At 39.3% G+C, this 144,179-nt stretch overlaps 1 protein-coding gene across 1 annotated transcript; it reads left to right on the top strand.

Moving 5' to 3' along the window:
- Nucleotides 1-117,036: 117,036 nt before the first annotated feature.
- LOC131220080 (uncharacterized) lies at nt 117,037-117,610 on the top strand. The gene is made up of 3 exons (XM_058215052.1): nt 117,037-117,192; nt 117,275-117,367; nt 117,449-117,610. Exons 1-3 carry the CDS (start codon nt 117,037-117,039, stop codon nt 117,512-117,514), a joined length of 315 nt encoding a protein of 104 aa, XP_058071035.1. The 3' UTR covers nt 117,515-117,610.
- Nucleotides 117,611-144,179: the final 26,569 nt, after the last annotated feature.

Genomic DNA, 144,179 nt, shown 5'->3' with positions numbered 1-144,179 from the left:
ATAAACTAAAACATAAACCTAAACCTATACCTAAAACCTAAATGTATTCTCAAATCCCTAAACCTAAACCTACATCCCGATCTCAACTCCCTAACCTAAACCTAAATAGAAACTTGAAAACCCGAACCTAAACTTGAACCCGAACCTGAACCCAATTTCCTAAACCTCAACCTTAGCCTATTCTCAATTCCCTATACCTATAACCTATAACCTTAACCTAAACCTAACCTTAACCTATAACCTTAACTAAAGCCTATAACCTTGTGAGACCTGACCTGAGTTCGCTTGTGTGCATGTGTGTGTGTGAGTAAGCATTTTGTTCATTTTTGTCCCGCGGTCTTACCGGTCAAATTTCGGTAACCCGCGACCTTCGGATAGTGTTTGCGGATACCCTTGAGTTCGGTCATATAAACCCGACTCGGGTTGACTTGAGACCTATGTCATTGCGTCCGTCTCGTCGCCGCGATTCTAACACCGCGTCCCGTGCGTTAATCCGATATGTACATCTCAAGTTATGATCATTGATCGATATGGGCCATTGATTGCATGATTGGTGGACCCCACCATGGGTTGCACATTTTCCCATGCCATCATTTCACCCTAGGCTGAGATTCCTAGAAAGGTTATGACCCTAAGCCTTGTTAATATCACCATAGGCCACCATCATTGCCTAGGAGAGAGAGAGCTCATCATTATAACTCTTAAAAGTCTCTCTCTCTCTCTCTCTCTCTCTCTCTCTCTCTCTCTCTCTCTCTTTCCCTCTCATTTCTCTCTCTCTCTTCTCTTCTTCCCCAGCAACTTTCCTTCCATCTTCCTCTCTTCTCCAGCCCCTTCTCCCTCAAATCTCCTCCCATCTAACCTTCAACAATCCATCTCACCCATTGAAACATGTCCCTTGGAGCATGAAGAGAAGATTGATGTAAGCTTGGAGTGGGATCCATTAAGGTGGGTGATTATAATTTCTAATCTTGTTTTCTACCCTTTGATCTTATTTTTCTTCCTAGATGGATCATGTGGGACCCACCAATCCATGGTGGGGATCCCATTTGATCCCATGGATGTGGCCCTTTGGCCCATCCTACATGCATGTCATGATCCATGATGGGGCCATTCTCCATGGACCCCATCATGATGTATTTAATGATCCACTCCATCTTAAGGTCATCTAGACCCTAAGGATTATGTTGGGATGACATCCCAACCATTCATAGCAATTATAGATCATGCATGTAGTGATTTTATGTTGCATGTACAATCAATGTAGTTGTATGAGTATGATTCACTCTTGGGAGGGCCCACTAGTGGCGGGGCCCTACCCCCATGGCCGGATTACTCTCTTTCCTTCTTCTCTTTTCTCTGATGTATGGATGATAATGTATGTGTGGCCCATTTATAGTGGGCCTTGGATGTCCCAAAATAAATAAAAATAAAAATCCAGCAAGGTGGGATGCTCTTACCACCAACTCCATGATCATTGGACACCCTAATCAATGCATGCAAGTGTCCTAGTCCTAGTATGTGATCTGGACTTATGTGGGGCCCACTGAGGAAGGCCACACATCCTTTTTGTGGCTGAGATTATTGAGATATAGGCTGATGTGTCCAGCCATGTATTGCTGTCCAAAAACCTGGACTGTTGCATGGACTGTCATGTTCAATCTTTGACATGGATTTTTGGATCATGATTGCCATTATTTTCTTTATAATTATGGAGTGTAATGAGAAGGTGTGGACCCCACCGTGAGGTGTGATGGGTCATACCTCAGTTGGCCCATGAAATGGTACCCAAAAAGGAGGCCCATAGGGGTGGGCGGTCCACCTTGTTGGGCTATCCAGCCCACGTGTATGGAGGGAAAATATACACTTCAGCTTGGTTTCTTTGAGGGATGGGCCACTTTTATGGACCCCACCTTACTTTATTTTATGAAGAAAATACTAAACCTTCATTTTCCCCCTCTTGGATGAAGGTTGGGCCCACCTTTTTGGGTAAACAATGCATGGACAGCAACATCTCTTCCTGGACAGATTGAAATTCCTAATTTAATTAAAATATTTATGAGTATCCAAAAATTATAAAATTTTTCAGAGAGGTGGTTCACTTATGTTAGGACCCACCTACAAAAGTTTGGGGCCAATAGACACCTGTACACACCATGGTGGCGGCTGGACTGGCCCATTACAATTCGGTGTCCAGATCAGTCCGATTTTTAGGACAGATTGATTTCTTTAAATAAATTAAAATATTTATATATGTCTAAAAATTTTAAAATTTTTTGGAGATATGTTCCACCTATTTTAGGACCCAATTACCAAATTTCAGGGCCAATGGACTCCTGTGCACACCGTGGCGAGGGCTGGACTGGCCCACCACGTTGGGACGTCCAGGTCAGACCGATTTTCTGGACAGTCTATTTTATTTAAATAAATTAAAATATTTCTAAGTGTCTAAAAATCTTGAAATTTTGTGGGGGTGTAGGTAACCTAAGAAAGTATCACTCTGTAAAATTTTAGACCCAAAATACATTTGAGTTTCCCGTGGTATGGTTGGAAGTGGTCTGCTAGGCAGGGACGCCCAGGCTGGGGCATCCAGCCTGCTTCGTGGGCCCACCTTGATGTGTTGAATGTCCCACCGCCCATCCATGTAGGGTCCTTAGGGGATCGATCATACTTGCCCCCTTTTTATTCAAATAGAACCCATTAGGTGGATTTTTGGGCCAGATACCCCAGGCTCATAGGGTTGCCTACACATGGGACATCCCTGCCTTAGGCTACTGCTGGGCTTGCATTCTAACGGTCTGGCCCATTTCATATATGTATTACATATCCTCTCTCATATGGTGGGGCTCACAGTAATGTGTGTGAGCCATCAAGAATTAATTATACTAAGAAATACTTCTAATGTTGAACTCCAACCAACCCAGAAATTTGGGTGGGCTGGAATTTGGCATTGAGCCCAATAACTGTTGCCTATAAATGTTCTTTGGGGCAATATGGCCTACTAGATTTGAGGAGGATTTATATCAGTATCTTACCATCTTAATTTTATATTTTTTTTGGGCTTAATTAGTGTATGATTAAAGGCCCATCCCAAATAGGATTCTTCTTGGGCTAGTCTCTTAGTTAAGTATGGGCCTTATAGCCTTGGTTGGGCTGGAACTTTTGATAGGCCCATTGAACCCTTGGGTCCTATATTTACCATGTCATTGTGATGGGCCTTATGGGCCAAATACTCAAGTAGTTGGGCCCTTGTTTGCCCACTATAATAAATCCATACTTGGGCCGAGATGTGAGGCCCAACTTACATGTGTTAAAAATTTAAGGATTTCCCATATGTTGGGATAATGGGCTGCCCATTAGGTCCACCACAATGAATGAACCTATGACCCTTATGGTTGGGCCCTAACCTTGCTTAAGGGCCCACCAGGTTGCCTTTGTTTTTGGGCTTAGTGTATGGCCCACTAGGCCATGGGTTGATTGTGCCTTGGACCTTTCTTTGCATATGTAGCAGGCTACCTTTTGGGACCCAGTTGAGGTTGGATGTCCTCCTTGGTGGCCCTAAGGTAGGCCCATAGAGGCCCTTATAGGTGGTTAAAGGCCCACCTTGGGCCTGGCTAGGACCGTTCCTCCTTAGGATTTTGACTCTCTTAGTTTGTGGGCCATCTCAAAGTACTAGGCTCCCACTAGAGGACTTCTCTTCTTCTTAGAATACCCGTCGATGTGCCTAGATCTTGACCCTCCTTGGGACAGACGATTTCATATTCCTCAGGTAGCACACTTACATCGTTGCGACCCATATGCATCATCTGTATGAATTGATTGCATTGTATAGTGGTCATTCAGGGATGGAGTTTCTCCCCTTGTGCACATTGAGTGCCTGAAACTTGTGCATGATCTGTGTGTGCGACTCATGCATTGGCATCGCATTTCATGAGGATACCGCCCTTGCTTCATCAGGGCCTTGCCTCCACAGGGACATTTGTGGATGGCCGCATGTGTGGACACCGAAAATATTACTTGAGCATACCGGGTGCATAGGATGCCCATGGGTGAGATTTCCAAAACTTCCATGGTACCAAGGATCTGCTCCAACGCCGTGACCGGGTGGAATACATGAGCGCACGAGGGCCTTATACCATTAGGCCGCGACTCCCACTGTCGTGTAGTCGGTTGGATAGGGGTGTGGCCTTACCTGCCTAGTGTGAGGAGGCATTGCTAGGCTGAGTCTGACCAGCTCGTAAATGGGTCCGCTACCTTCAGGCCTTGTTGGTGATTGGTTGTCCACAGGCGGGTAGTGAGGTCTCTTACGCTCGTTTGACTGTGCGGGGTCTGTAGAGCGGCAGTCATTCAGCAGTGTAATGGACCCCGGTGATTTCCTTATGATTGAAAATGTACTTGACTTATGGTTTGGATATGAGCACTGACATTACTTGCATCGCATTAGCATTGGCTGTACAAGCCCCTTCATGCATTGCCTTGGTATGGCACCCATTACTCATTGCATCACGTTCATGGTAAGCCTTGGTAAGGCTAGTGATATGTTCATTGATCATGCTTCTCTCCTTATACCTCCTACTATTCTTCTGTGCACCATTGTCACACACTTACACCACCCTCTAAGCTTCTATAAGCTTATGCACGATTGATGCGTGCAGGAGACTCTAGGTAGGCGCCGTAGTAGCAGAGCGTGGAGTAGAGTTGAGCAGTGAGGACTCCAGTGTTGCTGATTTCTCTCTTTTCCTTTTTATCTCATGTATGTCCTTTTGGACCTTATGGATGATTGTAAAAGTTTAAATTTTTAGTGGATTTTGTGATGTGTGCCTTTGTTATTCTCAGATGTACTTGCTTTGATCTTGGGTATGCTCGCATTGGAAATGATTATACTGTTATGAAAATCCTCCTTGTAGAATCCCAGGATCAGAACCTACCTCAGGAGTCGAGAATGGGGTACTACGGAGGCTGTTGCGGCCAAAACCGGCCATCGGGTTCCTTGTGAGTCCGGTTACCGAGTTTGGGGTGTGACAGGAGTTGGTATCAGAGCATAGTAAGTAATTCTGGAATGACTAAGGATAACATCACATGTCTGCCAAGAGCATAGGACTAGTAGTCTCCCGAAATTCTTCCTTTCGCTCCGTATTGAGCCTATAATTGTCTTGATTCCTTGCATCGTCATTATTTTGTAGACGATGCCGCGTGGACGTGGCGCTCATGGTCATGGCTCCCATGGTCGTGGTGCCCGTGGACGAGGCGCCCGAGTTACCCCTTCTACTCGAGCACATCCTGCCCCGTTGTTGAGGATCCGATTCCTGAGGTCCTGATCCGGCCTGTTCCTCCAATTGAGCCCGTAGCGCCCATACCTCCAGTTGCTCCGGTTCCCCCACCTATTCCCCCTCCTCAACCTGCTGTTCCAGTTACTGAGGCTCCTGCTCCTCCGGCCGCACCCGTGCCTCCGCATGAGGCGAGTGTCACCCCTGCCTTTCCGACAGTACCTATAGGAGCCGAGCATTTTCAGCAGTTAATGCAGCTTGTTGCCACCGCATTGCAGACCCGTCTGCTAGCTACCGCTGAGGTTTCTGGGCAGTTTAACTTACCGCGTGCGAGCGCGATATCTCGAGAGTTCCGGTAGCATGATCCCCTGAGGTTTAGTGGTGACCCTGACCCTTCTGCCGCCGAGGCTTGTCGCACTGAGGTTACGAGGATTTTTTACACTATTCAGTATCCCGCGGGTCAGAGAGTATCCCTTACGACCTATCTCCTTTAGGGTGAGGCCCGCCATTGGTGGTCATCTGTATCTAGGATGGTCGGACCTCAGTTTGTTTAGTCATGGGAGGAGTTTGTGGTCCGTTTCGACTAGAAGTTCTTCCCTGAGCACGTTCAGATCCAGCGGGCGATTGAGTTTGAGACCCTAGTGCAGGGTGATATGACCGTATCTTAGTATAAGGTCCGTTTCTTAGCCTTGTCTAGATTTGCTCCTCATCTCACCAGCGATGAGAAGATGAGGGCCCGTCGTTTTGTGACTGGTTTGCGTCCTGCCCTTCGTAGTCGTGTGGTAGGGCATTGTTTGGAGACATTTGACCAAGTCGTCCATCGGGCACTGGTTTATGAGTAGGACTGGACTATAACCCAGAGGTCGAAAGAACAGAGTTCCGGTGGAGACTGGAAGAGGAGGGCACTAGCCGGCAGCTCCAGGCAGCTCCGTCAGCAGAGGAGGAGGGGCAGATCAGGATTTCGGCAGCCTGCGGTTCAGTTAGTAGCTGTCAGCACCATCCTCCGGCCCCTTTTCTGGTGTATGCTTCGGCTGTGGACAGGTCGGGCATCGGAGGCGTGAGTGCCCTCTCCCCATTCAGCAGCAGAGGCCACCGCAGTTGCCTCCTCCTCGTCCTCCTCAGCAGCAGCAGAGAGCTCAGCTTCCACCCGCCGCTCCTAGGGCTCCTCCTCAGCAGCAGAGGCAGCCAGGCAGACCTCCTCAGCAGCAGAGAGAGAGACAGACAGCAGCACCAGCAGAGGGGATATCCATATGTTCGATCCCTGGGTCCAGTATGTATCGCAGCCCAGCAGGCACAGACTCAGGACCCTCAGTCTTCCGGGTTGCTTCCCCTACCAGCTCAGGGCCGCTTCTATTCTGCACAGCAGGCGCCAGGCCAGGACCCGCAGTCATCGACCGGTGGAGTAGTCGAGGGTATTCTTCTTGTTTCTTCCTGCATTGCTCATGTTTTATTTGATTCTGGTGCCTCCCATTCTTTTGTGGCCGAGCAGTTTTGCCGATCGACCGGTATTCCATCGGAGTCCGTGTCTAAGGCTTTGACCGTTTCGACTCCCATGGGGAAGTCTATGATGTTAACCCATCATTGTCCTTCTTGCCCGGTGTTAGTGGGTGAGATGTTCCTTCCTGCCGATCTGTTCGTGATGCCGATGTTAGGTTTTGATGTGATTCTGGGTATGGACTGGCTTGCAGAGTATGGTGCCATCTTAGACTGTGCCGCGAGGAAGGTTACGTTTCACATTCCAGGCTTGCCAGTGTTCCAGTTCGTTGCTGAGCCCAAAGGAGAGCCGTTATCTAGTTTCTTGGCTTTAGTCGTTGAGGATTCTGTGGTAGAGAATATTGAGCTGCTACCAGTTGTTTGTGAGTACTCGGATGTGTTTCAGGAGATCCCGGGTTTGCCTCCACGTCGGCAGGTGGAGTTCCAGATTGATTTGGTGCCCGGTACTGCGCCCATCTCGAAGGCCCCCTACCGGATGGCACCGTTGGAGTTGAGGGAACTGCAGGAGCAGTTGGATGAGCTTTGGGAGTTAGGTTTCATTCATCCTAGTAGTTCACCTTGGGGAGCCCTGGTATTGTTTGTGAAGAAGAAGGATGGTTCGTTGCAACTTTGTGTAGATTATCGTGAGCTCAATAGAGTCACCATCAAGAACCGATACCCGCTTCCCCGTATTGATGACTTGTTCGATCAGTTGCAGGGTGCACAATATTTTTCTAAGATAGACTTGCATTCTGGTTACCATCAGATTCGGGTCCGAGAGGAGGACATTCCGAAGACGGCTTTTCGGACACGCTATGGTCACTTTGAGTTCTTGGTCATGTCGTTTGGATTGACCAACGCACCCGCTATATTCATGCAGCTAATGAATGAGGTTTTTTGGCCATTCCTCGATCAGTTTGTGGTGGTATTCATTGATGATATTCTTGTATATTCGAGGACCCGAGAGGACCATGCTGAGCACCTACAGATTGTGCTTGAGACCCTCTGTGCCCACCAGCTGTATGCAAAACTGGAGAAGTACAAGTTTTGGCAGGAGGAGATTAAGTTCCTCGGTCACGTGGTGACGAGGGAGGGTGTCGCTGTGGACCCCTCGAAGGTTGATGTAGTGCGTCAGTAGGGCCAGCCCATGAACGCGTCCGAGATTCGCAGCTTCCTTGGTCTAGCGGGATATTATCGACGGTTTATTGAAGGTTTCTCCCGTATTGCAGCACCACTAACCCGGTTGACGCGAAAGGGCATCGAGTTCGCCTGGAGTGACGCTTACGAGAAGGCATTTAAGGAGTTGAAGGACCGCCTCACGTCCGCTCCTGTTCTCACTCTTCCTGATAGGAGTGAGGGTTTCGTTGTTTTCACTGATGCCTCCAGAGTTGGTTTGGGTGTTGTACTAATGCAACACGGGAAGCCAGTGGCGTATGCTTCGCGCCAGCTCAAGGTCCATGAGCTGAACTACCCCACTCATGATTTGGAGCTCGTAGTAGTTGTTTTCGCACTGAAGGTGTGGAGGCATTATCTATATGGGGTCAGGTTCGAGCTCTTCACGGATCATAAGAGCTTGAAGTATCTATTTTCACAGTCCGAGTTGAACCTACGACAGAGGCGATGGATGGAGTTGCTGAAAGATTATGATTTTGACCTTCAGTACCACCCGGGCAAGGCAAATGTGGTGGCGGACACGCTCAGCCGTCAGCCACGAGGCCTGGTGGCATAGATGATGGTGCGTGAGTGGCAGATGCTCGAGGATGTATCAGAGTTTGACTTTGAGTTCGGTCTGCAGTCTTCCATTGTTCAGCTTTCGAGCTTGTCGATTCAACCCTCTTTGGTGGCTAGGGTGATCGAGGCTCAGTAGACGGACGAGTCACTTCAGGAGTATCGAGCAGAAGCCGCATCCGTGGAGCAGTCAGACTGGCAAATTGGTTCCGATGGTGGATTACGCTTCAGAGGCCGGTTGTGTGTCCTAGATGTGCCAGAGTTGCATCGTGATTTGATGACCGAGGCACACCGATCGAGACTTACTATCCACCCGGGCTCCACGAAGATGTATCGTGATATGAGGAGGCAGTACTTCTGGCAGGGGATGAAGCGCCAGATTGCGAGTTTTGTGGCCGAGTGTGACACATGCCAACGTGTCAAGGCCGATCATCAGAGACCCCCTGGTCCCTTGCAGCCGTTGAGCGTTCCAGAGTGGAAGTGGGAGCATGTATCGATGGACTTCATCGTAGGTTTGCCGAGGACTCAGCGCGGTCACGATACCATCTGGGTTATCGTCGATCGTCTGACGAAGTCGGCTCATTTCATTCCAGTACGTGCTTCCTGGTCTATGGACCGGTTAGCGAGGATATTCATTGAGGAGATAGTGAGACTGCACGGCATCCCAGTTTCGATCGTTTCAGACCGAGACTCCAGATTTACGTCTCAGTTTTGGAGGAGTTTTCAACAGGCATTGGGGGTCACTTTGCATCTCAGCACCGCTTATCATCCGCAGACGGATGGGCAGACCGAAAGGGTCAACCAGATCCTTGAGGATATGCTCAAGGCTTGTGTGATCGACTTTGTGGGGAGTTGGGATGAGCATATGCACCTCACCGAGTTCGCGTATAATAATAGCTATCAGGCGACTATCGACATGGTTCCTTTTGAGGTACTTTATGGCAGACCGTGCACATCTCCTAGTTATTGGATCGAGGTTGGAGAGCATCGTCTCTTAGGTCCCGAGCTTGTGCAACAGACGTCAAAGGTTATTGATGTTATCAAGCAGAGGATGCGCACAGCTCAGAGCCGGCAGAAGAGTTTTGCTGATCGTCGGCGTCGACCCCTCGAGTTCGCAGTAGGGACATAGTGTATCTCAAGGTCTCGCCTATGAAAGGCATGGTTTGCTTTGGTGTGAAGGGCAAGCTCGCCCCAAGATTCATCGGACCTTTTGAGATTACCGAGCGCATAGGCATTGTGGCCTATAGGCTTGCCTTACCTCCTGAGTTGTCTGCGATCCACGATGTGTTTCATATATCTATGTTACAGAGATGTGGGTTAGACATTATTCCTGTGATTGATTGGCAGCCACTTGAGGTCCGTGAGGATGTTTCCTATATTGAGCAGTCGATTCGGATCCTTGATCGGAAGGAGCAGGTCCTCAGGACCAAGGTCATTCCTTTGGTGAAGGTGTAATGGGGTCATCATTCAGAGGCCGAGGCGTCTTGGGAACGCGAGGCCGAGATTAGAGAACGTTATCCCCATTTGTTTGATGACTGATTGCTTGTATTGCCTTCTCTTGAGATTGATGATTGATATATGTATGATGATGTTATGCATTTTGCTGTTCCGATTTTGTCAATTTCGAGGACAAAATTTCTTTGTTGGTGGGGAGGGTTGTGAGACCCGACCCGAGTTCGCTTGTGTACATGTGTGTGTGTGAGTATGCATTTTGTTCATTTTGGTCCTACGGTCCTACCGGTCAAATTTCGGTGACCCGTGACCTTCGGATAGTGTTTGCAGATACCCTTGAGTTTGGTCATGTAAACCCGACTCGGGTTGACTTGAGACCTATGTCATTGCGTCCGTCTCGTCGCCGCGATTCCAACGCCGCGTCCCGTGCGTTAATCCGATATGTACATCTCAAGTTATGATCATTGATCGATATGGGCCATTGATTGCATGATTGGTGGACCCCACCATGGGTTGCACATTTTTTCATGCCATCATTTCACCCTAGGCTGAGATTCCTAGAAAGGCTATGACCCTAAGCCTTGTTAATATCACCATAGGCCACCATCATTGCCTAGGAGAGAGAGAGCTCATCATTACAACTCTTAAAAGTCTCTCTCTCTCTCTCTTTCGCTCTCATTTTCTCTCTCTCTCTTCTCTTCTTCCCCAGCAACTTCCCTTCCATCTTCCTCTCTTCTCCAGCCCCTTCTCCCTCAAATCCCCTCCCATCTAACCTTCAACAATCCATCTCACCCATTGAAACATGTCCCTTGGAGCATGAAGAGAAGATTGATGTAAGCTTGGAGTGGGATCCATTAAGGTGGGTGATTATAATTGCTGATCTTCTTTTCTACCCTTTGATCTTATTTTTCTTCCTAGATGGATCATATGGGACCCACCAATCCATGGTGGGGATCCCATTTGATCCCATGGATGTGGCCCTTTGGCCCATCCTACATGCATGTCATGATCCATGATGGGGCCATTCTCCATGGACCCCATCATGATGTATTTAATGATCCACTCCATCTTAAGGTCATCTAGACCCTAAGGATCATGTTGGGATGGCATCCCAACCATCCATAGCAATTATAGATCATGCATGTAGTGATTTTATGTTGCATGTACAATCAATGTAGTTGTATGGGTATGATTCACTCTTGGGAGGGCCCACTAGTGGCGGGGCCCTACCCCCATGGCCGGATTACTCTCTTTCCTTCTTCTCTTTTCTCTGATGTATGGATGATAATGTGTGTGTGGCCCATTTATAGTGGGCCTTGGATGTCCCAAAATAAATAAAAATAAAAATCCAGCAAGGTGGGATGCTCTTACCACCTAACTCCATGATCATTGGGCACCCTAATCAATGCATGCAAGTGTCCTAGTCTTAGTATGTGATCAGGACTTATGTGGGGCCCACTCAGGAAGGCCACACACCCTTTTTATGGCTGAGATTATTGAGATATAGGCTGATGTGTCCAGCCATGTATTGCTGTCCAAAAACCTGAACTGTTGCATGGACTGTCATGTTCAATCTTTGACATGGATTTTTGGATCATGATTGCCATTATTTTCTTTATAATTATGGGGTGTAATGAGAAGGTGTGGACCCCACCGTGAGGTGTGATGGGTCATACCTCAGTTGGCCCATGAAATGGTACCCAAAAAGGAGGCCCATGGGGTGGGCGGTCCACCTTGTTGGGCTGTCCAGCCCACATGTATGGAGGGAAAATATACACTTCAGCTTGGTTTCTTTGAGGGATGGGCCACTTTTATGGACCCCACCTTACTTTATTTTATGAAGAAAATACTAAACCTCCATTTTCCCCCTCTTGGGTGAAGGTTGGGCCCACCTTATTGGGTAAACAATGCATGGATAGCAACATCTCTTCCTGGACAGATTGAAATTCCTAATTTTATTAAAATATTTATGAGTATCCAAAAATCATAAAATTTTGCAGAGAAGTGGTTCACTTATGGTAGGACCCACCTACAAAATTTTGGGGCCAATGGACACCTGTACATACCATGGTGGTGGCTGGACTGGCCCATTACAATACGGTGTGCAGATTAGTCCGATTTTTAGGACAGATTGAAGGCTGGGGCATCCAGCCTGCTTCGTGGGCCCACATTGATGTGTTGAATGTCCCACCGCCCATCCATGTAGGGTCCTTTGGGGATCGATCATACTTGCCCCCTTTTTATTCAATTAGAACCCATTAGGTGGATTTTTGGGCCAGATACCCCAGGCCCATAGGGCTGCCTACACATGGGACATCCCTGCCTTAGGCTACTGCTGGGCTTGCATTCTAACGGTCTGGCCCATTTCATATATGTGTTGCATATCCTCTCTCATCTGGTGGGGCTCACAGTGATGTGTGTGAGCCATCAAGAATTAATTATACTAAGAAATACTTCTAATGTTGAACTCCAACCAACCCAGAAATTTGGGTGGGCTGGAATTTGGCATTGAGCCCAATAACTGTTGCCTATAGATGTTCTTTGGGGCAATATGGCCCACTAGATTTGAGGAGGATTTATGTCAGTATCTTACCATCTTAATTTTATATTTTTTTGGGCTTAATTAGTGTATGATTAAAGGCCCATCCCAAATAGGATTCTTCTTGGGCTAGTCTCTTAGTTAAGTATGGGCCTTATAGCCTTGGTTGGGCTGGAACTTTTGATAGGCCCATTGAACCCTTGGGTCCTATATTTACCATGTCATTGTGATGGGCCTTATGGGCCAAATACTCAAGTAGTTGGGCCCTTGTTTGCCCACTATAATAAATCCATACTTGGGCCGAGATGTGAGGCCCAACTTACATGTGTTAAAAATTTAAGGATTTCCCATATGTTGGGATAATGGGCTACCCATTAGGCCCACCACAATGAATGAACGTATGACCTTTATGGTTGGGCCCTAACCTTGCTTAAGGGCCCACCAGGTTGCCTTTGTTTTTGGGCTTAGTGTATGGCCCACTAGGCCACGGGTTGATTGTGCCTTGGACCTTTCTTTGCATATGTAGCAGGCTACCCTTTGGGACCCAGTTGAGGTTGGATGTCCTCCTTGGTGGCCCTAAGGTAGGCCCATAGAGGCCCTTATAGGTGGTTAAAGGCCCACCTTGGGCCTGGTTAGGACCGTTCCTCCTTAGGATTTTGACTCTCTTAGTTTGTGGGCCATCCCAAAGTACTGGGCTCCCACTAGAGGACTTCTCTTCTTCTTAAAATACTCGTCGATGTGCCTAGATCTTGACCCTTCTTGGGACAGACGATTTCATATTCCTCAGGTAGCACAATTACATCGTTACGACCCATATCCATCATCTGTATGAATTGATTGCATTGTATAGTGGTCATTCAGGGATGGAGTTTCTCCCCTTGTGCACATTGAGTGCCTGAAACTTGTGCATGATCTGTGTGTGCGACTCATGCATTGGCATCGCATTTCATGAGGATACCACCCTTGCTTCATCAGGGCCTTGCCTCCACAGGGACATTTGTGGATGGCTGCATGTGTGGACACCGAAAATATTACTTGAGCATACCGGGTGCATAGGATGCCCATGGGTGAGATTTCCAAAACTTTCATGGTATTAAGGATCTGCTCCAATGCCGTGACCGGGTGGAATACATGAGCGCACGAGGGCCTTATACTGTTAGGTCGCGACTCCCACTGGCGTGTAGTCAATTGGATAGGGGTGTGGCCTTACCTGCCTAGTGTGAGGAGGCATTGCTAGGATGAGTCTGACCAGCTCGTAAATGGGTCCGCTACCTTCAGGCCTTGTTGGTGATTGGTTGTCCACAGGCGGGTAGTGAGGTCTCTTACGCTCGTTTGACTGTGCGGGGTCTGCAGAGCGGTAGTCATTCAGCAGTGTAATGAACCCCGGTGATTTCCTTATGATTGAAAATGTACTTGACTTATGGTTTGGATATGAGCACTGACATTACTTGCATCACATTAGCATTGGCTGTACAAGCCCCTTCATGCATTGCCTTGGTACGGCGTCCAGTACTCTTTGCATCATGTTCATGGTAAGCCTTGGTAAGGCTAGTGATATGTTCATTGATTATGCCTCTCTCCTTATACCTCCCACTATTCTTCTGTGCACCATTGTCACACACTTACACCACCCTCTAAGCTTCTATAAGCTTATACACGATTGATGCGTGTAGGAGATTCTAGGCAGGCGTCGTAGCAGCAGAGCGTGGAGCAGAGCTGAGCATTTGAGGACCCTAGTGTTGCCGACCTTTCTCTCTTTTCCTTTTTATCTCATGTATGTCCTTTTGGACCTTATGGATGATTGTAAAAGTTCAAATTTTTAGTGGATTTTGTGATGTGTGCCTTTGTTATTCTCAGATGTACTTGCTTTGATCTTGGGTATGCTTGCATTGAAAATGATTATACTGTTATGAAAATCCTCCTTGTAGGATCCCAGGATCGGAACCTACCTCAGGAGCCGAGAATGGGGTACTACGGAGGCTGTTGCGGCCAGAACCGGCCATCGGGTTCCTTGTGAGTCCGGTTACCGACTCTGGGGCGTGACAAACCTAAACCTTAACCTTAACCTAAACCTTAACTGAAACCTACAACCTACACCTTAACCTAAACCTAACCTTAACCAAAACCAAAACCTATGAAATAAACCTTAACCTATAACCTATAACCCATAACCTAAACTTATAACCTATAACCTAACATTAACCTTTACCTAAACCTAAAACCTAAACCTTAACCTAAAACCTAAAACCTAAATGTATTCTCCTAAACCTACACCTAATCCTAATCTCAACTCACTAACCTAAACCTAAACCTAGACTTGAAAACCTAAACCTAAACCCGATCCCGAACCCGAACCTGATTTCCTAAACCTAAACCTTAACCTATTCTCAATTCCCTAAAGTTATAACCTAAGCCAATAACCTATAATCTAAACTTAAACCTAACCTAAACCTAAAAACTAAACCTATAACCTTCACGTCAACCTAAAACCTAAACCTAAACCAAAACCTATAACCATAACCTAAACCAAAACCTATAACCTAAACCTTAACCTATAACCTAAACTTATAACCTATAACCTAACCTTAATCGTAAACCTAAGACCTAAACCTAAACCGATAACTTAAACCTGTAAACTAAAACCTAAACCTAAACCTACACCTAAAAACTAAATGTATTCTCAAATCCCTAAGCCTAAACCTACATCCTAATCTGAACTCCCTAACCTAAACCTAAACCTAAACTTGAAAACCCAAACCTAAACCTAAACCCGAACCCGAACCCAATTTCCTAAACCTAAACCTTAATCTATTCTAAATTCCCTATAGCAATAACCTATAACCTAAACCTAAACCTAACCAAAACCTATAACCTTAACCAAAACCTATAACTTTAACCTTAACCTAAACCTAAACCTAAAACCTAAACCAAAACCTTAAACCTAACCTTAACCAATAACCTATAACCCGTAACCTAAACTTATAACCTATAACCTAACATTAACCTTTACCTAACCCTAAAACCTAAACCTTAACCTATAACCTAAAACCTAAACCTAAACCTAAGAACTAAATGTATTCTCAAATCCCTAAACCTAAACCTACACCTAATCCTAATATCAACTCCCTAACCTAAACCTAAACCTAAACCTAAACCAGATCCCGAACCCGAACCCGAACCTGATTTCCTAAACCTAGACCTTAACCTATTCTCAATTCCCTAAAGCTATAATCTAAACCTATAACATATAACCTTCATCTAAAGCTAAAACCTAAACCTAAACCAAAACCTAAACCAAAACTGGAAACCTTAACCTAACCAAAACCTATAACCTAAACCTTAACCTATCACCTAAACTTATAACCTATAACCTAACCTTAACCGTAAACCTAAAACTTAAACTTATAACCTTAACCTATAAACTATAACCTAAACCTAAAACCTAAATGTATTCTCAAATTCCTAAACCTAAACCTACATCCTAATCTCAACTCCCTAACCTAAACATAAACCTAAACTTGGAAACCCAAACCTAAACCTGAACCCGAACCTGAACCCGATTTCCTAAACCTAAACCTTAGCCTATTCTCAATCCCCTATAGCTATAACCTGTAACCTAAACCTAAACCTAACCTAAACCTATAACCTTAACCAAAACCTATAACATAAACCTTAACCTAAACCAAAATCTTAAACTAAACCTATAACCTAAACCTTAAGATAAACCAAAACGTAACCTTAACCTAAAGCAAAACCTATGACCTAAACCTCAACCTATAACCTATAACCCATATCCAAAACTTATAACCTATAACCTAACATTAACCTTAACCTAAACCTAAAACCTAAACCTTAACCTATAACCTAAACCTTAACCTATAACCTAAAACCTAAACCTAAATGTATTCTCAAATCCCTAAACCTAAACCTACACCTAATCCTAATCTCAACTCCCAAACCTAAATCTAAACCTAAACCCGATCCCAAACTTGAACCCTATTTCCTAAACCTAAACCTTAAGCTATTCACAATTCCCTAAACCTATAACCTAATCCTATAACCTACAACCTAAACCTATAACCTAAACCTATAACCTTAACCTAAACCTAAAACCTAAACCAAAACTAGTAACCTTAACCTAAACCAAAACTAGTAACCTTAACCTAAACCAAAACCTATAACCTAAACCTTAACCTATAACCTAAATTCATAACCTATAACCTAACCTTAACCATAAACCTAAAACCTAAACCTAAACCTATAACCTAAACCTATAAACTAAAATATAAACCTAAACCTAAACCTAAAACCTAAATGTATTCTCAAATCCCTAAACCTAAACCTACATCCTGATCTCAACTCCCTAACCTAAACCTAAACCTAAACTTGAAAAACCAAACCTAAACCTGAACCCGAACCCGAACCCGATTTCCTAAACCTAAACCTTAACCTATTCTCAATTCCCTATACCTATAACCAATAACCTAAACCTAAACCTAACCTAAACCTATAACCTTAACCAAAACCTATAACCTAAACCTTAACCTTTACCTAAACCTAAACCTAAACCAATAACCCAAACCTTAACCTAAACCTAACCTTAACCTAAACCAACACCTACGAAATAAACCTTAACCTATAACCTATAACCCATAACCTAAACTTATAACCTATAAACTAACATTAACCTCTACCTAAACCTAAAACCTAAACCTTAACCTATAACCTAAAACCTAAACCTAAACCTAAAACCTAAATGTATTCTCAAATCCCTAAACCTAAACCTACACCTAATCCTAATATCAACTCCCTAACCTAAACCTAAAATTAAACTTAAAAACCTAAACCTAAACCTGATCCCGAACCCGAACCCAATTTCCTAAACCTAAACCTTAACCTATTCTCAATTCCCTAAAGCTATAACCTAAACCTATAACCTATTTCCTAAACTTAAACCTAACATAAACCTATAACCTTAACCTCAACCTAAAACCTAAACCTCAACCTAAACCTAAACCAAAACCTATAACCTTAGCCTAAACCAAAACCTATAACATAAACCTTAACTTATAACCTAAAATTATAACTTATAACCTAACCTTAACCGAAAACCTACAACCTAAACTTAAACCTATAACCTAAACCTAAATCTAAACCTAAAAACTAAATGTATTCTCAAATCCCTAAACCTAAACCTACATCCTAATCTCAACTCCCTAACCTAAACATAAATCTAAGCTTGAAAACCAAAACATAAACCTAAACCCGAACCCGAGCCCGATTTCCTAAACCTAAACCTTAACCTATTCTCAATTCCCTATAGCTATAACTTATAACCTAAACCTATAACCTAAACCTTAACCTAAACCTAAACCTTAACCTAAACCTATAAGCTAAACCTTAACCTAAACTAAAACCTATGACCGAAACCTTAACCTATAACCTATAACCCATAACCTAAACTTATAACCTATAACCTAACATTAACCTTTACCTAAACCTAAAACCTAAACCTTAACCTATAACTTAAAACCTAAACATAAACCTAAGAACTATATGTATTCTCAAATCCCTAAACCTAAACCTACACCTAAACCTAATCTCAACTCCCAAGCCTAAACCTAAACCTAAACTTGAAAACCTAAACCTAAACCCAATCCCGAACCCGAACCCGAACCTGATTTCCTAAACCTAAACCAAAACCTATTCTCATTTCCCTAAAGCTATAACCTAAACCTATAACCAATAACCTTCATCGAAACCTAAAACCTAAACCTAAACCTAAACCTAAACTAAAGCCCGAAACCTTAACCTAACCAAAACCTATAACCAAAACCTTAACCTATAACCTAAACTTATAACCTATAACCTAACCTTAACCGTAAACCTAAAACCTAAACCTATAACCTAAACCGATAAACTATAACCTAAACCTATTCTCAATCCCCTATAGCTATAACCTATAACCTAAACCTATAACCTTAACCTCAACCTAAAACCTAAACCTCAACCTAAACCTAAACCAAAACTTATAACTTTAACCTAAACAAAAACCTATAACGTAAACCTTAACTTATAACCTAAACTTATAACCTATAACCTAACCTTAACCGTAAACCTAAAACCTAAACCTAAACCTATAACCTAAACCTATAAATTAAAACCTAAACCTAAACCTAAACCTAAAAACTAAATGTATTCTCAAATCCCTAAACCTAAACCTACATCCTAATCTCAACTCCCTAACCTAAACCTAAACCTAAACTGGAAAACCCAAACCTAAACCTAAACCCGAACCCGAGCCCAATTTCCTAAACCTAAACCTTAACCTATTCTCAATTCCCTATAGCTATAACCTATAACTTAAACCTAAACCTATAACCTAAACCAAAACCTATAACCTAAACCTTAACCTAAACCTAAACCTTAACCTAAACCTATAACCTAAACCTTAACCTAAACCTAACCTTAACCTAAACCAAAACCTATGACCTAAACCTTAACCTATAACCTATAACCCATCACCCAAACTTATAACCTATAACCTAGCATTAACCTTTACCTAAACCTAAAACCTAAGCCTTAACCTATAACTTAAAACCTAAACCTAAACCTAAAAACTAAATGTATTCTCAAATCCCTAAACCTAAACCTAATCTCAACTCCCTAACCTAAACCTAAACCTAAACTTGAAAACCTAAACCTAAACCCGATCCTGAACCCGAACCCGAACCTGATTTCCTAAACCTAAACCTTAACCTATTCTCAATTCCTTAAAGCTATGACCTAAACCTATAACCAATAACCTTCATCTAAACCTAACACTTAAACCTAAACTAAAACCTGAAACCTTAACCTAACCAAAACCTACAACCTAAACCTTCACCTATAACCCCAACTTATAACCTATAACCTAACCTTAACCGTAAACCTAAAACCTAAACCTAAAACCTAAACCTATAAACTATAACCTAAACCTAAACCTAGACCTAAATCTAAATGCATTCTCAAATCCCTAAACCTAAACCTACATCCTAATCTCAACTCCCTAACCTAAACATAAACCTAAACTTGAAAACCCAAACTTAAACCTGAACCCGAACCTGAACCCGATTTCGTAAACCTAAACCTTAACCTATTCTCAATCCTCTATAGCTATAACCTATAACCTAAACCTAAACCTAACCTAAACCTATAACCTTAACCAAAACCTATAACCTAAACCTTACCCTAAACCAAAACCTTAAACCAAAACCTTAAACTAAACCTATAACCTAAACCTTAAGCTAAACCTGAACGTAACCTTAACCTAAACCAAAACCTATGACCTAAACCTTAACTTATAACCTATAACCCATATCTTAAATTTATAACCTATAACCTAACCTTAACCTTCACCTAAACTTAAAACCTAAACCTTAATCTATAACCTAAAACCTAAACCTAAACCTAAAACCTAAATGTATTCTCAAATCCCTAAACCTAAACCTACACCTAATCCTAATCTCAACTCCCAATCCTAAACCTAAACCTAAACCCGATCCCAAACTCGACCCTATTTCCTAAACCTAAACCTTAACCTATTCTCAATTCCCTAAGCCTATAACCTAATCCTATAACCTACAACCTAAACCTAAACCTATAACCTAAACCTATAACCTTAACCTAAACCTAAAACCTAAACCTAAACCTAAACCAAAACTAGTAACCTTAACCAAAACCAAAACCTATAACCTAAACCTTAACCTATAACCTAAATTCATAACCTATAACCTAACCTTAACCATAAACCTAAAACCTAAACCTAAACCTATAACCTAAACCTATAAACTAAAACCTAAATCTAAACCTAAACCTAAAACCTAAATATATTCTCAAATACCTAAACCTAAACCTACATCCTAATCTCAACTCCCTAACCTAAACCTAAACCTAAACTTGAAAACTCAAACCTAAACCTGAACCCGAACCCGATTTCCTAAACCTAAACCTTAACCTATTCTCAATTTCCTATACCTATAACCTATAACCTAAACATAAACCTAACCTAAACCTATAACCTTAACCAAAACCTATAACCTAAACCTTAACCTTAACCTAAACCTATAACCTAAACCTTAACCTAAACCAAAACCTATGAAATAAACCTTAACCTAAAACCTATAACCCATAACCTAAACTTATATCCTATAACTAACATTAACCTCTACCTAAACCTAAAACCTAAACCTTAACCTATAACCTAAAACCTAAACCTAAACCTAAAACCTAAATGTATTCTTAAATCCCCAAACCAAAACCTACACCTAATCCTAATTTCAACTCCCTAACCTAAACCTAAAACTAAACTTGCAAACCTAAACCTAAACACGATCCCGAACCCGAACCCGATTTCCTAAACCTAAACCTTAACCTATTCTCAATTCCCTAAAGCTATAACCTAAACCTATAACCTATAGCCTAAACTTAAACCTAACCTAAACCTATAACCTAAACCTATAACCTTAACTTCAACCTAAAACCTAAACCTCAACCTAAACCTAAACCAAAACCTATAACCTTAACCTAAACCAAAACCTATAACCTAAACCTTAACTTACAATCTAAACTTATAACCTATAACCTAACCTTAACCGTAAACCTAAAACCTAAACCTAAACCTATAACCTAAACCTATAAACTAAATCCTAAACCTAAACCTAAACTTAAAAACTAAATGTATTCTCAAATTCCTAAACCTAAACCTACATCCTAATCTCAACTCCCTAACCTAAACCTAAACCTAAACTTGAAAACCCAAACCTAAACCTAAGCCCGAACCCGAGCCCGATTTCCTAAACCTAAACCTTAACCTATTCTCAATTCCCTATAGCTATAACCTATAACCTAAACCTAAACCTAACCTAAACCGATAACCTAAACCTTAACCTAAACCTAACCTTAACTTAAACCGAAACCTATGACCTAAACGTTAACCTCTAACCTAAAACCCATAACCTAAACTTATAACTTATAACCTAACATTAACCTTTACCTAAACCTAAAACCTAAACCTTAACCTATAACCTAAAACCTAAACCTAAACTTAAAAACTAAATGTATTCTCAAATCCCTAAACCTAAACCTAAACCTACACCTAATCCTAATCTCAACTCCCTAACATAAACCTAAACCTAAACCCGATCCCGAACCCAAACCCGATTTCCTAAACCTAAACCTTAACCTATTCTCAATTCCCTAAAGCTATAACCTAAAGCTATAACCTATAACCTAAACCTAAACCTAACCTAAACCTATAACCTTCATCTAAACCTAAAACCTAAACCTAAACCTAAACCTAAACCAAAACCTATAACCTTAACCTATCCGAAACCTATAACCTAAACCTTAACCTATAACCTAAACTTATAACCTATAACCTAACCTTAACCGTAAACCTAAAACCTAAACATATAACCTAAACCTATAAACTATAACGTAAACCTAAACCTAAACCTAAAACCTAAATGTATTCTCAAATCCTGTCAAGCCCTGAACTCGGACAATCGGTCTCACAAAGTTCCCGATCGTCGATTCCGGTGCTGACAGCCTCTGTAGTACCCCATTCTCGGCTCCCAGTGCCTATACGCCAAATTCCGATCTTGGGATTCTACAAGGAGGATTTGTAAGTGATTTTTTAGCATAACCACAAGTGTACCCAATTCATAATGGCAACATCATCATCACATATCCACTATAATAAATCATTGATTAAAATGTTGAAAAGCAATACATGCATATAATAAAATCTCCACAAAGCTTGGTCGCATACTCCTGCTCTTACTCAGCTACGACTGTCCAAGCGTTGCCTGCACGCATCTATTATGCATAAGCTTATAGAAAGCTTAGAGGGTAGTGCAAGTGTGTGCGCAACATAAGTGCCAAGCACACAAATATCAGAGTATGCAATGTGGATGACCAAGCTGGAGTGTGTAGTATCGCAAGCTATGGGGATCCATCACAAAGGACTTCTATCCAAACCAGTCTCATACCTAAATTTGGATAGCTAGACTCAATTTGGTAAACTCCTGATCTCAGGTTGGTCGCGCGCCCAACCGAAATCCTAGCCATTGCGAAGATACACGTAAAGATTTGGTTGTGCATCACCAACCCAAGTGTATAGTGAATGAATGAATAAATGGATCAAGAGCTAAGTATGCAACTCCTACTAGCAAGCCCACATGTGACCGCCATAGTGTCCGATGTGGGACAAGGTTCTGCCACACTGTGTGCACAGTAGCCTACCAGCACAGTAACCTACCAGCCACTGATAGCTCACCCAGGCCCTTAAGTCCCGCCCACATCAGCGTCCGCCCACATGTGTAACAGTCACGAGTCATCACAATATCTAAAAACGTACATCTCTAGGATCATCACCAGGATTTAGTATAATGTTGTCATGTCATACGAGAGTTATATGACACAATACATGAATGCTATGGGTCATACCAAGGCTATGATGCGATGCAAGGCCTATATAACCAAATGCCATATGCAATATGCAATGGGATCATGTCAGTCCCTATATTAAGTACACACATCAGTACACTTATTCTCTGAAAAATCATCGGGGACAAATGCATCACATGCTGGCTGCCGCCTTCTAGGCGGCGCAGCTCAGCGAGCGTAAAAGACCTCACTACCCACCTGTGGATAACCAATCACCAACAAGGCTCGACGGTAGCGGACCCATTTACGAGCTGGTCAAACTCAGCCTAGCATATGCCCCCTTCCCCCGGGCAGGTAAGGCCACACCCCATCTCAACCGACCACGCTATAGTGAGAGTCGCGGCCTAATGGTATAAGGCACTCAGGCGCTCATGTTTTTCACTCAGTGTTGGCGTTGAGGCATCTCCTGGTACCATGGAGGTTTAGAGACTTTCACCCTAGGACATCCTAAGTGCCCTAAATGCTCAATAATATTTCTGGTGTCCCAACTGGCCATCCACGACATGTCTGTGGAGGCCACGACCCTGATGTCGCTAGGGCATACGGTGGTCATATCACAAAGTGTTGATATATATATACGTCATATCATCCAGTCGTGCAATAATCCGCCTAATGGAATGTGCTATGATCACTCCTCATAATATGCATACATATAATGCCTATGGCTTGTAATAGGAAGCTATGCATGATTATCAAACTTAACAATGATCGATCACACAATCACAATGGGCCTCTCACATCACAATGGGCCTCGTCTAGTCACAATGGGCCTCACACAACCACTTTGAGTCTCGTGCCATAGGCCTCATACTATCATAATGAGCCTCATACAACCACAATGGGCCTCGTAAAATCCCGATGGGCCTCATACAAACATAATGTTATGTTAACACATACCCAATGCATATACTAACATAGTCAAAATCAATGATCGACCTATATACTACGGGGTCCATAGAAGGACAGAAAATCTAATTCATAACATGAGGATCGGTCCTCAACGGTGGATATACCAAATCTGATACCACTGATCCTACCATCTATAGTGATGATGTACTGGCCTCATAACAATGGTAGATCTAGATGGCTACTCATGGGCCTAATGATGGGCTTCCAGGTTTGGGTACTTCTAGTAGCATTGTGGGGACCCAAAGAATTGGGATAGCCCAATAAGGTGTGATGGATCATAGTAATAATAGTGGGGACCCATCCGTTTAGGCTAGCCCACAAAGGAGGGAATGAGAACAGGCGTAATCAATGGGACCTAGGGAGGATCACAAGATGGACATTTAACCACCATTGCTCTTACAATGTAGACATTTAACCATCATTGCTCCCAAGGCATGGCCTATAAAATCTATCTCATGATGGGGGGCCCAAGGCTTATACTAACCAAGAGAATGATTGGGCAAACATAATTATAGTAGATTTACACATTACAATGGCCTCATCACATGGGCCTTTCATATATCGTATTGGGCCCCAACAAGGGTCATAAATACATCATATCAGGCCTCTCTCAAGGGCCATAAACATATCATGTTAGGCCTCATACAAGGGTCATAAGCATACCATGTTGGGACTCGCTTAAGGGCCTCATATGCATCACATTTGGGCCACATCCCATGGGCTTCATACAAGGTTTTCATGAAACAGCCCATGGCCCACACAAAAGCTGGAAAAAAATAAATGGACATTATCCATAATATTCTACACACCATGTTGGGCTCCAAGTAATGGCCCTAGGCCTAAATACATCAAGTGGGCTTCATGAGGGGCAGCCCATGGCCCAAAACATCATGGCCATGGAGGACATCCTGCTCATGCATTATGTTGGACTTCATTGGAAATTCACATGCCCCAATTAAATAGCCAAGGTGTAACCAACATCCACCAATGTGTGCTTTACAATTCAGCCCAAAACTAGGCAAGTTGGATGGGCGGCAAGGATTTAGTCACATATATGGGTCCTTATGGGGCGGCCCATAAAACCCAACAAAATAGATGAGCTGCACGTGCAACACATACATCATAACAGGCCCTCATGGGGCAGCTCGTGGCTAGGGAACTGATAAACAATGTGCTTCCAATGTACACATCAAGGTGGACCTCACAATTGTACAATGGGCAACCAACCATATAACAAATGGGGGCCCTGCACATCATTAGTGGCCTCACCAAAGGTGGCCGGCATGAATCTCAACATGGTACAGGCCAATTGGAATATGGAATCTAACTCATAATGGGGTCCACAGCCCATACACAAACTGGTAAATGGATGGATAGCATGGGATGTCTACCACTCAAATCGCAAGGTTTAGCAAGATTCCTTTTAAGACATACACAAGGTGAGCCTTACTAGGTAAAGATACAACCCACAAGCAAAAAGGTCCACTCAAGACTTTGGGCACACCACAACCTGAGGGTTCACGTTCAAGATTTAGATACTCTATTAAGTTCTTTGGGAAGGTGAACCCCATATAAAATTTCTATCAAACAGATTTAAAACTACGTGGGGTCTGCTTATGATGAAGGAAAATCTTTATATTATAGTTTTATGTATGAGTACCAAAAACCGTGAGGCAGCCCTCCTTGATCATGTATGCATAAGTTTTTGTGAAGGCCCAAACAATGGTGCTTGGGAGAGGTGCAGAAAATCTGTGCAGAAATGACTTTTGGCCATTTTTGGGCGTGTCCCACGATTAGGTGGGGCCGCCTTTTGGAATGCCATCAGGTGCCCTAGGTAACCCTATGTTTGTACTTCAAAACCCAAAAGGTCTAGTCTGCTGGATGTACACATACAATATTTGGCACAGGGCCAAACATGGGCATTTAAATTTTCTGCGCGAAACTTCCTTCACCACTATGCCTAGCACCATTTTGAGATCCACTCCCCAATCAGGTGAGGTCTTCTTTAACCCAATCAAAATATTATCTCTCTATTCAATGGTATATTTTGAAAGTTTCAAGTGGTGTTCAACTCGTATCTTGAACGTGGGTCCAGTACATATGCCCAAAGTTGGTCTAAAACTTAGAAAATTAGACGTGCATTTCAGAAGTGGATTTGTCCCATCTTTACGCCCAGATTGCAAACACTTGGGGTCCATTCTAGACGAAGTCGTAAGGCATACTAATAATCCGACATGTAAAAGAAACATCCCCCATAGTGGGCCTTGACGGATTCACATACACGATTTTTTAGCATAAGGCCGAACATGACCCGCTGAAATTCATGCACAGAAATTTCTAGACAATCATCCTCGGCCCTACTTTTAAGCATTAGTTTTCCTGGTATTAGGATGGGCCATAAACTCTAGGTAGTAGCCCGCACAAATTTGAACGTGGGGCCTGAGACTTAAAATCAAGTCAATCCGTGGCTTGTGTGGGCCTCACCATGCACAACAGTGGAGAAGTTTACCCTACATTCAAGCATTCATAATCATTTGTTGGGCCCATCAAGTAGCGGTCCACAAATCCAGCCCATCAATTATGTGTTTCCCACTAGATTAAGGGGTCAGACTGAGTTTAAGATGCATCAAAATTTCAGGTGGGCACTAGCAAGTGCTTTTATGAGTGTTAACATGTCATCACATGATTTTAGATGGTGTGGGCACCTGAGTGCCGTGTACGGTTGATTCTTGGGATATCCCCATAATTAAAGGGGACCCATCAAATGGACAATGTGGATCATCAATATACATCATGGTGGGCCTGTGGCTGAGACCCACAGTCCCTGCCCATTGTTACATGCAGCAGGACGCTGGCAGCAGCAGCGTCAATATATTTTATTTATTTTTTCTGTACTTACAGTTTTTTCATAGGTGAGGCCCACATCAGGAGGATCCACTCCGCTGGTTGGGTCCTCCGACTTGTGATGGGTCTAACAAGTCCATATTCAACATTTTTGGCATACAGAAACATCATAGCAGGCTTAACAATTTATTACTATTAAAATAGTCTACTTGATGATGTGGCTCACCAGAGGTTTGGATTGGCTTCATCCTTCGGCTCAACACTCCAAATAGGCTAGGGAGTTGGATGGACAGTGTGGATACAGCACATACATTGTGGTAGGTCCCACTATCCACGTGTGGGCAACGTGGGAAAAAACACATACATCGTGGAGTCCCACGCCCAGGCTCCTGACAAACGGCCTATATGTAAAACACATCCCTGACCTAGGTCCCACCGTTCACACGTGGATGGTGAACTGTATGGATGAAATGCATACATCAGTGGTGGGTCCACACGTGTGGCCCACCTCAGCTTTGGATAAAGCTGATATTTATTTTCCCTACATACAGTCCGGCAGCCCTTGCTGCTGGACATCCCCTGGCTGAACGGTCTGGATGAAACACACCATGGTGCGTCCCATGTTGTCGGATGGTGAATACTACACATATAACAGGATGGGGTCCACGTGAGTGGGCCACCCTGTTGGAAATCAAGGTGATATTTGTGGTTTCCCTCCAAACAGAGCCTGCCCAGAACGGACAGCAAGATGCTCTGTTGGGCGGGCAGCATGGATAAAATACACACACATGGTGGGTCCCACCTGTAGACGGTCCACCAAGAGGGTGGGACCTGTCCAGATGTGCCACAAAAAGGATGGACAGAGTGGATTAAACATAAACATCACCATGGGTCTGCGGCTGACAGATTTTTGTTGTAGGTCTCGTCCCAAATAGGGACGTGGTCCTAAAATGATCTCCTTAGATGGACAGTAGGGGGTAGAAAACATACATCAAGGTGGGGGCCACACGTTAGTGGGCCGTCCCACTCCACCAAAAGACCAAGATGATCTGTCCCTACATCCACCGCTACATGTCCAACTGGTCATGCAGACTATAAAAAGGGAATAACATGCTGTCCATATTGCTGGACAGTTGGGAAGTGACGCATGCATCATGATGTGGTCCACCTGGATGGGTCATGCACTCCAGATCAAGCACAAATTCATGCGTTCTCCCTTACATTTGAACCATGCAAAACAGGGCAGCAAGGTGGCCAACTGACGTCCAGAAAATGGGATAGTCAAGCCATCCCACCTGCTGGACGGTTTGGACCAACTGAGCACACACATCAGGTGGGCCACATCTACATGGAAAGAGAGAGACAGAGAGAGAGAGAAGGAGAGAGGGAGAGAGAGAGAGAGAGAAAGAAGCACCCACCTAACCTTCTTCTTCCTCCCTAGCCTTCCAATGCTCCTATGAGGCTCTTACAACGGTGGAGATCATGATCAAAAGGCTGGATTGAAGGGGATCTATAGTAGAATGTGGCTGAATTTTTGATGAGTTTCTCTCTCTAGCTTGGGACGTTCATGGCTTCTCTTGCTAGGGGAGATGAAAATGAAGAGAGAGGGAGAGAGAGATAAGAAAGAGAGATGTGTAATGATGGCTTTGTAAGAGCCTAGGGAAGAGAAGAAAGCATGCTTGTACTTATTACATGTAAGGGATGCTCATAAGGATGAGGTCATCAACCTAGTCTAGATGGGCTAGGCTATAGGTAGCTCTCATGGGAAACGATGAACCTAGGTTGGGTTCACCTAGGAAAATGTGCACGAGCACAAGGTGGGCCCCACATCATGATCAATGGTCTCAATAATGCGCGGCCTACAACTTTTGATATACAACTCGGATTGACACATGAGACACGGCGTTGGAACCACAACGACGACCTGGTCGCAATGGCATGGGTTTCGAGTCAAGCAGACTCGGGTTTACATGATACAACTCAGGGTCGCGCGTAAATGCTATCTATGCGTCACAGGTTGTCGGAATTCAACTGGCACTACATGAAAAATGGAAAAAAGGATGGATTTAGAGACGGTTCTGGACCGTCTCTAAAATTGCTCGGTTTAAAGACACTTTAGAGATGGCCGTAAACTGTCTCTAAAATTTTAGACGGCCCCTGACCGTCATTAATATTGTCTTAAAAATTTGAACGTCCACAAATCATTTAAGACGGTCATTGATCCTCTTATATGGATCATTTGAGATGGTCATTGGCCGTCCGCATTAGAGACGGTCCTTGACCGTCTTATATGTGGTCATTGGCTGTCTGCATTAGAGACAGTCATTGGTCGTCTTTTACCTGTAATCTGAGACTGTCAATGACCGTCCCTAATAGAGACGGTCCTTAACCGTCTTACAGCCCTGTCAAAGACCTTCTCTATTAGAGACGGCCCTGAACCGTCTATAATGCTCAATTAAGCTACTCGAAATAACCGTGAATTTCAAAAATAAAATTAGTTAAGAAGCTTAGAAAAATAATTAACAATGTTTAAGAAAAATTTAAATTTTGAAAAAAAAAAAAAACTGTTGATAATTTTGAAAAAAAAAAAAAGATTTTGATAAAAAAATGATATTTTGAAAAAGAAAATTTTAAAAATTAAACAAAATTGTAAAAATTTTGACAAGTTGAAAAAATATATATTTTTTAAAAAAGAAAACTAGATTTTGTATTTTGACAAGAAAAATTGAAAAGTTATATATAACAAAAGTGAGATTAAAAAATTGATATTTTAAAAGAAAATTTAAGAAATTAAACAAAATTGTGAAAAAATTGACAAATTGTAAAAAAAATATATATATATTTTAAAAAAGAAAACTAGAGTTTGTATTTTGACAAGAAAAATTGAAAAGTTAGATAACAAAAGTGAGATTTCGATTAAAAAAATGATATTTTGAAAAAGAAAATTTAAAAAAAATAAACAAAATTGTGAAAAAATTATCAAATTGTAAAAAAATATATTTTTAAAAAAAGAAAACTAGATTTTGTATTTTGACAAGAAAATTTGAAAAGTTAGATAACAAAAGTGAGATTTTGATGATGTGTTGTATATCCTTACCGCCCATACGTTTCTCCAACCAATTTTTGGGCCGGGTATAAAAAATTGTGTAGATTTAAATCTTAAGTGGACCACACCACTAGAAAGAATGATAATATAGTACCTCACCATTAAAAATTATAAAAAGCCCATCGTAAGGTTTTAGTAATGTTTATTTGCAATTCAACTTGTTGATAATGTAAAGAAGATTTAGATGAAGGTAAACTACAAGGATTAAATTGATCCAAAACTTTTGTGGCCTTCAAAAGGTTTTTAATGATTATTCATCATATTGTTTTGATTGGTATGGCCCACCTAAGATTATTTAGTTCTTATGATTGGAAATCACATCCTAAAATATGATGGAAAAATATATAGACGGTGTCGATATACATAAAATATATCAAGGTGGGCCCTACACTGTTAGAGTAACACCCATGAAGGAGTTACCTAAAATAGTGAAATGGTACTATAAGGTCACCTCATGAGAACTTTCCATGAGGTTAATCTGTGTGCGTCCCACCATGATGTGTGTAGAACATCAACACCATATATTTGATGTGTCCCCTTTAAGTCCAAAAATCAATCATATACGAAACTTAGTGGGCCATATCATCTAAAACTATGTGAAGACATCCCTAAAATATATAAAAGCATTTGGTGGGGCCCACATGAGTTTTGGATGTGTATGAAACTTGGTCTGACTCCTCATCCAAGTGGGACACACATAATGAATGGACTGGATCTATGAACCACATCTAGGTGGGCCTAATAAATGATTATGAGTGTTTTAATGGGAGGGTAACCCTCTCAACTATAGTATGTGGTGTGGCCCACCCAAGTTATGGATTGACTTTATTTTTAAGCTTGTGGCCCACCATGGAATGGTGCATCTGACTGACAGGGCAGATCCAAAGTTCAAGTGGAACCACCATAGAAAGAGTGGGATAGTGATACCCACTATTGAAACCTTTTTAGGGCCCGTTGCGATGTTTATTTGAGATCCGACCTATTTATAAGTTAATATAGACATGGAATAAGGGAAAACATATATATTAGCTTGGTTGAAAACTTTTACGGCCCAAAATAAGGTTTTAAGGGCAGGCATTCAATCCCCATTGTTTTTTGTGATGGGGTCCACTCGAACTTTGAATCTGCCTCATACTTTGGCTCAATCACAAGAAGTTTTTAATGTTGGATATTCAATCAACACCATTTCATGTGGTGTGGACCAAATACTTGGATGAATAGGAAAAACAAATTTCATATTGATCCGAAACTTTTGTGACCCCCGAAAGGGTTTCAATGCACATTGCATCCTACCCTGCCGTATCCAGTTAGCAATGGCACAGTGAATGTATTTGGTTTATCCACACTGTCAATCCATTTTTCCAAATCATTTTAGTGGTTGAGCCCAAAATTAAAGCATATCCAAAGCTCAAGTGGACCATACCATAGGAAACAATGGGAATAATGATTTCCACCGTTGAAATCTTCCTATGACCTACAGTGATTTTTATTTGTCATCCAACCTGTTCAATAGATCACCAATACATGGATGAAGGGAAAACTAAAATATCAACTTGATCCAAAACTTCAGTGGCATCCCAAAAATTTTCAATGGTAGACGTTCAGTTCATACTATTTCCTATGATGTGGTCCACTTCAGATTTTTATAGGCTTCATTTTTTAGCTTATGTAATAAAATTATATGTTAAAATTGATGGATGGAGTGGATAAAATGAATAAATCATGGTGGGCCCCATAGGATTTACTCAGCACGCTTGGGAACAGATTGGCTACTCCCCCTGACACTAGATAATGGCCCATGGATGGTGCTCTGTGGCCCCCACCATGATGTATGTGTTTCATCCATGTTGTCCATATATTTTTACAGATAATTTTACAATGTGAGACCAAAAATAAGATATATCCAAATCTTAAGTGGACCATATTACAGGAAATAGTGTTAAATGAGCGTCAACCATTAAAAACATTTTGGTAGCCATAAAAGTTTTGGATCAAGCTGATTTTTGTTTTTTTCCCTTCATCTGGTCCTGTATGACCAAATCAATAGATTGGATGTCAAATAAATAATACAGTGGCCCTTAGGAAGACTTTAATGGTGGATATCCAATCACTATTGTTCTCATGTGGTGTGGACCACCTGAGATTTATATCCCTCTAATTTTTGGTATAAAACTCTAAAATGATCTTTAAAAATGGATGAATGGAATGGATGAAACACATACATCATGGTAGGGCCCACAGAGCACTGTCCATGGCCTGCCCAAAATTGGGTGCGTGCTCAACATAGAGTCGCGCCCAATCTCCCCCCATTTCTCTCACTCGCCACGCGCCCTCCCTCTTCCCTCTCTCTCTCTCTCTCTCTCTCTCTCTCTCTCTCTCTCTCTCTCTCTCTCGCCTCGGACATGGCTGCCAGAGCTTGAGTGGAGGATTTCCATAAGTGAGAAACATGGATGATGGCGAGGAGTTCCACATCCGTCATGAGATCGAGCGAAGTTCACTCTAGGTATGACAATGGAATCCCCAATATAATTCCAAATTGAAATCCCCAACTTGGTAACTAGATTTAGGGTTCGAATTCAAAATCCCTAATTGACTAATTTGAATCCAAAAATAAAAAATAAAAATCCCTAATTTCAACTGGATTATGGGGTAATATAACTGGAATCCCCAATATGGGACTTGGGATTCGAAATCCCTAATTTCTGATTTGGGGATTCAAATTAGAAAACCCTAATTGTTGGATTTGGGATTCGAAATCCCTAATTTCTGATTTGGGGATTCAAATCAGAAAACCCTAATTGATGGATTTGGGATTCGAAATCCCTAATCAGCCTGTATGGGATTCGAAAATCCCTAATTAACGGATTTGAGGATTCCGAATTGAAAATCCCTGATTTTTTTATTTGGGGATTCACATCTGAAAAACTTAATTTCTAGATTAGGGGATTCAAAAACTTACTCTCTCTCTCTCTCTCTCTCTCTCTCTCTCTCTCTCTCTCTCTCTCTCTCTCTCTCTGTTTCTAAAATTTGTTGCGTTTGCATGCGCCATCCTTCAATCCCTATGAATGGAAACTCATTTTCATTGACTGTAATCACCCGAAAATTTTTGTGCCAAGACCCGAGTACTACCTCTATTTTTTCCTTAGAAGCTATTTGTGGGGTAATTAGCGCTAAACTCGATTGCTTGTGAAATTTACATCAATCACTTTAAATTTGATCTGCATGACTCAAAACCTGTAGAATCATTAGTGCTATGTTACTCCAAAATCTGGGATTCATCGCTAAATCCAGTTGCTCTTGGGAATTTTTGGAAGGTCTGGATCGGACTTGGACCGCGCGTCGAAAGTCCGATAGCGATGATCTTAGGCAGTTATGGTCACCATGCTGGACTTGGCCATCACCTCAAAAAACAAGTCCAGATGATGTTCTGGGTCGATTTGATTGAGTCCGGAGTGAAGAGTGTGAGAACGGTGAGAAATTAAATGTGATTTTATGAAATCCAACTCGTGTCGCTTACGCGACGATTTTAAGCAATCTGACCGTTGGATTCTGACCCAATTTCATCCTCGGATCAGGGAAGGTGGGCCAGGCATGTCTTAGTGCTTGTGGACCTGATCGAGTTTCGGTGACCGTTGAATTGAGTGTGGTCTGCCACGGCTGATCTGTAGATCCGATCGGTACGAAAACTCAGCCTGACCTAGATCCATGGGCAGTGAGCTTAAGTCCGACCGCGCGTGGAAGAAGGACCACCAGAAGTGTTCCGTTGGATCGAGAGAGGCCTGTTTTGGTTATAACCTAAGTATGCCTTGGCCGTGGGGTTATTTTCATCAATGTTAGGCCTATATATAGACCTTAAAACCCTCACTCTCGGTTCCATACGAATTTCCTAACCCTAGCTAAGAAAGAGAGAGGAAAAGAGAGAGACAGTGAGAGAGATGTTGGTGAATCATCTTAGATCCTTTCCTATTATTCTTCATCCTTAAACCTTCACTTTTGAATCGTTATTCCGGCAATTCTAAGTTCCTTCTTGGGTAAGTTAACCTAACCCTAATCTGTTTTAGAGCTTAGAATAGTCTATGTGTTGTTGTAGTTCATTTCTATTCTTGCTTTAGGTTATCTTGTCGCCGTTGACGAAGACATATCGTCTAAATCAGTTCGGTGTTCTATTTCTGGTCTAAGGTGCGGACTTTAATCGTATAGGTTATGGTTTTCAAGGCTTTCAGTGTCAGTTAATGGTTTGTTCTTGTTATGGGTGCAATTTCACATGCTAAATGTTATGTTTATATCGTGTTCCTGATATATATGCCATGTGTTGAGATTTGTGTATTCTATGTATATGTAGAAAGTACCGTACACGTATAAAATATGAACATGTGTTTGCCATGATTATTTGTCATGTACTTGTGCTAATTGTATGTGTGACAACTCCTTGGCAAAAGGAATTGTCCAAATGCGTGTATTTTCAACATGCGTCATGTATGTTGAACTATGTATTCTAAGTGTTTGTAGAATGTCTGTATGGTCTTAATGGTAGCTTACTATCTTAATCACGGGCGTTGAGAAGTGATTCTCAACTCTCCTATTGGTGTGTATGATTACCCACATACAAGTCACTTTCCTTGTTGTTTAATTTCAAGTATTACTTATGTTTGAATCCATGCTAAGTTGATATTCTGCAAATGCTCACATACTACATGATTTGAATTGTTGTTCCATTACTATTTTAACTTGTTGATATGAATATCTGTTGTAGTGAAATATGTGTTGGGACTAGGAAATAGTCAAGGAAATTGGTAATTCGCCTTGAGTTCGTGGCTGAGGTTGCTTTCGTCACGAAAGACGTGATTTGACGAACCCGAGTCGTATTAGAGTTGTCGGCAGTGGTTTGGCCACATGGAGTGTTTGTGCACTCTATGTCGTTCAACCCGACGTGCGCTCGTACTAGTCGAGTCGTCAAGTAACCCGATTGTCCGATGTATGTTCACCATGTATGGACGCTATTGTTTGAATCTAGGGTACCAAACTTACCAGTGCAAATCTCGTTAACCGTTGTACCTTGATCCACTAAGACTCATGAGCCAGACATGGTGATATGGGACTCCGTGGTCAAGCTGTCGGCCTATGCTGGGGTGACGAGCCTCCCCGTAGTGACCAGTGAGCAACCAAACTCTTGCCGATTATGGTGGTATGGGACACTATATTCGTGCTGTCGGCCTACATTGATTGGTGACGAGCCCTTTGTAGTGACCTTAAGCATACCTGGATACTGCATTGAGGTGACGAGCCTTATTGTAGTAATGAAGGTATGATAGGCGTGCATTAATTGGTGATGAGCCCTTTGCAACGACCTAAAACCATATGATCGTCTGAGATTACCTAGGACTGACGACCCTAGAATGGATCACTGTGTGGAAATTGATATGAGGAAGGTACCTTAGCTTCCTAATCCTTCTGTATGAAAAGGACTAGTAACAACTTGGTAATCATGTTCATGCACCGCATTGCATGTGCCTGGAAGAGGTGGAGCACTTGAGGTGATGTCATGCATAACGTAAGATGAAGACGCTGAGGGTGTGCAAGCGAGGGCATGCATCATTCTGCATTCATCCTTGCACTAACAAGAGTAATTAGGACCTGTTTGATTGTTCTGCTTTATCATTACTGCTTGATTGAATTGATAACATGTTAACCTTTACTATATTGTTCCACTGAGTTGATCACTCACTCCCTCATTCTGGGGGGTGCTTAAACACCACCAGACTCTGTCTTAGTTGCAGATGTTGATGCGACCTCTGGGGCAGAGCAGGAGTTCGAGGATGATGAGGCTGCATTTTCTTTCATGCATTTTTCAGACGGGTTCTAGTGAGCCTTGTTCTGATGCGTGGGATTCTGGGATTTCTTTTTGGGAACAGATGATGTCATTTGATACTTGTAATTTTGATAGTAACACTTGTAAGTATGACCTGGTATGTATATGTATTTCAAGGATTTGCACGTGTACACATGCATTTCTTTAAGTCTTTCGCTTGTGTTTCTCACTCATCCCTGAATTATGTTTGCAGTTTGGTTTAATCTATTCCATATTTTATGCACTCATACAGACAACATACATCCATCATTTAATATGTTGCATAAGTGATGTTTTGAAACTCGGGAGCTAAGTTATGCTCAACCCCCGAATTTCAGGGCATTACAAGTTGGTATCAAAGCATGAATTGGATTAAATCGGACCTGGGTTATGGTCACACACCGCACGCTGTCGCCACCTTAGTGTATTCGGGTGCACGTTTATCGTAGAATGTGTTTGTGTCTCGTTTCTTCTATCGGCGAAAGTTTACTGAAAATGATCACCGAGATCGAGTCTGTGCTCACTCCTGATCACACAGAGTGACCCAAAATCTCTTCTAGACCGTCCCTTGATGAGTTTAGATGGTTTGTCTTCCCATCTCAACCCTTTAATTGTCAGTAAACCTCTATTTGTATCAGATTTTAATCCGAGTGGCCCGATAGGGGTCGAATCAAGCAAAGGGGCCAATCGGGGCATTTCCAGGGGACCCAGGGGGGACCCACATCATTTTAGAGCATAGGGGCCAGAAGGACCTCGCCCAAACGACGAGTCATCACCGGAAGGTCCAGAGACCGGCGATGACCTCGCCGGTTCGGCGAGCCCTCGTCGCCCAACGGGCCAGGCCGGGCGGGCCGGCTCGGGCCGACGACTTTGGGGCCTAGTGTGGCCCACCCCTCCATGGTTACTCGGTTAAATCTCTTTCTAAACCCTACTTCCTTCACAAAACACCCTCCCAAGCTCTCCTTTTCTTCAAGCTTCTCTCAAAACTCCACCAAATCCCTCCCTAATCTCCTTCTTCTTCCATTTTTTCGTGCACACCCCCCAATCCATCTCAAAACCTCACCCCCATTGCTGATTTCACTTTCTTTTCTTCTCATTTGAGCTCCCAAATCCTCCCTTGGGATCTCAAGTGTGTGGAAGCTTCATATTTCCCCTTCTCTCTCATTTTTCATGGCCTTGTTTGAGTATCTCACGGCCATATTTTCTATCTCCACCCTTCTTTCTTTGATGGGGAAGAAGAGAGCGCCCGTGGATGAAGCCGGGCCTAGCCATCCAACCCGTGCACAGAGGCCGAGAGGTGCCGCCGCGAGCACGACCGCCACCTATGAGTTTCAGACCAAGCGGGACCTTAATCCTCAAGCTCCCATTGGAAGAACCTTGTTGGCGGCGTTATCTCATGGAGTCTATGAAGGCCATAGGGTCCTTTTTGAGGCTCATGTAGATCCGCGGCTATTTGGCGAGTTTCTCTTGTTGAAGCGTCTGGAAGGGGCCGGTTGGTGTCCCTTGTTTGAGGGCAAGTATTGTGCCAATGCAAGCACTGTTCGAGCTTTTTACGCCAACATTCGTGATCCTTCACTGGAGTCTCTATAGTTTAAGATTCCTTATGGTAGTGGTCGGGAGGCCACGATCAATGTCGCTTTGATATCCCAACTCCTGAATGTACCACTTAGTGAGGTGCATGCCTGTGAGAAGAATTTGAACAGTATGCGCGAGAGGGATCGTTGCACCCGGCTCTTGTGTGTTCGTCTGGTCGAATGGCAGCCTAATAGAAGTCTTCTAGTTACCAACATGACGGACGACTTCTGCTTGCTTCACCACTTATGTACATTCAATGTATATCCAAGGTGGAGCAACCGTAGCGAGTGTACACGCCTGATGGTAAATTTTCTGTATCAGGTGGGGCAAGGAGTGAAGTTATGTGTGCCGACATACATCTTGCGTCAGATTATCCTTATCGCTCGTTCGAATAGGAGGACCGAATCGCTCCCATTTGGCCAACTCATTTGTAAGCTAGCACATGAGTTGGGCTATAGGCTTGGGGCAGAAAAGCTGGTACCTGTTTACAATATTAATCTAACAACCCTTAAGCAGATAAAAATTGATCCTCATTGACAAGCCTCAGAGAGTGAGGATGAGTCAGAGAGCAATGAGGAAGAGAGTTATGCTGAGGGTGGAGCTGAGATTGAAGAAGAAACAGAGCAGGACGAGGAAGAGGTTGAGGCACAGGATACGAGTGAGAGTTCTTCTCCTGTGGCACCAGAGCAGAGCGCAGATCAGGCTGCCAGGGATGCCCGTATCGCTCGGCTCGAGGAAGGGCACGCTGTTCTACACCAGGATATCATGGATCTTCGAGGCCTTGTGAAGCATAAGTTTAAGAAGGTGACTCGAACTCTGAAGTCTATCCTGTGTTGCTTGCAGGATAAAGGTGCCCCGCCTCGATCTCCTGATTCCGATGAGCAGTTGTCGTTGTAGTCATCATTTGCTTTGTTTTGTTGGTTCTTTCTGTGTGTAGCCGTTGTTGGCTTTGTAGTTGGTAGTTGTTTGCTGTTGTTTGAAGTTTAAGATGTTTTAGTTCACATGCTTTCTTTGTCGTGATTCATGTAATGCTGCACTTCTTATATTGCGACAATTTTGTTAACTGAAATGCATGTTATTTTTCCTTGAGTTGTGGTATAGATGTGTATGGATTGTTTGATTGATCTAGGGAGTGGATCGATTCTTATTGATCTTTTTGTCGCACCTCTTTTCCATTACGATGTTATTATGGGTATGGATTGGCTCACGAAGATGCGGGCAGAGATTAATTGTGAAGCAAGGTCGGTGACAATCCATGGACCTAACGGTGAGACTGTTACTTTGCCTGTTCAGGTCAGTTACCCTTTTCGTCTTGGTTATTATACTTCTCTGTTGGAGAGTATGGCTGAATCGGCGTTTGAAAGCACGCCTGTAGTTTGGGAGTTTGAAGATGTGTTTGAATCTATTCCTTAATTACCTCCTCAGCATGAGATTGATTTTACTATCGATCTCCTATCTGGTGCGGTGCCCATTTCTTTGCCCACCTATCATATGCCTCCGAGTGAAATGGAAGAATTGAGAAAGCAGATAGATGGCTTGTTGAATTTGGGCTTTATTCAGCCTAGTGTGTCTCCTTGGGGAGCACTTGTCTTGTTTGTGAAGAAGAAAGATGGTTCCTTGCGATTATGTATTGATTATCGCAAGTTAAATCTGGTAACTGTGAAGAATAAGTTCCCTTTGCCTAGGATCGATGATTTATTTGATCAGTTGAAGGGGGCACGGTACTTTTCGAAGATTGATCTGCAGTCAGGGTATCACCAGTTGCGCGTCAAGAATGAGGACATGCAGAAGACCGCTTTCAGGACTAGCTTTGGCCACTATGAGTTCCTTGTCATGTCGTTCAGTCTTACGAATGCACCAGCCGTGTTCATGGATCTGATGAACATAGTGTTTCGGCCATTCTTGTTCCGGTTCGTCATTGTCTTTATCGATGACATCTTGATATATTCTGCGAGTCGGGAAGAGCACGAGGAGCACTTAAGAGCGGTTTTGGATACTCTTAGGAACAATCAGTTTTTTGCGTAGTTCAAGAAATGCAATTTCTGGAAAGAGGAAGTCAAGTTCCTGGGACATGTGGTGTCCAAGGAAGGGATAGTTGTCGATCTTGCTAAGGTAGCTGCAGTTCAGGACTGGAAGCAGCCTCGTTCAGTTACTGAGGTGAGGAGTTTTCTGGGTCAAGCAGGCTATTATCGACGCTTCATTCAAGACTTATCGAAGATAGCCAGACCGTTGTCGCGGTTAACACAGAAAGATTTGAAGTTTGCTTGGAATGAGAAGGCGGAGGTAGCTTTTCAAGAGCTGAAGGACAAGTTGACGTCCGCCCCTGTGCTAGTATTGCCAAAGCAAGGGGTTAAGTATATTATATATACCGATGCCTCTCGCATTGGTCTGGGTTGTGTCCTTATGCAGAAAGACAGGGTGATTGCTTATACTTCGCGGCAGTTGAGAAAACACGAAGAAAATTACCCTACACACGACCTGGAGTTGGCAGCTGTCATTTTTGCATTAAAGCTCTGGAGACATTACCTCTATGGAGAGGAGTTCGAGCTCTTTTGTGACCACAAGAGCCTTAAGTATATTTTCATGCAGCATGACTTGAATATGAGGCAACGCCGATGGATGGAAACATTGAAAGACTTTAAGTTCGATGTTTCTTACCATCCGGGCAAGGCGAACCTTGTGGCAGATGCGTTGAGTCGCAAGAAGGCTATAGAGTGTGTGGCTCCGCTAATGATAGCAGAATGGGACATGTTGGAGTTTGTGCGAGACTTTGAGCAGAAGCTTACGGTGGAAGAGCCGTATGAGGTTATCGCACACATTCGTGTACAGCCCCTCATTGACGAGAGGATCGTTGCAGCTTAGGTAGATGATGAGCTTTTGGCGAAGATGAGAAAGCGGGTTGGTACAGATGAGAACTCCGAGTGGAGTGTTGGTTCTGATAGGGGCCTATGATTTCGTGGCCGGTTATGTGTCCCAAACATTCCTGACTTGAGATGGGAGGTTCTCGAGTTAGCCCATAGTTCTAAGCTTGCGATGCATCCAGGTAGCACGAAGATGTATCAAGATATGAGAAGATCATATTGGTGAGACAACATGAAGGTTCATATTGCTGAGTTTGTAGCTCGTTGTCTCACGTGCCAGAAGGTCAAGGCAGAGCATCGCCGACCTCTTGGGCTGCTTCAGCCCATGCCCATAGCAGAATGGAAGTGGGACTTCATCTCTATGGACTTTATTTCTTGGTTGCCGAGAACGAAGAAGGGACATGACTCTATTTGGGTGATCGTCGACCGATTGACGAAGTCGGCTCATTTCTTACCGATCAGAGTCACAAACTCTGCAGACGAGTTGCTAGGTTGTACATCAAGGAGATTGTACGTCTGCATGGAGTTCCCTTAGAGATTGTGTCTGACAGAGATACGCGTTTCACATCTATCTTCTAGACTCGTATCCAGGAAGCGATGGGTATGAAATTGAAGTTCAGCACCGCGTTTCATCCGCAGACGGATGGACAGACGGAACGTGTGAATCAGGTTCTGGAAGCCATGTTGTGAGCTTGTGTTTTGAATTTCAAGGACAGTTGGGATGATTGTCTCCCTTATGCAGAGTTCGCGTATAATAATAGCTTCCAGGTGAGTATTGGCATGGCTTCCTATGAGGCGTTGTATGGTCTCCCGTGCAGAGCACCGCATTGCTAGGCAGAAGTTGGCGAGCGTAGTTTGATTGGCCCGGAGTTAGTGCAGGCGACTTCAGAGAAAGTTGACATTATTCGACGTCGACTTCTGACAGCCCAGAGTAGGCAGAAAAGTTACACTTATACGAGGCGGCGACCGCTTGAGTTTGAGGTTGGAAACCATGTGTTTCTTAAGGTCTCCCCTATGAAGGGAGTTTTGCAGTTCGGTAAGAAGGGAAAGCTCACGCCGAGATTTATTGCTCCATTTCAAATTCTGGATCGAGTGGGAGCGGTAGCATACCGCCTTGCTTTGCCCACACCTCTTGCGGGCGTGCATATCATATTTCATGTTTCTAATGCTGAAGAAGTACGTTCCTGATCCTTCGCATATTATTAGTTGGGAGCAGGTGCAGTTGAGCGAGGATGCCACATATGTACTGCGACCGACGCGTATTCTAGACAGGAAGGAGCAGGTATTGCGTAGCAAGGTCATCCCTCTTGTGAAAGTTCTATGGACGCATCATAGTGAAGAAGAGGCTACTTGGGAATCTGAAGCTGAGGTCAGAAAGAGCTACCCTCAGATCCTTGAGGAATATGAGAAGGTATGAATTTCAAGGATGAAATTTTCTTTAAGGGATTTAGATTGTAATGACCTGAAAAATTTTGTGCCAAGACCCGACTACTACCGCTATTTTTTCCTTAGAAGCTATTTGTGGGGTAATTAGCGCTAAACTCGATTGCTTGTGAAATTTGCATTAATCAGTTTAAATTTGATCTGCATAACTCAAAACCTGTAGAATCATTGGCGTTATGTTACTCTAAAATCTGGGATTCATCGCTAAATCCAGTTGCTCTTGGGAATTTTTAAAAGTTATGGATTGAACCTGGACCGCGCGTCGAAAGTCCGATAGCGATGATCTTAGGCAGTTATGGTCACCATGCTGGACTTGGCCATCACCTCAAAAATCAAGTCCAGATGATGTTCTGGGTCGATTTGATTGAGTCCGGAGTGAAGAGTGTGAGAACGGTGAGAAATTAAATGTGATTTTATGAAATCTGAGTCATGTCGCTTGCGCGACGATTTTAAGCAATCTGACCATTGGATTCTGACCCAATTTCACCCTCGGATCAGGGAAGGTGGCCCAGGCATGTCTTAGTGCTTGTGGACCTGATCGAGTTTCGGTGACCGTTGAATTGAGTGTGGTCCGCCACGGCTGATCTGTAGATCCGATCGGTACAAAAACTCAGCCTGACTTAGATCCATGGTCAGTGAGCTTAAGTTCGACCGCACGTGGAAAAAGGACAGCCGGAAGTGTTCCGTTGGATCGAGAGAGGCCTGTTTTGGTTATAACCTAAGTATACCTTGGCCTTAGGGTTATTTTCATCAATATTAGGCCTATATATAGACCTTAAAACCCTCACTCTCTTTTCCATACGAATTTCCTAACCCTAGCTAAGAAAGAGAGAGGAAAAGAGAGAGATAGTGAGAGAGATGTTGGTGAATCATCTTAGATCCTTTCCTATTATTCTTCATCCTTAAACCTTCACTTTTGAATCGTTATTCCGGCGATTCTAAGTTCCTTCTTGGGTAAGTTAACCTAACCCTAATCTGTTTTAGAGCTTAGAATAGTCTATGTGTTGTTGTAGCTCATTTCTATTCTTACTTTAGGTTATCTTGTCGCCGTTGACGAAGACATATTGTCTGAATCAGTTCGGTGTTCTATTTCTGGTCTAAGGTGCAGACTTTAATCGTATAGGTTATGGTTTTCAAGGCTTTCAGTGTCAGTTAATGGTTTATTCTCATTATGGGTGCAATTTCACATGCTAAATGTTATGTTTATATCGTGTTCCTGATATATATGCCATGTGTTGAGATTTGTGTATTATATGTATATGTAGAAAGTACCGTATACGTATAAAATATGAACATGTGTTTGCCATGATTATTTATCATATACTTGTGCTAATTGTATGTGTGACAACTCCTTAGCAAAAGGAATTGTCCAAATGCGTGTATTTTCAACATGCGTCATGTATGTTGAACTATGTATTCTAAGTGTTTGTAGAATGTCTGTATGGTCTTAATGGTAGCATACTATCCTAATCGCGGGCATTGAGAAGTGATTCTCAACTCTCCTATTGGTGTGTATGATTACCCACATGCAAGTCACTTTCCTTGTTGTTTAATTTCAAGTATTACTTATGTTTGAATCCATGCTAAGTTGATATTCTGCAAATGCTCACATACTACATAATTTGAATTGTTGTTCCATTACTATTTTAACTTGTTGATATGAATATCTGTTGTAGTGAAATATGTGTTGGGACTAGGAAATAGTCCAGGAAATCGGTAATCGGCCTTGAGTTCGTGGCTGAGGTTGCTTTTATCATGACGGACGTGATTTGACGAACCCGAGTCGTATTAGAGTTGTCGGCAGTGGTTTGGCCATATGGAGTGTTTGCACACTTTATGTCGTTCAACCCAACGTGCGCTCGTGCTAGTTGAGTTCGTCAAGTAACCCGATTGTCCGATGTATGTTCACCATGTATGGACGCTATTATTTGAATCTAGGGTACCAAACTTACCAGTGCAAATCCCGTTAACCGTTGTACCTTGATCCGCTAAGACTCATGAGCCGGACATGGTGGTGTGGGACACCGTGGTCGAGCTGTCGGCCTACGCTGGGGTGACGAGCCTCCCCGTAGTGACCAGTGAGCAACCAAACTCGTGAGCCGATTATAGTGGTATGGGACACTATATTCATGCTGTCGGCCTATATTGATTGGTGACGAGCCCTTTGTAGTGACCTCAAGCATACCTGGATACTGCATTGAGGTGACGAGCCTTATTGTAGTAACAAAGGTATGATAGGTGTGCATTGATTGGTGAAGAGCCCTTTGCAACGACCTAAAACCATATGATCGTCTGAGATTACCTAGGACTGAAGACCCTAGAATGGATCACTGTGTGGAAATTGATATGAGGAAGGTACCTTAGCTTCTCACTCCTGCTGTATGAAAAGGACTAATAATAACTTGGTAATCATGTTCATGCACCGCATTGCATGTGCCTGGAAGAGGTGGAGCACTTAAGGTGATGTCATGCGTAACATAAGATGAAGACGCTGAGGGTGTGCAAGCGAGGGCATGCATCATTCTGCATTCATCCTTGCATTAACAAGAGTAATTAGGACATGTTTGATTGTTCTGCTTTATCATTACTGCTTGATTGAATTGATAACATGTTAACCTTTGTTATATTGTTCCACTGAGTTGATCACTCACTCCCTCGTTCTGGGGCGGTGCTTAAACACCACCAGACTCTGTCTTAGTTGCAGATGTTGATGCGACCTTTGGGGCAGAGCAGGAGTTCGAGGATGATGAGGCTGCATTTTCTTTCATGCAGTTTTCAGGCGGGTTCTAGTGAGCCTTGTTCTGATGCGTGGGATTCTGGGATTTCTTTTTGGGAATAGATGATGTCATTTGATACTTGTAATTTTGATAGTAACACTTGTAAGTATGACCTGGTATGTATATGTATTTCAGAGATTTGCACGTGTACACATATATTTCTTTAAGCCTTCCGCTTGCGTTTCTCACTCATCCCTGAATTATGTTTGCAGTTTGGCTTAATCTATTCCATGTTTTATGCACTCATACAAACAACATACATCCATCATTCAATATGTTGCATAAGTGATGTTTTGAAACTCGGGAACTGAGCTATGCTCGACCCCCGAATTTCAGGGCGTTGCATTGACCAGTAAAGTTGCTCTGATGGACCCCAACATGGATGGCAGATGCCCCATAAACCTACCAAATCAGATCTCCATGCTCTGACGTCACTTGTGAAGTTTCATATGAAGTTTCTATTTTCCTGATTTTCTTTGGGTGGTTTTAGCATTAAATGATAGTTCGAATTTTTTACTTTTTTTTATTTTCTTCTCAAAATTTCTGTTTGGGTGATCTTTTCATTGCCTTTTCTGAGGTGGGTTTTTGTTTTAGAGAGATTTGGGTTTTTCTTTCTTTTCTTTTTTATTTTATAAATTCTGCGGGTATTATTATTATTTTTTTTTTATTGAGGTGGGATTTTGTTCTTGGGTAATTTTAATTTGAAGTGTTTTTTTTTTTCTTTTAAAAGTCAATTTTAGCATGGATTTATCTTTGTATTCCTTTTCTGAGGTGGGTATTTGTTTTTGGACTATTTTTAGCATTAGATTTTGATGGTAGTTTTAGCTGAGAGCTTTGAATTTACTGCTGTTATCAACTGGGGCAACTTTCTTGCGATTTTTTCTGATTTTTTATTGTTTCTGTATGAATTGGGAGCTTTGAATTTTACTACTTCTGTAATGGGGGGAGAGAGAGAGAGAGGGAGAGAGAGAGAGAGAGAGAGAGAGAGAGAGAGAGAGAGTTTTCTTTTTTTGGGTTTATGGTGGAAACTGAGAAATCGGTTTGCTTTTCTGTCATTGATTCTTCTGAGGTGTCATTTTTTTTTTTTAGTTTTTTTCCCGGGTTTAGCTTTTAAGCTGAAAGCTTTCAAGTTACTGTTTTTCGAAGTTGGGAGATGCCACTAATTTTTTATTTTTGAATTCTTTATTGGGTATTTTTTTTCCCTGAGGTTGGTTTTTGAATTTACTGTTTTTCCTCATTTAACAATGTTTTCAATCTTTTTTCAAGATAGATTTTGATGGTTGGATGAATTGGAAAATCTGAATTCTATTTTAGAGCCATTACTGGTATTGTCTTTTTCATGTAAAGTGAGATTAACTCCCTTTTTGCTGCTTTAAATGTGGTTAGGTTTGTTATTTTTGTAGTTTTCTAGATTACGATGGTAGCATCCGTCGAAAGCTTCAAAATTTAGTGTTTTCTCAGCATTTTGAGAGTTTATAAGGAGTTTCTTCCTTAGGTAGAAAGTGGTTAGTTCTTGTTTGTTTAGCTGAAAAGCCAAAAATTTGCCCCTTTTTTTCCTTGTTTCATGGGTTTGCTGATTGAGAATCGCTGTATTATTATTATTATTTTTTTTTTGAAGACACAGGGTGTCCCCACCTCTTTTTTGAAGTGAGACTAATCCCAGCGGATACACGCAATCACCCACAACCACGTGTATCGGGGTAAAGCCAAGGAGGGGAATCGAACCCTCAACTATAGGGATCAAACATACAGTGAAGACCATTCGCCCAAACCTCATTGGGTTGAGAGTCACTGTATTTTTGTGGGCTATTAATAGAAAAGCTGAACTTTTCTGTTTTTTTTCATCAGTCTGAAGCATTTTTGGTATGTTTTCGTCGTGGAGAATTGATAGATTTCTTTGTGGGCTTGGGGTTTCAGTGATCTGCTATTGATGTTAGGATTTGCTTCGATTCAGGACGTGGTTGAGTGGCAAGTTATTGGTGTTAATTCCTGTTAATTTTGGGATTTTAATGGCGTCGACGCTGCCTGAAGATGAGAGTAATAAAGGGAGCATGTGGGTCTTGGACCAGAAGCTTGATCAGCCCATGGATGAGGAGGCTGGGAGGCTGAGGAACATGTATAGGGAAAAGGTGAGATGTTTGGTTTTGATTTTTTGAGAAGATTCTTATTCCATCTTTTGTCGAGTCCAGATGATATCAGATTCCATGTTTTGTTATGCAAAGTTTCATATGAAGTTTCTGTTTTCCACATGTACAAACAGGGAAAGAGGCTATTTTAGAGAATGCAAATACCATTATAGCTCATCTTATTGGATTGGTTTCCTACCCACACATGATGGTAATATCTCATCCTCAATCATCTATCTGCTGGCCACCAGTTGAAGGCTCAGGTTATCCTTATGTGGAGGATTTTTGGTTCATGGGCCACCATCCATATAGTGTTGTCGTTTATATCATTAAACCAAGGGCCCAACTCAACAACCCAAAAAACTAAGAAAATTGTATTTCTCTTGGGATAAGGTGTGACTTGACCAAACTTGCCATGTGTCAGATTGGTTTTATGTTTGCATTGTGCTGCTCATTCATGTTGAGGTCCAGTTTAGTACACGTGTGCAAGATCTTGATCATTTGTGGGGAGATCCCCTCCGATCATGTGTCATGGCCTGAAAATTATGATGGTCCAATCTTTAGGTGAGCTAAAAAGGTGTGATTAATGCTCTTTTGACAATTATCAATTAGTCTTGGTACTACCTTTGACTGATGAAAGGTTCAAGTAAGGCTAGAGAAGTTCAATTGAGAGCAATCTTCCATAAGGATTGTAGACACAAATCTAGTCATTAAACCTAGACATCCACATAAGTGCCAACATGGAATGCATGTATGATCCAGACCATTCATCAAGATCCAAAATTTCATCTGGTAGGCCCAATTGTCAATCTGTCCAGCCTAAGAATCAGGCCAGTTATCTCATATGTGAGCCACTACATGCAAAACAAATGGGCAGTTGAAAAAGAATGGCTAATAGTCCAACATTCGATGTGAATGTTTGGCCCTCCTGACGAGTCTACCACCTTGATTCATACTGAGTTTCAAATCAGTCACAAATAGCCAAATCCTAATTGAAATTGTCATCCTTTTCCAGTTATTTCCATTAGCTAATTCCTTCATCTACATGTTAGTTTTTACAAAAATAACATAATACATTTTGGGTTGTATTTGGATGAGTAACTAACTTGAATTGAAAATATTCAGTTTAAAAAAGATGAAACAACCAAATCCTGGTTACACTTCCTAGCATTCACTAGTGAGTAACTCACCCTCAAATTTCAACTCCAGTTATTTTAGGTGCATCTTCAAAGTATAGCGATTGCACTTAGGAGCCAAAGTCCCAAACCCATACAGGCCATACTATAATTACAAATTGGTAATTTTCACTTTACCAGAATAACTATTGCAATTCAGATCATCCATTCATACATGCATGGTTGAATAATTTTCTACATGGTCTATCCTTTGGATGCTCATATTGCAACTCTCTATCTTCAATTCTTGCAATCCATTTCAAATGGAACATCCATTCATACATGCACTTCAGCAATTTGTCTAATAAAAAATGATGGCCAAGAGACGTGTTCTTTCTAAATTGGAAATCCAATGCATGAGACGTGAAGCTAGCTCAGAAAATTGATTACAATTTAGTCATTTCTTTAGTTTCCATCTAGGTTGCTGAGTTGTACATCCAAACACACCCTAGGTGTCTTTTGTTCTTGCCCATGTTATGTATGATCATCTGTGTATTGGGAGTTCCATTCCACTTTAGTGATTTTTGGTTTCTGATTGTTTATGTTATAATATATTTCTTTCTATTTAATAGCAATTTCAGTATAACCCATTTCTTCCTTGATTGCTAAGAACACATTTGGGACTGATCCGGTTTCCATTGTTGCAGGTTGGTGTAGGTGTCACTTCAGGGGGAGTTAACAAGATAAGTTTATATTTTTCTTTTTGGTAGCATTTGAGTGTCTAATTACCTGCTTGCCTTCTTTTCTTTTCTTTTCTTTTTTCTTTCTTTCTTTTAATTGTAATTCTCTTTGACTGTTTTAGATCAATAAGGGACGTCCTCATATTCAAGGAACGGTTTCAACATGACAATGACGGTAAGCTTAACTCTAAATATCACCTTTATAATCAGAATTTGTGCTCTTTATTGTCTGCTTTTGAACTAATATATATATATATATATATATATATATATATATATACACACACACATATATATATATATATAATTGACACCTTTTATCTTGGAATATGATATATGAAGTAGCATATGAATGCAATCCCCATCAAAATCTGCACCTAGGGGAGCGCAAATAAGAGGATTGATCTTAACAGTATGGTCATCATGCACATAGATAGAAAATGCTTGTAATGAATGTTTATGAGTACTAGGCGGCCTATTAATGAAAACAATATCTCCATCCATAATATGCATGTTTATGATTTAACCAACTTTCAAATATGTATGTCCTTTTGAACCTTCCCTAATTGCATAAGTGGCTGAACCATCTCTATATGTTACACATAATTTGTCATCTACTAGTTTATGTAAATGATCCATGTTGTATGCGGTGACCTTCTCCTCAAATGCGATCTTTTGAGTAATTTCTAATGGTAAACCAATTTCATGAATCCCTTTATATGCATCCCCAATAATCACACTACGAGAAGAGAACCCTGATCCCTTCCTGATAAACAGTGTCCGCGTCTTTTCAAGCTATGCCTTTGTAGAAGAATCATCAACCTCTTTAACAGCCCCATACTTCCTAGTAATGTCATGGGGTGCCTTGTAGGATGATAAATGAAAATAGCCAAGCGTTTAATGCAGGGAACTTCTCTACAAATGTTATTCTGATAACTAACCTGATGAGAGTAATTTGCGGTTCAGTTCCTAGACCAATCTCTCTATCATATTCAAAGAAATCCACATTTTTCTTCGTGTTTCTTACATGGTTCTCTGTCCCATTTTTGTTTGACTTGAAAGTAAAGGTGATGCATCTTCTTATTTATTCAATCATGGAATGCAGGATGTTGCCGTTAAGGTTCTTACAGATCAGGACTTTCATGACTGAAGGACTTTTTAAGGGAGGTATGCATTTGAAACATTGCTAATAATGTTATTTAAAACTGTACCCATTTATGTATCCAGATGTGCGTTAGAGCTATTCAGATGTTGAACTGGGGTCTTTGGAAGGTGGGAACCGCTGTTATGACCATTGGAGGGGCCTAGCCATTTGGACAGGTCATGTTTATGTATTTGCTCAAAATTAATGGAGCAGACCCGGATGTGCGTCGGAGCTATTCGGATGTTGAGTGGGGGTCCCTGGAAGGTGGAAACCGCTGTTATGACCATGATGAAGCTGTCCATTTCTTACGGACAGCATTGGAAGGGCCTAGCCAATTGGAGCAGGCCGTGTTTATATCTGTATTTGCAGGGACCAAACCCATAACATATAACCTAAACCTATTCTCAAATCCCAAAACCTATAACTACAACCCAAAACCTATAACCTAAACCTATAACCTAAACTCAATTCCCTAAACTTTAACCAACATCCTAACCTAAACCTATACTTATAACCAAAACCTATTCTCAAATCCCAAAACCTATAATTATAACCTAAACCATAACCAAAAACCTATAACCTTACCTAAACCTAAACCTATAACCTTAACCTTAACATATAACCTTAACCAAAACCTAAACCTAAACCTAAACCTATAACCAAAACCAATTCTCAAATCCCTAAACCTTTAACCTATAACCTATAACCTAAAACTAATCCTATAACCCAAACCTAAAACCTAAACCTAAACCTACACTTCTAACCTATGACTTAAACCTATAACCTAAAACCCAAACGTAAACTCGATCTCAAACCCGAACCAAATTTCCTAAACCTAAACCATAATGTATTCTCAAATCTCTAAACCTAAACCTACACCTAATCCTAATCTCAACTCCCTAACCTAAACCTAAACCTAAACTTGAAAACCCAAAGATAAACCTGATCCCGAACCCAAACCCGATTTCCTAAACCTAAACCTTAACCTATTCTCAATTCCCTAAACCTATACCTTAAAACCTAAACCGAAACCTAAACCTATACCTCAACCTAAACCTAAACCTAAACCTATAATATATAACCTAAACCTAAACCTAAACCTAAACCTAAACATAAACCTATAACCTATAACCTAAACCTAAACCTAATGTATTCTCAAATCCCGAAACCTAAACCTACACCTAATCCTACTCTCAACTCCCTAACATAAGCCTAAACGTAAACTTGAAAACCCAAACCTAAACCCAATCCAGAACCCAAACCCGATTTCCTAAACTTAAACCTTAACCTATTCTCAATTCCCTAAACCTATAGCTTATAACCTAAACCTAAACCTAAACCTATAACTTATAACCTAAACCTAAACCTAAAACCTAAGTGTAATCTCAAATCCCTAAACCTAAACCTACACCTAATCCTAATCTAAACTCCCTAACCTAAACCTAAACCTAAACTTGAAAACCCAAACCTAAACCCGATCTCGAACCCAAACCCGATTTCCTAAACCTAAACCTTAACCTACTCTCAATTCCCTAAACCAATAGCTTATAACCTAAACCTAAACCTAAACCAAAACCTAAACCTATAACCTATAACCTATAACCTAAACCTATAACCTAAATGTATTCTTAAATCCCTAAACCTAAACTTATACCTAATCTTAATCTCAACTTCTTAATCCAAACCTAAACCGAAACATGAAAACCCAAACCTAAACCAGATCTCGAACCCGAACCCGATTTCCTAAACCTAAACCATAACCTATTCACAATTCCTTAAACCTATAACTTATAACCTAAACCTAAACCTTAACCTAAACCTAAACCTAAACCTATCACCTATAACCTAAACCTAAACCTAAACCCAAACCCTAAACCTAAATGTATTCTCAAATCCCTAAACCTAAACCCAAACCCTAAACCTAAATGTATTCTCAAATCCCTAAACCTAAACCTACACCTAATCCTAATCTCAACTCCCAAACCTAAACCTAAGCCTAAACATGAAAACCCAAACCTAAACCCGATACCGAACCCGATTTCCTAAACCTAAACATTAACCTATTCTCAATTCCCTAAACCTAGATCTTATAACCTAAACCTAAACCTAAACCTTATCCTATAACCTATAACCTATAACCTAAACCTAAATCTAAAACCTAAATGTATTCTTAACTCACTAAACTTAAACCTACACCTAATCTTAATCTCAACTTCCTAACCTAAACCTAAACTTAAACTTGAAAACTGAAACCTAAGCCCGATCCTGAACCTAAACCCGATTTCCTAAACCTAAACCTTAATGTATTCTCAAATCCCTAAACCTAAACCTACACCTAATCCTAATCTCAACTCCCTAACCTAAACCTAAACTTAAACTTGAAAACCCTAACCAAAACCAGATCCCGAACCCGAACCCAATTTCCTAAAGCTAAACCTTAACCGATTCTCAATTCCCTAAACGTATATCTTATAACCTAAACCTAAGCCTAAACCTAAACCTTAACCTAAACCTAATCCTAAACCTGTAACCTATAACCTAAACCTAAACTTAAAACCTAAATGTATTCACAAACCCCTAAACCTAAACCTACACCTAATCCTAATCTCAACTCCCTAAGTTAAACCTAAACCCGATCCCGAACCAGATTTCCTAAACCTAAACCTTAACCTATTCTCAATTCCCTAAACCTATAACATATAAGCTAAACTGAAACCTAAACTTGTACCTTCACCTAAACCTAAACCTAAACCTATAACCTAAACCTAAACTTAAAACCTAAACGTATTCTCGAATCCCTAAACCTAAACCTACACCTAATCCTAATCTCTACTCCCTAACCAATAACCTAAACCTAAACTTAAAACCTAAATGTATTCTCAAATCCCTAAACCAAAACCTACACCTAATCCTAATCTCAACTCCCTAACCTAAACCTAAACCTAAATGGTAAAACCCAAACCTAAACCCGATCCTAAACCCGAACCCGATTTCCTAAACCTAAACCTATACCTAATCTCAATTCTAACCTATATCTTATAACCAAAACCAAAACCTTAGCCTAAACCTAAACCTAAACCAATAAGCAATAACCTAAACCTAAACCTAAAACCTAAATGTATTCTCAAATCCCTAAACCTAAACCTACACCTAATCTTAATCTCAACTCCCTAACCTAAACCTAAACCTAAACTTGTAAAGCCAAACCTAAACCCGAACCCGATTTCCTAAACCTAAACCTTAATGTATTCTCAAATCCCTAAACCTAAACCTAGACCTAATCCAAATCTCAACTCCCTATCCTAAACCTAAACTTAAACTTAAAAACCTAAACCTAAACCTTAACCTATTCTCAATTCCCTAAACCTATATCATATAACCTAAACATAAACCTAAACCTAAACCTGTAACCTATAACCTAAATCTAAATCTATTCTCAAATCCCTAAACCTAAACCTACACCTAATCCTAATCTCAACTCCCTAACCTAAACTTAAACCTAAACTTGAAAACCAAAACCGAAACCCGATCCCGAAACCCAAACCCGATTTCCTAAACTTAAACCTTAACCTATACTCAATTCCCTAAACCTATATCTTATAACCTAACCGAAACCTAAACCTAAACCTTAACCTAAACCGAAACCTAAACCAATAACCTATAACCTAAACCATAACCTAAAACCTAAATGTATTCTCAAATCCCTAAACCTAAACCTACACCTAATCCTAATCGCAACTCTTTAACCTAAACCTAAACCAAAACTTGAAAACCCAAACCTAAACCCGATCCCGAACCCGAACCCGATTTCCTATACCTATACATTAACCTATTCTCAATTCCCTAAACCTATATCTTATAACCTAAACCTAAACCTAAACCTAAACCTAAACCTATAACCTATAACCTTGACCTAAACCTAAACCTAAACCTGTAACCTATAACCTAAACCTAAACTTAAAACCTAAAAGTATTCTCAAATCCTTAAACCTAAACCTACAGCTAAACCTAATCTCAACTCTCTAACCTAAACCTAAACTTAAACTTGAAAACCCAAATATAAACCTGATCCCGAACCAGAACCCGAACATTAACCTATTCTCAATTCCCTAAACCTATATCTTATAACCTAAACCTAAACCTAAACCTAAACGGATAACCTATAACCTTAACCTAACCTAAACCTAAACCTGTTACCTATAACCCAATCCTAAACCTAAAACCTAAATGTATTCTCAAATCCTTAAACCTAAACCTACACCTAATCCTAATCTCAACTCCTTAACCTAAACCTAAACTTAAACTTGAAAACCCAAATCTAAACCCGATCTCGAACTCGAACCCGATTTCCTAAACCTAAACCTTAACCTATTCTCAATTCCCTAAACCTATATCTTATAACCTAAACCTAAACCTAAACCTAAACCTTAACCTAAACCTAAACGTAAACCTGTAACCTATAACTTGAACCTAAACCTAAAACCTAAATGTATACTCAAATCCCTAAACTTAAACCTACACCTAATCCATATCTCAACTTCCTAACCTAAACCTAAACCTAAACTTAATAACCAAAACTTAAACCCGATCCTGAACCCGAACCCGATTTCCTAAACCTAAACCTTAACCTATTCTTAATTCCCTAAAGTTATAGCTTATAACCTAAACCTAAGTCTAAACCTAAACCTTAACCTAAACTTAAACCTTAACCTAAACCTGTAACCTATAACCTTAACCTAAACCTAAAACCTAAATGTAATCTCAAATCTCTAAACCTAAACCTACACCTAATCCTAATCTCAACTCAATAACCTAAACCTAAACCTAAACTTGAAAACCAAAACCTAAACCCAATCACGAACTAGAACCAGATTTCCTAAACCTAAACCTTAACCTATTCTCAATTCCCTAAACCTATTGCCTATAACCCAAACCGAAACCTAAACCCATACGTTAACCTAAACCTATAACTTATAACCTAAACATAAACCTAAAACCTAAATGTATTCTCAAATCCCTAAACCTAAACCTACACTAAATCTTAATCTCAACTCCCTAACCTAAACCTAAACCTAAACTTGAAAACTCAAACCTAAACCCGTTCCTTAACCAAAAACCGATTTCCTAAACCTAAACCTTAATGCATTCTCAAATCCCTAAACCTAAACCTACACCTAATCCTAATCTCAACTACCTAACCGAAACATAAACCTAAACTTGAAAACCCAAACCTAAACTTAATCCCGAACCCGAACCCGATTTGCTAAACCTAAACCTTAACCTATTCTCAATTCTCTAAACCTATTGCTTATAACCTAAACCGAAACCTAAACCTATACCTCAACCTAACCCTAAACCTAAACCTATAACCTATAACCTAAACCTAAACCAAAAACCAAAATGTATACTCAAATCCCTAAACCTAAACCTATACCTAATCCTAATCTCAGCTCCCTAACCTAAACCTAAACCTAAACTTGAAAACCAAAACCTAAACTTGAACCCGAACCCGATTTCCTAAACCTAAACATTAACCTATTCTCAATTCCCTAAACCTATAGCTTATAACATAAACCAAAGCCTAAACCTAAACCTTAACCTAAACCTAAACCAAAACCTAAACCTGTAACCTATAACCTAAACCTAAACCTAAAACTTAAATGTATACAAAAATCCCTAACCCTAAACCTACACCTAATCCTAATCTCAACTCCCTAACCTAAACCTAAACCTAAACCTAAACTTGAAAACCAAAACCTAAACCCGATCGCGAACCCGAACCCGATTTTCCAAAGTAAACCTTAACCTATTCTCAATTCCCTAAACCAATTGCATGTAACCTAAACTGAAATCTAAACCTATACCTTAACCTAAACCTTAACTTAAACCTATAACCTATAGCCTAAACATAAACCTAAAACCTAAATGTATTCTCAAATCACTAAACTTAAACCTACACCTAATCCTAATCTCAACTCACTAACCTAAATCTAAACCTAAACTTGAAAACTCAAACCTAAACCCAATCCCGAACCTGAACCTGATTTCCTAAACCTAAACTTTAATGTATTCTCAAATCCCTAAACCTAAACCTACACCTAATCCCAATCTTAACTCCCAAACCTAAACCTAAACCTAAACTTGAAAACCCAAACCTAAACCCGATCCCGAACCCGAACCCAATTTCCTAAACCTAAACCTTAACCTATTCTCAATTCCCTAAACATATAGTTTATAATCCAAACCTAAACCTTAACCTAAATCTAAACCTAAACCAATAACCTATAACCTAAACCTAAACGTAAAACCTAAATGTATTCTCAAATCCTTAAACCTAAATCTACAGTTAATCCTAATCTCAACTCCCTAACCTAAACCTAAACTGGAAAACCCAAACCGAAACGCGATCTTGAACCCAAACCCAATTTCCTAAACCTAAATCTTAACCTACTCTCAATTCCCTAAACCTATGGCTTATAACCTAAACCTAAAGCTAAACCTATACAACATATAACCTAAACCTAAACCTAAACCCTAATGTATTCTCAAATCCCTAAACCTAAACATACACCTAATCATAATCTCAACTCCCTAACCTAAACCTAAACCTAAACTTGAAAACCCAAACCTAAACCCGAACCCGATTTCCTAAACCAAAACCTTAACCTATTCTCAATTCCCTAAACCTATAGCTTATAAACTAAACATAAACCTTAACCTAAACCAATAACCTATAACCTAAACCTAAACCTAAAACCTAAATGTATTCTCGAATCCCTAAACCTAAACATACACCTAATCCTAATCTCAACTCCCTAACCTAAACCTAAACCTATTCTCAATTCCCTAAACCTATAGCTTATAACCTAAACCTAAACCTTAACATAACCTAAACCTAAACCTAAACCTAAACCTTTACCTAAACCAATAACCTATAATCTAAACCTAAACCTAAAACCTAAATGTAATCTCGAATCCCTAAACCTAAACCTACACCTAATTCTAATCTCAACTCCCTAACCTAAACCTAAACATAAACCTAAACTTGAAAACCAAAACCTAAACCCGATCGTGAACCCGAACCCGATTTCCCAAACTAAACCTTATCCTAATCTCAATTCCCTAAACCAATTGCTTATAACCTAAACCGAAATCTAAACCTATACCTTAACCTAAACCTAAACTTAAACCTATAACCTATAACCTAAACATAAACCTAAAACCTAAAGGTATTCTTAAATCACTAAACCTAAACCTACACCTAATCCTAATCTCAACTCCCTAACCTAAACCTAAAGCTAAACTTGAAAACTCAAACCAAAACCCGATCCCAAACCCGAACCCGATTTCCTAAACCTAAACTTTAATGTATTCACAAATCCCTAAACCTACACCTACACCTAATCCCAATATCAACTCCCTAACCTAAACCTAAACCTAAACTTGAAAACCCAAACCTAAACCTGATCCCGAACCCGAACCCGATTTCCAAAACCTAAACCTTAACCTATTCTCAATTCCCTAAACCTATAGCTTATAATCCAAACCTAAACATTAACCTAAATCTAAACCTAAACTAATAACCTATAACCTAAACCTAAACCTAAAACCTAAATGTATTCTCGAATCCCTAAACCTAAACCTACACTTAATCCTAATCTCAACTCCCTAACCTAAACCTAAACTTGAAAACCCAAACCTAAACCCGATCTAGAACCCGAACCCAATTTCCTAAACCTAAACCTTAACCTATTCTCAATTCCCTAAACCTATAGCTTATAACCTAAACCTATATAACATATAACCTAAACCTAAACCTAAACCCTAATGTATTCTCAAATCCCTAAACCTAAACCTACACCTAATCCTAATCTCAACTCCCTAACCTAAACCTAAACCTAAACTTGAAAACCAAAACCTAAACCCGTTCCTGAACCCGAACCCGATTTTCTAAACCAAAACCTTAACCTATTCTCAATTCCCTAAACCTATAGCTTATAACCTAAACTTAAACCTTAACCTAAACCAATAACCTATAACCTAAACCTAAACATAAAACCTAAATGTATTCTCGAATCCCTAAACCTAAACCTACACCTAATCCTAATCTTAACTCCCAATCCTAAACCTAAACCTAAACTTGAAAACCCAAACCTAAACTCGTTCCTGAACCCAAACCCGAATTCCCAAACCTAAACCTTAACCTATTCTCAATTCCCTAAACCTATAGCCTATAATAAAAAGCTAAACCTTAACCTAAATCTAAACCTAAACAAATAACATATAACCTAAACCTAAACCTAAAACCTAAATGTATTCTCAAATCCCTGAACTTAAACCTACACCTAATCCTAATCTCAACTCCCTAACCTAAACCTAAACTAGAAAACCCAAACCTAAACCCGATCTCGAGCTCGAACCCGATTTCCTAAACCTAAACCTTAACCAATTATCAATTTCCTAAACCTATAGCTTATAACCTAAACCTAAACCTAAACCTATATAACATATAACCTAAACCTAAACCTAAAACCTAATGTATTCTCAAATCCCTAAACCTAAAACTACACCTAATCCTAATCTCAACTCCCTAACCTAAAACTAAACCTAAACTTGAAAACCCAAACCTAAATTCGATCCCGAACCCGAACCTGATTTCCTAAACCTAAACCTTAACCTATTCTCAATTCCCTAAACCTATAACTTATAATCCAAACCTAAACCTTAACCTAAATCTAAACTTAAACCAATAACCTATAACCTAAACTTAAACCTAAAACCTAAATGTATTCTCAAATCCCTAAACCTAAACCTACACGTAATCCTAATCTCAACTCCCTAACCTAAACCTAAACTTGAAAACCCAAACATAAACACAATCTCGAACCTGAAACTCAATTTCCCAAACCTAAACCTTAACCTATTCTCAATTCCCTAAACCTATAGCTTATAAGCTAAACCTAAACCTAAGCCTATATAACACATAACCTAAACCCTAATGTATTCTCAAATCCCTAAACCTAAACCTACACCTAATCCTAATCTCAACTCCCTAACCTAAACCTAAACCTAAACTTGAAAACCCAAACCTAAACCCGATCCCGAACCCGAACACGATTTCCTAAACCAAAACCTTAACCTATTCTCAATTCCCTAAACCTATAGCTTATAACCTAAACATAAACCTTTACCTAAACCAATAACCTATAACTAAACCTAAACCTAAAACCTAAATGTATTCTCGAATCCCTAAACCTAAACCTACACCTAATCCTAATCTCAGCTCCCTAACCTAAACCTAAACCTAAACTTGAAAACCCAAGCCTAAACCCATTCCCGAACCCGAACCCAAATTCCCAAACCTAAACCTTAACCTATTCTCAATTCCCTAAACCTATAGCCTATAATCCAAAGCTAAACCTTAACCTAAATCTAAACCTAAACCAATAACCTATAACCAAAACCTAAACCTAAAACCTAAATGTATTCTCAAATCACTAAACTTAAACTCACACCTAATCCTAATCTCAACTCCCTAACCTAAACCTAAACCTAAACTTGAAAACCCAAACCTAAACCCGAACCCGATTTCCTAAACCTAAACCTTAACCTATTCTCAATTCCCTAAACCTATAGCTTATAATCCAAACCTAAACCTTAACCTAAATCTAAACCTAAACCAATAACCTATAACCTAAACATAAACCTAAAACCTAAACGTATTCTCAAATCCCTAAACTTAAACCTACACTTAATCCTAATCTCAACTCCCTAACTTAAACCTAAACTTGAAAACCCAAACCTAAACACGATCTCGAACACGAACCCAATTTCCTAAACCTAAACCGTAACCTATTCTCAATTCCCTAAACCTATAGCTTATAACCTAAACCTATATAACATATAACCTAAACCTAAACCTAAACCCTAATGTATTCTCAAATCCCTAAACCTAAACCTACACCTAATCCTAATCTCAACTCCCTAACCTAAACCTAAACCTAAACTTGAAAACCAAAACCTAAACCCGATCCTGAACCCGAACCCGATTTTCTAAACCAAAACCTTAACCTATTCTCAATTCCCTAAACCTATAGCTTATAACCTAAACTTAAACCTTAACCTAAACCAATAACCTATAACCTAAACCTAAACATAAAACCTAAATGTATTCTCGAATCCCTAAACCTAAACCTACACCTAATCCTAATCTTAACTCCCAATCCTAAACCTAAACCTAAACTTGAAAATCCAAACCTAAACTCGTTCCTGAACCCAAACCCGAATTCTCAAACCTAAACCTTAACCTATTCTCAATTCCCTAAACCTATAGCCTATAATAAAAAGCTAAACCTTAACCTAAATCTAAACCTAAACAAATAACATATAACCTAAACCTAAACCTAAAACCTAAATGTATTCTCAAATCCCTAAACTTAAACCTACACCTAATCCTAATATCAACTCCTTAACCTAAACCTAAACTAGAAAACCCAAACCTAAACCCGATCTCGAGCTCGAACCCGATTTCCTAAACCTAAACCTTAACCAATTATCAATTTCCTAAACCTATAGCTTATAACCTAAACCTAAACCTAAACCTATATAACATATAACCTAAACCTAAACCTAAAACCTAATGTATTCTCAAATCCCTAAACCTAAAACTACACCTAATCCTAATCTCAACTCCCTAACCTAAAACTAAACCTAAACTTGAAAACCCAAACCTAAATTCGATCCCGAACCCGAACCTGATTTCCTAAACCTAAACCTTAACCTATTCTCAATTCCCTAAACCTATAACTTATAATCCAAACCTAAACCTTAACCTAAATCTAAACTTAAACCAATAACCTATAACCTAAACTTAAACCTAAAACCTAAATGTATTCTCAAATCCCTAAACCTAAACCTACACGTAATCCTAATCTCAACTCCCTAACCTAAACCTAAACTTGAAAACCCAAACCTAAACACAATCACAGAGACCCTGAAACTCAATTTCCAAACCTAAACCTTAACCTATTCTCAATTCCCTAAACCTATAGCTTATAAGCTAAACCTAAACCTAAGCCTATATAACACATAACCTAAACCCTAATGTATTCTCAAATCCCTAAACCTAAACCTACACCTAATCCTAATCTCAACTCCCTAACCTAAACCTAAACCTAAACTTGAAAACCCAAACCTAAACCCGATCCCGAACCCGAACACGATTTCCTAAACCAAAACCTTAACCTATTCTCAATTCCCTAAACCTATAGCTTATAACCTAAACATAAACCTTTACCTAAACCAATAACCTATAACTAAACCTAAACCTAAAACCTAAATGTATTCTCGAATCCCTAAACCTAAACCTACACCTAATCCTAATCTCAGCTCCCTAACCTAAACCTAAACCTAAACTTGAAAACCCAAGCCTAAACCCATTCCCGAACCCGAACCCAAATTCCCAAACCTAAACCTTAACCTATTCTCAATTCCCTAAACCTATAGCCTATAATCCAAAGCTAAACCTTAACCTAAATCTAAACCTAAACCAATAACCTATAACCAAAACCTAAACCTAAAACCTAAATGTATTCTCAAATCACTAAACTTAAACTCACACCTAATCCTAATCTCAACTCCCTAACCTAAACCTAAACCTAAACTTGAAAACCCAAACCTAAACCCGAACCCGATTTCCTAAACCTAAACCTTAACCTATTCTCAATTCCCTAAACCTATAGCTTATAATCCAAACCTAAACCTTAACCTAAATCTAAACCTAAACCAATAACCTATAACCTAAACCTAAACCTAAAACCTAAACGTATTCTCAAATCCCTAAACTTAAACCTACACTTAATCCTAATCTCAACTCCCTAACTTAAACCTAAACTTGAAAACCCAAACCTAAACACGATCTCGAACCCGAACCCAATTTCCTAAACCTAAACCTTAACCTATTCTCAATTCCCTAAACCTATAGCTTATAACCTAAACCTATATAACATATAACCTAAACCTAAACCTAAACCCTAATGTATTCTCAAATCTCTAAACCTAAACCTACACCTAATCCTAATCTCAACTACCTAACATAAACCTAAACCTAAACTTGAAAACCAAAACCTAAACCTGATCCCGAACCCGAACCCGATTTCCTAAACCAAAACCTTAACCTATTCTCAATTCCCTAAACCTATAGCTTATAACCTAAACCTAAACCTTAACCTAAACCTTAACCTAAACCAATAACCTATAACCTAAACCTAAACATAAAACCTAAATGTATTCTCGAATCCCTAAACCTAAACTTACACCTAATCCTAATCTTAACTCCCAATCCTAAACCTAAACCTAAACTTGAAAACCCAAACCTAAACCCGTTCCCGAACCCGAACCCGAATTCCCAAACCTAAACCATAACCTATTCTCAATTCCCTAAACCTATAGCTTATAATCCAAAGCTAAACCTTAACCTAAATCTAAACCTAAACCAATAACATATAACCTAAACCTAAACCTAAAAATTAAATGTATTCTCAAATCCCTAAACTTAAACCTACACCTAATCCTAATCTCAACTCCCTAACCTAAACCTAAACTAGAAAACCCAAACCTAAACCCGATCTCGAACTCGAACCCGATTTCCTAAACCTAAACCTTAACCAATTCTCAATTCCCTAAACCTATAGCTTATAACCTAAACCTAAACCTAAACCTATATAACATATAACCAAACCTAAACCTAAAACCTAATGTATTCTCAAATCCCTAAACCTAAAACTACACCTAATCCTAATCTCAACTCCCTAACCTAAAACTAAACCTAAACTTGAAAACCCAAACCTAAATTCGATCCCAAACCCGAACCCAATTTCCTAAACCTAAACCTTAACCTATTCTCAATTCCCTAAACCTATAGCTTATAATCCAAACCTAAACCTTAACCTAAATCTAAACCTAAACCAATAACCTAAAACCTAAACCTAAACCTAAAACCTAAATGTATTCTAAAATCCCTAAACCTAAACCTACACGTAATCCTAATCTCAACTCCCTAACCTAAACCTAAACTTGAAAACCCAAACCTAAACACGATCTCGAACCCCAAACTCAATTTCATAAACCTAAACCTTAACCTATTCTCAATTCCCTAAACCTATAGCTTATAAGCTAAATCTAAACCTAAGCCTATATAACATATAACTTAAACCTAAACTTAAACCCTAATGTATTCTCAAATCCCTAAACCTAAACCTACACCTAATCCTAATCTCAACTCCCTAACCTAAACCTAAACCTAAACTTGAAAACCCAAACCTAAACCCAATCCCGAATCCGAACCCGATTTCCTAAACCAAAATCTTAACCTATTCTCAATTCCCTAAACCTATAGCTTATAACCTAAACCTTTACCTAAACCAATAACCTATAACCTAAACCTAAACCTAAAACCTAAATGTATTCTCGAATCCCTAAACCCACTACAAGAAATCTCACCTTTAGCGATGAAAATTTTCGTCATTAAAAGCTAAATTTTTGTAACTAAAAAGTTTTAGCGACGAAAATTTTCGTCGCTAAAGTCGTCACTAAAAGTCCGAGGCAAATGGTTTTTAGCAACGAAAAATTTTAATCGTAGCTAAATAGAAGATTTTTAGTGATGAAAATTTTTGTCGCTAAAAACTTTTAGCAACGAATATTTTCGTCGCTAAAAAATGAATGTTAAACTTTTAGCTACGAAAATTTTCGTCGCTAAAAATATTTTGCAAAACTTTTAGCTACGAAAATTTTCGTTGCTAAAAAAATATTTGCATAACTTTTAGCTACAAAAAGTTTCGTTGCTAAAAATATTTTAAAAACTTCTTGCTACGAAAATTTTCGCCACCAAAAATATTTTCATAACTTTTAGCTACGGAAATTTTCGTTGCTAAAAATATTTTGCAAAACTTTTAGCTACGAAAATTGTCGTCGCTAAAAATATTTTGCAAAACTTTTAGCTGCGAAAAGTTTCGTCGCTAAAAGTCTCTTTTTTAAAAAAAATATTCCAGCACAAAATTTCGCACAAAATTCCTGATATACACCTGTTACAATATATTTCATTATATTTATCCTGATATACAACTGTTATATAATATATTTCATCATATTCACATTCATATCCATCTAAACCCAAACTAGTAAATCCATCCAAACATAAACTACATTCATCCAAAAACAAACAATTTTATCCACATCACATTCATTCACGCATAAATACATATACGCTTAACATCATAAACAAAAATACCCTAAACCTTAACCTAAACCTAAAACCTATAACCTAAACCTAAAACCAAAACCTTAACCTAAACCTAACCTATAACTTATAAGTTTAAGTTTAGGAAATCGGGTTCGGGATCGGATTTAGGTTTGGGTTTTCAAATTTAGGTTTAGGTTTAGGTTGGAGAGTTGAGATTAGGATTAGGTGTAGGTTTAGGTTTAGGGATTTCAGAATACGTTAAGGTTTAGGTTTAGGAAATCAGGTTCGGATTATAGGTTTAGGTTTAGTTTAAGGTTAGGTTATAAGTTAAGGTTTAGGAAATTGAATTTAGGTTTTAGGTTTAGGTTTAAGTTAAGGTTATAGGTTAAGGTTTAGGTTATAGGTTAAGTTTTAAGTTTAGGTTAACGTTATATAGGTTTAGGTTTAGGTTATAAGTTTTGAGATTTGAGAATAGGTTTAGGTTAAGGTTATAAGTTTAGGTTTAGGAAATCGGGTTTGGGTTTGGGATCGGGTTTAGGTTTGGGTTTTCAAGTTTAGGTTTAGGTTTAGGTTTGGGTTTTCAAGTTTAGGTTTAGGTTTAGGTTAGGGAGTTGAGATTAGGATTAGGTGTAGGTTTAGGTTTAGGGATTTGAGAATACGTTGAGGTTTAGGTTTAGGAAGTCAGGTTTGGGTTATAGGTTTAGGTTTAGGTTAGGTTAGGTTATAGGTTAAGGTTTAGAAAATTGAGTTTAGGTTATAGGTTTAAGCTATAGGTTAAGGTTTAAGTTTAGGTTAAGGTTTAGGTTTAGGTTTGGGTTGTAGGTTTTGGGATTTGAGAACATGTTTAGGTTAAGGTTATAAGTTTAGGTTTAGGAAATCGGGTTCGGGTTCGGGATTGGGTTTAGGTTTGGGTTTTCAAGTTTAGGTTTAGGTTTAGGTTAGGGAGTTGAGATTAGGATTAGGTGTAGGTTTAGGTTTAGGGATTTGAGAATACGTTAAGGTTTAGGTTTAGGTTATAGGTTAAGTTTTAAGTTTAGGTTAAGGTTATATAGGTTTAGGTTTAGGTTATAGGTTTTGAGATTTGAGAATAGGTTTAGGTTAAGGTTATAAGTTTAGGTTTAGGAAATCGGGTTCGGGTTTGGGATCGGATTTAGGTTTGAGTTTTCAAGTTTAGGTTTAGGTTTAGGTTAGGGAGTTGAGATTACGATTATGGGTAGGTTTAGGTTTAGGGATTTGAGAATACGTTAAGGTTTAGGTTTAGGAAATCGGGTTCGGGTTATAGGTTTAGGTTTAGGTTAGGTTATAGGTTAAGGTTTAGGAAATTGAGTTTAGATTATAGGTTTAGGTTATAAATTAAGGTTTAGGTTTAGGTTAAGGTTTAGGTTTAGGTTTAGGTTATAGGTTTTGGGATTTGAGAATAGGTTTAGGTTAAGGTTATAAGTTTAGGTTTAGGAAATCGGGTTCGGGTTCGGGATTGGGTTTAGGTTTGAGTTTTCAAGTTCAGGTTTAGGTTTAGGTTAGGGAGTTGAGATTAGGATTAGGGGTAGGTTTAGGTTTAAGGATTTGAGAATACGTTAAGGTTTAGGTTTAGGAAATCAGGTTTGAGTTATAGGTTTAGGTTTAGGTTAGGTTATAGGTTAAGGTTTAGGAAATTGAGTTTAAGTTATAGGTTTAGGTTATAAGTTAAGGTTATAGGTTAAGGTTTAGGTTATAGGTTAAGTTTTAGGTTTAGGTTAAGGTTATATAGGTTTAGGTTTAGGTTATAAGTTTTCATATTTGAGAATAGGTTTAGGTTAAGGTTATAAGTTTAGGTTTAGGAAATCGAGTTCGGGTTCGGGATCGGGTTTAGATTTGGGTTTTCAAGTTTAGGTTTAAGTTTAGGTTAGGGAGTTGAGATTAGGATTAGGTGTAGGTTTAGGTTTAGGGATTTGAGAATACGTTAAGGTTTAGGTTTAGGTTATAGGTTTAGGTTATAGGTTTTGGAATTTGAGAATAGGTTTAGGTTGTAAGAATAGGTTTAGGTTATAAGTATAGGTTTAGGTTTAGGTTTTTATGTTTAGGTTAAGGTTATAGGTTTATGTTTAGGTTAGGTTATAGGTTAAGGTTTAGGGAATTGAGTTTAGGTTATAGGTTTAGGTTTAGGGATTTGAGAATACGTTATTAAGTTTAGGAAATCGTGTTCGGGTTCGAGATCGGGTTTACGTTTGGGTTTTAGGTTTAGATTTAGGTTATAGGTTATAAGTGTAGGTTTAGGTTTAGGTTTTAGGTTTAGGTTATAGGTTATAGCATTTAGTTATAGGTTTAGGTTTAGGTTAAGGTTTAGGTTTATAAGTTTTGGAATTTGAGAATAGGTTTAGGTTATAAGTATAGTGTGAGACCTGACCCGAGTTCACATATTTGCATGTGTGTGTGTGAGTATGCATCTCGTGTATTTTGGTCCCGCGGTCCTACCGGTTAAATTTCGGCGACCCGCGACCTTCGGATAGTGATTGCGGTCACCCTCGAGTTTGGTCACGTAGACCCGACTCGGATTGACCCAAGACCTATGTCATTGCGACCGCATCATCGCCGCGGTTCCAGCGTCATGTCTCATGCGTAAATCCGACATGTCCATCAAAAGTTATGGGCCGCACATTATTTGGACCGTTGATTACATTTTTGGTGGGACCCACCTGATTACACATTTCCCCATGTGCACTATTCCCAATGTAAGCCACCTTTAGCCTAGCAATGATGGCTTCTTTTCTCAAGAAAACCATGATGAGATTAGCTTCTCTAGGCAATGATGAGCCACCTTATCCCATGAGCAATGATTATTTCTCTTTTCAAAAATTCATCTTTTTCTAAGAAAGCAATCATTTCAACCTTAGAAACTCTCTCATCTCCCTCTCTCTTTCTTCATTTCTCTCTTCTCCTCTTTGCAAATGTCCTCCATTGCTGAATTTTTCCAGCCCTCTTTCCTCTTCTTTCCCCCTAGATCTAACCATCAAAGATCCATCATCACCATTGAACCTCCTTCCTTGAAGCTTAAGGAGCATGGTGGTTGAAGAATCTTGAAGATCCAACAAGTGGGTGAGCATGTAGGATAGATTGCATGATTCTTATTGTCATAGATCTTTTGTTGCTTCATATGGAGAGTGTAGGACTCACCACATCAATGGTGAAGGTCCACCACTCCTTGGATAAGGTCTTTTTAGCCATCACTTGCATGCATGTGATCTTGATGGGGCCATTCTCCATGGACCCCATCTTGATGAGATTTCCTTTATTCCTCTCTTCTCCACTTTCTATGGTTTGGATGTAATGATTATGTGGCCCACCTGATGTGCCATGCAACCAGAATTTTTAAATTTTGGGACATCCAGGCCCAAGTTGTTGGACACCCAGGCCCAACTGTGCTGCCTAGTTTTGTTACTTGATTTGGAAAGCCTTTGGGCCTGATTTTATGGATTTTCTTGGGGAGGTGCTGGGCTTGGGAGTTGTGTGACACATCAGGGTGGACCCCACCTTATGGAATCTATGATTTATTTCCCATTTATTAAATTTTTGGGCTGATCTAGACAGCAACATGTTGCTGTCCAGATTGCTGGAATTTTTTTTATGCTGTAATGTATGTGTTGTAGGCCTTGTTTGTGGTCTCATTTTTCCTGATTTCTTAGACTTCTCTTTGAGGTATGGACCCCACCTAAAAGTATGCTAAACCTCAGCTTCAAATGTCCCTATTTGATCACCCAAAAGGGTGGGCCAAGGAGGGTGGACGGTCCAAATTTTTCTGGACTGTCTAGCTACACTGTTTGCTGGAAACTCATAAATATCAGCCTGATTTTGAAATGCTGGGCCACCTTTGTGGACCCCACCTTACTGTATACTTGTATAGGAAGGTTGGCCTTGTATTTTTCCAAATTTACATAGACCTGGGCCCACTCAAATGGGGTGCTAAAGTCAGGGACAGCAGCATTGCTGCAGCAGGAAAATAAAAATCTGGACCTTGCTGTCCATAAATTGCATGAGTTAAATAAAATATTTTTACTATCCCAAAAATCCTAAATTTTTGTAGGGAGGTGTCCCACCCATAGTAGGACCTATCCACAAAATTTCAGGGCCAAGGAATCCTATTTGGGCATCCAAAAGGGTGGGCCAACATACTGGACTGCCAGAAATTTCTGCTGTGCAGTCCAGCAGCATAGTCCCATAAAAATAATATTAAAAAAATAATTTCTAAGAAGGTGGGCCATATTTCTGGATGTCAACTTGTTTTAGGCTTGATGAGGGACCTTGGGTCCAAATTTCAGGAATTTTGGAGGCCCAGAACCCACCCATTGGATGGCCCAAATTCAGGACAGTTATATTCCAGCAATATTTCACCCTGGATAGATTGTATTCTTTAAATTAATTTAAATACTTTTGAGTATCCTAAAATCATGAAAATTTACAGAGAGGTGGTCCACCCATGGTGGGACTCACCTACAAATTTTTGGGGCCAATGGAGCCCTGTGTACACCGTGACAAGTGCTGGAATGGCTCACCACGTCCAGGTGTCCCGATTCACCAGATTTTCTTGATGGTCTGATTTATTTAAATTAATTAAAATACTTCTGATCGTCCAAAAATCACAAAATTTTGAGGATTCGTGGTCCACCTATGGGAGGACCATCTTGTAAATTTTCATAGCCATCGGGCCCCTGTACTGATCGTGGTGTGGCTTGCAAACTTGGGTCAGTTTTGGGCCAGATACTCAGGCCCGTAGGACTACCCATCACGGGACGCCCCTACCTTGGGCTGTTGTTGGGCCTGTATTCCAGCGGCATGGCCCACTTCTAATATGTGTTGTGCATTCCCCTCTCATCCGGTGGGACCCACTATGATATGTGTGGGTCACCATGGGCTAGTAACCCATCTGAATTACATAAATTTCTGGATTCCAGCAGGCCCAGGAAGTGGGTGGGCTGAAATTCCAGTAAGGGGCCCAAATTTACTCCATAGTTGATTGTTTTGGAGCTGTTGTGGCCCACCAGATTTAAGGGAGTATTGCACACACTCCTTACCTTATTTCCTTAGACACTTTTGGGCATAATTAGTTCCTCTTAAGGCCCACCTTTGTGGTGATGTTGGGGGTTAGCCTTAACCAGATTTTTGGTAGTTTATAGGCCCAATGGGCTGGAAACCTATTTCTTGAGCCCAAGATCGTGCAGGGCCAGACCTTATTATTTCACGGGCCCAACGGGCCGTCTACAGGCTGACCGTGTGTATTTATTAGCCGTGATGCCCTCATGAAATGCTTAATTATGGGCTGACTTGCGGGGCCCACATAAATGTATAGTGTGGAGGGCCTTGCTAAGTCTTTGGGCTGATGTGGTAAGGCCCACACTATCAGTATATGCCTTGCATATGTGTATTCTTGGGTTTATGGGCTGCCCTCAAGCCCACCATAATGTATGAATTGGATGACTTTTGTTTTGGGCTATTTCTTTAGGGCCCATTATGTGATATAGTATATGCATGTTTGTGTTAGCAAGTAGGCCTTGTGGACTCAGTTCTTTTGGATAGGCCCATTGATCTTGAGCCTATACTCTCCTATCTATTGTGATGGGCTTAGGGGCAATGATACACAAGAAGTCGGGCCCTTGGCTGCCCATTAAACTGACCCTGTACTTAGGCCAAAAGTGAGGCCCAACTCACTTGTGTTAAATGTGAAACTTGCCCATGTAAATGAATTACTGGGCTGCCCATGAAGCCCACCACAATATGTGGAATTATGACCTTTGTGGTTGGGCCCAAACCTTACATGAGGGCCCACTATATGGCTTATGAGTTGGGCTTGGTGTATGGCCTACTAGTCCACGCATTGCTTAGGCCTTAGATCTTTCATTATATGGGTAGTGGTGAGCTACCTCTTGGAAACCAGTTGAGGTTGGATGTCCTCCTGGGTGATCCTAAGGTAAGCTCATAGGTTTCTCTATGGGTGGTTAAAGGCCCACCATAGACCTTAGGCTATTTATTTAAGGCTCAATATGCATGTATGTGGAACCTACCTTAATGCATGTTTGGTCCAGGCCGTCCAAGCCTTGGATCGTCCGATTGTGGAAGCACTCTCTGCCTTGGGTTGCTGCTGGACTCACAATCCAGTAACAGGCCCACTTGATCTTTTCATGATATATACACACTCTCCATCTGGTGGGGTCCCCCAGTGAGTATAGTTGGCCTTCATGAGATTATTTCCACATACTCAACTAATTTCTGGACCTTAGCAGGCCCAGGAAGTCAAACGGGCCAAAAGTTTATCAAAGGGCCTTCAATGTACAATTTTATGGTTACAACTTTATTTGGCTGTGGGGCTCACCATATTGAGAACTTGTGTACGTGTTACATGCTTATGCTTTCTTATAATCCTTGGGCTTAATCAGTGCATTCTTTGGGTCACTTTTAGTGATCTTATGAGGACCCCATCTTAAGATCAGAATTTTGGGACATCTAGTGAGCCCAGATTGGGCAGGGACATCCCAGCTTGGCCCAACCATACATTGGGCCGACTTCCACCATTTTGATGGACTTGTGGGCTGAGGTAAGGATAGTATTGGGCCCTCGGTTGCCTACTTAAATTACTAATTATTGGGCTGATGTAGTGGGGCCCATTTCATCCAAACTTAAACCTATTTTTGGGCCGTATATTGTGTACGCGGGCGGGCTGCCCACCAAGTCCAACTTAATGCATGGATTCTATGGCCATTGGGAATTGGGCCTTGGGCCTTAATTCTCCTCTTAGAGCCCATGTTGTTAAAAGTGGTATTATATCTTTTTATGGCCTATTATGAGGAATATATGTATGTGGTTACTTTTATTTTTATCTTAAATGTAGGCCTTGGGCCTTTTATTCATATAGTTCATGGTAGATATGCCTTTTTGGGGAATGGTGGTTAAATGTCCCTATTATGGACCCCTCTAGGTCCGGTTGTATTTAAAAGTGATTGGATACTTATCTTAGACAGTTGTTAAGCTCATTTCTATATTACTTAGACCCGTAGTTGTATGCTTAGTCTTATGGGCTACCCTGTAAATGGGCCCCCACTAGAGGTGGGATTCCTTATGGATATTGTCTAAGTACCTAGTCTTGGTTCCTTCTTGGATAGGAGGAATGTAATTTACTTTGTATATCGCCGCATGATGCGCCTAGACCCATCTTCATGACCCATGTGCATCATTGTATGCTTGGATGACACTGTGTGTGGTTATGATTGTGCCATTGGGCATTGCATGTTGTCTTCCCGAGGGACGTAATATTCCCTCTTGAGCATGTTGGATGCTTGGAATTGATGCATAGTTGATTGTGTGATTCATGCATCTGGCATTGCATAATATATGAGCATTATCACCCTTGCTTCATCAGGGTTGTAGCCTCCACAGATACATCGTGGATGGCCATGTTTGGACACCGGAAATGTTACTTGAGCATACCGGGTGCATAGGATGCCCATGGGTGAAATTTTCAAAACTTCCATGGTACCAAGGATCTGCTCCAACGCCGTGACCGAGTGGAATATATGAGCGCACGAGGGCCTTATACTATTAGGCCGCGACTCCCACTGTCGTGTAGTCGGTTGGATAGGGGTGTGGCCTTACTCGCCTGATGTAAGAGGGCATTGCTAGGCTGAGTCTGACCAGCTCGTGAATGGGTCCGCTACCGTCAGGCCTTGCTGGTGATTGGTTGTCCACAGGCGGGTAGTGAGGTCTCTTACGCTCGTTTGATTGTGCGGGGTCTGTAGAGCTCATCCAGCAGTGTAATGGACCCCGGTGATTTCCTTATGATTGGAAATATACTTGACATACGGTTTGGTTATGAGCACTGGCATTACTTGCATCGCATTAGTATTGGTTATGTAAGCCCCTTCATGCATTGCCTTGGTATGGCGTCCAGTACTCATTGCATCATATTCATGATAAGCCTTGGTAAGGCTAGTGATATTCTCATTGAGCATGTCTCTTTCCTGTATCTCCTATTATTCTTCTGTGCACTATTATCACACACTTACACCACCCTCTAAGCTTCTATAAGCTTATGCACAATTGATGCGTGCAGGAGATCCTAGGCAGGTGTTGCAGTGGCAGAGTTTGGATTAGAGCTGAGCTTGAGGACCCAGTATTGCATCCTTCCTTTCTTTCTTCTATTATCTTATGTATGTCCTTTTGGACCTCATGTAAACTTGTAAAAGTTCAAATTCATAGTGGATTTTGTGATATGTGCCTTTTTATTCTCAAATTTACTTGTTATGATCTTGGGTATGCTCGTATTGGAAATGGTTATATTGTTATGAAAATCCTCCTTGTAGGATCCCAGGATCGGAACCTGCTTTAGGAGCCGAGAATGGGGTACTACGGAGGCTGTTGCGGCCAGAACCGGCCATCGGGTTCCTTGTGAATCCGGTTACTGAGTCTGGGGCGTGACATATAGGTTTAGGTTAGGGTGTAGGTTAAGGTTTAGGGAATTGAGTTTAGGTTATAGGTTTAGGTTATAGGTTAAGGTTTAGGTTATAGGTTAAGGTTTAGGTTATAGTTATAAGTTTTGGGATTTGAGAATAGGTTTAGGTTATAAGTATAGGTTTAGGTTAGGTTATAGGTTAAGGTTTAGGGAATTGAGTTTAGGTTATAGGTTCAGGTTATTGGTTATATGTTTAAGTTAAGGTTTAGGTTTAAGTTATAGGTTTTGGGATTTGAGAATAGGTTTAGGTTATAAGTATAGGTTTAAGTTAGGACATAGATTAAGGTTTAGGGAAATGAGTTTAGGTTATAGGTTATAGGTTTTTGGTTAAGGTTTAGGTTATAGTTATAGGTTTTGGGATTTGAGAATAGGTTTAGGTTATAAATATAGGTTTAGGTTAGGTTGTAGGTTAGAGTTTAGGGAATTGAGTTTAGGTTATAAGTTTAGGTTAAGATTTAGGTTGTAATTATAGATTTTGGGATTTGAGAATAGGTTTAGGTTATAGGTTAAGGGTGTGGTCCCTGCAAATACAAATATAAACACGGCCTGCTCCAATTGGCTAGGCCCTTCCAATGCTGTCCATAGGAAATGGACAGCTTTATCATGGTCATAATAGCAGCTCCCATCTTTCAGGGACCCCCACTCAACATCCTGATAGCTCCGACGCACATCCGGGTCTGCTCCATCAATTTCGAGTAAATACATAAACATGGCATGTCCAAATGGCCAGGCCACTCCAATGCTATCTATAGGAAATAGACAGCTTCATCATGGTCATAACAGCGGTTCCCACCTTCCAGGGACCCCCTCTCAACATCCGAATAGCTTCGACGCACATCCGGGTCTGCTCCATCAATTTCGAGCAAATACAGATATAAACACGGCCTGACCAAATGGCCAGGCCACTCCAATGTTGTCCATAGGAAATGGACAGCTTCATCATGGTCATAACAGCGGTTCCCACCTTCCAAGGACCCTCCCTCAACATCCGGATAGCTCCGACACACATTCGGGTCTGCTCATTTAAATAAAATGGATTATCAAGATCATTTAAATAAAATCAGATCCAATCAATAATCTGACCTGGAGGATTCTGTTAGCATTGTTGAGGGCACCTCGAATCTTGTTTTAGGGCCTAGAAATTCAAAATTAGATACAAAAATTAGAAAAACCAAAGAAATTTAAGAAAGATAGTCAAAGTCCATGTGAATGAGCACAAGTATGCACCTACATATGAATTCTGAAAAGCTATTGCCTATCACAAAATAATAATAATAATAATAATAATAATAATAATAATAATAAATAAATAAAAAATCCTTGCGTTTGGATATTCAACAAAATGGGTTAGAATGAATTCGTTTGCTTAATTCATGGAAAATGATTTAATCCTTGCATTTTTTCTCTGTTTTTCATCTATTTCATTATTTATTTATTTATAACTTGATTATTTCTCCATCTCTATCTTTAAAATCTCTTTACCATATAAACCTTTACTGTTGTCTTAATAGCTAATATTTATTTCCCAGCTTTTTATCTGTTGTGTGACCATATTCCTGATGCGTCAAAATTAGGTTGACATGGGTGAATCATGTGAATCTGTGGTTAGACTCTGCTGCCACTGTTGGATGTGCCTCCAAATCAGGTTTGGTTTGGCACTTCCCTGAATTCCTGAGGCTGGTCGCATTTGGCTTGTTGGAACTTGGAAAATGCTAATTATGGTTCAATCTTCCAAAGAAGCCAGGTAGTGAGTCTAGTCTTATGTTCTTTGAAACGTCTATGATCTGCAAGAAGGAAGTTTTGTCCCGCATTGATTACTTATGGTTTTTTTGGTCCTTTTACTCTCTGCATGTTGTTTCTGCTTCTTTACCATTAAACTGTACAGAGATGCAACTATGTCTTTTTCTTCTTATTTTCAAGTTTATGTAGATCAATGCTTATAGAATAGAAGTGGTGATGGTTTGGTGATGTTTCATGCAGAAACTTGGTCAGCATTGCTGTGGCGTTTCCATATAGAGCATGAAATTATAATTAATTGTATGTTTTTATTTGAATATTAGAGACCTTGCTGCATCATCCATCAGAAGGTCCGGTTACATCTCAAGCACAGGAGGTAGGAGTTTCTTTTGATACTGTTGTGTTAACTAGCCCATTCCTTTGGCTGATGGTAATTCTTTTACTGTATTATTCTCCAATGCTTCTATCTATATGAGTCTGCATACATTAGCAATCTCATTCTAGTGCATACATTCACCTCTCCCTTCTATGCATTATTTGATTTGCATCTGTTGGTATTTTGTATGGTTGAGAGTGGAAATGAATAGCAGAAGCTCTAAGGAACAATTACTCATATGGGAGGAGTTAAAGCAATGCTTAGTTTCATGAAACAAAAATCTGGTAAGGTTTTAAATTTTGACAGTAAAATCACCCCAGGAGCATACTATCCACTGATTTGCCTCAACTTCTGCAAAATTTGTTGAGGATCCAAGAACCTCTAACAAAATTAGTTCCATACCTGTAATGGCAAGGAACCACTCAAGAGGGCGATTAGTTGTATTACAAACGTCTTATAAGAAGTTTTGCCCATCAATGCAGTAAAAAACACCTGGCCATTCTTAAGGCCTCTTGTAGAAATAGTCCATTCCCTTGGTTATCTATGTAATGGTTATTGCCCATGTCTTTTGAGGACTACACAGCAACACAACACCCAACACTCCCTGATCAATGGAAAACAATCAATTTTCTCTTTTCCTAAGCATATGAACTACTCATTTTTGGTGTTGGGTGTTCGATCCATTCACGGTCTGTGCATGCCGGAGATGATCATGCCAGACATTCATGTCGAGACCTTATTGTACTAGTCCAATCAACTAAGAGGCTTGAATTATCTTAAAAACAATGATTATGTCAGCACCTCACTCTAACAATAATTTCGAACTCCTTTTACAACTATCTTAAACAAGTGAGAAGTTTCAATATACACTGCCAGTTATTTTTCTGTAACTATTATAACAAAAAGAAGGGCCCATATTTTTTAGGTCCATTCTGTCTAGGTTCCCACATTCTGTAACCATTATAACAAAAAGAAAAGTGTGGATGGTTGGAATACATGTAGAATCATTAAATGTACAAATGCATTCCTTAGATCAGATTTTTGCATTCATTTTCTATAGTTTTTATATTTTATTTTCAGCTAATTTTTCAAATGAATGGTGTTAGTTCATAAAATTCGGCAAAAAAAAAAAAAAAGAATTTTCTTTTCTTTTCTTTTCTTTCGAGCGTGGATGGTTGGAGTACATATAGAATCATTAGATCTACACATGCATGCCTTAGCTCAGATATTCACATCTCATATTCTATTTGTTTATAATTGTTTATTTTCAGAAAATCTTTGTAATGAAATGTGTCACTTCATAAAATTAGCAATTTCTTTTCTTTTCTTTTGAATGTGGATGGTTGGAATATATGTAAAATCTTTAGTTTTACAAATGCATGCCTTAAATAAGATTTTCGCATCTCATTTTCTATATATTTATAGTGATTGGGACTGTGCACTGGTTGTCACTACACTGGTGAGCAATGAGCCAAAAATGACAGAGATTGGACTGCTCTAGTCCACTTTCTGATTGAGAACTTGATTTCCATGCAAGAAAAGGTCAATGACAACTGCTGTATTTTCTGGCGATGGCTCTGTTCTAGCTATTGCTGCAGAAAATATTGTCACTTTATGGGACCTAGACACAAATGTTCTTGTAGCTGTAATTGGAGAGACTCTTACAGTGAAAATAAAAAATAAAAAATAAAAAGGACACCAGAAAAAAACAAAGACAAGCTGAGAAACATCATGATGCTTAGAGAAAAAAGGCACCAGAGCAACAATGCTGATTAAACCAACTAGACGTACCCACATACAGGCAAATATTAATTTGAACCACAAATAAGACATGAAACTCAGCCGGGGGCATGTTTCTGGATTGAATAATTCTAGCACTGGGGTAAATTCAAACCAACATAGAAAAAGAATAAGAATAAGAAATCAATAACTAAAATTGCCACTTTTTGAGTTATACCCCTCAGAGCCGTTGTTACATTTCTCATGACAGAGCACGGTTCCAATGCTTGGTGGCACCTCAGCTTTTGCAATGCCAGGATTTCTTTCTTTCCTTTTTCTTATTTTCTTAGTTTATTATTTTTTCCCCCTAACTTGGGATTTCCATATGTAATATATACAGAAGAAAAGTTGCTTCTGGCCATAGCCCCAAGTGCACTATCAGCTCCACAGTAGCACAAAGACATAAAAATACCCTCAAACCACACCATTGAGTTTGTAAGAAAACAGTAAAGAAGAAAAAGGGGGAAAACACCATTGCTTCAACAATCCTCCAGAAAAAATCAATTAATTAAACAAATATAGTGAAAGAAGAAATGATGACAATGAGATGACCTGAACTACTTTATGAACATCCACAAATCTCTTCAATTGGGAGGCATGAGACAAGAAACTTCTCATAGATGAGATGAGGTGAGCCACTACAGGCTTACTTTGTAAGCAGAAATCAAGGATAGATATCTTTCAACCTTTTGGGTGACCATGCTGTTTTCTGTCCAAAACATCATGCCACATGTACAAAGGAATTTTTAATTACAAGATGGTAGTTTCATGTCATTACTAACTCATGTAATGTAGATTTTGAAGAAGTGACTCCACAAAGTAAGAAAAGTGGAGGCAGGCTTCGAATTATCAAACTGATTCCACATATCTGGCCAACTAAAATTCATGCACCTTAGAGAAAAAGGGATCCACACAATTCAGGAGCTCTATACCATCTTGTTGCAACATAATCCTATAAGCAAGGGAAATGTAATAAGTCCAATAATTTAGGAGCTCTAAAACATCAACCCTACTTGTACCAACTTCAAAAAAATAAGTCGGAGCCAACTACACATTCTTGGACTTGCATTATAGCTATTGAGAGAATTTCCTCGGTTGGATGTGAGATAACGATGTAAAAGCACAAGTTTATTTTATAAGCACCATAGATGCAATCATGTTTCATGGACCATTCCCAAAATACACATATTGGAGATTATATTGCACCACCATTGCTAGGCTTTTGGTGCCATAAGGTTAGTAACTGCTTCTCAATGAATACAGGGAAATGCTATTTGAAGCACACAAATGAATGCTCCAAATACAAGCCCCATACATGCGTCATGCAACATGCATACAAGATCTGGGATGTTCATCAAGCATATGCAGTGGATGCTTTCTAACCTGAAATTAAGGCCACTCATCAAAGTGGGCGAGACGGGGATGTTAGTTGCAGACAGTTGGTTAATCCTTCTACTCACTATGTAGCCATCCTTTTTTTTCCCTCCACTTCTAACCCACCTGACAGGTGTGCCGCCTGGATCTTTGGGCCAAGGAATATTCACTTGGAATGCAGCTGATGAACAGCCTGGATCTCACACATGTGCCACATTGATTCATCTGGGCTGCTTGCAATGGCGCCCACCTGCAAAATTACATTCCTCAACAGTGAAAGAAGCTGGAAATGTTCTAATATAAACGAGCACCAAAGATCATAAAAAATCACAACACAACCATGAACTCAAAGAAATCACTCTCACATCTTACTAATGTGAGATACATTGGTTTCTTCCAATTTGAACACGTTATCATCGTGTATTCAGAAGCACATGTACTCCTTAAATGGAAATCCATTCTCACTGCACAATCTCTCTATTCATGGTCACTCTCCAATGCTAGCCATTGCATATGGATTGAAGGGGAAAAACCCAATTCAAAGTCATGAATATTATCTCCAACTAGAGAAATTTATTTTAAAAAGGAGCTTATCTATTTCTTCCTTCATGTGGAATAATAAAAGCAACAACCATCTTAAAAAGCTTATTGAAATATAACATAAATGTGGAATGAGATTCGTTTGCTACCTGCATGACAAGAAATGTTTTCCATACCTAGTAATGCAGTATGGGCAAAAAGAGTTGTTTTCCAAGTGTAATGGAGGTTCTTGATACAGTTAAAGGAGGTCATGATTTGGACTGTCACTTGTATTCCACCCTTGCAATTTCCAAGTGCCTGCGTATCATCATTCATCCATCCCACTCTGCCAAAGTGTGGAATCTTTTCCTGGGCTGGGGCCACCACATTAATGACCCACTAAACCCTGTAAAGACCTCACAACTCTGTCAGCCCAAATCGGTCTCCATTAACACAACCCATTTCCCATGGAATCCAAAGAGCCCCATGTGGTCATTTTCCCAATCATGGCCTTAGGCCACACCATCCCTTGGCTGGAACTCTCCAAGGCCCTCTCATGCAGAGGCCTCAAGGTGACCATCATCACCACTCCATCAAACTCCCCTTTCATCCTCTAAACAACCAAACAAGATTTCAGTATTCTTTGCTGAATAAAAGAATACTTATTTCATACACAAACTATGGAATTACTTCTACCCAGACAAGATTTCTCCTGGGCATTTCATCAAATATCTAATAAGCATCATCCAAACAACCAAACTTGACATGCCCATTTCATCAAATATCTAACAAGCATCATATAATCGTGCATGCTTTCTTAAAAGGCAATTTAATCTAAATCCTTCATTCTTAGCGACACAAACCATACTACATAAGGCCATAAACAAAATTTATTGCCTTCCGAAAAATCAAAGCCAATAGAAAAAAAAAAACATTCAATAATAAAAAATTAGAGGAAAGAAAAAACTTCTTAAAAATCAACCAGTCTCCATGAAAAATAGAAAGAAAAAAAATAAAAATAAAAAAATAAAAAATAAAAATAAAAGGAGCTTTGCAATGGACTAAAAATATCCTCAATAAAAAAATCCTAGCCAGTCAATGACTTTCCTGTAAATGTACAATTAAAATGGAAATATGACCAATAGGCTTAACACATAATATGCGATAGGAGGCAAGTATACTGATTAGATGGTTGGGATTTTTCAATAGAGGAGCCCTTCAGTTCATTCCCAATCCATATTGTGGCCTGCAAGATGAATCAAACAGATCTATGAACACCATACCTGTATAAATGTTGGCCTGAATGAAAACCCTGAGCATGCAGTTTTTCTATGAGGGTGGCATTTGAATCCAAAATTAAAATAGATTTCCACTCCATTAACTTCGATTTCAAGAATCATGTGCTCAAATCAAAACCCTAATCCTTATCTCAACCCCATTCGTCAATGCGCTCAATAGATTCAAACCCCTGTGCGTGAAGATAGGTTACCGGGCTGTTGCAGTTGAGCGTAGCTACCGGTCCGATCAAGAGGAAGAGAGATCGACAGAAGGAGAGAGAGAGAGAGAGAGAGAGAGAGAGAGAGAGAGGCCTTTTAGGGTTGTCAACCTGTTGAGCCCATGAGAACGGCAGCGAGATTGAGAGGGCGAGCGAGAGCGAGAGGGAGAGGGAGAGGGAGAGGGCAAGCGAGAGCGAGAGGGAGAGGGAGAGGGCGAGTGAGGGCGAGAGGTATTTTCGATTTTGGGCGCAGACAGAGTGAGAGAGAGAGAGGAATAGGGAGGGCCACATTCATTTAGGCACGCGACAGTGTTTTGAGCGCGCCCAATTTTTTTGGCGTGGATTGGGTACCCACGTGGGGCCCACCATGATGTATATGGTTTATCCATTCCGTCCATTTATTTTTATAAATAAATTCACGAAATGATATTAAAAATGAGTTATATTGAAGGTCAAACTGGACCACGCCATAGGAATCATGTGTGATTTAATTTCTATTGTTTCCTACCGTGTGGTCCACTTTAGCTTTCATATACCTTATTCTTTTTAGGAAGATACCATAAAATTATATTTTAAAATAGATGGATGGATTAGATAAAACACATATTGTGATGGGCCTCAAAAAGACCCTTCCAGGACCATTCATTTCTAGTAGTGTACCAACTATAGTTTATATCCTTAGCTAAAATCCAACGTGTTCTGTATCCTTTGTCATTTTTTTTTAGTAGTTTGTTTTTACTCTTCGTACACGGACATGTGGCCCTACGAACAGATTGGATGAAAAATAAACATATACGCCAATGAATACATGATATAAGGTAAAACACAAATATCAGCTTGATCTAAAACTTTCGTGGCCTTTAGAAGTTTTTAATGGTGGGGCTCAAGAGTGAGAGGTATATAAATATCAGGTGGACCACACCACATGAAAACAATAGTAATTAGATATCCATCATTAAAATCCTCGTAAGGCCCATTGAACAAGTTGGATGACAAATAAAAATCAAGCCATAGGAAGATTTCAACGGTTGAAATCATTATTCCCACTGTTACATGTGGTATGGTCCACTTGAGCTTTGGATATGCTTTAATTTTGGGCTTAACCACTAAAATGATATGGAAAAATGGATTGATGGTGTGGATAAAACACTTACATTATTGTGGGCTAAAAATGAAGCATATCCAAAGCTCAAATGGACCACACTACCGGAAATAGCGTGAATTGAACATCTACCATTGAAAATTTCATGGGGGCCACAAAAGTTTTAGATCAATCTGATATTTGTGTTTTCATTTCATCCATGTCTTTGTGATATTATGAATAGGTTGGATGACAAATAAGCATCACCGTGGGCCGTAGAAAGGTTTCAATGGCGGAAACATTATTCCCACGGTTTCCTATTGAAAAAATGAGTTATATCTTAATCTCAAGTGGACCACATTACAAGAAACAGTGTTTAATGAATGTTGACCATTAAAAATGTTTTAGGGGCCATAAAAGTTTTGGATCAAGCTGATATTTATTTTTTCTCTTTATCTGGGTATTTATGACCTAATCAACAGATTGGATGTCAAATAAACAGTACATTAGGCCTTAGGAGGATTTTGATAGTGGATATCCAATCATTATTTTTTTCCTATGGTATGGTCCACCTAAGATTTATATCCCTATAATTTTTTTTTATATAAATTACTAAAATGATCTGTAAAAATGGATGAATGGAAGGGATGAAACACATACATCATGGTGGGCCCCACGGAGCACCGACCACCAGCCACGAGGCTGGTGTTAGGGGAGTAGTCAATCCGTCTCCTAGTTTTTAAGTCTTGTGGGGCCCATCGTGATGTATGTTATTTATCCACTCCGTCCATTCATTTTAACGGATTATTTTAATAGTCGATCCAAAAAAGGAGTCAGATCTGTGTGCCCCACCATGATGTATGTATTATATCAATACCGTCCATTCATTTGGAGAGATCATTTTATAGGATGATCAAAAGAACGAGTCAGATTCAAATCTCAAGTGGCCCCACCACCGAAAACAATGGGGACAGTGACACCCACTGTTGAAACTTTCCTAGGGCCACTATGATGTTTATTTGAGATCTAACTTGTTAATAAGTTAAAAAAAGACATGGATGAAGAGAAAAATCAAATATTAGCTTGATGCAAGACTTCTGTAGCCCTCTGAAATTTTTTATTAGTAAGCGTTTGATCCTTACATTTTTATTTATTTATTTATTTTTGTGGTGGATCAACTTGAGATTTTGATCTACCTCATTCTTTGACTCATGCCTTGAAATGATATATATAGATGAATTTTTGTGGTGGACATTATTGTGGAACTATATAGGCCCCACCTAAATGACTATAGCTGTGACCCCTGTTTCCCGTGGTGTGGTCCACCAAAATCTCCATCTGCCTCCTTTTTGGTATCATAACCTAAAATGATCTGTCAAAATAGATGGACAGAGTGGAGGTGTAGGATTTGCATGCGGTTTGGCAAGTGACCCCAGCACCAAGAGTCCACGAGTCAAAGCTCTATAGGCTACGATGATGTATGTGTTTTATCCACATCGTCCATCCATTTTTCTATATAAAGTTAGGGCATAAGCTCAAAAATGAGTTAGATTAAAATCTCAAGTGGACCACACCATAGGAAAATAATGATGATCGAACGTCAACATTTAAAAACTTCCCATGGCCTATTGTAATGTTTATTTCTGATCCAACATGTTGATAACATCATAGGCATGGATGAAAGGAAAACACATATATCAGCATGATCCATAATTTTTGCGGCTCCAAAAAGTTTCCATAATTTTTCAGAGATTTGGATCTGCCCTATTATTGGCCCCATTGGCTAAAATAAGCTGGCAAAATGGATGGATAGGGGTAAATAGGACATACACATAATGGATGAGCTAGATTTATGAACCACATCTCGGTGGGCCCAAAAAATAAACCTTTCAATTTTTTCAAAAATTGTTTACGGCCTTTAGCGACGAAACTTTTCGTAGCTAAAAGTCTCATCCATGTTTTTTAGCTACGAATATTTTCGTAGCTAAAAGTAAACCTTTCGATATTTGTAAAAATTTGTTTACAACCTTTATCGACGAAAATTTTTGTCATTAAAAGTCTCATCCATGTTTTATAGCTACGAAACTTTTCATAGCTAAAAGTAAGCTTATCATTTTTGATGAAAAATTGTTTACACCCTTTAGCGACGAAAATTTTCGTTGCTAAAAGTTAGTGTATCGATATTGTTTACACCCTTTAGGGACGAAAATTTCCGTCACTAAAAGTCTCAACCACGTTTTTTAGCTACGAAAATGTTCGTCGCTAAACGTCTCATCTACGTTTTTTAACTACGAAAATTTTCGTAGCTAAAAGTCCACGTTTTTTTAAAAGTATTTTTGTCAAAAATTGTTTATAGCCTTCAGCGATGAAAATTTTGGTCGCTAAAAGTCTAATCCACGTTTTTTTTTAAAGCTAAAAGTAAACCTTTGGATTTTTTTCAAAAATTGTTTATAGCCTTCAGTGACGAAAATTTTCGTCGCTAAAAGTCTAATCCATGTTTTTTTTAGCTACGAACATTTTTGTAGCTAAAAGTAAACCTTTGAATTTGTTTCAAAAATTGTTTACAGCCTTTAGCGATGAAAAGTTTCGTCGCTAAAAGACTCTTCTACGTTTTTTAGCTACGAAAATTTTCATAGCTAAAAGTAAACCTTTGGATTTTTTTCAAAAATTGTTTACCGCCTTTAGCGACGAAAATTTTCACTGCTAAAAATATCATCCACGTTTTTTAGGTACGAAACTTTTCGTAGCTAATAGTAGACCTTTGGATTTTTTCAAAAATTGTTTACAGCCTTTAGCCACGAAAATTTTCGTTGTTAAAAGTCTCATCCACATTTTTTAGCTACGAAAATATTCGTAGCTAAAAGTAAACCTTTGAATTTTTTTCAAAAATTATTTACAACCTTTAGCGATGAAAATTTTCGTCGCTAAAAGTCGCATCTAGGTTTTTTAGCTAAGAAAATTTTCGTAGCTAAAAGTAAACCTTTGGATTTTTTTAAAAATTGTTTATAGTCTTTAGTGACGAAAAGTTTCGTCGCTAAAAGTGACTTTTAGCGACGAAAAAAAGTTTCGTTGCTAAAAGTTTCGTCACTAAAAACCCTCTTTCTTGTAGTGACCTAAGCCTACATCTAATCCTAATCTCAACTCCCTAACCTAAACCTAAACCTAAACTTGAAAACCCAAGCCTAAACCCGTTTCCGAACCCGAACCCGAATTCCCAAACCTAAACCTTAACCTATTCTCAATTCCCTAAACCTATAGCCTATAATCCAAAGCTAAACCTTAACCTAAATCTAAACCTAAACCAATAACCTATAACCTAAACCTAAAACCTAAATGTATTTTCAAATCCCTGAACTTAAACCCACACCTAATCCTAATCTCAACTCCCTAACCTAAACCTAAACTTGAAAACCCAAACCTAAACCCGATCTCGAACCCGAACCCGATTTCCTAAACCAAAACCTTAACCAATTCTCAATTCCCTAAACGTATAACTTATAACTTAAACCTAAACCTAAACTTGAAAACCTATATAACATATAACCTAAACCTAAACCTAAAACCTAATGTATTCTCAAATCCCTAAACCTAAAACTACACTTAATCCTAATCTCAACTCCCTAACCTAAACCTAAACCTAAACTTGAAAACCTAAACCTAAATTCGATCCCGAACCCGAACCCAATTTCCTAAACCTAAACCTTAACCTATTCTCAATTCCCTAAACCTATAGCTTATAACCTAAACCTAAACCTAAACCTAAACCTTAATGTCACGCCCCAAACTCGGTAACCGGACTCACAAGGAACCCGACGGCCGGTTCTGGCCGCAACAGCCTCCGTAGTACCCCATTCTCGGCTCCTGAGGTAGGTTCCGATCCTGGGATCCTACAAGGAGGATTTTCATAACAGTATAATCACTTCCAATGCGAGCATACCCAAGATCACAGCAAGTATATCTGAGAATAACAAAGGCACACATCACAAAATCCACTAAATATTTGAACTTTTACAATCATCCAAAAGGTCCAAAAGGACATACATGAGAATAAAAGGAAAAGAGAGAGAAATCAGCAACACTGGAGTCCTCACTGCTCAACTCTACTCCACGCTCTGCTGCTACGACGCCTACCTAGAGTCTCCTGCACGCATCAATCGTGCATAAGCTTATAGAAGCTTAGAGGGTAGTGTAAGTGTGTGACAATGGTGTACAGAAGAATAGCGGGAGGTATAAGGAGAGAAGCATGATCTATGAACACATCACTAATCTTACCAAGGCTTCACATGAATGCGATGCAATAAGTAATGGGTGCCATACCAAGGCAATGTATGAAGGGGGGCTTGTACAGCCAATGCTAATGCGATGCAAGTAATGTCAGTGCTCATATCCAAACCATAAGTCAAGTACATTTTCAATCATAAGGAAATCACTGGGGTCCATTACACTGCTGAATGACTGCCGCTCTGCAGACCCCGCACAGTCAAACGAGCGTAAGAGACCTCACTACCCGCCTATGGACAACCAATCACCAACAAGGCCTGAAGGTAGTGGACCCATTTATGAGCTAGTCAGACTCAGCCTAACAATGCCTCCTCACACTAGGCAGGTAAGGCCACACCCCTATCTAACCGACTACACGACAGTGGGAGTCGCGGCCTAACGGTATAAGGCCCTCGTGTGCTCATGTATTCCACCCGGTCATGGCGTTGGAGCAGATCCTTGGTACCATGGAAGTTTTGAGAATTTCACCCATGGGCATCCTATGCACCTGGTATGCTCAACTAATATTTTCGGTGTCCACACATACGGCCATCCACGAATACCCCTGTGGAGGCAAGGCCCTGATGAAGTAAGGGCGGATATCCACAAGATATACAATGCCAGATGCATGAATCACACAATCACACATGCATCAATTCCAAGTATCCATCTCTTAAGGAGATAGCAACATGTCCTACACAATGACACAGCCATGGCTAATCATACCTCAACCAATCATACATATGATGCGTATGGGAGTGGGCCATGAAGATGAATCGGGGTGCCGATGAGGTGAAGATGAACTCTCTACTTAACAATGAAGGGTCTAGGTACTTAACTAATTCCTCATAAGGAATACAACCTCGAGTCGGGGCCCATATACCTGGGGTAGCCCACGAGACTAAGGACCTAGACTAAGGACCACGAGACTAATGATATAGGCCTAAATAGATGAAACGGGCCTAGCAAGGGTCTATGGTGGGCCTTTAACCACCTATAGAAGCCCATGGGCCTACCTTAGGGCCACCAATGTGGACATCCAACCATAATTGGTCCCCAAGAGTTAGCCCATCTCTAATTGATTATGGATCAAGGCCCAAGGCCCACGCAACATCAGAAATAAGAAACAGGCAGCCATAATCATATCACAAATACTCATGTTGGGCTTCAGAAAGGCGGCCCAAGGCCTATCTACAACGTGGGTCCAAGGAAAACACACATAGCCCAACCTATATATACTACTATGGGCCAATAGGGGAAAGGTTAGGGCCCAACATAAAGGCCACTAATCCCATATATTGTGGTGGCCTAGTGGGCAACTCATTACTCAAACCACATGGGCAAATGTCATGCTCTTAGTCAAGTAAGTTGGGCCTACAACCCGGCCCAAGTATTAAAGTTGATTTGGTGGGCAACCAAGGGCCCATCTACTTGTGTAATCCGGCCCACTAACCCAACACAATATTATGGTAAAAATGGCCCATGAGTTCAATGGGCCTATCTGAAAAGTCCCAGCCCAATTGGGCCTAAAGAGTTTAACAACTAGCTACATTCACGGACCCAAATTAAAATTCAACTGTGGTGGGCCTCAAAAGTACATTTATTAAGCCCAACATTGAAGGAACCAAAGGTATAAATTATTCCCTCTAAGATCTTCACAATGTGGTGGGCCTCACTCCTCAAAATTTCAGCCCAAAGGCCAAGCATAATTATAACATGTTGCTGTCTTAAATTTGGGCACTCCATTGGAGTGGGTCCAGGGCCTCTAAAACTCTGGAAATTGAGGGCCAAGGTCCCTCATCATGCATACAATGAGAGGTAACCTGAAAAGGTGGCCCACCATCAGAGGAAATATTTTTGAATTATGGTTTTATTAAGGCATATTGCTAGACTGTACAGCAGAAAATCTGGCAGTCCAACTATCTTTGCCCATTCTTTTGGACGCCCAAATGAGGTCCGTTGGAGCTGAAATTTTACAGAGTGACACTACCATAGGTGGGACACACCCCCAAAAAATTTCAAAATTTTTGGACATCTGTAAATATTTAATTCATTTAAAGAAATCCATCTGTCCTGAAAATCGGACTGATCTGGACGCCATGTTATAATGGGCCGGTCCAGCCACACTATGGTGTGTACAGGTGTCCATTGGCCTCAAAATTTTTTAGGTGGGTCCTAGCATGGGTGGTCCACATTTATTTAAATTTTTATAATTTTTTCACACCCAAAACTATTTTAATAAATTTTGAAATTCTAACCTGTCCAGGGTGGATTGCTGCTGGAACAGTACAAAAAATCCAAACTGTCCACCTCACTTGGACCACACCTTTGGGACCCCTATGAATGTCAGATTGGGCTGAAATTTGGAAGAAATTAAAATGAGATCCCCACCTTTTAGAAAAGTATATTTGGTGGTTATGAATAGTCCCCCAAACAGTCCCAAAATCTGGTCCAAAATCAACCAGAAACTGTCCAAAAAATTCTGGACAGCAACATGTACTTGGATAAAATTAATTATATAAGCTAAATAAAAAGGGGAATACTCCAAGAACTAGGTCCTATGGCCCTCCCTAGTGGGCCCCACAAATGTCCAAAACAAATCCCAAGGTTACCACACTTGCATGCATCAATAAAGGTCAGCAAATGGGACACCCAACCATAGTGTAGGTGGGTAAGGATGTCCCACCCTAGCTGGAGTTTTCTAGACTGTCCAGGCCCGCCAAGTGGACCACACACATCATCAGTAATCATAAGAAAGGTAGAATAAGAGAAATAAAAACATTCCGGCCATTGGGAGAAGGCTCCGTCACTATTGAGCCTTCCCCAACACAATCACACCCATACATTGCATTTCCATCTATATTTCACCATGGATCTTCATCATGCATAATCTACACTTGAGATGAATGGATGAGATACCATCTTAACCATGATACAAGGGTCTAGATGACCCATCAAGTTATGGAATGTGGAGAACCCTCCATGATGGGGTCCATCAAGAGGAAACCCCATGCATGGGACATGCATGCATAAGATGGACCATTTGGCCACATCCAAGAAATTGTGTGGGATCTCCACCATTGATTGGTGGGTCCTACACTTTCCGAATGAAAGAAGAAGAAGATCTACACTATGGAAGGGATATTACATGGAATAAAGAAGCACCCACCTAAATATCTTCACCAAAACTTGGATCACCAAGCTCCAAATGTTCTAAGGAACCAAGATAGATGGATGAGATGGGTTTTTAATGGATGGATTAAGAGGAAAAAGGAAGAGAAGGGGCTGGAGAATTTGGAAATTTTTGGAGGAATGTTGCTAGGGAAGAAGAGAAGAGAGAGAAATGAGAGGGAAAGAGAGAAAAATCTCTTTTAAGCTAAGTAATCATGAGTTTCTTACCTAGGATAGAGAAGAGAAATCATGGTAATAGGGAGTTAGAAACAATGTTGTAGGGTTAGTAGGCTTTTTAGGTTAGTGGGTGGTGTTTTAGAGATGGGTGGTGTAGGGATAGGGCCTAGGTAGTGTGTGTTAGAAATAGTTCCAAGAGATGGGACCTACCTAGAAATCCATGCACACCACCCCTAGGTGGGCCGCATGATCATGATCAAGGGCTTACAAAATAAAATGCACCCAATTTACGATCTACACATCGAATGGATGCACAAGATGCGCCGTTGGAACCGCGGCGACAATGCGATCACAATGGTATAGGTCTCAACTCGATCCGAGTCGGGTCTTCATGACTGGGCTCATGGATGACCGCAAACACTATCCAAGGGCCACGGGTCGCCGGGATTCGACCGGTAGGACCGCGGGATCAAGATGGACGGAATGCATACTCACACACACACATGCACACATGCGAACTTGGGCGGGTCTCACACTTAACCTAAACCAATAACCTATAACCTAAACCTAAACCTAAAACCTAAATGTATTCTCAAATCCCTAAACCTAAACTTATACCTAATCCTAATCTCAACTCCCTAACCTAAACCTAAACATAAACCTAAACTTGAAAAGCCAAACCTAAACCCAATCCCGAACCCGAACCCGATTTCCTAAACCTAAACATTAACCTATTCTCAATTCCTTACACCTATAGCTTATAACCTAAACCTAAACCTAAACCTAAAACTAAAATGTATTCTCAAATCTCTAAACCTAAACCTATACCTAATCCTAATCTCAACTCCCTAACCTAAACCTAAACCTAAACCTAAACTTGAAAACCCAAACCTAAACACGATCCCAAACCCGAACCCGATTTCCTAAATTTAAACCTTAACCTATTCTCAATTCCCTAACCTAAACCTAAACCTATTACCTACACTTATAACTTAAACCTATAACCTAAACCTAAGCCTAAACCCTAAACCGAAACCTAAAATTGAAATATATTCTCAAATCCTTAAACCTAAACCTACACCTAATCCTAATCTCAACTCCCTAACCTAAACTTGAAAATCCAAACCTAAACCCGATCCTGAACCCGGACCCGATTTCCTAAACCTAAACCTTAACCTTCACCTATTCTCAATTCCCTAAAGCTATAACCTATAACTAAAACCTTAACCTAAACCTTAACATAAACCTAAACCTAAACCAAAACCTATAACCTAAACCTTAACCTATAACCTATAACCTATAACCTATAACCTATAACCTAAACTTATAACCTATAACCTAAAACCTAATCCTAAACCTAAACCTAAACCTATAACCTAAAACCTAAAACCTAAACCTAAACCTAAAACCTAAATGTATTCTCAAATCCTTAAACCTAGACCTACACCTAATCATAATCTCAACTCTCTAACCTAAACCTAAACCTAAACTTGAAAACCCAAACCTAAACTCGAACCCGAACCCAAACCCAATTGTTGTAATAATGTAGCCCAATCACATGGCAAGAAACAAGAATGTATCCCTTTTAACACATGCCCCTTTTTACAAAGCTTTAATTTTTGTTGTTGTTTCTATTAACTTGAATTGTTGCCCAATCACATGGCAACAAACAAGAATGTATCCCTTTTAACACATGCCCCTTTTTATAGAGATTTAATTTTTATTGTTGTTTCTATTAACTTGAATTGAAACACTTTTTTGCATTATTTGCTTGCATTAGTTTTATTTTAATGATCAGTTTTATTTTTAAAAAGTGCCCATTTTTTTGGAGGAAGTTTATGCAATTCTTCATGATTCTGAATTATAATGTTTTGTTGGTTTAATATATTTTTTTTACAGATAAAAGATAAAAAGAAAATTGTTGCTGATTTTTTTCCTTTTTTTATTTATGATGTTAAACTTATATGTATTTATGCGTGGATGAATGTAATGTGGATAAGATTGTTTGAGTTTGGATGGATGTAGTTTATATTTGGATGAATGTAGTTTATGTTGGATTTACGTAGTTTGGGTTTAGATGGATATGAATGTGAATATGATGAAATATATTAAATAACAGGTGTATATCAAGAAGAATACGATGAAATATATTGTAACAAGTGTATATTGATCCTCTCAAATTTGAAAATGTGCTTTGAAGGCTCATAAGGGACGGTCTATGGCCGTCCTTTGAAGGCTCACAAGAGATGGTCCATGACAGTCCTTTTTAAGGACGATCCATGACTGTCCTTTTAAAGGATGGTCTATAACCGTCCTTTGAAGGGCCATAAGAGACGGTCCATGACAGTCCTTTTTAAGGACGGTCCATGACCGTCCTTTTAAAGGACGGTCCATGGCCATCCTTTGAAGGCTCATTAGAGACGATCTATGACAGTCCATGACCGTCCTTTGAAGGCTCATAAGAGACAGTCCATGACCGTCCTTTTTTTATCAATAAGAATGACGATTTTTGACCATCCTTTAAGTAATGCGACACGTCAAAATTTGACGGCCCATGCGACGGTCCATGACCGTCCTTTTTGGTCATTTGAGGCGATTTTGGACCGTCCTTTTTTCACAGTTTTGGCGTAGCGCGGGAGGACCATGGGGCCTTAAGGAACGAAATGGCCACTAGGACACAAGCCTGACAAATCGTTAAACCTAAACCTACACTCTAAACCTAAACCTACAAATCATTTTAGCTATAACCTATAACTAAAACCTTAACCTAAACCTAAAACCTAAACTTAAACCTAAACTTAAAATCTAAATGTATTCTCAAATCCCTAAGCCTAAACCTACACCTAAACTTAATCTCAACTCCCTAACCAAAACCTAAACTTGAAAACCCAAACCTAAACCCGATCCCAAACCTGAACTCGATTTCCTAAACCTAAACCTAAACCTATTCTCAAATCCCAAAACCTATAACCCTAACCTAAACCTATAACCTATAACCTAAACCTAAACCTATAACTTAAACCTACACTATGCTAAAACAACGAAAAAAAGACGGTTGAAAACCGTCACAAATTTCTAAAATGGATAGTTTTGAACCATCGCATGGGCTGTCATATTTTGGGGCGTCGTATTACTTAAAGGACGGTCATGAACTGTAATTCTTATTGACAGTTAAAGGACGGTCATGAACCGTCGTTCTTATTGACATTTAAAGGACGGTCATGGACCGTCTGTAATAAGGACGGTCATGGACCATCGTTAAAAAGGATTGTCATGAATCGTCTCTTATGACCCTTAAAAGGACAGTCATGGACCGTCCTTTAAAAGGACTGCTATGAACCGTCTCTTATGACCCTTAAAAGGACGATCATGGACCGTCCTTTAAAAGGACTGCTATGAACCGTCTCTTATGACCCTTAAAAGGACGAACATGGACCATCCCTAAAAAAGACTGCTATAAACCGTCTCTTATGACCCTTAAAAGGACAGTCATGGACCGTCTCTTATGACCCTTAAAAGGACGGTCTTCAACCGTCTCATATTTGAATATTTAGAAAAATATGGACGGCCTAAAGCCGTCAGAAATACATCATCGTATTCTTCCTGATATACACCTTTTATATGATATATTTCATCATATTCACATTCACATCCATCTAAACCCAAACTATGTAAATCCATCCAAACATAAACTACATTCATCCAAACATAAACTACATCCATCCAAACACAAACAATCTTATCCACATTACATTCATCCACTCATAAATACTTATAAGTTCAACATCATAAATAGAAAAAAGAAAAAAATCAGCAACAATTTTCTTTTTGTGTCTTTCATCTAATAAAAAAATATTTAACCAACAAAACATTATAATTAGAATCATGAAGAATTGCAGAAACTTCTTCCCAAAAAGTGGGCACACTTTTTTAAAATAAAACTAATCATTGAAATAAAACTAATGCAAGCAAATAATCTAAAAAAGTTTTTCAATTCAAGTTAATAGAAACAACAACAAAAATTAAAGCTTTGTAAAAAGGGGCATGTGTTAAAAGGGATACATTTTTGTTTGTTGCCATGTGATTGGGCTACATTATTACAGCAATCAGGTTCGGGTTCAGGATTGGGTTTAGGTTTGGGTTTTCAAGTTTAAGTTTAGGTTAAGGTTAGGGAGTTGAGATTAGGATTAGGTGTATGTTTAGGTTTAGGGATTTGAGAATACATTTAGGTTTTAGGTTTAGGTTTAGGTTAAGGTTAAAGTTAGGTTATATGTTACAAGTTTAGGTTATAGGTTATAAGTTAAGGTTTTAGGTCATAGGTTTTGTTTAGCTTAAGATTATAGATTTAGGTTTAGGTTTAGGTTTAGGTTATAAGCTATAGGTTTAGGGAATTGAGAATAGGTTAAGATTCAGGTATAGGAAATCAGGTTCGGGTTCGGGATCGGGTTTAGGTTTGCGTTTTCAAGTTTAGGTTTAGGTTTAGGTTAGGGAGTTGAGATTAGGAATAGGTGAAGGTTTAGGTTTAGGGATTTGAGAATACATTTAGGTTTTAGGTTTAGGTTTAGGTTATAGGATATAGGTTTAGGTTAAGGTTTAGGTTTAGGTTTACGTTAAGGTTTAGGTTTAGGGAATTGAGAATAGGTTAAGGTTTAGGTTTAGGAAATCGAGTTCGGGTTCGGGATCGGGTTTAAGGTTTGGGTTTTCAAGTTTAGGTTTAGGTTTAGGTTAGGGAGTTGAGATTAGGATTAGGTGTGGACTTAGGTTTAGAGATTTGAGAATACATTTAGGTTTTAGGTTTAGGTTTACGTTTTAGGTTACAGGTTCAGGTTTAGGTTTTAGGTTTATGTTAAGGTTAGGTTATAAGTTATAGGTTATAGGTTAAGGTTTTAGGTCATAGGTTTTGGTTTAGGTTAAGGTTATAGGTTTAGGTTAAGGTTTAGGTTTAGGTTTATGTTAAGGTTTAGGTTTAGGTTATAAGCTATAGGTTTAGGGAATTGAGAATAGGTTAAGGTTTAGGTTTAGGAAATCGGGTTCAGGTTCGGGATCGGGTTTAGGTTTGTGTTTTCAAGTTTAGGTTTAAGTTTAGGTTAGGAGGTTGAGATTAGGATTAAGTGTAGGTTTAGGCTTAGGGATTTGAGAATACCTTTAGGTTTTAGGTTTAGGTTTAGGTTATAGGTTACAGGTTTAGGTTTAGGTTTATGTTTAGGTTAAGGTTTAGGTTTAGGTTATAAGCTATAGGTTTAGGGAATTGAGAATAGGTTAAGGTTTAGGTTTAGGAAATCGGGTTCGGGTTCGAGATCAGGTTTATGCTTGGGTTTTCAAGTTTAGGTTTAGGGTTAGGTTAGGGAGATGAGATTAGGATTAGGTGTAGGTTTAGGTTTAGAGATTTGAGAATACATTTAGGTTTTAGGTTTAGGTTTAGGTTTTACGCTATATGTTAAGGTTTAGGTTTTAGGTTTATGTTAAGGTTTGGTTATAGGTTATAAGTTTAGGTTATAGGTTATAGGTTAAGGTTTTAGGTCATAGGTTTTGGTTTAGGTTAAGGTTATAGGTTTAGGTTAAGGTTTGGGTTTAGGTTATAAGCTATAGGTTTAGGGAATTGAGAATAGGTTAAGGTTTAGGTTTAGGAAATTAGGTTCGGGTTTGGGATCGGGTTTAGGTTTGGGTTTTCAAGTTTAGGTTTAGGTTTAAGTTAGGGAGTTGAGATTAGGATTAGGTGTAGGTTTAGGTTTAGGGATTTGAGAATACATTTAGGTTTAAGGTTTAGGTTTAGGTTTTAGGTTATAGGTTAAGGTTTAGGTTAAGGTTAGGTTTTAGGTTATAAGTTTAGGTTATATGTTATAGGTAAAGGTTTTAGGTCATAGGTTTTAGGTTAAGGTTAAGGTTATAGGTTTAGGTTTAGGTTTAGCTTTAGGTTACAGTTTAGGTTTAAGTTTAGGTTAAGGTTCAGGTTATAAGCTATAGGTTTAGGGAATTGAGAATAGGTTAAGGTTTAGGTTCAGGAAATCGGGTTCGGGTTCGGGATTGGGTTTAGGTTTGGGTTTTCAAGGTTAGGTTTAGGGTTAGGTTAGGGAGTTGAGATTAGGATTAATTGTAGGTTTAGGTTTAGGGATTTGAGAATACATTTAGGTTTTAGGTTTAGGTTTAGGTTTTAGGTTATAGGTTTAGGTTTAGGTTTAGGTTATAAGCTATAGGTTTAGGGAATTGAGATTAGGTAAAGGTTTAGGTTTAGGTTTTAGGTTATAGGTTTAGGTTTAGGTTTAGGTTATAAGCTATAGGTTTAGGGAATTGAGATTAGGTAAAGGTTTAGGTTTAAGAAATCAGGTTAGGGTTCGGGAACGGGTTTAGGTTTGGGTTTTCAAGTTTAGGTTTAGGTATAGGTTAGGGAGTTGAGATTAGGATTAGGTTTAGTTTTAAGTTTAGGGATTTAAGAATACATTTACGTTTTAGGTTTAGGTTTATATTTTACGTTATAGATTAAGGTTTAGGTTTTAGGTTTATATTAAGGTTAGGTTATAGGTTATAAGTTTAGGTTATAGGTTATAGGTTAAGGTCATAGGTTTTGGTTTAGGTTAAGGTTTAGGTTTAGGTTTAGGTTTAGGTTATAAGCTATAGGTTTAGGGAATTGATAATAGGTTAAGGTTTAGATTTAGGAAAGCGGGTTCGGGTTCGGGATCAGGTTTAGGTTTGGGTTTTTAAGTTTAGGTTTAGGTTTAGGCTAGGGAGTTGAGATTAGGATTAGGTGTACGTAGGTTTAGGTTTAGGGATTTAAGAATACATTTATGTTTTAGGTTTAGGCTTTGGTTTTAGGTTATAGGTTAAGGTTTAGGTTTTAGGTTAAGGTTAAGGTTAGGTTATAGGTTATAAGTTTAGGTTATAGGTTATAGGTTAAGGTCATAGGTTTTGGTTTAGATTAAGGTTATAGGTTTAGGTTAAGGTTTAAGTTTAGGTTTAGGTTAAGGGTATAAGCTATAGGATTAGGGAATTGAGAATAGGTTAAGGTTTAGGTTTAGGAAATTGGGTTCGGGTTTGGGATCGGGTTTAGGTTTGGGTTTTCAAGTTTAGATTTAGGTTTAGGTTAGGGAGTTGAGATTAGTATTAGGTGCAGGTTTATGTTTACGGATTTGAGAATACGTTTAGGTTTTAGGTTTAGGTTTAGGTTATAGGTTGTAGGTTTAGGTTAAGGTTAAGGTTAAGGTTTAGGTTTAGGTTTAGGTTATAAGATATAAGTTTAGGTAATTGAGAATAGATTAAGGTTTAGGTTTAGGAAATCGGGTTCAAGTTCAGGATCGGGTTTAGGTTTGGGTTTTCAAGTTTAGGTTTAGGTTTAGGTTAGGGAGTTGAGATTAGGATTAGGTGTAAGTTTAGGTTTAGGGATTTGGGAATACATTTAGGTTTTAGGTTATAGGTTAAGGTTTAGGTTTTAGGTTTAGATTAAGGTTAAGTTATAGGTTATAAGTTTAGGTTATAGGCTATAGGTTAAGGTTTTCGGTCATAGGTTTTGGTTTAGGTTAAGGTTATAGGTTTAGGTTTAGGTTAAGGTTAAGGTTTAGGCTTCGGTTTAGGTTAAGGTTAAGGTTTAGGTTTAGGTTATAAGCTATAGGTTTAGGGAATTGAGAATAGGTTAAGGTTTAGGTTTAGGAAATCGGGTTCGGGTTCGGGATCGGGTTTAAGGTTTGGGTTTTCAAGTTTAGGTTTAGGTTTAGGTTAGGGAGTTGAGATTAGGATTAGGTGTGGATTTAGGTTTAGGGATTTGAGAATACATTTAGGTTTTAGGTTTAGGTTTACGTTTTAGGTTACAGGTTCAGGTTTAGGTTTTAGGTTTATGTTAAGGTTAGGTTATAGGTTAAGGTTTTAGGTCATAGGTTTTGGTTTAGGTTAAGGTTATATGTTTAGGTTAAGGTTTAGGTTTAGGTTTATGTTAAGGTTTAGGTTTAGGTTATAAGCTATAGGTTTACGGAATTGAGAATAGGTTAAGGTTTAGGTTTACGAAATCGGGTCGGGTTCGGGATCGGGTTTAGGTTTGGGTTTTCAAGTTTAGGTTTAGGTTTAGGTTTGGAGGTTGAGATTGGGATTAAGTGTAGGTTTAGGCTTAGGGATTTGAGAATACCTTTAGGTTTTAGGTTTAGGTTTAGGTTATAGGTTACAAGTTTAGGTTTAGGTTTACGTTTAGGTTAATGTTTAGGTTTAGGTTATAAGCTATAGGTTTAGGGAATTAAGAATAGGTTAAGGTTTAGGTTTAGGAAATCGGGTTCAGGTTCGCGATCGGGTTTATGTTTGGGTTTTCAAGTTTAGGTTTAGGGTTAGGTTAGGGAGATGAGATTAGGATTAGGTGTGGGTTTAGGTTTAGGGATTTGAGAATACATTTAGGTTTTAGGTTTAGGTTTAGGTTTTACGCTATAGGTTAAGGTTTAGGTTTTAGCTTTATGTTAAGGTTTGGTTATAGGTTATAAGTTTAGGTTATAGGTTATAGGTTAAGGTTTTAGGTCATAAGTTTTGGTTTAGGTTAAGGTTATAGGTTTAGGTTAAGGTTTAGGTTTAGGTTATAAGCTATAGGTTTAGGGAATTGAGAATAGGTTAAGGTTTAGGTTTAGGAAATTAGGTTTGGGTTTGGGAACGGGTTTAGGTTTGGATTTTCAAGTTTAGGTTTAGGTTTAAGTTAGGGAGTTGAGATTAGGATTAGGTGTAGGTTTAGGTTTAGGGATTTGAGAATACATTTAGGTTTAAGGTTTAGGTTTAGGTTTTAGGTTATAGGTTAAGGTTTAGGTTAAGGTTAGGTTTTAGGTTATAAGTTTAGGTTATAGGTTATAGGTAAAGGTTTTAGGTCATAGGTTTTAGGTTAAGGTTAAGGTTATAGGTTTCGGTTTAGGTTTAGTTTTAGGTTACGGTTTAGGTTTAAGTTTAGGTTAAGGTTCAGGTTATAAGATATAGGTTTAGAGAATTGAGAATAGGTTAAGGTTTAGGTTTAGGAAATCGGGTTCGGGTTTGGGATTGGGTTTAGGTTTGGGTTTTCAAGTTTAGGTTTAGGTTTAGGTTAGGGAGTTGAGATTAGGATTAAGTGTAGGTTTAGGTTTAGGGATTTGAGAATACATTTAAGTTTTAGGTTTTGGTTTAGGTTTTAGGTTATAGGTTTAGGTTTAAGTTTAGGTTATAAGCTATAGGTTTAGGGAATTGAGATTAGGTTAAGGTTTAGGTTTAGGAAATCAGGTTTGGGTTCAGGAACGGGTTTAGGTTTGGGTTTTCAAGTTTAGGTTTAGGTTTAGGTTAGGGAGTTGAGATTAGGATTAGGTTTAGTTTTAACTTTAGGGATTTGAGAATACATTTAAGTTTTAGGTTTAGGTTTATGTTTTATGTTATAGATTAAGGTTTAGGTTATAGGTTTATGTTAAGGTTAGGTTATAGGTTATAAGTTTAGGTTATAGGTTATAGGTTAAGGTCATAGGTTTTGGTTTAGGTTAAGGTTTAGGTTTAGGTTTAGGTTAAGGTTTAGGTTTAGGTTATAAGCTATAGGTTTAGGGAATTGATAATAGGTTAAGGTTTAGGTTTAGGAAAGCGGGTTCGGGTTCGGGATCAGGTTTAGGTTTGGGTTTTTAAGTTTAGGTTTAGGTTTAGGCTAGGGAGTTGAGATTAGGATTAGGTGTACGTAGGTTTAGGTTTAGTGATTTGAGAATACATTTATGTTTTAGGTTTAAGTTTTGGTTTTAGGTTATAGGTTAAGGTTTAAGTTTTAGGTTTAGGTTAAGGTTAGGTTATAGGTTATAAGTTTAGGTTATAGGTTATAGGTTATGGTCATAGGTTTTGGTTTAGATTAAGGTTGTAGGTTTAGGTTAAGGTTTAAGTTTAGGTTTAGGTTAAGGTTTAGGTTAAGGGTATAAGCTATAGGATTAGGGAATTGAGAATAGGTTAAGGTTTAGGTTTAGGAAATCGGGTTCGGGTTTGGGATCGGGTTTAGGTTTGGGTTTTCAAGTTTAGGTTTAGGTTTAGGTTAGGGAGTTGAGATTAGTATTAGGTGCAGGTTTATGTTTACGGATTTGAGAATACATTGAGGTTTTACGTTTAGGTTTAGGTTATAGGTTGTAGGTTTAGGTTTAGGTTAAGGTTAAGGTTTAGGTTTAGGTTTAGGTTATAAGATATAAGTTTAGGTAATTGAGAATAGATTAAGGTTTAGGTTTAGGAAATCGGGTTCAAGTTCAGGATCGGGTTTAGGTTTGGGTTTTCAAGTTTAGGTTTAGGTTTAGGTTAGGGAGTTGAGATTAGGATTAGGTGTAAGTTTAGGTTTAGGGATTTGGGAATACATTTAGGTTTTAGGTTTAGTTTTAGGTTTTAGGTTATAGGTTAAGGTTTAGGTTTTAGGTTTAGATTATGGTTAGGTTATAGGTTATAAGTTTAGGTTATAGGTTATAGGTTAAGGTTTTCAGGCATTGGTTTTGGTTTAGGTTAAGGTTATAGGTTTAGGTTTAAGTTTAGGTTAAGGTTTAGGCTTTGGTTTAGGTTAAGGTTAAGGTTTAAGTTTAGGTTATAAGCTATAGGTTTAGGGAATTGAGAATAGATTAAGGTTTAGGTTTAGGAAATCGGGTTCGGGTTCGGGATTGGGTTTAGGTTTGGGTTTTCAAGTTTAGGTTTAAGTTTAGGTTAGGGACTTGAGATTAAGATTAGGTGTAGGTTTAGGTTTAGGGATTTGAGAATACATTAAGGTTTAAGTTTAGGAAATTGGGTTTAGGTTCGGGATCTGCTTTACGTTTGGGTTTTATGTTTAGGTTTAGGTTATAGGTTTAGGTTATAGGTTATAAGTGTAGGTTTAGGTTTAGATTTTAGGTTTAGGTTATAGGTTTAGGTTTAGGTTTAGGTTATAGGTTTTGGGATTTGAGAATAGGTTTAGGTTATAAGAATAGGTTTAGGTTATAAGTATAGGTTTAGGTTTAGGTTTTATGTTTAGGTTAAGGTTATAGGTTTAGGTTTAGGTTTAGGTTAGGTTATAGGTTAAGGTTTTGGGAATTGAGTTTAGGTTATAGGTTGTAGGTTAAGGTTTAGGTTATAGGTTAAGGTTTAGGTTATAGGTTATGGGTTTTGATTATAGGTTTAGGTTAAGGTTTAAGTTTAGGATTAGGTTTAGGTTAAATAGGTTTAGGTTATTGGTTATAGGTTTAGGTTTAAGTTATAGGTTTAGGGATTTGAGAATAGGTTTAGGTTATAGGTTTTGGTTACAAGTTATACGTTATAGGTTTAGGTTTAGGTTTAGGTTTAGGTTTAGTTTATAGGTTTAGGGATTTGAGAATAGGTTTAGGTTATAAGTTTAGGTTTAGGTATAGGTTATATGTTTAGGTTTAGGTTTAAGTTTAGGTTATAGGTTTAGGTTAAGGTTATTGGTTTAGGTTATAGGTTTAGGTTAGGTTATAGGTTTTTGGTTAAGGTTTAGGTTATAGTTATAGGTTTCGGGATTCCAGAATAGGTTTAGGTTATAAGTATAGGTTTAGGTTAGGTTATAGGTTAAGGTTTAGGGAATTATGATTAGGTTATAGGTTATAGGTTATAGGTTTAGGTTATAGGTTTTGGGATTTGATAATAGGTTTAGGTTATAAGTATTAGTTTAGGTTAGGTTGTAGGTTAAATTTAGGGAAATGAGTTTAGGTTATAGGTTAAGGTTTAGGTTGTAGTTATAGGTTTTGGGATTTGAGAATAGGTTTAGGTTATAGGTTAAGGGTGTGATCCCTGCAAATACAAATATAAACATAGCCTGCTCCAATTGGCCAGGCCCTTCTAATATTGTCCATAGGAATTAGACTGCTTCATCATTGTCATAACAGCGGTTCCCACCTTCCAGGGACCCCCGCTCAACATCCGGATAGCTCCGACGCACATTCAGGTCTACTCTATTAATTTCAATCAAATACATAAACATGGCCTGTGCAAATTGTCAGGCCCGTCCAATGCTATCTATAGGAAATGGACAGCTTTATCATGGTCATAATAGCGGTTCCTACCTTCTAGGGACCCCCGCTCATCCGAATAGCTCCGACACACATCCGGGTCTGCTCCATCAATTTCCAAGTTTAAGTTTAGGTTAAGGTTATAAGTATAGGTTTAGGTTATAGGTTAAGGTTATAAGTTTAGGTTAAGGTTATAAGTTTAGGTTTAGGTTATAGGTTAAGGTTTAGGTTTAGGTTATAAGTATAGGTTTTGGGATTTGAGAATAGGTTTAGGTTAAGGTTATAAGTTTAGGTTATAGGTTAAGGTTTAGGTTTAGGTTATAGAGGTTTAGGTTTAGGTTATAGGTTATAGGTTAAGGTTTAGGTTAGGTTTTAAGTTTAGGTTAAGTTTATAGGTTTAGGTTATAAGTGTAGGTTATAGGTTTAGGTTTGTGTTAGGTTAAAGGTTAAGGTTTAGGGAATTGAAAATAGGTGTAAGTTTAGGTTTAGGAAATCGGGTTTGAGTTCGGGTTTAGGTTTGGGTTTTCAAGTTTAGGTTTAGGTTTAGGTTAAGGAGTTGAGATTAGGATTAGGTGTAGGTTTAGGTTATAAGTGTAGGTTATAGGTTTAGGTTTAGGTTATTATCTACTGTTGAACCTAATATTATCTACTACATACTAGTAACATACAACCGATTTTGGGGCACCATACCATAAGCTACAAGAATTTCATGTCTCCCTAAACAATGTATCCTCCATTGATAACATATATATATATTATAAGTTTTTTATTTTCATTTACATTTGCAAATACATTCATCATCCATCCAAGAAAATTGAAACAAGTACTGTCACTCTTTGAGGGAAGGGAAGGGACATGATATTTCAGTGACAACTGACCTTGGCATTTATCTTCAAAAGAACATTTATCAGGCATTGGTCATTGACTCTTTGAAGCGCAATGCATTGAGTGACAATACCAAATTATGGCAGGTTCTTTTTCTTCCATGGACCTTCAGAAATGGCATAAATATCAGCTTGATCTAAAACTTTCGTGGCCCTTAAATAGTTTAAAAGTGTGAAATTCTCTAGAATGAGAAACCGGAATGAAAAAAAGACTGAGTCAAGCTTCTCAAGCACATATGGAAGCCATCAAGGATGAAACCAGAACTTACATTCTCTACGGGACATCAAGGACATCATCAACAAATGTGAGCATAAACATGAAGCAGATTGATGCTAATGCTGCATTATACTCGATAAGACACTGCATGAATTAAACATCCACTGCTCAGCCAGGAGTCCAAATAATAATATAAGGAATAGTTTTGGAGCCATATTAGTCAAGCAACACTTTTCATTAGACTAAAATGGATATTTTACAAGGAAAGACACTACTAATCATCATAGTCAGAGAATTACCTAACAACAACAGCAGAAGCAGCGGTTGTGGTCCCTTCAAAATTGAAACAGCAACATAACATATATAGTATGTGACGGCATACTGTCCCAACAGTCACATTTGTGACAGTTGCCTTAGCATATAGTATGCGCATAGGCAACTTGGGTCACTCAAGATGGCTAATGTCATTTGACAATATTGCTAGAAAGTCAAGACACCAAAAAAGATACTGCTTCATGTGAGATTTCAATGTCAAAGCAACACACTTGAAATTCCATGGTTAGAGAAACAACTCAGGTTGCATTTAGCTGCACTATTGAACTCAACTGTGATTATTAGCTCAACATAGAGGAAAGGATCAAATTCCAAATACCGACTTTAGGCTGCATCTGGACACATAAGTCAATTTGATTGGGAGCATTCAGTCTAATCAAGATGGAATGGTCAAATTATAATCATGATACCAAGCATTCATGGCAGGGAACTAGCCCTCAAATTGCAGTTGCATTCCTTTCAAGTTTCAGGCCCAACTAGAAACGTAGTAGCAATCTAAAGCCCAAACTCATAATATGAAGAGTTATTATACAATGTTTAGGCTGAAAAAAATGTATAGTTCCCTTTGCGTTTCCGGTTTGCACAAGTAGGGGCAGGTTGCAGCCACCTTTCAGTCTTATAAACAGTCGATATTATGGGTCCCATAGTGGATGTCCTATGCACCAAACTCCCACAGATTGTAAGAATGTTAACCCTTCAACAGACGGTTAAGAGAGAAAATACAACAACTGTGCAAATTCAACCAGGTAAAGGCTAAATACAGATAGGATCTTCCAAGTCCACAGTAGGGCCCATATATTAACTGTTTAGATCACTGAACCATCAGCCCCAGCAGCCTCCAGTTGAGCAAACTGAAATTCTGAACCGTGCTGCTAACCCTTTCAGCCCAAACATGGTAAATTACCTGTAATATGAATGCTAAGGAAAATACAATCTTTCTTTCTTTTCTTTTCTTTCTTTTTTTTTTTTTTTACTTTTTTTAATCAACAAAATTAATTTTATTAGAATATCCCAAAGGGGAGTTTATCAGCAAAATTGCATGGGACGTGTTTGGTTCGAGGGATTGAAAGGGATTGGAAGGCTTAATCTTGGGATTGGTCGGGTGTGCCAAACAGACTAGATATAGCAATCCCATAGATCTTGCACCAATCCACTGACACAGATAGCATTACCTTTAAATCCGTGCAATCCACTCTAATACCATCCAATTTGCCTGGCCAAACAGGCCCTTATTATACTGAGTAAACTCAGTAGGGCCCACCTTAAACCCTAAATCTCTAAATCCCCAAATCCCCAAATCCCCAAATCCTTAAATCCCAAAATCCCCAAATCTCTAAATCCCCAAATCCCCAAATCCCTAAATCCCCAAATCCTTAAATTCCCAAATCCCTAAATCCCCAAATCCCCAAATCCCTAAATCCCTAAATCCCCAAATCCTTAAATCCCCAAATCATTTCAATTAGTATTGAGATTGAGAGAGATTGAGAGAGAGAGAGAGATAACTGTTTGAGTTGAAGCCCCGATCACAATCAATCGAGCTTTAGATGATGTGAGAGAGAAAGAGAGGACCAAGAAAGATAGAGAGAGAGAGAGGATGCACGAGAGAGAGAGCACCGAGAGAGACAGAGAGACAGAGGGAGGACGCGGTGGAGAGAGGACCGAGAGAGAGAGAGAGGACAGAGAGCGAAAGAGGGCGCGAGAGCGAGAGCGAGAGCAAGGGTGAGAGAGGACAGAGAGTGAGAGAGACTTCAAAGTCTCTCTCACGGTCTCACGAGCGGGTCACGTGGTCAGTGCTCTGTGGACCCCACCATGATGTATGTGTTTCATCATTGCCATCCATCTATTTTTCCATTTCATTTTATGGTATGAGATAAAAAATGAGGTATATCCCAATCTCAACTGGACCACATTATAGGAAACAGTGTTGAATAAGCGTCGACCATTAAAAACCTTTTGGGGGGTGAAAACCAATCTTCATGATCTTGTGTAATTCTGCCACCTAGGCATAGGTTATTGCCGCCCCATGGGACACATTAGATGGTCCAAATCATGAAAAGTGATGATGGGTGGGGCCCACTATCAACCCAGTAGTAAGCAATTTGGATGCTTTCTTCAAAAAATAGGTAGGGCCACTTCTAATGATATTCTTGGGGATCCACTCCATTCATCATTTTCTCAGTAACGTGTAAGCCCATGGGTTAAAGTATGAAGTAAATCCAAACTCTATATGGGCCACACTATCCACCTGTGATGAGGCACTACCCACCATTGAAGCAACCCTTTGTTATCCTTTACATGCATGCATATGAAATTTTATTTATTTACAAATTTATCACTCTCTCTTTTAGAATAGTCTATCATTCATTCCTCCCTACTACACCGTCCAAAAGAAGTAAAATTTGGTGAATATTCACCAATTTTTGTGCTCTTTTCATCGGTCAAGTTTGGGCCCTAATCTCTCAAGGATGACTAAGATGCTCTCTTAATGGTTATTGTCTGATCTTGTCCATCGGGTCACTTATATACTGATCCAAGGGCTGAATTTTGATGTGTGCGGTTAATTTATGGTCCTTAGGCCAGATATAAAGTTTCGAGCCAAACAGATGGTGGAAACCTTATGATCTTATGTACTGGATGACTTTCAGGCCTCTTTAACGTGAACGGCTTGATTTCCTAGGATATCTGACGTGTAAATCCTTCAATCTTGGTCCCCTGGGGTCTGTCCCTTGCCTTTGGTGTCATTAGATTATTAAATCTATGCTTTAAGCATCCTTTTTAGTCTTACGCTTGTGAATGTACCTTGCATCACAAACACGATTAAATAGGGCATTAAATAGTATCATGTTCGTAAAAAAAGTAATAACTAGGGTCTAATATGCAATATTCGACCCTCAACAAGGGGCCATATAAAGTTTTGGATCAATCTGATATTTTTTTCCCTTCATCTAGGCCTATATGACCTAATCAACAGATTGGATGTCAAACAAAAAGTACAGTGGGCCTTGGGAGGGTTTTAATGGTGGATATCCAATCACTATTGTTTTCATGTGGTGTGGTCCACCTAAGATTTATATCCCTCTCATTTTTAGCATTGAGCCCTAATATGATTTGTAAAAATGGATGGACGGCATGGATGAAACACATACATCATGGTGGGACCCATAGAGCACCGACCAACAACCACCCAGTTTTATGGGCGCCACTATGATGTATTTGTTATATCCACACCGTCCATCCATTTTGAGATATCATTACGTCATGAGCTAAAGAATGAGGTAGATAAAAATCTGTAGTGGACCCCACCACATAAATCTTAGGTGCCCCACACCACATGAAATCAATAGTAATTGGATATCCATCATTAAAATCCTCCTAAGGCTTATTGTACTGTTTATTTGACATCTAATATGCTGATTAGGTCATACAGGGCCAGATGAAGGGAAAAAACAAAAATCAGCTTGATCCAAAACTTTTATGGCCCCAAAATGGTATGACATCCAATATTATACTGTTTATATTTTTTTAGATGTCTTCACATAGTTTTAGATGGTAATCAACACCTGAGTTTCGTATATGGATGATTTTTGAGATATCTCATAAGCTAAAGGGGAGACATTAAATGCACGGTGTTGATGTTCGACACACATCATGATGGGCCCATTTTACATGTCTGGTCCATTCACTCTATTTTATTGATCATTACACTCAATTTGACTAGTTACTCGCCTTGATAATACTACATATGAGAAAGATATTGGGCAAACAAGATTGATCAACAATTTGAGTGAATTTTGATTTAAACATCTGAAGTTGTTTACTCTTCATGTCCGGACTGATCAGATTCTCCAAAAATAGTTAAAGGTTGTTCATAATATCAAAAATATATAAATGAATAGAAAACACAAACATCAGCTTGATCGAAAACTTTTATGGCCTCCGAGAAATTTTAAATGGTAGAGATTCAATCACACTATTTCCTATGGTTTGGTCCACTTGAGCTTTGGATATGCTTCCTTTTTTTTCTTTAGACCTCAAATTATCTGTTAACATGGATGAATGGAGTGGATAAAATAAATAAATAACGATGCACCCTACAGAGTTTACTCTGGTAAAGGTAACGAGTAACTCACTTAAATGAAGTGGAGAAGGTTTCCTTAAAACATTCATAATCATATATTGGGCCTGCCTAAATGTGATTCACATATCCAACTCACTCATTATGTGTGTCCCACTTAAATGAGGGGTCAGACCAAGTTTCAACCACATCCAAACCTCATGTGGGCCCCACCAAGTGTTTTTATATTTTTTAGGATGTCGTCACATAGTTTTAAATGGTATGGTCCACTTGAGTTTCATTTACCGATGATTTTTGAGATATCTCATAACCGAAAGGGGACACATCAAATCCATGGTGTTGATGTTCAACACACATCATGATGGGCCCCACAAAACTTACTAACATCAATTCTTAGGTTCTCACAAGGTTAGTAAGTTGGGTCACAATTTTAACCAGAATATTTGGCCCATTTTATATGTCTGGTCCATTCACTCTATTTTACTGATCAATACTCTCAATTTGACTAGTTACTCGCCTCAATCACGCTACATATGAGAAAAATATTAGGCATACAAGATTGATCAACAATTTCAGTGAAATTTGATTTAAACATCTGAAGATATTTACTCTTCAATTTGAACTGATTAGATTGTCCAAAAATGATTAAAGGTTCGATTAGTGGATGTGCCTAATCATTTAGTAATTTTATTTTTCACAAATAAATTTAACATTTTTTTTCAAAATGTATATTTTTTTTTACTCTTTTAACTAAATATCAATTTTATTATAAATAAATTTAACATTTTTTTTTACAAAATCTAGTTTTCTTTTTTAAAAAAATATATATTTTTTTACAATTTGTCAATTTTTTCACAAATTTGTTTAATTTTTTAAATTTTCTTTTTCAAAATATCATTTTTTTATCAAAATCTCACTTTTGTTATCTAACTTTTCAATTTTTCTTGTCAAAATACAAAATCTAGTTTTTATTTTTCAAAATATCATTTTTTTTTAATCTCACTTTTGTTATATAAATTTTCAATTTTTCTGTCAAAATACAAAATTTGGTTTTCTTTTTTAAAATATATACATTTTTCAATTTATCAATTTTTCACAATTTTGTTTAAATTTATCAACATTATTCAAAGTTCTTAATTTTTTTTTCAAAATCTAGATTTTTATAAAATTACAGCTTTTTTTTTCAAAATTTAAATTTTTCTTAAACATTATTAATTATTTTTCTAAGCTTCTCAACTATTTTTTTTTCAAAATTCATAATTTTTTTGAGCTTCTTAATTTTTGACCTGAGCATTAGAGACGATTTAGGACCGTCTCTAATAGAGACGATCTGTGATAGTCTTTAATAGAGATGGTCTTTGATAGTTTCTAATAGATACGGTCTTTGACAGGTCTATAAGACAGCTAAGGACCATCTCTAATAAAGACCGTCTTTGATAGTCTCATATTACAAGTAAAAGACAGCCAATGACCGTCTCAGATGACCGCATATAAGACGGTCAAAGACCGTCTCTAATGCGGACGGTCATTGACCGTCTCAGATGACCGCATATAAGACGGTAGAAGATCATCTTAAATGATTTGTGGAGGTTCAACATTTTAAGACAGTATTAGGGATAGTCAAGAGCCGTCTAAAATTTTAAAGATGGTTTACGGCTGTCTCTAAACCGTCTTTAAACCAAGAAATTTTAGAGATGGTCCTAGACCGTTTCAAAATCTGTCCTTTTTTTTTTCATTTTTCACGTAGTACTAAACCTATTCTAAAATCCCAAAACCTATAACCTTAACCTAAACTTATAACCTATAACCTAAAACTAAACCTATAACCTAAACCCGAACATAAACCCGAACCCAAACATGAACTCGAACCCGAACTCGAATTCCTAAACCTAAACCTAAACATATAACCCATAACCTAAGCCCATACCTAAACCTAAACCCTAAACCTAAACCTATATAACCTAAGCCTAAACCTATAACCTTAACCTATAACCTAAACTCAATTCCCTAAACCTTAACCTATGACCTAACCTAAACCTGTACTTATAACCTAAACCTATTCTCAAATCCCAAAACCTATAACCTAAACCTAAACCTTAACCTAAACCTATAACCTATAACGTAAACCTATAACCTAAACTCAATTCCCTAAACCTTAACCTATAACCTAACCTAAACCTATACTTATAACCTAAACCTATTCTCAAATCCCAAAACCTATAACCTAAACCTAAACCTATAACCTTAACCTAAACCAAAAACTATGACCTAAACCTTAACCTATAACCTATAACCTATAACCTAAACTTATAACTAACCTAAACTTATAACCTATAACCTAACCTAAAACTAAAACCTAAACCTTAACCTATAATCTAAAACCTAAACTGAAACCTAAACCTAAATGTATTCTTAAATCCCTAAACCTAAACATACAACTAATCCTAATCTCAACTCCCTAACCTAAACCTAAACCTAAACTTGAAAACTCAAACCTAAACCCGATCCGAAACTCGAACCTGATTTCCTAAACCTAAACCTAAACCTAAATCTAAAACATAAATGTATTCTCAATTCCCTACTATAAACTACAACATTAACCTAAACCTATACTTATAACCAAAACCCTAAACATAACCTAAACTTATAACCTATAACTTAAACCACCTCTAACCTACACTTATAACCTACATTTATAACCTAAACCTATAACCTATACTTATAACCTTTAACCTACAACATTAACCTAAACCTTAACCTAAACCTATAACCTAAACCTCAACCTTAACCTAAACCTATAACCTATAACCTAAACCTAAACCTATAACCTAAACCCGAACATAAACCCGAACCCAAACACGAACCCGAACCTGAATTCCTAAACCTAAACCTAAACATATAACCCATAACCTAAGCCTATACCTAAACCTAAAACCTAAACCTAAACCTATATAACCTAAACCTAAACTCAATTCCCTAAACCTTAACCTATAACCTAACCTAAACCTATTCTTATAACCTAAACCTATTCTCAAATCCCAAAACCTATAACCTAAATCTAAACCTATAACCTATAACCTAAACTCAATTCCCTAAACCTTAACCTATAACCTAACCTAAACCTATAATTATAACCAAAACCTATTCTCAAATCCCAAAAGCTATAACCTAAACCTAAACCTATAGGCTTAACCTAAACCAAAACCTATGACATAAACCTTAACCTATAACCTATAACCTAAACTTATAACCTATAACCTAACCTAAACCTAAAACCTAAACCTTAACCTATAACCGATAACCTAAACCGAAACTTAAAACCTAAATGTCTTATCAAATCCCTAAACCTAAACATACACCTAATCCTAATCTCAACTCCCTAATCTAAACCTAAACCTAAACTTGAAAATCCAAACCTAAACCCGATCCCGAACCCGAACCCGATTTCCTAAACCTAAACCTTAACCTATTTTCAATTTCCTAAAACTATAACCTATAACCTATAACCAGAACCTAAACGTCAAACCTAAACCTAAATCTAAATCTAAAACCTAAATGTATTCTCAAATCCCTAAACTTAAACCAACACCTAATCCTAATCTCAACTCCTTAACCTAAACCTAAACCTACACTTAAAAACCCAAACCTAAACTCGATCCCGAACCCGATTTCCTAAACTTAAACCTTAACCTATTCTAAATTCCCTAAAGTTATAGCCTATAACCTATAACCTATAACCTAAACCTAAAACCTAAACCTAAACCTAAATCTAAAACCTAAATGTATTCTCAAATCCCTAAACCTAAACATACACCTAATCCTAATCTCAACTCCCTAATCTAAACCTAAACCAAAGCTTGAAAACCCAAACCTAAACCTGATCCCGAACCTGAACCCGATTTCCTAAACCTAAATCTTAACCTATTCTCAATTCCCCAAAGCTATAACTTACAACCTAAACCTAAACCTTAACCTAAACCTATAACATAAACCTTAACCTAAACCTAAACCTATAACCTTAACCTTAACCAAAACCTATGACCTAAACCTTAACCAATAACCAATAACCCATAACCTAAACTTATAACTTATAACCTAACCTTAACCTTAACCTAAACCTAAAACCGAAACCTTAACCTAAACCTTAAACCTAAACCTAAACCTTAAACCTAAATGTATTCTCAAATCCCTAAACCTAAACCTACACCTAATCCTAATCTCAACTCCCTAACCTAAACCTAAACTTGAAAACCTAAACCTAATCCCGATCCCGAACCCGAACTCGATTTCCTAAACCTAAACCTTAACCTATTCTCAATTCCCTAAAGCTATAACTTAAACCTATAACCCATAACCTAAACCTAAACCTATAACCTAAACTTATAACCTTAACCTAAACCTAAAACCTAAGCCTAAACCAAAACCTATAACCTTAACCTAAACCAAAACCTATAACCTAAACTTATAACCTATAACATAACCTTAACCGTAAACCTAAAACCTTGTGAGACCTGACCCGAGTTCACATGTTTGCATGTGTGTGTGTGAGTATGCATCTCGTGTATTTTGGTCCCGCGGTCCTACCGGTCAAATTTCGGCGACCCGCGACTTTCGGATAGTGATTGCGGTCACCCTTGAGTTTGGTCACGTAGACCCGACTCGGATTGACCCAAGACCTATGCCATTGCGATCGCATCGTCGCCGCGGTTCTAGCGCCGCATCTCATGCATAAATCCGGCGTGTCCATCGAAAGTTATGGGCCGCACATTATTTGGACCGTTGATTGCATTTTTGGTGGGACCCACCTGATTGCACATTTCCCCATGTGCACTATTCCCCATGTAAGCCACCTTAGCCTAGCAATGATGGCTTCTTTTCTCAAGAAAACCATGATGAGATTGGCTTCTCTAGGCAATGATGAGCCACCTTATCCCATGAGCAATGATTATTTCTCTTTTCAAAAATTCATCCTTTTCTAAGAAAGCAATCATTTCAACCTTAGAAACTCTCTCATCTCCCTCTCTCTTTCTTCATTTCTCTCTTCTCCTCTTTGCAAATGTCCTCCATTGCTGAAATTTTCCAGCCCTCTATCCTCTTCTTCTCCCCTAGATCTAACCATCAAAGATCCATCATCACCATTGAACCTCTTTCCTTGAAGCTTAAGGAGCATGGTAGTTGAAGAATCTTGAAGATCCAACAAGTGGGTGAGCATGTAGGATAGATTGCATGATTCTTATTGTCATAGATCTTTTGTTGCTTCATATGGAGAGTGTAGGACTCACCACATCAATGGTGAAGGTCCACCACTCCTTGGATAAGGTCTTTTTAGCCATCACTTGCATGCATGTGATCTTGATGGGGCCATTCTCCATGGACCCCATCTTGATGAGATTTCCTTTATTCCTCTCTTCTCCACTTTCTATGGTTTGGATGTAATGATTATGTGGCCCACCTGATGTGCCATGCAACCAGAATTTTTAAATTTTGGGACATCCAGGCCCAAGTTGTTGGACACCCAGGCCCAACTATGCTGCCTAGTTTTGCTGCTTGATTTGGAAAGCCTTTGGGCCTGATTTTATGGATTTTCTTGGGGAGGTGCTGGGCCTAGGAGTTGTGTGACACATCAGGGTGGACCCCACCTTATGGAATCTATGATTTATTTCCCATTTATTAAATTTTGGGGCTGATCTAGACAGCAACATGTTGCTATCCAGATTGCTGGAATTTTTTTTATGCTGTAATGTATGTGTTGTAGGCCTTGTTTGTGGTCTCATTTTTCCTGATTTCTTAGACTTCTCTTTGAGGTATGGACCCCACCTAAAAGTATGCTAAACCTCAGCTTCAAATGTCCCTATTTGATCACCCAAAAGGGTGGGCCAAGGAGGGTGGACGGTCCAGATTTTTCTGGACTGTCCAGCTACACTGTTTGCTGGAAACTCATAAATATCAGCCTGATTTTGAAATGCTGGGCCACCTTTGTGGACCCCACCTTAATGTATACTTGTATAGGAAGGTTGGCCTTGTATTTTTCCAAACTTACGTAGACCTGGGCCCACTCAAATGGGGTGCTAAAGTCAGGGACAGCAGCATTACTGCAGCAGGAAAATAAAAATCTGGACCTTGCTGTCCATAAATTGCATGAGTTAAATAAAATATTTTTACTATCCCAAAAATCCTAAATTTTTGTAGGGAGGTGTCCCACCCATAGTAGGACCTATCCACAAAATTTCAGGGCCAAGGAATCCTATTTGGGCATCCAAAAAGGGGGGGCCAACATACTGGACTGCCAGAAATTTCTGCTGTGCAGTCCAGCAGCATAGTCCCATAAAAATAATATTAAAAAAATAATTTCTAAGAAGGTGGGCCATATTTCTGGATGCCACCTTGTTTTAGGCTTGATGAGGGACCTTAGGTCCAAATTTCAGGAATTTTGGAGGCCCAGAACCCACCCATTGGATGGCCCAAATTCAGGACAGTTATATTCCAGCAATATTTCACCCTGGATAGATTGTATTCTTTAAATTAATTTAAATACTTCTGAGTATCCTAAAATCATGAAAATTTACAGAGAGGTGGTCCACCCATGGTGGGACTCACTTACAAATTTTTGGGGCCAATGGAGCCCTGTGTACACCGTGACAAGTGCTGGAATGGCTCACCACGTCCAGGTGTCCCGATTCACCAGATTTTCTTGATGGTCTGATTTATTTAAATTAATTAAAATACTTCTGATCGTCCAAAAATCACAAAATTTTGAGGATTCATGGTCCACCTATGGGAGGACCATCTTGTAAATTTTCATGGCCATCGGGCCCCTGTACTGACCGTGGTGTGGCCTGCAAACTTGGGTCAGTTTTGGGCCAGATACTCAGGCCCGTAGGACTACCCATCACGGGACGCCCCTACCTTGGGCTGTTGCTGGGCCTGTATTCCAGCGGCATGGCCCACTTCTAATATGTGTTGTGGATTCCCCTCTCATCCGGTGGGACCCACTGTGATATGTGTGGGTCACCATGGGCTAGTAACCCATCTGAATTACATAAATTTCTGGATTCCAGCAGGCCCAGGAAGTGGGTGGGCTGAAATTCCAGTAAGGGGCCCAAATTCGCTCCATAGTTGATTGTTTTGGAGCTATTGTGGCCCACCAGATTTAAGGGAGTATTGTACATACTCCCTTGCCTTATTTCCTTAGACATTTTTGGGCATAATTAGTTCCTCTTAAGGCCCACCTTTGTGGTGATGTTGGGGGTTAGCCTTAACCAGATTTTTGAAAGTTTATAGACCCAATGGGCTGGAAACCTATTTCTTGAGCCTAAGATCGTGTAGGGCCTGACCTTATTGTTTCACAGGCCCAACGAGCCGTCTACAGGCTGACCGTGTGTATTTATTAGCCGTGATGCCCTCATGAAATGCTTAATTATGGGCTGACTTGCGGGGCCCACATAAATGTATAGTGTGGAGGGCCTTGCTAAGTCTTTGGGCTGATGTGGTAAGGCCCACACTGTCAGTATATGCCTTGCATATGTGTATTCTTGGGTTTATGGGCTGCCCTCAAGCCCACCATAATGTATGAATTGGATGACTTTTGTTTTGGGCTATTTCTTTAGGGCCCATTATGTGATATAGTATATGCATGTTTGTGTTAGCAAGTAGGCCTTGTGGACTCAGTTCTTTTGGATAGGCCCACTGATCTTGAGCCTATACTCTCCTATCTATTGTGATGGGCTTAGGGGCAATGATACACAAGAAGTCGGGCCCTTGGCTGCCCATTAAACTGACCCTGTACTTAGGCCAAAAGTGAGGCCCAACTCACTTGTGTTAAATGTGAAACTTGCCCATGTAAATGAATCACTGGGCTGCCCATGAAGCCCACCACAATATGTGGAATTATGACCTTTGTGGTTGGGCCCAAACCTTACTTGAGGGCCCACTATATGGCTTATGAGTTGGGCTTGGTGTATGGCCTACTAGTCCACACATTGCTTAGGCCTTAGATCTTTCATTATATGGGTAGTGGTGAGCTACCTCTTGAAAACCAGTTGAGGTTGGATGTCCTCCTGGGTGATCCTAAGGTAAGCTCAAAGGTTTCTCTATGGGTGGTTAAAGGCCCACCATAGACCTTATGTCATTTATTTAAGGCTCAATGTGCATGTATGTAGAACCTACCTTAATGCATGTTTGGTCCAGGCCGTCCAAGCCTTGGATCGCCCGATTGTGGAAGCACTCTCTGCCTTGGGTTGCTGCTGGACTCACAATCCAGTAGTAGGCCTACTTGATCTTTTCATGATATATACATACTCTCCATCTGGTGCGGTTCCCCAGTGAGTATAGTTGGCCTTCATGAGATTATTTCCACATACTCAACTAATTTCTGGACCTTAGCAGGCCCAGGAAGTCAAACGGGCCAAAAGTTTATCAAAGGGCCTTCAATGTACAATTTTATGGTTACAACTTTATTTAACTGTGGGGCTCACCATATTGAGAACTTGTGTACGTGTTACATGCTTATGCTTTCTTATAATCCTTGGGCTTAATCAGTGCATTCTTTTAGGTCACTTTTAGTGATCTTATGAAGACCCCATCTTAAGATCAGAATTTTGGGACATCCAGTGAGCCCAGATTGGGCAGGGACATCCTAGCTTGGCCCAACCATACATTGGGCCGACTTCCACCATTTTGATGGACTTGTGGGCTGAGGTAAGGATAGTATTGGGCCCTCGGTTGCCTACTTAAATTGCTAATTATTGGGCTGATATAGTGGGGCCCATTTCATCCAAACTTAAACCTTTTTTTGGGTCATATATTGTATACGCGGGCTGCCCACCAAGTCCAACTTAATGCATGGATTCTATGGCCATTGGGAATTGGGCCTTGGGCCTTAATTCCCCTCTTAGAGCCATGTTGTTAAAAGTGGTATTATATCTTTTTATGGCCTATTATGAGGAATATATGTATGTGGTTACTTTTATTTTTATCTTAAATGTAGGCCTTGGGCTTTTATCCATATAGTTCATGGTAGATATGCCTTTTTGGGGAATGGTGGTTAAATGTCCCCATTATGGACCCCTCTAGGTCTGGTTGTATTTAAAAGTGATTGGATACTTATCTTAGACAGTTGCTAGGCTTATTTCTATATTACTTAGACTCGTAGTTGTATGCTTAGTCTTATGGGCTACCCCAGGTAAATGGGCCCCCACTAGAGGTGGGATTCCTTATGGATATTGTCTAAGTACCTAGTCTTAATTCCTTCTTGGATAGGAGGAATGTAATTTACTTTGTATATCGCCGCATAATGCGCCTAGACCCATCTTCATGACCCATGTGCATCATTGTATGCTTGGATGACACTGTGTGTGTGGTTATGATTGTGCCATTGGGCATTGCATGCTGTCTTCCCGAGGGACGTAATATTCCCTCTTGAGCATGTTGGATGCTTGGGATTGATGCATAGTTGATTGTGTGATTCATGCATCTGGCATTGCATAATATGAGCATTATCACCCTTGCTTCATCAGGGTTGTAGCCTCCATAGATACATCATGGATGGCCATGTTTGGACACCGGAAATGTTACTTGAGCATACTGGGTGCATAGGATGCCCATGGGTGAAATTTCCAAAACTTCCATTGTACCAAGGATCTGCTCCAACGCCGTGACCGAGTGGAATATATGAGCGCACGAGGGCCTTATACTATTAGGCCGCGACTCCCACTGTCGTGTAGTCGGTTGGATAGGGGTGTGGCCTTACTCGCCTGATGTAAGAGGGCATTGCTAGGCTGAGTCTGACCAGCTCGTGAATGGGTCCGCTACCGTCAGGCCTTGCTGGTGATTGGTTGTCCACAGGCGGGTAGTGAGGTCTCTTACGCTTGTTTGACTGTGCGGGGTCTGTAGAGCGGCAGTCATCCAGCAGTGTAATGGACCCCGGTGATTTCCTTATGATTGGAAATATACTTGACATATGGTTTGGTTATGAGCACTAGTATTACCTGCATCGCATTAGTATTGGTTATGTAAGCCCCTTCATGCATTGCCTTGGTATGGCATCCAGTACTCATTGCATCATATTCATGATAAGCCTTGGTAAGGCTAGTGATATTCTCATTGAGCATGTCTCCTTCCTGTATCTCCTATTATTCTTCTGTGCACTATTATCACACACTTACACCACCCTCTAAGCCTCTATAAGCTTATGCACATTGATGCGTGCAGGAGATCCTAGGCAGGTGTCGCAGTGGCAGAGTTTGGATTAGAGCTGAGCTTGAGGACCCAGTATTGCATCCTTCCTTTCTTTCTTCTATTATCTTATGTATGTCCTTTTGGACCTCATGTAAACTTGTAAAAGTTCAAATTCTTAGTGGATTTTGTGATAAGTGCCTTTTTTATTCTCAGATTTACTTGTTGTGATCTTGGGTATGCTCGTATTGGAAATGGTTATATTGTTATGGAAATCCTCCTTGTAGGATCCCAGGATCGGAACCTGCTTCAGGAGCCGAGAATGGGGTACTACGGAGGCTGTTGCGGCCAGAACCGGCCATCTGGTTCCTTGTGAATCCGGTTACCGAGTCTGTGGCGTGACAAACCTAAACCTAAACCTATAAGCTAAACCTATAAACTAAAACTTAAACCTAAACCTAAACCTAAACCTAAAACCTAAATGTATTCTCAAATCCCTAAACCTAAACCTACATCCTCATCTCAACTCCCTAACCTAAACCTAAACCTAAACTTGAAAATCCAAACCTAAAAATCAATCCGAACCCGAACCCAATTTCCTAAACCTAAACCTTAACCCATTCTCAGTTCCCTATAGTTAAACCGAAACCTAACCTAAACCTATAACCTTAACCTAAACCTAAAACCTAAACCTAAACCTAAACCTAAAACCTAAATGTATTATCAAATCCTTAAACCTAAACCTACACCTAATCATAATCTCAACTGCTTAACTTAAACCTAAACCTAAACCAAAACCTATAACCTTAACCTAAACCAAAACCTAAACTTAAACCTTAACCTATAACATATAACCTAAACTTTTAACTTATAACCTAACCTTAACCTAAACCTAAACCTATAAACTAAAACTTAAACCTAAACCTAAACCTAAAACCTAAATGTATTCTCAAATCCCTAAACCTAAACCTAAATGTAAACATGAAAACCCAAACCTAAACCCGATCCCAAACCCAAACCCGATTTCCTAAACCTAAACCTTAACCTATTCTCAATTCCCTAAAGCTATAACCTATAACCTATAACCTAAACCTAAACCTTAACCAAAACCTATAACCTTAACCTAAACCTAAATCTTAACCTTAACCTTAACCTAAACCTATACTTATAAATATTAATTTATTTTATAAAAGTTCATTTACGGTTAAGTTATTTTCTTAATAAGTTTATTGACTTAATCTATTACTTAAGAAACTGCAAGATAAATTTGACTTAGATTTGAGTATTCTACACATCTCTCATGCCGTCGACGACATGATCAAGGAGTGGTTCAAGGATTACCGCGGTAAGTTACACCAGCGGTATAAGCAGTGTGTGAGCCACGGGGAGGTCGCACTGTCCGCACCACCGCACGTGACCCGTGATGACTGGCAGATACTCTGTGATAAATTTTCATCTGATTCTTTTCAGGTAATATTTACATATTTACGATATGTTAACGTAATAATTAAATTTATAATTAATAACAATATATTATGAATAATGTGTTCAGAAGAGGAGCAAAATAAATTCTGACAACAGGAAAAAGTTAGAAGTGAACCACGTAGCTGGTTTAAAGTCATTTGTACAATTTCGTCACGACATGGTAAGAAATTACTGGTAATTATTAGTTTATATATTCTTTCCATGCATTTATATTAACTCTATTGTCCTTTCAATTACGCAGCGAGATTCCGTTACTAGCCAGGAGCCCGGACCAGTAGACTTCTATAGAGGGACTTACTGTCGGTAGGCGACGGGATCTTGGGTACATCCTAGAGCCAGCGAGATTTGGGTAAAAATTCTTACATTGTAAAATTTAATTACATTAAATTATAATAATGTCATTTATTATGAAAATTCATATGTTTTCATTACAGGAGGAGATGGACACCTTACGCAGTCATTCCACTCCCGATGGTACTCAGCGGAGTGAGTCAGAGATCCTGAGTCAAGTGCTTGGCACCCGTTCTGGATATGTGCATCGGGTTGGCCATGGTGCCAAGCTCATGGCACCCGCTAAAGCTTCCTTCAGCCGATCCATCGTCATTGGCGACAATGCCGTACGCCAAGCTGATGTCGTAGAGAGAGAGGTTCGGCAGCTACGGGTCGTCGTCCATGACATCAGAGAGCAGGTGGACAGGCAGAAGGAGGAGCAGGAGAGGAGGATGATGGAGGAGCTGGCAAAGCAGAAGGAAGAGCAGGAGAGGAGGATGGAGGAGATGCAGGTGAAGCAGAAGGAGGAGCAGGAGAGGATGATGGAGGAGATGCGAGTGGAGCATAAGCGACGGATAACGAAGATGTTTCAGGCTCTCGTTGCATGCTTATCGACCGATGCCCCACCACCTTTGCCTTCATCTTTGTGATTTTTTATATTTTTGCTTATGATGTTAAACTTATATGTATTTATGCGTGAATGAATGTGATGTGGATAAGATTGTTTATGTTTGGATGAATGTACTTTTATGTTTGGATGGATTTACTAGTTTGGGTTTAGATGGATATGAATATGATGAAATATATTATATAACAGGTGTATATCAGGAAGAATATGATGAAATATATATTAACAGGTGTGTTATAATAAAAAAAAAAGACTTTTAGCGAAAAAATTTCGTCGCTAAAACATTAACGAATATTTTTTAGCAACGAAAATGTTCGTCGCTAAAAGTCTTGTAACTATTTTTAGCGACGAAAACTATCATTGTTAAAAGTTTAACAATTAGTTTTTAGTGACGAATATTTTCGTCACTAAAAGTCTTGTAATTATTTTTAGTGACGAATATTTTCATCACTAAAACTTTAAAGAATATTTTTTAGCGACGAAAATTTTCGTCACTAAAAGTCTTGTAATTATTTTTAGTGATGAAAACTATCGTTGCTAAAAGTTTAACAATTAGTTTTTAGCGACGAAAATTTTCGTCGCTAAAAGTCTTGTAATTATTTTTAGCGACGAATATTTTCATCACTAAAACTTTAAAGAATATTTTTTAGCGACGAAAATTTTCGTCGATAAAAGTCTTGTAATTATTTTTAGCAACGAAAACTATCATTGTTAAAAGTTTAACAATTACTTTTTAGCAACAAAAATTTTCGTCGCTAAAAGTCTTGTAATTATTTTTAGCGACGAATATGTTCGTCCCTAAAACTTTAAAGAATATTTTTTAGCGAAGAAAATTTTCTTTACTAAAAGCCTTGTAATTATTTTTAGCGACGAAAATTATCATTGCTAAAAGTTTAACAATTAGTTTTTAGCGACGAAAATTTTTGTCGCTAAAAGTCTTGTAATTATTTTTAACAACGAAAACTACCGTTGCTAAAAGTTTAACAATTTGTTTTTAGCAACAAAAATTTTCGTCGCTAAAAAGCTTACCTTTGCTGATGATTCAAAATTTTCGTTGATAATAACTTTTTACGTCGGTCTTTTAGCGACGAAAATTTTCGTCACTAAAAGTTTTAGCTATAAAAATTTGGCTTTTAGCGACAAAAATTTTTGTCGCTAAAAGTGGGATTTCTTATAGTGTCATCTGCAACTAAAATAGAGTCTGGTCGGTATTTTAAAACACCATCCCAAAGTGGGAGTGAGTGATCAACTTAGTGGTACTATATGGCAAATGTTAACATGTTATCAATTCAGTCAAGCAATAATGATAAAGTAATACAACAAATATTCCTAGTTGCTCTTATTAATGTAGGAATGATATGCGGTAATGATGTATGCCCTCACCTGCACTTCCTCAGCAACTTCATCAACAATTCATGCATGACAAACTTCCTAAACGTGCGCTTCCTCGCCAAAGCACATGCAATGCAGTGCATGGTTGTGTTAACCAAATTCTTAATTAAGCTTATTCATACAGTAGATTCAAGAAGCTAAGGTACCTCCCTTTATATCATTTACCCGAGTGGGGATCCATTCAAGGTCGTTAATCGTAGTTAATCACATACGTTAGGCAAGTTGTAGGGCATCACCCCTAATGAAAGCAGTGGATAGGTAAATTCAAGTGTTTATACTCGAAGTCACTACGGGAGGCTCGTCACCTAAACATAGGCCAACAATTCGAATAAAGTGTCCTATACACCACCATATCCAGCTCACGAGGTTGGATTGCTCACTGGTCACTACGGGGAAGCTCGTCACCCCAGCATAGGCTGACAGCTCGACCACGGTGTCCCATAGCACCATGTCCAGCTCATGAGTCTTAACGGATCTTGGTACCATGGTTGAAATGGGTTTTACATTGGTAAGTGGTACCTTATATTCAAGCAGTAGCATCCATACATGGTAAACACATAATAGGCTAATCGGGTTATTTGACAAGTTTGATTGATATGAGCGCACGCGGGATTAATCGACATGGAGTGAATAAGCACTCCACTTGGCCTAACCACTATCAAAAATCACCATACAGCTTGGATTCATCGAACGTATCTAATGTGGCGAGGCTAGTTCGACCACTCAATCGGGAACCGTTACCAATTGTCTGGACTACGTAGTAGTCCCTATCATACTCGAACGCAGCATGTGGATACATGTGATAATCATATAAGCATTTAACAAACAATTCAAGTAAATCTTTCATTTAGGCATTTTATCAAACACAATGAACATATTATTATACATATGCATTCCATCCACAAATCGCGTATTAGAAATTTAGATTACATGAGGAAAATCATAAATATGGATAAGGTAATTGAGAATCCTATCTCAATACCTTTAATAAATACAATTCACCAACAATTTCTCATTCAGGCATTTATTAAACAATTAGGCTACACATTACTATATACATAGACTAAATTAGTTACAACATATATTACGGCAAATCCTTGCACAAAGAAGTTGTCATACAAACAATAAACATGAATTCCAGATTAATAGTCATGGCAAGCATAAATCATAATTGCAAGTTCATTCAAACATTTCAACAAACACATGAAATGCATATTTGTTCAACATAGTTCATACATGTGTAATATATGGAAAATGTCATATCTAAGGTCACGTGGCAACAATCAAGTCATATATAAATCATTGCTGACATTGAAATCCTTGAAAACCATAACCTAAACGTTTATAGTCCATACTTTTCGTCAGTATACTCGTTACGAACTCAGTTCGTATCCTACGTTCCCAAATACAGCACAACGGGTACCTAAATCAGGAAATCCGTTAGCTAGGTTGACAAACAACTATTCTATTCCTTAACTATGGTGTTAGGGTTAGGATTTTTTTACCTAAATTGTCGTTGAAACGAGTTGTGTAGCATAATGGGTAGGTGAATCGAGGTGTGGAGTTGTGGGAGAGAATCCCAGCAACGATCTCCAAGAATCCCTCTTCCTTCCTCTTTTCTCTCCTTTTCTCTCTCTCTCCCTTAGGGTTTTTAGGAAATTCGTATAAGGGAGAGAATGGGTGGTTTAAGGGCCTTATATAGGCTCAAAAGTGATGTAAATGGCCGCAGGGCCATGGTATACTTGGGCTATAGCCAAAGGGCGTCTGTTTCAGGTAAACGGAACTCATCTAGAGGTCCATTACCTGTCTATGTTAGAGAGTAAGTTCCTTGACAATGGATCTAGAGGTCAGGATGTGATTTCAGCGCGTTTGGATAGGCCGATCAACCGTGACTGACCTGTATCAGATCAACAGTCGTTATCACTCGAGTAGGGCCACAAGTATACGGATATGTGTAGGGAAATTTTCCTAATTCATGGATGAAGTTTTGTCAAAAACTGATGGTCTGTAATCTTCAATTTTGCCTGCAAGCGAACGGTCCAATTCACTTAAGTTCGGGTTCATTTTCTAAAGTTATTCGCGTTTCTCACATACTTCGCTTAAGGCTCAAGTTGTGCGTTTCTGGATAGCGTTTAGGCTCGATTCCCACGATGGTTGTCAAGCCCAATAAGATGGCCATAAGCCTATAGTTTTACGATCATCAGACTTTCGACGTGCAGTCCATGTCTGATACAGAGTTTCGATGTACTCCCGAGGGCAACTGGGTTTTGAGATTACTCCTAGGTTTTTAAGTAATGTTGAGTTAGCAATTTTTAATGGTTTTGGGTCTTGCCATTCGTATAGATAGTGGTTCAAGCTAATTCCAGTAATTATTTAGTTTAGTACTTAATTAATTTTCATCTAATTTCCACAGTACACGGTCTTTAGTGATTTCTGCCTAAGGTGGTACTTGGGTCTTTGTACAGATTTTTCTAAGACGTTACAATCTACACCCATTAAAGAAAATTTTCATCCCCGAAATTAGTACTTTCTCGTACTCCTCGAGGATCTGAGGGTACTTCTTACGGACCTCAGATTCTGTTTACCAAGTAGCCTCCTCCTCAGTATGGTGAGTCCACAATACTTTCATGAGTGGGATCACTTTGCTGCGTAGCACTTGTTCCTTTCTATCTAGAATACGTGTTCGTCACAGTACATAAGTAGCATTTTCACTCAACTGCACTTGCTCCCATTTAATAATATGGGAAGGGTTAGGAACATATTTCTTCAGCATCAATATATGAAATACGTCGCGCATACCTGCGAGTGGTGTGGGCAAAGTAAGGCGGTATGCTACCATACCCACCCAGTCTAAAATCTGGAATGGGCCAATGAATCTCGGCGTGAGTTTTTCTTTCTTGCTAAATTGAAGGACTCCCTTCATGAGGGAAACCTTAAGAAATACATGGTCCCCAACTTTGAATTCCAATTGTCGCCATCAGGTATCGGCCTAACTCTTCTGTCTACTCTGGGGTGCAAGAAGTCGACGCCTGATGATGTCAATTCTTTTTTAGGTTGCCTGTAGTAAATCTCGGCCGATTAAACTCTTCTCACAAACTTCTTCCCAACAATATGGAGCTCGACATGGGTGCCCATACAGTGCTTCATAGGGAGCCATGCCAATGCTCGCTTGGAAGCTGTTGTTATAGCGAACTCAGCGTAGGGAAGACAGTCATCCTAACTGTCCTTAAAATCGAGCACACATGCCCGCAACATATCCTCTAATACCTAATTTACCCATTCCATCTGCCCATCGGTCTGTGGATGGAACGCGGTATTGAACTTCAATTTCACCCTCATTGCCTCCTGGATTCGAGTCCAGAAGATGGACGTGAATCGCGTGTCTCGATCTGACACAATCTCCATATGCACTCCGTGTAGCCGTATGATCTCTTTGATGTACAACTTGGCTAAATCATCTGCTGAAACTTTAACGAGAGAAAATGAGCTGATTTCATCATATTGGGCCTCAAACATGAGCCGAATGCACATCACAATGAGCCTCAAATACGGGCCGCATATACATCACATTAGGCCTCGATAATTGGCATCGATATCCGGCCTCGACAATCGGAATCAGCCTCGATAATTGACCTCGACAATTAGCCCCAACAATCAGAATCGGCCTCGACAAAAAGAATCAAACTCGATAATCGGCTTCGACAATCGGAATCAGCCACAACAATCAGAATCGGTGTCGATAATTGTACTAGACAATCAGAATCGGTATCGACCTCAAAAATTGGCCTCGACAATTAAAATTGGAATTAGCCTCGACAATCAGAATCGTCTTCAACAATCAGAGTCAGTATCGACAATCGAAATCGGCCTCGACAAATGAAATCGGTATTGACAATCGAAATTGGCCTCGACAATCGAAATTGGTATTGACAATCAGAATCAGCCTTAACAATCAGAATAAGCCTCGACAATCGGAATCGGCATCGATAATTGGCCTCGAAAATCGGAATCAAAATCAATAATCAGAATAGACAATCGAGATCAACCTCAATAATCAGAATCGGGCTAACAAAGGGCCTAAGGGGAGGTCACAATGTGGACATTTCACCATCATCGCCCATCAACCACATAGAGTCAAACTTATCGTGGGCCCATGACCTCACAACCCAGGGGCCTAATGCAAATCATAATGTGCCTCATTAAGTGGGCTACAGAAACATCACAATGGGCCATGCCATATGGGTTGGAAATATATTTCATTGGGCCTTACCAAATAAGCCAGAAATACATCACAATGGGCCACGTCCCATGGGCCACGAATACATCACAATGGGCCTAGCCCATGGGCCTCAGATTCAAGCAGGTGGGCCCCATCATATGGGCCTTAAATACAAGGTAGGTGGGCCCTATCACATGGGCCTCAAATATACATCATGATGGGCCTCATGGATGGACCGCAGCAATGAGCCTCAAGTGGGCTTAGATTACACTAAAAATCATTTCAATAGTTGTAGGTGTATCATGTATATCACTGTACACTATCATAGGGGTACATGGCTTGCTAATGTGATCAACACTGTCCAAACATTGTCCATGTACATCAACATTGCCCAACATTGTCCAGCACCGTCCAGCACATCTAGACGGTGTGGATGAAATAAATACATCACGGTGTGGCCCACATGGCAAAACAGGTGGACGGCTTGGGTCTAAAACACATCAAAGGTGGGTCCATGATGGACGGATGGTGTGGATCTAACACATACATCGTGATGGGTCCACAAAAATGTTGATGTCAGTACACAGCTATATAGCTAGTGTGTGGAACCTCGGCCAATCCATCCAGCATGTGGGTCCCACATGGGGCCTACCACATACATACATACATACATACATATACATATATACATCTAATATCATATAATATTTTATTTGTTATTTATTATTATTATTATTATTTGATTGAAAGTGGTCCAGCGTCCAAGTCTGGACGCTGGACGGTGTGTATAAAACACATACCCCTTGTGGGTCCCACGTTCTGGATCATCTGACCATCTAGACTATGGACGGTATGGATACAACATATACAACATGTGTGGGTCCACACACGTCCAAATGGACAGTGATGATAAACACATGCATCAGGTGGAGCCACGTCCCGAGATGAACGGCATGAATAAAACCCATACTTCAAGTGGGGTCCATGTCCATGCAATGGACGGTCATGAATAGAATAAATACATCAGGGGCCCCACATCCTTAGCTTGGATAAAACATTACATCATGGTGTGGACCACAACACCTTCCAAGTACTCCAGCACCGTCCATATGGTTTGGACGATGTGGATTTAACACATAAATTATGGAAGGCCCCACACCGTCCCAGCTCCTGGACAGTGGGGATATAATATATACATCATGGTGGATCCATGTGTGCGGCCCACCACCCTTTATAAAATAGGCCTGTCGTCTGATTGCCTTCAACAACAGGGGCCTGCTACTGGACAGCAAACTATCTAGTAGAGGGTGGCCCGTCTATCCAAAATGATCTAAAAAAATGAAATGGACAGTGGGGGATATAAGGCACACAACAGGTGGGACCACGTCCAGACAGCTGGACCGTCTGTATGCAACACACATGGGCCCCAAGTCCATAAAATGGACGAGTGGATATACATCATTGTGGGTCCAACACTGTCCACAGGCTGTTGGACGGTGTGGTTCAACACACATATCTGGTGGGCCCCATACTCAGCATCGTCCATCGAGGTGGACCATTGCACAAGGAAAGAGAGAGAGAGAGAGAGAGAGAGAGAGAGGGACCCCGCCACTATGAGCCCTCCTTATACGATGCATACATCAAGTGGGTCCCAAATCATGTGGACCCTTCAGCAAAATTAAATGAAATAAACACCCACCTCTAGATCTCTTATTCTTTCTTCTGCCAATGCGACCTAGAGCTCCAAGGGGTGCGATTTAACGGTCGAGATGGACTTTGGATGGTGGAGATGAGAGGTAGGAAGGTGGGCCACACTAGCTTCTCTCATGGAAGCTTGGACGATTGCTCTCATGGGTGTTGTTTGAAAATGGAAAGAGAGAATGAGAGAGAGAGAGGTGATGGGAGAGAAATGATGGGAGAGAGGGATGGTGAGTGATGGATGGATGTACTTTATTGTAAGAGGAAGTTGACTTTAGGGAGGGTGGTTGTACTTGGGAATGGGTGTGAGTGATGGAAATGATATGTACTTGATTGATATGATTGATGTGATGGATTCTCTTGGGATTAGCAACACACAACGTTTTCCTCAAACTAAAGGCGGGCCCACATTTCCTAGCCCAGGTATCACCTCAGCGCATGAGACCCGGCATCGGAATCACAGCGATGGCCCGGTCGCAAGGGTATAAGTCTCAGGTCGAGTCGACTCTGATATATGGGACACAACTTAGGATCATATGCAAATACCGATAACAGATTACGGATCGCCGAAATTCGACCGGGAGGACCACGAAAGCTTATAGAATAGTACAGGCTAGGATACGGGCCTGACAGCTCTCCCCATCTAAAAAAGTCATCCTTAAAATTTACAGAACAGACAAGGAAAGAGGAAACATCATCAAGTATATATGTCAAGGCTCAATCAATTTACAAAAGGATGAAGATAACGCTCTCTAATATCAGCCTTGTGCTCCCAATACGCATCATCAACACTATGGTGATCTTACTGAACCTCGGATCCTGGTCAGAAGTGATCAAAATTGAAATACTGTGCAGCTTCACAATCTTAACGATAGGGAACTATATCAGAAAATCTCTAAGTGATTCAAACTCGGGGATCTAACCATTCTAAGCTCTCAACAATCATACAGTGTAGGGTAGTTATCAGCAGATACGTGATGTATCTTCAGGTATTCCCAAGTTATGCTCTGATACCAACTTCTATCACGCCCCATACTTGGAAACTGGGCTCACAAAATTCTCGATCACTGAATCTGGTGCCGACAACCTCCGTAGTACCCCATTCTAGGCTTCCAGCATGCATACGCTAGATTCCGATCTAAGGATCCTAAAAGTAGGATTTTCCAACGTACATTTATCTCATAAGAAGCATAACCACATGTTTACCCAAATCACAAAGGCAACATCATCATCACATATCCACTAATATAAACATTTGAATACAGTGCTAAAAGGGAAATACATATATCGAAATCAAAGCTCCAGAAGACCGTCACACGCTCCAAGCTTAACGCTGCTGTGACCTAACATCACCTGCACGCATCTATTATACATAAGCTTATAAAAAGCTTAGAGGGTGGTGTAAGTGTGTGCACAAGGTAAGTGTCAAGTATCCAATACAATGTCATAATCATACAATATCAAAAATACTGGCAAGATCATGAATCATACGATATCAGAGTACACAATACAGATTAGCTATGAAAATAGGGAGTCATAGAGAGCCAAATATTATATGCCAAGGGTATAATGTAATATGTAAATCCTGTTAAGTCTGTCTAGGCCATATAAGTGCAGAAACATATTAACCTAAAATGTCATATACCTGCGGATGTTATACAATATGTGATGCGAATGAAATGACTAAGCTGGAGTGTGAAGTCGGGATGATAGTACACAGTATTGTAGGCTATGAGGTTCATCACAAGGGACTTCTATCCAAACTAGTCTCATACTTGAATTTGGATAGTCAGACTCAATGTAGTAGACTCCTGATCTCAGGTTAGTCGTGCGCCCTAACCGAAATCGTGGTCATTGCAAAGGTACACATAAAAAATAATTGCGCACCACCAACCCGAGTGGATAGTGAATAAATAAATGAATGAGTGAATATGAAACTCCTACTCAATAAGTCCACATATCAGTACTGTACATCCTTGAGATAATCACCGAGATCTAGTACACTCTCCATGCAATCGCCATCTACTAACATGCGACCATACAAGTGAAAGAGACCTCACTAGCTGCCTGGCCAGTAGTTAGCCAATATCTACCCGGTACGTCAATAGCGAACCCATTCACGAGCTAGTCAAATTCAGTCTAGCTATGCTCCCTACCCTCGGGCGGGTAAGGCCACACCCCCTCCTAACCAACCACGACATAGTGGGAGACACAGCCTCCTGGTATTCAACACTCGGGCACTCATGTATCCACTCAATCTCGACATTGAGGCGCCCTCTGGTACCAAGAGGGTTTAGAAATTTTCACCCAGGGCCATTTATGGCAGCTCGATGCTAAAACAGATTTCTGGTGTCCCATCTGGCCATCCACGATATGTTTGTGGAGGGTAGGGGCCAAAGCTAGGCAGAGTCTGACCCAGCTTGAGGATGGGTCCGCTATCGATAAGCAGGGCCAATATTGGTAGGCGGATAGTGAGGTCTCTTTTAGTTGCCCAGTTGCTCGCTTAGGTGGGGCGGCAAGCTGGCGCATAGTGTATTAGACCCCGGTGATGATCCCATAGATGTACAATACTGATATGTGGACTTACTGAGCAGGAGTTGCATGCTCAGCATTTGACTTATTCATTCATTCATTCATTCACTATCCACTCGGGCTGGTGGTGTGCATCTAAATCGTTATGTGTACCTTTAAAATGGATAGGATTTCGGTGAGGGTGCACGACCAACCTGAGATCAGGAGTTTACCACATTAAATCTGGCTATCTAAATTTAGGTATGGGACTAGTTTGGATAGAAGTCCCTTCTGATGGGCCCCATAGCCTGCGATACTACGTAATATCATCTCGACTTCCACTCTAGCTTAGTCATTTCTTTCGCACCGCATATTACATTGCATCCCTAGTACATGGCATTTGGTTTACCACGACCCCATATTACATAGCCAATCTGCATCGCATACTTTGATATTGTATGACTCATGAACTTGTCTGTATTTTTGCATACTTTGATATTACTCATGGACTTATCAATATTTCTGCTTACTCTAATATTGTATGACTCATGGACTTATCAGTATTTCTGCTTACTCTAATATCATATGATTCATGAACTTGCTAGTATTTTCGACATTGTATGATTTATGGACTTGTATTGTATACTTACGCCTGCGTTGCGCACACACATGCACCACCCTCTAAGCTTTCTATAAGCTTATGCATGATAGATGTGTGCAGGTGACGCTAGGGCGCAGTCGAGTTGAGGCAGGAGCATGTGGCAGAGCTTCTAGAGTTTTGATACCTATCTTATATTTCCCTTCCACATTGTACTCAAAGTTTTTTTATTATAGTGGATATGTGGTGATGTTGTTGATTATGTCTGGGTGATGCTATGGTTATGCTTCTTATAGAAAGAGTTTATGTTGAAAATCCTCCTTGTAGATCCCAGGATCGGAATTTAACATATGGGGGTCGGGACCTGAGAATGGGATACTACGGAGGCTGTCGGCGCCGGATTCGGCGATCATGAATTTTGTGAGCCCAGTTTTCGAGTTTGGGGAGTGACATCCCTCATCCCTGACTATTCATTTTTTCCTTTATTTTTTAATGGGTGGCTGCCTTTTTTCGAAAAGGGTCCCACACGGCCATGTGGATCTAATTGCATGAGATATGGCCCTATTGGTGCTCAGTTTGTTTCCAGTCACATGTAACATGTGCGGGTGTGTTAGAATCAATATAGAAACTCTATCCAAACCAATTAACTTCAGCCCTATATAGATACATCCAATATGAACGTGACCAGAAATTGGGAAGAACAATCACTTACTTAGTCACTTACAAATTTCTATATGATCAGGCGATAATCAAAGGGTGGGGTTCTTCCTTCGAAGATGGGTTGCGCTTACCTTCCGCAAGAAAGGACTTTTAATGCACAATTGTAAATCAAACATAAGGAAAAAAAAAACTCTCAATCGCCCACTAAGAGCGATGGTAAGAATGTCTCTTGAAAAAACTGCATGATATTATTGGATAAAGGACAAATCCAGCGTTTGAGCATAATTTTGGATTACAACTAAAAGACTATAGCTAAGAATTATTGCTACTTAATTATCGTTACTCTTAGGATAACTGAGATAAAAGATAAATTTGATTTACTTGTTGGATTGTATTGGGTTTGTTTTTTGTTTGATTAGTCTTGTATTTATATAGTTTTGTTATAGCTTATTGATGTTTATTCCTTTAGTGTTAATGGTTATCTATATCAAAGAGCCTCTCTAGATCCTTCTTTCATTACAATTCTCCTTTGTGATTGTTCATATTCCATCAATCACATCACACTTTCAACTGTCACTACGCCAAAACAAGTGAAAAATTGACATAAAATGGTCAGTTTTACAATGAAACTCGTCCATGTAAAAAACTTGGTTTGACGATGGATCTGCTTCGTCATTAAATTTTATGACGGATCACGCTATTGCAAAATTAGAAAAAAAAAAGTCTGTCACTAAATCATTTAGTCCACGGGCAGAATTTTAGGCAGGATTTTTTTTTACTAACTAGAATCTGTCGAAAACTTAATTTTGCGTCAGTATTTTGGCATCGGTATGATGCCAAATAGTGATAAAAGTCTTCTCATTAATTTCTAAGTTTATATTGAATAAGAAATAAGATTCCCCAATAGAGTCGGCATTTTGTTTCGACAAGAAATGAATGTATTTGGTTTAGGGGATTATCATATTTAATAACAACAAAGAAATAATGAGAGAACAACCATTACAAAGTATTTAATTCATTCTGAATTCATTTACATCCTTACATATCCCTTGATTCCAATATTAAGTGTAAAAAATGTTAAGTACAAATTACATGAAAACAATTATAATTCAAGTAGTAGTTTCGACAACCTTCTAGCTTGTGATATATTCACCTCCATGAGAGAAGAGTTGTGTGGATTTGAATATCTAAACATCTTCATCTTCCATCTTCACTTGTTCAAATAATGACTTTTTATAAAGGAATGATTGAGTCCCAAGAAGATTGCAAAGAATTCAGAAAATCGAGCAACATATGGACTATATGTGATCATTGGGGCGCAACAGAGTATAGTTGTGCGAACCCACACAACTAAACCCTATTGCGCGGTCCTTGCAGAAGTATCGAAATCTTCTTCAGGAGCTCTGATCTTCTCTGTGTCTCAAATGAAGGGGTGAAGGGGTATTTATAAGCTTCCACACATGTAGAATCTCGATTCTCGTGTTGTGGACCCCACTACATAAACTCCTGTTGCGCAGTGCACAATGGATCTCATACTCAAAATGTGTTGCACGGACCCGCGCAAATCAACTCTCTCTTCTCTCTTTTTACATTCTCCTCCTTTCTTCTAATCTTTTCTTCTCTTTTCATTCATAATTCCCTTTTTCATCACTACATATATTTTTTATGCTCCAACAGGGACGGATATAATCTATTGTAAATTTAGCGACAGATTACATCCATCGAAAATTATGCTTTTCTGTTGAAAAAGTTCACCAAAATATCGATTTTTAATGGTTAGCAACAAATTATGTTGCCTTTGCTACCTACCGTGGTCCATTGCAGATCCTACCTAATTCGACTTTCGCCCCAACCTCAAAATTATAATTTTCTTTATAGAATTTGATGCAAAATTGTACTTTATTTTAATCTATAAAGTTTTTATAATATATATATATATATATATATATATATATATATATAATTTCAGTTATTTAATAGTATTTTTTTGTATATATGATTTGTTTTTAAAATCAATTGATTGAATGCACTGATTATTTTTTTTTCTTGTGAGTACAAAAACCATTTTTTAATTGCTTGGCAATATCACATGAAAAATCCTGCACTACATTGGGACTCCACAAATTGTAGATTTTGAAAAAAAAAAAATGGGATTTTTTTTAAAAAAGTCAAGATTTCAAATATATAAGGTTAAAAAATTAGAGATGAAATAAATGGGGATTTTGATAAAAAAATGACAATTTTTAAATTAAAAAAATATAAATTTGAAAAAAAAAAGTAGAAAAGTTTTTTTAAAATGACAATATTTGAGAAAAATTGAGATTTTGTAAAAAAATGATTTAATAAAAATCGAGATTAAAAAAAAAATCAATATTTTAAAAAGAAAAGTTTCAATAAAGTTGATCTTTTTTGGAAAAATTAGATTTTGAAAAAAATATATTTTTTAAAAAATAAATTTGAGAAGTTAAAAAAAATTGTGATTTTGAAAAAGAAAGTTCAAAAGTTTAAAAAACATTAACAATGTCCGAGAAAAATCTAGATCTTGAAAAGAATTGAGATTAAAAATGGTGAGAAGTTAAAAAAAGATGACATTTTTTTTTATTATTTTAAAAAAGGGGAATTTTGGAAAGAAATGAGATGTAAATAAATTGAGAGTTAGATATAAAAAATTTATAAAAAAAAAACGGCATTTTGTAAAACAAAATTAAGATGTTTTAAAAAAATTTGATTTTGAAAAAAAAAATGACATTGTTTGAGAAAATTTGAGATGTTGAACGAAAAATAATATTTAAAGAACATTGAGATTTTGACACTATTAATTTAATTTCCTTAAATTAAGGAAGAATATTGGTAAATATATGATCGGTACAATCCATTGATGTATCGAATCGGTTTGATTCTTGAAATCATTATGTGATTGAGTCTTTGGAAACTTGTGAACTGTAAAATCATATCAATCGTTGTCCATCATGGAAAAATCCCACCTTCTGCACATCAGCCGTAAAGCAATGCACATCAATGTACCTTTCCATATGGATGAGTTAGACATATACAATGTATGCCTGATTAATTCAATATGTCCAATGTGTATATCAATACCGAATTAAACTAAGGTAGAAGGAAAACGAAGAAAAGATCATTGTTGTCATGCCCCAAACTCGGAAACCAAGATCACAAAATTCCTGATCGTCGAATCCGGCACTAACAGCCTCCATAGTAGCCCATTCTCAGCTCCCGAGACCCATACATTAGGTTCCGATCCTGGGATCCTACAAAGAGGATTTCAAACATGATTTGATTCGTAATGAGCATGAATCATGAATCTATACTAAACATGTTATATGGTGATGGACTCTGTTCATAGCGAACATGGGCCTAGAAGGCCTACACACTACAAGTATATGCCTATCAATGGGCCCTAGGGAGAGTGATAATGAAGACATTTAACCAACATCATCCTTACAATGTAGACATCAAACCATCATTACTCCCAAGGCACGAACTTCCATGAACATCATTACATAAACCATGGAGGAATCACATATTACAATGGGCCTTATGTACATCCCATTGGGCCTCAACCCAAGGGCTCCAAATACATCAAATGGGCCGCATCAGATGGGCCTGATATATATCTAGGTGGGCCTCAACATCAGGCCTCATATATCACATCGGGCTTAATCAAATGGGCCGAAACAAAGTGTCGAATCAACCGGGCCAAGTCGAATGGGCCGAGTTGAATGGGTCGAGTTCAAATAAGTGAACCCAACTCATCTATTTTTAGGAATCAACATATATAAAATGAATCATATCAAAAGATCCACTGGAACTTAATCATGAAAAAATCATTATCTTCACTTTGGTCTAGTGGATCTTTTGATATGATTCATTTTATAAATGTTGATTTCCTAAAAATAGATGAGTTGGGTTCGGCCTATTTGAACTCGGCTCATTCAACTCGGCCCATTCGACTTGGCCCAGTTGATTTGGCCCATTGTTTCAGCCCATTTGATTAGGCCCAATGTGATATATGAGGCCTGATGTTGAGGCCCACCTGGATATATATGAGGCCCATGTGATGCGGCCCATTTGATGTATTTGGAGCCCTTGGGTCGAGGCCTAACGGAATGTATATAAGGCTCATTGCAATATGTGATTCCTCCATAGTTTATGTAATGATGTTCACGGCAGGTCGTGCCTTAGGAGCAATGATGGTTTGATGTCCACATTCTAAGGATGATGTTGGTTAAATATTCGCATTGTAACTCTCCCCATGGCCCATTGATAGGCCCATACTTGTAGTGTTAGGTTGGCTAGGCCTATCTTCATTATGAACAGAGTCCATCACCATATAACATGTTTAGTATAGATCCATGATTCATGCTCATTATGAATCAAATCATGTTTGAAATCCTCCTTATAGGATCCCAAGATCGGAACTATGGAGGCTGTCAGCGCCGGATTTGGCGATCGAGAATTTTGTGAGCCCGATTTTTGAGTTTAGGGCATGATAATTATACTAACCTGAATAGACGAATTCTAAAAGCATCTCTTTCACTTTCTCTCTCATTTTCTTTCTATAATTTTCTTTCTTTTGTTCATTAAGTCTTAGTAGGGCTCTCGCTCTCACATGCTCCCTCTTTAAGAGAAATGATTTGTTGGGAGACTACGAGATATAAGGGAGAGCTGGGATAAGGAGAGATGGGATGAGATTGATCTCTCTCTCTCTCTCTCTTAATTTTTTTTTAAATTATTTTTTTAAACAGCCGTTACATTCTACTCCCTTAAAAAAATCCTTAAAATTTACTTGAGTTAGTTCCTCAAAGAGATGAGGATACTTCTTATGAATTTCTCCTTTTGATCGATTCTCAAGAGTCTTTGTTTGCTCAATGATGTAACTATAAGATTTCAACTAATGGTATAATCTTTGTATTTAAGACATGCTCCTTATGGTCTAAAATTCGAACTAGATTCTCTACGTAGGTAGTGTCTTCTTAGAGCTCGAGGTCTTGCCACTCAATAATGTGGAAAGTATCCCACTCATAGTTTCACAATATCGATACCTAAAAAATATTATTAATACTTGCTAATTGAGGAGGTAAATCGAGTCAATATGCCATTGCTCCAACCTGTTCAAGAATCTCAAATAGTCCAATAAATCACGGTGCAAGTTTTCCTTTTGTACCAAACCTCATGAGTCCCTTCATCGGAGAGACCTTCATAAACACACAATCTCCCACTACAAACGTACCACCCTGAACGTTTCAATACCCAAGTATTAAAAATTCTCGAGTATTACCATGAAGTTTAACTTAATATGTATATGTGGACAATATCAATTTAGCTATCCTAACCCTACACCTATTCTCCAACATGATATTCTCCAACATGAATCTAACCGTTAAGAATGGTATTCGTCCATAAATCAAGTCATTCGACCGTTGATCATGTGGTTTGCTAGATGTACATTCCCTTTAATAAATTGGTGAGTAACTCTTTATCCATAATGATTTAGATGTAAGTTCTTTTGTAATAATTGTTTACATATGGGTATATAACCATGTAGAACCATTAGATTTCACGAAACTCTTAGATCATCAATAATTATGAAAATGCCATTAATCCATACCCTTGAATTCCAAACCACATAATTCTCATGATCCATTTCATGTGAAATTTTATACCACATCTAATTATCATAAATTAACTATACACGTCGAATTTCAGCCCACAGATCATTGTAAACTAGCTACTTAACCTCTACATCCATCCGTACACTTATCGTGTCCATCAAGTAAGGAAAGCTCATAGGTAGTTGTAGTGAGATATTTTTCTCCATATGACCCACTTGGATTGGCTGTTGTATGGACCAAGTGGAAAATATAAAGACCCTACTTTGGTAGGCTTTTACTTCGAAGTTATCCTTTCTAGGCTTACCAACTCTGTATAAACCAAGACCTTCATATCTAACTACTTTCTGCCATCCATAGCAACTCAAACTTGAATAACACTTTGGCCTCACATGACTATGATATCATATAAAATTTAGACCCATTCTACACAGTTGAATGCGGAAGTCAATTCCGTCCTTTTGATGCAAAAGGTGAAATTTTAGATCTATGCATTTTCCACCATCGATCAACCACCAAATTTTGTCTAATTGCTTGCTTATATTGACTACATATTTTCTTCAAAATTAGTCCCTGATCATTAATCATAGATCGCTAATTGAGATTAAGTTCATTTCAACGCCCGCTAGGAGAATTTCAAGATAAGCTTATGTAAGGCTCGGATCTACTTCATATTTGGGCTCATGGGCCAACATGACCTGACTAAACTGGTGAGTGAAATGGATTTCCTAAAAATTCATCATAGTGGACCCCACTGATTTCATACGATCGAACCAAAGGTGTAACTTCCCCATCCCAGTGCACGAAGAATTTTGTTACATAGAGTAACTTCTTATGGTAATTATCACCCATATGCTATTGTATTGTGTGGCCCACCTAGAGATCGGATTTGACTCTAACTTGGGGCCATGGGCCACCATGATGTGTGGAAGACGATGAAAGGCACGAATCTCCAGGAGTAAGATCGCAAGTGGACCCCACTAAAGCAGCAAGCGAACAAGACCAGAGCCTCCCCGCGCTGTAACACCGTCTGAGGAATTTTGACTTGGATCTTCCTCCTGATTGCATGCTCTATGCAACCTCCTCTACCACATCCTAGCCATCTGAAATCTCCTAAGGAGAATTCCGATCCAAGTAGGAAAACCCAGAAGAAGCTGCACAAGCCAGATCGTCTAAACCTTTCGGACAAAGTGAAGCAGTATATGGGAACCACCACTGCAAACAGAAAGGAGAACTCCACGATCTGAACCGTTAGTTCTTTACTGAGGGGAGAACCGACACCAACCCAAAAGATCATGGAGGATCCCTACAATGCCGGGAGTTATACAAAAAGAAGAAAAAGAAAGAACTACAAAACCATTCCGTAAATAGCACGATGAAAAATAGCAGCGACTCATTGTCCCTGAAGCCATCAAAGAAACGGTCGGGACCCTCCATCCGATGATCCCGCAAGCCCCCTGTGACTAATCCAACCCTTCTAGAAGGACCAGCTTGATGATATATGGGTTGGGGAGGAGTTTTCCATGGGAGCGGAGGTCATCTTCCTCGAGAAGATGCCGGACGATAGCCACTGAGATTAACTCCACTCAAAGATCAAAACCATGCACCTAATGGGCCATATGAGTATCTATTATTCCTTGAAGTATTGGAAGAAGTGAACCCTCAATTTGGATCACTGGTCGAATCAAATAATTACTGGAGCTGTCGTGCGCGAGCATGCCAGCGTAAGCCGTTGTTGCAATGTGATTAGGACTCGTCCCTCATGTGAATTTTTGTCCTAGAGCTTTATAAAAAGCCCAACCTGAAAGAGAGGACACAGTTAGAAGGAGATTACCCCAAAACTCGAGAGAAAGAAAGAAACAAGAGAGAGAGAGAGAGAGAACGAGAGGAGGAGGAAAGAGCTTGTCCTGCTGAACTGAGTCAACTTGGTTGGGTGTAGTCAAGTGGGAATTCTGGTTTTTCAGGTTCCATTACCTGGCCTTCCAAAGAAAGTGGGAAGAAGAAAGAAGGAAATAAAGGAAGAAGAAGAAGAAGAGGAGGAGGAAGAAGGGAGCTTTCGAGTCAACTTAGTCCAACAACGAGTTGGGCCTGAGTTAGAGTGATTCTAGCTAACCACTTTAGCGGGTAAGATTTACATGTTAATTCCCCTTCAACTTTATATTATGCATCAAGCTTTCCACTACAATTTGAGTTCATGATTAAGTAGATTGATTAGTCAATGAGTTAAATCGAGTCGACTCAATGTGGAAATTGGTTGAACCGCAAATTGTTGAATTTAGAACGTTGGCTATTAAGGTAAGTGAATATCCACGATTCAATCAAATTGAAACTCTTAATTAGATTGGAAACTACTTTAAATCTAACCTTAAATCTATGTCTATACTAAACCATAGATTGATATCAATCCTAACCGTACAATCTATGCATTATAATGATATAGCCATATGAATCATGTTAATTGTGATAGAGTTGGGTACTACAACACACTCATTCAAATCTAACAATGTTAGAGGGTGATTGAATTTAAAAGGTGAGGGATTCCTTTAAGCTTATATTAACTTGAGTTGGTTTGATTTATTTTGTTCCCTCACATGCTCTAAATCCTCTCTGTAAATATTAATTTACCGCCTTCAATTATTTATCCTTTGAGAATAATGGTTAAGGTGTGATGTTAATTATATATGACCTTTTTGAATTTATGTGAGGGATTCCTTTAAGTTTGTATTAATTTGAGTTAATTTATCTTGCCTTTTACATGCTTTCATGTAACTGTGAATTCTCCCTACATTTGTTTGATTTACTACCATCGATTATTCATCCTTTGGGAATTATGGTATGATATTAATTATAAGCGATCTTCCTTATTTTTATATGGGGCGATGGATACAAGCCTTGCCCTTGCCTTTACCAATTTTATTAAGTTAGCTTTTGCTACTCTTCTCTTTATTGGGTTGGCCATTGTCACTCTCCACTTTATTGAGTTAGCCATTGCCACTCTCCCCTTTGTTGAGTCAGTCATTTCTAGTCTTCTCTTTGTTGAGTTGGTCATTGCCACTCTCCTCTTTATTGAGTTAGCCATTGCTACTCTCCTCTGTATTTTTTTAGCCTTATGTTATCTACCTTTATGGCTTGGGCATGTGTCTTGGTATTCCAAAATCCCCATGATTTAATTTACATTCTATTTGATGTAAGTGATGTGTTGAAGGTATCACAACTAGTGATTCAAATATTTTATCATGAACGTAATGTGCTCTGGGTAGAGACTCTCTTAGAAGATGCATAATTCCATGGTTTTGGGTAGTGGTACACAAATTGATGTAAGTAATTCACAATGTGTGTTACATCACTTCCAGGATTGAATGTCACAAATAGTCACACCATGAACAAATCATGTCACGTAATTCATCTGACTCATGTGTTATGCTACCTCAAGGTGTTCACATAAATCCATGATTATGTTGGACATGCTAGCAAATATCCGTAGTTATGAGATGCGGGTCAAGTCGGGTTCTCTATGAATTATATTCCACATTATGATGATTACTACGTATGATGAGACACACACACTTTGCTAGGCATGCACCATATATATATATATATATATATATATATATATACACACACATAAATTTGTTACGCATACTGATACCCTTGTAGTAATGGAGTACGAGAGGTATCAGAACCATTACATTACTTTTATGAATCTCTTAAATTAATGATAATCTTAATGGATAACCATCACTATGAGTAGGGCATTGACCCTCTCCAACCGTACAGATGTTGTAGGTAATGTACAGATTGAATACCTTAAGGACCATCTCCTTATAAAAGATTATACTGAATAAATAAGAAGATAGTTTCATGATTTAGTTTTATATTTTCACTATGAACTTGAAAATGTAATAAGCTCCCATTGAGAGGGAATTTGATAATTTATTAAATTCTTTACTCTGATGAAATAATAAATGCAGTCGATTTTATTCTCATGAATGGTTACCTTCATGCATGTAACGGGATGTGATTTATGAAAAAATAAATAAGGTGCGATGTTTAAAGCATTTAAGTTTATACATTTTCAACACCCGATTTTCTCGAACAAGAGTATAAACTCTGGCTGTGAAACTTTGGGATGTTACAGCGAACTCCAAATCATTTCTTCTATTATTAGCATAACTTTTTTATGAGTTTGTGGTGCTCGTAAACATTTAGGAATAGTCTCAACCTTTTCAATAGCTTCCTAAACATTATTTGGCCGAACATTATTTGGCCCGATCAAACCCTTTTCACCTACTTCGGTCCAATAATTTTGTACACCACAAGGCCGCTCATATAAAGCTTTGCATGGGGCTATTCCCATGCTTTCTTGATAAATGCTATTGTAGGAGAACTCAACAAATTGTAAATTGTCATCCCAGATTCCTTTGAAATCGAGGGCACAAGCGCACAATAGATCTTTCATTATTTGGTTCACATGCTCGGTCTGCCCATTGATTGTGAATGATATGATATATTATAATCTGTAGTGGTTCCCATAGCTTCCTATAAGCTAGTCCAGAATCGGAAAGTGTAACGAGGATCACAATCTGAGACAATAGAACTAGGCATGCCATAGAGTCTTACCACTTAATATATAACTTAGTGCGCTCATCCATCGAGTAGTTAATATAGATGGGAAGGAAATGCGTTGACTTAGTCAGTCAGTCAATAATCACCCGTATCGCATCATGCATTTTCTGAGTCTTGGAGAGACCAATTATGAAATCCATAGAAATACAATCTCACTTCCACTCAGGTATTATCAGCAAGTGCAACAAGCTTGATGGATTTTGATGGTCAGACTCCACCCCCCCTGGAAGATAAAACAACAAGAAACATAATCTGCGATCTCCCTCTTCATTTTCAACTATCAAAATAAATTCTTCATATCCTAATACATCTTCATGCTTACAGGGTGAATAGTAAACTTGGTTCGATCGATGTGCTTCTTTCAAAATCTCATCATTCAACTTTAGGACATTAGGTATATAGAGACATCCTTGGTATTGAATTCCGTTATCTACCTTATTACTTCATTCAGACTCCTCATTATCCTGATGTTTGACTATGATTTTCGACAACTATTTATCATTAGCTTGCACTTCGATAATTTGATCCCTAAGAATTAGTTTCAACTTAATATTGAATATCTCAATCTTCTGCTTCTAAAAATTCAATTTGACATCGAATTCTCTTATGAAACTCAGCATCTCCAATTCATGAACCATCAAATTAGCTATAGTCTTCTACTTATACTTTTCTACTTAGATCATCTATTATTAAATTTACTTTACCCAAATGATAAAGTAATTTAAAATTGTAGTCCCTTAGAAATTTCGCCCATCTTCTTTGCCTATGAGAATAAATATTAAAGACTTGTGTGATTTATAAAAAGTTCGAATCATTCTCCATATAGATGATGTCACCAAATTTTTAGTGCAAACACAATATTCCAGTTCATGAGTTGGGTAATTACACTCATGAAACATAAGTTTCCTAATGCATGTGTAATGACCTTTCTCAACTACATCAATACACAACTCAAATATTTTTTTGATGCATTTGTATATACTTCAAACATCAGCCCATCTTTCAGAAGAGTGAGGATATGAGTGAAAGTTAGAAGTCACTTTAACCTGAAGAAGTCACTTTAGCCTAAAGAAAGCTTCTTCACACTTCAAAATCCATTTGAATGATACTCCCTTCTAAGTCAAACTTGTCAATAGTTTGGAAATCTTCAAAAAATCTTTAATGAATCTTCTATAATACCCGACCAGACCAAAAAAACTTCAAATTATATTTGAGATGTTTGTAAGTCGTTTCCATCTCACCATAGCTTCAATCTTTATTAGATCTACTACAATTCCTTTTTATCAGATAATATGGCCAAGGAAATGGACTCTCTTACCATAAGTCGCATTTAGAGAATTTTGCATGTAAATGATTATCCTTTAGAGTTTGTAATGATGCCCTCAAATGTAGCTCATGTTCTTCACTGGTCTTAGTGTAAATAAAGATATCATCGATAAATACAATGATAAAGTTATCCATATAAGGTTGGAATATTCTATTTATCAAGTCCATGAATACTGTTGGGGCATTAGTTTATCTGAAGGGCATAACCAGAAATTCATAGTGTCCATAGCGTGTTTGAAAGGTTGTTTTATAGAGTCTTCCTCCTTTATTCGCAACTGATGGTATCCATATCTTAAGTCAATCTTGCAGAAATACTGAGCCCCATTCATCTGATCAAATAGATCCTCAATGCGCGATAGGGATACTTGTTCTTAATCGTCACCTCATTCAATTGGTGATAATCAATACATAAGCATCAATTACCATTCTTTTTCTTTATGAAGAGTACCAACGCACCTCATGGTGATGTGCTTGGTTGTATGAATCCCTGAGCCTTCAATTCTTCTAGTTGTTCCTTTAATTCATTCATCTCAATAGGCCCCATTTGATATGAAGATAGATATTGGTGCTAATCTTAACAGAAGATTAATACCAAAATCTACTTTTCGATGAGGTGGTAAACCCAGTATATCTTGGAAGACTTCAAGATATTCTCTCACTACTAGAATTTGATCCATAGAAAATTTTGGTATATCTCCATTTATTAACACCATAACATGCTCGATCTTTTCATTCCTCTGCTTCACTTGAATTGTAAATGGCTCTCTTATAGGCACGAAAAAATTAACTGTCATTTAATAAAAGTTCAATTTAGTATGATTAGGGGTAAGCCAATCCATACCGAAAATAATATCCTATCATGACATGTTCATGAAAACCAAGTTAGCTATAATTGGAATCCCTCCTAATACAATAGGGACAAACTTGTAAATCTTATCTAAAATAACAAGCTTTTCTATGGGAGACTTCACAAAAATCTTCTTTAAAAGACTTTCTGGTTTTAACCCTAATGGAGTTATAATAGATGACACAACAAAAGATAATGTAGCTCCATAATCAAACAACACAGAAATTGAAATGCTGTTCATATCAATTGTACCTTCCACGACATTATGGTTATCTTCAGGCTTGTCTGCCGATATGATGGAATGAATAGAATAAACTCGAGCTCTTGACGACTGCATTTTTTTAAAACAAAAGGTGAGAGCACAAATGCTCACCACCAAAACTTTGTTGATCAGAGTAGGAATTACAAATATTTCGGGCGGACATTACAAAAAGGATGATGCCTCACCTATCTTTTAACTCAACGAAGAAAAATGTACAGAAAAGAAAACACATCAGAACAACATAAAGGATATATACATAGGACTGGTGACACCTCAAACAAAACAGCAACAGCAGCAATAGCAGCAAAACCCTGTGCCCAAATGACACTCCCACTGCAAACGATGGGCTCAGCCACTATAGAGCAGCAGCACCCGAGAGCAAACATGCCTCCACACCACCACCCCAAATTTGAGCAAATAGAGGACCTAAAGAGAGAGAGAAAAATAGACCACAGCTCCTCAGTAACAACTACCAGACCGAGCTTCACATGGCACTTTGAAAGTGCTGAAAAACTCTGCCTGGGCCGATCCTAAGCGCCCCCAGGCCCACTTTATCTAGGAAAAGGCTTCCTCTGACATTTCTTGGGAGTAGAGAAATCTAACGTATCAAAGAGGATGCTTGAGTGTCGCTACCCATTCGGGCCATACCATCTGCAGGTCTATTACCTTCTCTAAAGATATGAACAAATTTCAGCTACCCAAGAGTACCAAATCTTCTGATTCGAGCAACCCAATGAACCCATTTCCATCTTGGACTAGTAATCCCATTCAAAAATTTCATCGGGAGCTTAGAGTCGAATTCCACCACAACTCTAGAAAAAATAAAATGGAAGCATAGGGAAAACCCGTCAAGAATAGCGTGAAGTTTTGCATAAATGCTGGAAGCTTTTCCATAGCCTTCTGTGAACGTAAAAATGAATTTACCATTTTCACCTCTACAGACTCTTCCTCCACCTGATGGGCCTGAATTTGCTCTTGTCGAGTCGTTAACATTAATTTTGGCCCAACTCATATTTGGTTCCTGCCACTTAACGAATGTGGGAAGATTACACGAATGAATTGTTGTAGCCAACCCCAGCTTGGACGCAATCGATGGGCTTGGTGGTGGGAAAAGAAGTTTTGCAGAATGGTTAAATTGAGAGGAGAGCCACCTTTTAACCTTAGCCAAGATATCAGCCACCTGAATAAACTTATCGTCGAATCTGGTAGAATTTCTAAATTTCCAGATTTCCCACATAATTAAACATGGAGTGAGCTTAAGGAGGGGGAAAGAACGACCAGTCAAGAGGGAGGAGTTCCACTAGGAGTTTAGCATAGATTCAATCTATTGATTAGCGCTATATGGAATGTCAAAAATTCTGCCGAAATGTGTCCAGCAGGCTGAAGCTATGAAGCTATTAATCAGAAGGTGTTGTAGGGACTCGACTGAGTGACCTCTGGACAGATCCAATTAGCAACATTCACATTCGAAAGGTAGCAAAACTCTGCGCCCTTGGATTGCTTCGTCAATAGGAACTGCTTTCTGCAGCACCCTCCAGACGAAAAGGGAGATCCTAGGGGGCAACTTGGCATGCCAAACCCACCTAGACCATTCCTTGCAGGGTTTACACTCCCCGTTGAGATCCCAAGCTGAACGGACAAAGAATGTACCTAAGGGGGAAGGAGGTTAAATGCGTTTATTTGGATTATCTGACAAGCAAAAGCCAACTTGAAAATTGTAGTCGATTATTTCCTAGGGAGAAAACCGTAGACAGAGGATGGCAGAAGAGGTCCATTCATCCCCAGAACTTGGTTAACCTTTTCTGATAAAAGGTTGTCAGGAATCTGGAGGGATGTCTGGTGAATAAGAGGGCCAAGCACTGTCCAATTGTCTACCCAAAATCTGTAATTTCCTTGGCCAATCTGCCAATGCATGTTACTCTCTAGTAATGGCAGCAAAGCATGGATCTTCTTCCACAGCGGGGAGGCAAAGCTAGAAGATTTGATTTGACCATTTTTGGAGAGGTCAATCTTGTACTTAGCATTCATGAAGGAGCTCCATAAACTTGCATCTCCCTTATATTGGACAGTCCAACCTAGCCCAGCTTCAGTCTGAGGGCCTGTATGAATTCCTAAAGCTTCCTTATGCCCAAACCGCCTTCTTTTTGGGAAATCCACTCAACTTCCAGCCTTTTCAATGGAGTTTTATCTTCCCTTCGAACCATCCCCACAAGAAGGTCATAAAGAGACGCTCCAGTGTGTCCAGGACTTCAATTAGAATGATAGTTGCTGCCATGGAGTGGACGGGGATGCTACCAAGGACGTT

The sequence above is a fragment of the Magnolia sinica genome, chromosome 12 (genome assembly GCF_029962835.1).
Source record: "Magnolia sinica isolate HGM2019 chromosome 12, MsV1, whole genome shotgun sequence".
Taxonomy (NCBI): domain Eukaryota; kingdom Viridiplantae; phylum Streptophyta; class Magnoliopsida; order Magnoliales; family Magnoliaceae; genus Magnolia; species Magnolia sinica.
Note: the sequence above shows the minus strand (reverse complement) of the source record. Positions and strands in the feature narration are given on the sequence as shown.

Bases quoted from the DNA above. Each gene is read 5' to 3' on its own strand.
- LOC131220080 (XM_058215052.1), top strand. From the start codon at position 117,037: ATGATCAAGGAGTGGTTCAAGGATTACCGCGGTAAGTTACACCAGCGG. The intron at 117,193-117,274 runs GTAATATTTACA...TAATGTGTTCAG, and splicing joins TTTCATCTGATTCTTTTCAG to AAGAGGAGCAAAATAAATTC. The intron at 117,368-117,448 runs GTAAGAAATTAC...TCAATTACGCAG, and splicing joins TACAATTTCGTCACGACATG to CGAGATTCCGTTACTAGCCA.